This window comes from Thunnus thynnus, chromosome 17, assembly GCF_963924715.1.
Source record: "Thunnus thynnus chromosome 17, fThuThy2.1, whole genome shotgun sequence".
Classification (NCBI taxonomy): Eukaryota; Metazoa; Chordata; class Actinopteri; order Scombriformes; family Scombridae; genus Thunnus; species Thunnus thynnus.
In genome coordinates this window covers 21,273,723-21,414,939 of record NC_089533.1, presented here as the reverse complement: position 1 = coordinate 21,414,939, position 141,217 = coordinate 21,273,723, and the positions used below count along the sequence as shown (strand labels likewise).

The window sequence follows — 141,217 nt, the reverse complement described above, 5'->3', positions numbered from 1 at the left end:
TTATTTTTGACAATTTACCACAGTTGTGTAAAACAATGTGACTGGATACACCGTTTCGACACCTAGCATATCGCCAAAGAGGACCCCAATTTGTTTATTTCGTCAGGACCTTCAGGCAGTTTACGGGACAACCGAGTGACATACGTCAGAGATGGGCGGCCATCTTTGTTGTGGCATTCACGATGGGCAGTTCGTGCCATTCAGTGATTCATTCATTCTGAGCCATGTCCCTGCATGAATCACCTTTCACTACTTTTACCTTATTTTAATGTCTTCGTGTATTAATTTTAAAAAAAATCACATCACCTATATGGTATTTATAATATCTGGGTAGTAGGCATTGTGTATGTACACTCCTGTATTACTAAATGCTATTTAAGTAGGTCTAAATGGGACTACAAGTCACAAACATTACATTTTAAAATCAAGTCACAGTCAGTGTCTAAGTCATGAAAAATTTAGTCTCGTTTTTTTTTTTCAAATTTATCAACATTTTAAAAAATGATAACTAATAAAATGATACTTTGAAATTCTTCATAAAATGAGCTACAATGGTGTGTGATAATGGTGGCAATGGTGTGAGCTAAAATTATGTGTTACTGGCCTTTAGAAACAAAACAATGCAAAAAAACCCAAAAACAAAAAAACAACATTGTCATCAATCCACTTAGTACTGCAACAGTACCTTTGCCAAACACCTTGCCTGCATGTTGTATCTATAGCCCATCTCAGATCAGTAGCACCTCCATCAATCAGTACTACTCAATTGCCAAGTTTGTTTTGTTCATGAATGTACATATTAATTAAAGCTTCACAAAATTGTATCTGGTGCTTTCATCATAATAATTGACAGATCATACTAGCACAATATGCATTAAGGTGGATTTGAGAATGAGTGGTTGGTCAGATAGCAAACAGACACCAATGAAAATGCTGTCAGAGTGTGAGATTTGCTTTATTTGAAGCAGTATGTTCCCCTGCAGATACAGTGGTCAAAGTCCTCAGCTCAAGAAGAATTGTTCAAAATGACTTGTTCATTCTCTTTTGCCCAGTCGTAATGCTCTTTTGTTCTGGTCTCTACATGTTTCTTTTTGCCTCAGTGGAACATAGTAACAGCTGACATCATAAACAATGATTAACATAACTCACTATACCCTATGTTTAACAGTTCAAAAACAAAAATATAATTTTGCCTATATCAAAAGAGGACTATGCAGGTTGGAATAAGTGCACAGACTCAGTGAAATCTTCTAAGCCACTCTCAAAATGGGACACCTCCTTAGCCATTTATAACCCCCCCCCCCCTCCAACATTATTATGCATTTCTGGTCACATATCAGTTATATACAGTAAAAGGTACAGTTGCACACAGTACCACCATGGTGTAACAAAAATAAAAAACTAAAAACTTTGTTTTTGGTAATCGGGCATCTTGCCAGACACCTCAAATATCAAGCACAGAAACCGGATTGAACTGGTTTTGATTTCCTCTGCGTCAGCATCTCAAATTTTTATGTTACATGCAAGAGGCTTCTCAGCAAAAGCTGCAGGATTTTTGTGGGTCTATCAGCTTCACATTTTTAAAGTACTGAGTTCACAATAGGTTTTGTAAATGTATCTTTAAATGCAACAGTTATTAAAGTTATGAAGTAAAAAATACTGACAAAATCAGCATTGGACTGGAGCTATATGAGGAAGACTAAAATCACTCTACTGAATTATAATGTAACTGTTCTCAATCAATCATTTTGCCATCTACAGTATTTTACCCTTCTGTCCTCCACAACCGTCTAACTAAGCTAAATATTTACTTTTCTGGTTAATGAATACAGGAATCTTCATGACATGAGCTAGACATATTGAAAAAGGATACGACAATCTACCTGTATGTAGTGTGAAAAAACAAGAAACTCAAGCATCCATTTATTTCAACATTTGTAAAGAATGCAGTATATCCACATGCCATCCTCCTACCAAGAAAACGCACCTTTTCCAAGAATCAAAAATCCCTTCTCTTAGTACAGCTGAACCTTCTTGGAAGAAAATCCCATAATTGTACTATTTTAAACATGTTGAAGATGTTATATCTTTCAAATGCATCAAAAATATATCTGATCATTCGATGTGAAACAAAAAGCATATCATCTTATTTCAGGATAGTTGTAAACCTTTGTAAAATGTATGCCTCTTTCCTGTAATGAAAAGTTAGATAGTTTGCATAGATGAGATTTTCATTAAAAGTTTCTGATAGATGTTGTAACCTACTACTGTGCTCACTTTGCACAGCTTGCCGCATGTACTGAGTATTAGCGTAAAGTATGCTCTGCAGTTGGAAGGTGCTATGAGACCAGTTTTATACTGATGTAATTGCTCCACTTGTTGGTAGCAAACACAGTGCTTTCTCTTGTAAAGTAACATTAGTGCACCGCGTCTCGTCTTTCGTTTCACACCTTCTTTCCCTCTCCCTCTGAGATGATATGCTCTGGAGATGCCCTTTTAAACCATTCAGACCAGGAGCCATCATAAACACACACCCCATTGTGCCCAAGCAGGTGAGCAGCCAGAACGACATGACACGCTGTGACACCAGACCCACAGGAAACCCAGAATGGCTGCTCCACGTTCACCCCTGCTTCTCTGAACAGTTTGGACAGGTCCTCAGTTCCCAGCTCCTTTCCAGAAGCATCCATGAAAGAAGTGAAAGGCATGTTGATTGCACCGGGGAAATGGCCTGGCAGTGTGTCTGCGAGGGAGAGAGACAAGTTAAAAACATTATGAATATTTGGAGAAATAATGACACAAAAAAAGGAATAAAATATTAATTCAAGGTTAACTTCATCAGCTGATGCTTTGCTTAGTTGTCATGGAGATGGTTCAGATAACAACTGAGAAGGGGTGTAATTATGTGCACCATTGGAAAAAGAGTAACGCCTGCACACTTACTCCAAAGCCACCATTTTAATTTTAATTTAAATGGACAAAGTTTGATCCAAGTTGGGTCTTCTTCAGGTCAAAATGAACTTATTTAACCACACCTGCCACCCTAGAGCCTGCCAGGGTGTGTGTGTGAGTATATATATGGATGTGGGATTCACTTTTTTAAACATTTTGCCTTGACGAAGATCCAACTAGGATCAAAACTAAGTGTACAGGCATTTTTCTTTCTCCATCAAATGACAACTGAACCATTTTCATGACAACTATGCAAACAGTGCAAATTCCATCTGCTGGCTGATGAAGGCCAGGAGATGTGGCTGAAAGCTCTGGAAGAAACCTAGTAATTAGAACTTTAGTTAATTTTTTTTTGTCCAACTATTATTGTTTTGCCAAACTACTACAAGCTTGACATTGTGCTTGATGTAACAACAGCAAAACCATAAATAAGACATGTATTTGAAATGGCACACACATCATACTGTGACCAGAAACTTATTTATTCTGTGCACTTATTTCCCTGAAGAAAACATCATAATGGAAATCTTAGACAAACAAAACTGCATGCTGTTTGTTTAAAAACTTCTGCTCACCATCTCTGGGCTCTGGCTCAACTCCCCTAAACCTGCCGGCAGACCTGGCATCCACAACCTGGACCTGCTTGGTGTTGATGTTCTCCAGCAAGTCCTCATAACTCTTCACCCATGATTGATTTATAACCGCCTTGAACTCTCTGTGCTCTGGCTTGGAGTACTCAGATGTCACCGGATGACCGTCAGCCAGCCAGCTCTTCATGCCACCGTCCAGCACCGAGACCAAATTGTGTCCGAACAGCCGGAACATCCACCACACCCGGGGCGCGCTGTACGACCCAAAATCGCTGGTGTCATACACAACTACGTGCGTATCGTTCCCAATGCCCAGATCTCCTACATACTGGGAGAAGTGGCTGGAAGTTGGGAGCATGTGATCTAACGCGGAACTCCGGTCAGAACATTCGTCTATATCAAAGAACGAGGAGCCTGGTATGTGCGTCTGCACAAATTCAGCTCTCGCGTTCCGTTTCGTTTTCGGTAGGTACCATGAGCTGTCAAGAATGCGCAGTTTGGGGCCAACGAGGTTATTTCTGATAGCATCTGCCAACCACTGACCTGACACCAGTGCACGGGTCTGTGCCGCCATGACGAGGCAATGAGAAGTTCAGGCTCCGAGCGCTAGAGGGTAATGTTTATACTTGTAACTTAAAGACTGAGTCCAAACGTCACCGGACTTATAGACTTTCGGACTCTGCCCGGGAAGTCTGCGAGTGCAGAGGGCTGTCCAAAGCCGCAATTCATCAGGTCCACAAGAGACCTCAAACGGACTTTCAGCAGACTTCCAGAGATCCCGCTTGAGGTGCAGAGACTTCACCAGACTCCGCTCGGAAAATTACCCATAATCCTGCAGCAATAGGCCGTAAAGTGACAGCCTAAACAATACTACTATTTTTTATTATCCATAATAATAATAATAAAAAAACAACATCAACAACAATAATAATAATAATAATAGGCTGTGTAAATATTTACTTCTGATATGACTTTTTCACTTTTGTTGTGATGTGGTGATATAATGTAGCCTACACACAGATTGGGCCTATAGGCTAATTAACATGGGTATGTTTATTATAATCCACCAAAGTAGACGGGCAAAGGTTGTTTTTGTCCGTCTACAATGTGGAGACCGTTAGCTGAGGATTTAATGTGAATATAATATTAGCAGTGTTTAGCAGTTCATGTAAAGAGAAAATCTCACTGGGCATTCTGACCAGATTCATTGAAAGTAAAGCAGCAGAGCTGCACATATTAGAACCATTAGACCTTTGAAATGAGTTACAGGGTCAGGAATTTCAATTTATCTCCATGGAAACACTAAGTCCCGTCTCAGAGCGCATTTTTATCCCCTCGCGGCTCAGCGCCCTGGCAGACTTGACGGTGAACACGTCACGATACGTATGACTGAAGTCCGCGAGTGGTCAGGCCGCAGGTCCGGAGGGTGGACATTTGGATTCAGCCTAAGTTACTCTTCAACGACAACATGGAAAGCAAATAAGTGTGTTGTTGAACTTTGGATATTTCAAAATGTACAACAACAAAGCAGGGAATTGTTCTTCACACATTAGACTACATACATTGTGTAGGCTACAGTTAAATACATAAACGAGATGCACACAATCTATTCAGTGCTTTTAATAACAAAACATTGTGAAGATTTAAAAAGTTTAAATCACATATCAAAACTCATTGGGAAACATTTATTCAGCAACTAAGGCAATGTGCTGGATTTGAAAAACTGGACTTACAAAGTCTTCCAAGGCACATATGGTTAAAAGGACACATCCACTAAAGCACCAGCAGGCTGCGCCATGTGAACACGTTCCCTTAAATGCCCACAGAAAGCAAAGGTTCAAGTAAAGAAGACTGTGCAAAAGATACAAGATTCAGTTATAATCTCAGGAGCTGCAGAACTGCTCAAAATAAAAGCAGTTCGCATAAAATTATATCTCTATTAAAATAATAGGGGAAAGAGGCTTCTAAAGAGGTACTGAGACAACAATTAAGGAGGCACTTTGCTTACAAAAAATTAAAAATATTAGCACCATCTTACATGCTGAGAATTTGTTGAATCAGTTTTCACATTCAAATACTGCCTATGTCTTTAATACACACTGACATCCTCTATCAAGCTTCCACAGACATTTCTGTTTACACAGCATAGATTTAAAGTGTATATCTCTGAGTTTAAAATATCCCTGATTAGGAATAAAATACAATTAATCAATCGCAAAGTGTTTTTTTTTATGCTGATTTGTAAATGAAGTTTTGTCAGATCATCTACCTCCTCAAAGCTTGCTTTTGACCGAAGAGACGACATGCTCTGGAGGAGCCTTAGTGAACCACTCATACCAGGATCCATCATACACAGACGCCTCAGGGGCGCCGCACAGATGGGAAGCCAGCACCATGTGACAGGCAGTCACACCAGAGCCACAGGAGCCACAGATGGGCTTATTCAGATCCACTTGTGACTTCTTGAAGAACTTCTGAAGCTCCTCTGTGGAAAGCATCATGCCGTCATCATCTAGGAACATGTAGAAAGGCATGCATTTGGAGCCAGGGATATGACCCGGCTGGACACCTGTGAGACAATGACGAATCAGTTTATCTTTCTGCACACACTTGTAGCACAACAAAGTCAATGCATATGTTAAGATTAAGCTGATATTGTGTGCAGAAATATGTTACAATATAAGAAAATCCAAAAGGGATAGCCTGCAATAAATATTACCCAAGTTAGGGTTTTCCCTGGATTTTCTGAGACAAAGGTGGCAGACACTGGAGAACATGCGCGGCTTATACGGTCTGTGCATGCACCTTTAGATTGTCATGTGCTTAAATGAAAAAAACATGATTTGACAGATGAAAGTGTCCTTAGGGAGTTAATTTTTATACTAAGATGGAACAAAAAGATGTTCTTGCATTAGCCAAAAAGGTACAGTTAACCAGCCCATATGTATTGCTTTCCTGCTCCATTCTCAGTTTCCTGGCCCACTGATTTATTCTGCTGAAAAACTGTCTGTTTTTGGTCTTGCCATCAGAATCCCATGACCCTTGTAAGAGACACCTCGCTGGGAAGGTTTGATTGGAGCCACTTAGTTTTTCCCAGTACTGCAGCCCCAACTTAAACATAAAGGCATTTCTCCCATTTTAATAAGCAGGTGAATTGGGGAGATTTTAAAAGCCCCACAAAAGAGTCTCAATGCCTTGGTCTGCAGAATATCTAATTTTCCAAGCACTGGCTTTGCAGCAGAGCCATAAACAAAACATCCATGGTCAAGCACAGATCTTATCATTGCCTAGTCAATGCATGGTCTGCCTCTATGCCCCCCAGTCACATCCAGCCAGGCTTCTCATGACATTTACCACTTTATCCCATTTTGCTAGTATTTTTGCTATGTGAACAGCCCAAGTCATTCATTCGTCAAACCAAACACCCAGAAATTTAAAATCTTTCACTCTCTCTAGTGAAGATCCATACACGTACAGTCCAAGATAAGGTAACTTTCTTCTGAAACCAAAGATAATACATTTTGACTTTAGACGGCTGAGATTTTAAAGCTCCATTTGTCTGCCCATTCCTCTACAGAAACTGAAGCCCTTTGAACTTGTTTTAAAGTAAACTCTGCATTTCTTCCTCTTCTCCAAATGACACCATCATCTGCAAATAAAGACTATCCAAACCCTCTTCCAATATTCTTAAATATATCATTTATAAATATATTAAATAGGACTGAATTACACTTCCTTGCGGGGTACCATTTTCTATTTCAATGATTCTTGAACTTTTCCCACCCACTTGTACTTGTATTGTTCTTTTCATTGGAAAATCTTTAATCTAATTGAACATTCTACCTCTAACTCCTAAATAATACATTTTAATCATTAGTCCCTTCTTCCACAAATAATCATAAGCTTTCCCAATATCCAAGAATACACCTATTTCTTTATTATTAAATGTCTTTTTAATATCTTGATCTAAAACTGCCACTGACTCTATTGTTAACCTTAGTTTTCTGAAACCATTTTGGAAATCGGTAAAAAGTCCCTTTCTTCCTAAAAAATAGACTAACCTATTAGTAATCTTTCATTCCATGATTTAACAAAGCACTGATGTTAATGCTATTGAACAGTATGAACTGAGGTCAGATGCATCTTTGCCTGGTTTCAAGATAGGAACTTCAACTGCATGTTTCCATTACATTGGCAAACAACCGAAGCCTCAGCTCTCAAGGTCTCTGCCCTGAGCATCTCTGTCGACCTCCAGAGTGGCCCCACCTGTGTCATCAACCTCCGGAGCAGCTCCACCCATCTGTCTTGCCTTCTGGTCGCCCTCCGGGGCAACTCCATTCATCTGCCCTGTCTCTTCCAGCCCCCAGGCTGTCTGTTCTGTCCTCGGGCTGTCCACCTGAGTCCTCATGCCCTGCTAAACACAGTTTTGATAGAAATCGAAGGCATCCGCAACTCAAAAATCCCTTGGATATGTGTGCCAATGCAGAGGCTCTTTAAATAACCCAGCTACCACAAAGTCCAGTTTTTACACATATGTTGTTTCTCCTTCATGTACTCAGGTAATTTTTCCGGTAAAAACTGCTTTGTGCCAAGAAACCTTTCAGCTGCTCCAACCACTATCTTAATGATGCCTGATCTTCTGGTTGTTGTTTTTGCTCCCACCAACACATCAGTAATAAAAGCTAGAAATGATTTAATGCTCCACATCATCATGTCAAGGGGGTCAGCGACTTCAGTCACTCAGCCACCCTTAATGTTGTCTAAGATTTCCTTCTCAGACAGGCCAGTGTACACTCCATAAATCAGTCCTTTGAGTCCCTGTCTCTCTCTCTCAAAACAAATCTCTCCACCTTTACCACCACCCACCTCCTTAGTGTTGTCATATTGTTCCTTATCTTTGCAGCAAACTCTCAACAGCCCATTTGACAATATCTTGGTCTGAAAACTCCTACCTATCTGACTCTCCAAAGCAGTTGTAACTCTTAAGGGATTTAGTGCTCTAAATCCTTCATCTCCCTGTTTCTGGTCTTTGACTTTAAAAAACACAACAAAGTTTTCAGTATTACTAATTTTTCTCAATTTATTTTCCCCAGCTACTTCTGACATCTCAGGTCTTTCACTTGATGCTCCCCTCTTCTGGCTTCCCTTAGCCACCATTTGCCACCCACCTCCCTCAACCCCAGCTCCCCCTCCAGTAGCCATAGGCTACAAAAGTACTCCTTTCCTTACACTACTTCTAAATTTAATAGCAAAGAAAAGAAAAAAGTAGCTAACCAAAATTTAATTTGAGAGACCATCACTGAATACACAAAATTCCCAGATTCCCTCCAAACCACTTCTCTCAGCATCTGACGTCACCTCCTCCTCCAGCAAGTGCTCAGCTTCCCGCTGCCATTTTTGCACTGTCTGGGTGCTGCAATTCCCTCGCAGTTGAGTTCCACCTTTTTCATTCCATCAACATCACATGCCAGAATTTTCAACAAAGGCAGCGACCAGTAATACAAAGTCAGCCCACCTTTGAGTTAGATAGGCAGGGAAAACTCTGTGAGTCTGTCAGATCTGTTGATTCAACTCTGTTTTAATGTTGCTATAAGTTGTAAAGTGTCTTTAATTCAGTGTTTTAAGTGTTTGGGACCACTGCTCCTTTTTTTTGCAACTGAGTAGTTTTCTTGTGTTTCGCATAAACTGCTGCCATCATTTATGAGATCTCCACTTGGTGCATGGCATAATTTTGCTGTGATTTGGATGCACCAGTGATTCATGAGGAAGTTGTGTGACTTCTTAATGTCTCTGCCATATTTTGTCTCAAAAAGTTTTAATCTTTTGAAATGGAGTCAGGCTTTTATGTAAGTCATTGGTATTTGATGAATAACTTACTGGTGCAGCTGCCCTGGTAATTGCAATTATATTTGAGTTGAGAATTGAGTTGGTGAGAAAATGTTCAAATAGGATTCTTAATGGTTGACCCAAAGGACAAAAATGAGATCTAATTTGTGAGAAAAAAACCTCCCATTAGTTCCCAATCCTAAAAATACTGACTACTATACTGTCAGATGGAGGAAAATTGCCATAATCAAGATAAACATCAGTTGACCAATACTAACACTGACTGAGTATATTTATGTATAAACTTCTCTCTAAATGAGACAACAAAAAATATGTTATCAGGGCGGATTGCATTGAGGTTGTTTTTGCATACAGTCGCATGCGGGCTCATCTATATTCAACACTGCAATGTCCATTAGTCAGTGTGCTTTTAACACACAACATCATGCAGTGCCTGGACTGGAATAATATTAAATAAACTAAACTTACCCTCTCTTGGTTCTGGTTCTTTCCCATGGAACCGTGCATAGGGTCTCACATCAACCACCTGGAACTGCTGTGTTGTAATGTTATCTGTAATGTCCCCAAATGACTTCACCCAGGAGCGGTTCATAGTTGCGGTGAAGTGCGCTGGTTCAGGCTTGGTGTGCGCGCCTGTGACTGGATGACCCTCTCTGACCCAGTTCCTAAAACCCCCGTCCAGCACCGACACCTGCGGATGACCAAACAATCGGAACATCCACCAAACCCTTGTGCACGAGAATGCCCCAAAGTCACTGGCGTCGTAAACAACCACATGACTGTCATTTCCAATGCCCAGATTCCCAACATAGTCGGCAAAAAACTCCTCGGTAGGCAGCATATGGTCGAACTGCGAGGTCCTGTCAGAGCACTCGTCAATGTCGAAAAAAGACGCTCCTGGGATATGAGATTGTGTAAATTCCTTCTTGCTGTCTCTTTTCATCATCGGTAGGTACCAGGACGTGTCCAGGACCCGCAGACGGGGACCGACAACATTGCGATTGACCATGTTTACAAGCCATTTTGCAGAGACAAGTGCCTCAGTTCGCACTCCCATGTTTACACTAGGGTGAACTGCAACTATCCCAAACTAACCTCGGTCTCTTGATGTTCTTTGGTGGATGGCAAACAAGGGGTCGCTGCTTTATCACCACCAGCTGGCGTGGAGATGGGGAATCTAAGTCTAAATTCATAATAATAATAGGCGTAAAGTTTCTATATGTAGAATTGTGAAGTAATTTACATGTATTAATGTTTTCTTATTGAAATGAGTGAACGGGTAGTAATGTAATGTAAAATTATGAAACCTTCCCCTACTTTTTCGGTTGTCTGTAACAGCCTGTGGAATGATTTCTATGGCCCAATCCCAATGTCCCCCCTTAACCCTAAACCCTGAACCCTTATGGACTTAATTGACGTCACTTGGTAAGTGCCTGAGTGTGAAAGACTGCGAGGGCTGGAAATGGTTTAGATAGGAATTGGACAGCACTTTGCTCCCTCTGCTTTTGCCACCTTTCCTCCAATGTATGCTTAATTATACTCCTCATTTATATCTTACTAAAGTAGGCCAACTGCCACTACCCAAATGGATTCAGTGATTCAGGCATAAACTAAACAGCTAAAGAGATACCCTATGAGGGCCTCTGTAACAGCAACTGACCAAACATATAATAAAAATAGAATATATATTTTTTCAAACAGTGTCCACAGACAACCAGAATATCTTTTGAGCTCCACAGCAGTTCCATCAGTGTGGAGAAGAGTCCAGCAGAGGCAGCAGAGGCCAGTTCAAGCCTCTCAGTACAACTTTTGATCCATGCACAAGACCAGACAGCACCGCTCAAGGAGGAAAGAGGAGGATGATGAAGCTGGACACAGTAAGGACAAGCACATAAAGTCTCTCTTACTGCAACACAGGATCGTGTTTTTTATTTTATAATTTTGTCAGGAAATGCCTTTAAGGGGGATTTGTATTAAAGTAGTAAAAATGGTGACTGTACCACTTTGATTGACCTTTTGACATTTCACAGCAGGAAAAGCAAAGGTGTAAAAGATAAAATGAATGATGGCTGTATTCCATTTAGCTGCTTCAGTTTCAGGGTCCTGGTATTGTGCATGCTGACTCACTGTCACACTGTCATGACTTACTGGGACACCTGAAAAGAATGTCATTAGTAACACCTGTGCTTTTCCTGCTATGACAAGTGAAAAAGGCCTGTGGAATTTACAATTTAAACTTAATTTTTAACTTTTAACTTATGAAATGGAATGGACTAACTCCTGGAATTACTGTTTTTTTGACATTGGACACATCTCATTATAAGAGAGCCAGGATTCAGTTCAGTCCTCCTGTTTTCCTATACTGAAATAGTGATTGGTGGGTGAAACTTAATTTTAATTTCTTCACTATTGTAACAACATTGTCTAGTAGGACTCATTTGGGGTGAATCTAATTTGTATGGGGAGACATTTTAAGGAGTGTGACATGGTGACAATGAGTACTTTCAGACAAGGATCTATCCATCATGGTCCAGGGGAACTCTTTGAGGAAACAAAAATTGAGGAAGTGAGCTGATATTAAAGGGTACTCCAGCAATTTAGTGTGTACCTTCCATAAAGTTGTTTGACTTGTGAAAGAAAGATTGAATGAAGAATGGACAAAATCAAAGCAGCAAAGGCCGAAATATATTTTATTCCCTAGTATGGGTCAAACTCCAAAAACACTGGATCCTACACTTCCCAACTGGGTAGTTTCTTTCATAAGCCCCCTTTGCCTGTTTTACTAACTCCACACCTCCAGTTTGTAACACTGGCTTCCTATTATAAAATTGTAGTCTCCAAATCCAAGTGGAGATACTGCTGATGACATCAGGATGACTTCATCAGGGTTATTTCCACAGACTTGACAAAAGTCCTCCAGAGCCATAGAAGAAATTATACAACTGTTTTCACTACCTAAGTAGTTGTGAGAGAATTGTGTAAATTTGTGAAGAGAGATGTTCAATGTTCAATTTATAGGGTATAGGTTACAAAGGAATGTTGTAATCTGAGCCTTGCGAAGATGATTTAATCTACAAGGCTTCTGTCAGTCTGACCCTCATGTTCTCTCAGGACATCTGCCCAGGACACCAGGGGAAGAGATAAAGTAACCTTGGGTGGACAACAACAGCCATTTTCTTTATTTACAATCTGAGTTCACTCTGACACTGTGGGCCCTCTTCACCCTCCCTCTCTGGTTGCATGAGCTGTGCTACTCTATAAGAACTGAGTGTGTACTCCTTTAAATTTTAGGTATGACTGTATCCATGTTTACACTGTGTCAAGGGCTTCTCTGACATCAGATGTTTGTTTTCAATGAATGTCATATACTCAATTAAGAATCAACTGGAGCCTGTGGAGTTTCTTCATCATCTTTATTCTTCATCAAAGTGTTATTGGTTAGACATTGATCAAGCACATGATTTCTTCAACAGTAGTAGTCTTAAGGTTGAGTAAAAAAATCTGAGAAATTGGTGGAGTGCCCCTTTAAACGCACAGAGAGGGGCTACAAGTAGGTGTTTTATCGAGGCAATAGATGTTATTGTTATTTTTAATATTACTGTTAATATTCAAGAGATTTAAACAGTGTTCAGTATATACAGAAGTCCAAAAGTTCACCTTCCCACAATAGAAGAGGAAATGGAAAGAGCCTGGGTTATGCTAGCAATATACACACTTTTTTTTCAGTTCTCCAAAAATGGTCTCCATCAGTCAAATGAAAGACTTTAAACTTATGTCCAATCCCTGAATTTTTATTTTTAACATTTGGAAATAGCTTGGTAAAATTTAATCTATTGTGTATTTTGATTTAGAGTTGGGTAATATAAAATACCCTCACTGATATAAATGGGGTGGGCAAAATTTTGGAAACTCCTCTCAGTGTAGCCTCCAAAAGGACTGTATAGTTGAATAAACACCTCTCTTAAACAGTTTCAATAAAAACTGAACATTGTAACCTTCATAAAAGTGAAAATCAAAAACCACACCGAGGTTTTCACAAAAGAGTCAGCATTAAAATATGAACATGACCAGTTCTGAGTATGCATATACAAATTTCTGTTTCTGCTGTTTTACTTGTTCAGTTGCAGGAATCAGATTGGCATCTAGTCATTTCCCTCTGCTATACAGTTAACTAAATTTGACATTTTTTTAATGTTGTTGGGCTTCACATGAGACAGGGAATTACAAGGTAGATAAGGAATGCAACCATCAGAGCCTTAATAAGAGCACTTACAATGTCCCCGTGACCTTTACAATTACAATTAAAGAGTTAGATTGAGTTAAGTCTACAAGTATGCTGTCTACTGCTCTAAATAATTTCAAAAGCTTATAAGAAAATAAACTATAGTCAGTAACATTTTAATTTGTATATTAAGAACTGTTTCACAAAGTTAAAGTTTTATATAGACATCTAGTCAAAACTGGATATATATGGAAATGACAAAAGTTAGATTAATGACTGACTTTATTGATGATTTAATTACAATACTACCCACACAGCAGATGCATAGTGTACATCACTATCCATTAACAGGTATCAATATTTTGGATCAATAAGGTTTTGCACAAAAAACTGGCATTTTCAAATCCACACACTACTCATATATTTGATGTAATTATAGCACGATCTCAAAATGTATCAAGGCATACAAAAATATATATTCTCAGTTGTAAAGCTATAGCCAATGCCAGTGACTGGTTTTGATTTGATCAAATTATTTGAGCAAATACAGTAATAATATTTATTAATCTTAATTCATAACTTGATTAGTAATAATCAATAAGATCAACACAAAAAGACTTTAAAATAGTATGATCAGAAAACAAGTAATCTGTATTTACCTTTACCCTTCAAAACATTCAGTGCTATTCTAATTTTGTAAACATGTTATCAATTAAATAACCCATTCATCTTTACTTGCAAACTTGATTTTATTATTAATATTTTATTATTTTTTCTGCTTCGTATCTCTGTTTTTTTTCTAATTGAATAGTACAACCACTGTCGATCATTTAACCATTTTTGTCATCACTTTATATTTTACAAAAAAATTAAAATTTTAAATATTTTACTAGGTCAGCTTGTTTATGTTCTGCTTTGAACCTTAATGTTCTTACTTCCTGTTGTGTTGTCTTCTTCCCCTCTGATGTTGTGTTTACACTCTTTTGAACCTATCTCATAGTGTTTTAGAACAACAGAAGTGAAATTAGGCCACACTACAATTTAATGCTGCATGCAGAGGGTGAAAATGGAACAGAGGGTGGACAATTTTTGTATTGTGTGATGTATGTGCAGTCATACCTTGTCATAGTATCTCAGACATGGACTGTCTCCTCCTCCTCCCAGCCTCATTGCATTGAGGATATCAGCCAGTTCAGAGGGTGCGTTGCAGTCTTCCAGACATAGTGCCAGCACAGCACTCTCCATCAGCCCCAGTGATGCTGCTGCTGCCTCTTCTTGCCCCAGGACCTATTCCCTGATGGCAGCCCAGGTTTTGCGCTCCAGAGCTGGAAGGCTGCAAATGGCAGAGGGATCATTCTGTTTTCCTGAACTAGGTTGGTCCACCACCTTAGCCAGATGGTTGTAGATGTCAATGAACGATCGAGCAGAAATTGGCCCACCAGTGCTGGGACGCCACAATATGTCAACAGGGAACACTCCTGTAGCACACGTGATGATGGCATGGAGGCTATCTGGGTAGACCTGGAAATGCCAAAGCTTCAGATTATTAGTATAGGTTGATATATAGATAGATAGATAGATAGATAGATAGATAGATAGATAACTTTATTAATCCCAAAGGGAAATTAATATGAGATTAGGGCAGGAGAGGAACTAATTCAGGATTCACCCTGACATGTTTGAAATTGAAAACCCCTAGTTATGTTCTGCCAGTAATCTTACCTTAATCTCATCTTGACTCCTGCCAGGAATCTGGCTAGCCCAAATACCTCAGACTGCTGGGTGCGCTCCATTGGCACATCACCCTCCAGCAACAAGGGCTCACTGTACAGCTTTGCTGCTGCCCAGAGCAGAGCAGCTGCCCTCTCTAACTGGAAACATCTCCTCTCCTTAGACAAGGGCAGCACAATGGGGAGGGCTGTGGAGATGGGCACAGGTTCAGCGCAAGACAGCAATCCCCTCTTGAACTGCTCCGTCACCCCATTCTCTCGGCCCACAGCACTGGTTGCTATTTTCTGGTGGGCCTCTTGAAGGAGCTCCCCCTGCTGCTCCAGTGTGCTTATGAACTCAGCGTAAAAGTCAGGAAGTAAAGTGAGCTGTAGGACATGGCCCACTTCTTGCAAGGTAATATCGAACTCTGGAACAGGGTAGTCGAGAGGGTTCATGCTGTTGATATGGTGGAGGCTTGGAGAAGAGAGAGGAAAGAGAGTCAGTTGTGCCAAATCAATAGAAGATACTTCATTTTGTTGGTGTGTACACTGTAATAGACTGTAATGGAATAGCATACAATCATCACCTACAGTTGCCTGAGTTTAAACCATATTGTTGCACTTCAGTGAAAGCAGTATGAAAACATTCTGACATTGAATCACAGGCCCTGCTGTTTGCTATTGTCTGAGCACCCTTGCCCAGACCAAAATAAACACAGCAACAAAGATTGTCTCTCAAGACTGTCAGACTAGTATAACATTACATTTTAAGTTTTGTGTTTAGTAATTTCAGTGTTATCTGTAAAATATATGGATACCTAGAAGGTCTGATACCACCTAGGAAGACAGGCACAAAAAATACAGAAACCAATAAATGCAGGAATAAATCAACATAAAAAGAAAATAATTTAAATAATTTCAAACATTCCCTCAAACAGTGTGGTATGGCACAAATAATTATTGACAAAGTGTCTTGGTGAGGTTCTATCAACTTCTGGGGTATCTTTATCAGGAGCAGCCCACTGCAGTATATCATATAAAACATTTCAGCACCATGTCACTGTCTACATTTCCTTTTAAATTATTGACATGGTGTCCAATCTTCTAACAAATGATAAGTTGAGCCAGTAAGTAAATTATCTGATTCATGCTCAAGGGCCTGAGGGCTGTAACACAGGTCTCTTTGTGTATTAATAAGGTGAACATGGATGGAAAGCATCCAGATTTTCCCTCTGTGTCAGACCTTACCCTGAACTGTACTGACTCTGACAGTAGTAATGATTATTTAACCATACACAGTATATTTCTAATTTTGTCTTTAGCCTATTAATACCACTTTTGCTGTGTGGACTTGACAAGGGACAAAAATGACCTGACATGGAGGAGGATGTCCAAAAGTGCAGATGATAGATTGTAAATTTATCTCAAGTGTTTCAAATTACTGGTATAATTATGTTATGGGTATTTCCTTTTTTACTTAGATATTTCCAAAGTTGTTTTTTTTTTTTTTAAATTTGACATTAAAATTTTAATTCTGCTTAATCAAACATACTGTTCAAATATCACTGCACAAGTGCTGGTACACATATTATTTATTACATTTATTTGTTGCTGCATAATTAACAATTTATTGTAGACATTAGGATGTGCATAAAAATGATGTTACCTTAATTTGTAAATTTCTGAAATCTATCCAGTTGGAAGGATGGGGGAAGAGTCAGCGGAAAGAAAATTTGGTTTTAGTGCAAGCAGTTTGGCCATAATGCAGAGTCAGTGACTCCAATTTCCTTTCTGTACTTAAGACACTCATTCTTCAGACTCACTGTCTGTCTGCCTGCCTCTTAGTGTGTGTGTGTGTGTGTGTGTGTGTGTGTGTGTGTGTGTGTGTGTGTGCGCGCGCGCGTGTGTGCGTGAGTGTGCGCGCATATGTTCATATGTGTGTTTACCAAGTATTCCCCATGTTAAATCTGTTAACACAGTCATGATGTGGAGACTTGTCTCTCTTATGGGGACAAAAAGCAAGTCCCCTTAATGTAAATCATGTGTGTGTGTGCGTGTGTGCGTGTGTGCGTGTGCGTGTGCGTGTGTGTGTGTGTGTGTGTATGTATGTATGTATGTATGTATGTACACGCTGAGTTTTTGTAACTCTTTTCCAGAACTTATTTCTAGTCATTCGAGGAAGCAGACATTAATCAATCAATAATACGATTCATATCAATACAGAAAATAATGTTAGAAAAAGATATACAAAAATACAATTCAGAAATTAAACTCAAATGATTGTTAGTAACAGATGACTATTCTGATTTGATTTACAGATGTGGTTCTCCATTTTAAGGAGAAACTGGCGTTTATGACAACAATGTAAAATATATCACATTTTTGTGCATGCAGGGATATAAAATGAGTTCATAAAATAATACTGTATAATCTTTTAATGTGTTTGTGATATACATATTGTATCCCTTATGGATAATGACTGATGATTTTAGATAAATTAAAGAGATATAATAAAAATGAAATAGTTTTGTTGTATTTTTAACACTCACACCACGAGCAGAGCATGTGACCTGTTAACTAATGTTGTTGCTATTTTTTCTGGAATATAGGCCTGCTGTTTGGCAAATCCCTTTCAGTCCCGCAGTGTTACCACCAGGAATTCTGCCTGTCAGTTTACACAATGCGGAGTACTCCGGACAGCTCCCTCAGGTCCCCGGATAGTAAGGACCTTGGACAGCGGTTGTTACGCAGTGACCGCAGGCTGATACTCTGACAGACTTGAATCTTTATTACAGCAGGAGACAATATGCACTCCCGATTAACAACCAAATTACACAGAAAGCTAAATTCATTCCAGGTTTCCAACAATTACATGCAACATGTAGTTTTCATTCATTCCCTGAGTACATTATAAACTGCCTCTTAATTCATCATGCTGCTTGCTTGCTGCTAAAATACTTTCTTCTTGCGGAAAAATAACGATCTGGGCCTGTAGCCTATTTATCAAACTTCTCCTATTAATCGCGTTGAAAGTTAAGTTGGACTAAAAATACTCCCACCTCAGAGTAGGACTTAAGACCCATTTATGAAGCGTCCGACTCTTATTCTCAGGAGAAAGACTCCAAGGAGAGAGTATGACGTCGCTGTTTTACGACACTTATCCGCAAAGTAGAATAACGTGTTGTAGTTCTCTTACATAGAGATGTATACACGCCATTTACTCTACATAGTCTGTAAACTGTGGATTAAGCATAGTTAAGGTTGGGGACCAAACTCATGAGGAAATTCCCGGATCCAACGCGCTAACTGCGGCTCGCACAACCCCTAATTAATAGTAACTCAATGCAGCCGCAGTTTTCCATGTTAGAATATTTTTGAGTATGAATTTATAAAATCAGTCAGAAAATTAAGTAGATTTCATTTAATCAATTGTATTGCTTTTCCATAGTGGCTTGTTTTTTAATTGTGCGTAAGAAATGAGGCAATGTGACATGATCTACGTTACAATAAAGGACATTAGAATATTGATGAGACTTCAGGATATATTTTTATATATCCCGGAAAAAATGTATAAACTCATTTTGAAAATGGAAAAAAAAAGAGGCAAAATGCATGATTTAGCATATAAGAAACAAACTTCAGCCTCCTAACAGGATTTCAGGTTTTTTGCTTTTTCATATTTACTATTTTTGTCTTTGCAGTTTACAGTTGACTGGGGTAGATTTTGAACTGGCATTTGTGCTAGTTCAAATTTTAGATCGGATGATAAGAGAGATCAGGACATAAACTGATTTTAAAATTTACTGATAAGAATTTATGTACATGTTGTGACAGTGACTTAGGGGGAAATTTTATATATACAGTACTCTGCAAAAGTTTTAGGCACTTTAGATGTTTAGATTATCATCCATATTCTGCAGCATGACAATGACCCTAAACATACAGCCAGAGAGTCATAAAGAACTATCTTTATCAACAAGAGGAACAAGGAGTCCTGCAACAAATCTCCCTCACAGAACCCTGATCTCAATGTCATAGAGTCACTCTGGGATTACATGAAGAAACCCCTAAATCCACAGAAGAACTGTGGGAACTTCCCCAAGATGCAGGAACAACCAACCTGAAAGTACCTGAAAAACTGTGAGTGGGTGTACTGAGGAGAACTGCTGCTGTTTTAAAGGCAAAGCTGCTCACACCATGTATTGTATGAAGTTTGTATGAAGTTTGATAAGTAAAAACTATTCATTGCATTATTTTTGAAAGCATCCTCATTTTACTTTTCATGCCTAAAACTTTTGCACAGTGCTGTATTTACATTTCAAAACACAGGGAAAAAGGAATGGAAAAAAAACATAGAAATAAACTTACTTTTTTTCATGTCTGTGTAGGTTTGCCTGGTGCCTGGTAGATGGGGCCTCTTGTGTATTCTCCTAATGCCAACCTTTATATATTGCCTGCCCCTATTATCTGCCCCTTAATCCTAAAACTCAAATGGAAACTAGAAGTGAAGGTGTGACCTCTGAATGTCATGATTTCCAAGAAATTGTTTTGTAAATGAATCCACTCTTAGTCCTGCACCCCTCCCTGAACAGTTCTGACTCTGCAAGAGCTGTCCATCTCCTTTCTGAATATCTCCACAACTGAAACACAGCTCTCACTGTTGGGTTGGGTTGCTGTTTATACTCTGATCTAATTTTTGTGTTAAAATATCTCACCTACGATATATTTGACAATATAGTATGTTAATAGTCAAATTCATACTACAAATTCATACTACAAAGGCACTTAAAACTGTTAGTGTGTGTTGTTGGTCATCACATTGTATTCATGTGAATTAGGAAAAAATGGTTATGTATAAATGAAATAAATAAATAAAATGATGTACTTTACAGCTGTCTTTGATTGAAGTGGAAACATCTGCAGTACCATTTGAAAGGTCTTAAGGCTAGTCTTTTTTCGCTGTCTCATTGTCTCCTTGCTCCCTATGTCAGTATATAAATCACTGCTGACTGAACAAACTTAGGTACATTATTGGGAAACAGATGAGTCAGTGACCTGTGACACTTCTCTAAGGAAACACATGATAGTAATATCACGTTAACAATACTTCCCACTTAAGCTGTAATGTAAAAAAGTCACAAAAAAGACTAAACTTTACAAACAGTTTCACACTGAGCTGTATCAATAATCACATTTTCCTGTGAAGGAAGCCTTAGAGTGGGAGGTTGGCCTGATGCCCGGTAGATGGGGTGTCTTTTGTATTTTCCTAATGTCAGTGTTTATATATTGCCTACCTCTATTATCTGCCCCATCATCCCAACACTCAAACTGAAACTTGAAGGGAAAGTGTGACCTCTGAAACTCATGATTTCCCATAAATCAACCCATTCTTAGTCCTGCACCTCCCTGAGCAGTGCTGCCTCTGCAGGAGCTGTCCATCGTGTTTCTGAAGCCACTTACAAATGAAACAAAGCTCTTACTGTTGGGCTGGGTTGCTGTTTATACATGATAATGATATGTATGTTAATGTAAAAAAAAAGAAAAAAAAAGAAAAAGACTAATCTTTACAAACTGTTTCATACTGAGCTGTAGCAATAGTCACATTTTCCTCTGAAGGTAGCCTTAGATGTCACAGGTGGGTATTGATAACTCCAGCTATAGAATTAATGACACAATACATCACATCAGGCAGTTTTATTGTCAGCATTTGCTAATGCAATGGCCACTAAGTGGTGCAGGTAAATCACACAGTATTATTTAAAAAAAAATAGAGAAGCTGAGGTGTACTGTACTGGCATCACTACCAGTCAGTCAGCATACTGTAATTGCTTTTCATAGTACATTATAGGAAGTTTCCAGCTGAACATCCAGTGCTTGAGCATATTGTCATTGAGTCATATAGTTACTAAAAACCTGCATTTACTCCATTACATGTGCTTGTGTAAATTTTCTGAAGATATTTGGAAAGTAGTTTTAATAGAATACATTTAGAAAGGAAAAATGTTTCCATTTTTCACTGCAAGTTCTGTTTATTTAATTCTTATAAATGAACAGATCTTGTGATGAAATGACTAAAAATGAAACTTTCCTCCAACGTTTAGTTTCAGATTTGCCCCATGCAACAAATCACCTGTAGAATCAGCCAACAGTGAATTGCCCCTCCACTGAACAACTGAGTAACAGAATAACAATTCCTGTATCCAAGGTGATACAGGAATTTACTGAAATAAATCCAGTAAGATGCCATAAACTTCTAACACACACATTTGTTCTTCTTATTGTAAGATGATTTTGCTTGTAGGCCTCTCGTGCAGATGAGGTGAATGGATGTTTGAATATGTTATGTAAATGTGTATTTATGGCTGCCTTACGTCAAGTTCAAATCAAAGTGATTAACATAAGTTAAAGAAAACTATTCATATGAACTCAAAGTATCAAAACAACAAAACGGTAATAAAGATAATCAACAAACTAAGAAGCGTACGGTTGAAAAACTGTTTCTCTGTGGCGTCTCTTTCTTTTGTCGCCCCTGGTTCAATTAACCTCTCGCTGCACTGCACGTACACTCGGCTGATATCAGTCTCAGCCAATCAATTACAGCCAAACTATGCTAAAAAAAAAAAAAAAAAAAAAAAAAGGCTCCAACAGGGAGTCTCTGTTCATTATTTAGCCACTCTCATATTTCTTTGCTTGACCTCCATGTGACCCTTCATCCTCCTCCCCTACAAGATCTCTCTGTACCAGGCCCCGTGTTGTGTAAGATTTTAAGCTACTAATTCTTGCTGGTGAGGTCTGTGCCCCTCCTTAGTCTCATTTTAGCACCACCAAGTGGTGTGGCAGTACACAAAAACTGTTTTCTGATCGATGTGAAAATGCATCATGTTTTTGAAACCATTTATGCTATATATATCAATGCATCTATATAGCAGACAGTAGATAAACTTCGGTGTAATGTTATGGTTAAATAAAGACAAATACAAACACTGATTGTACATCTAATTACATCAAATATAGCTTGAATAATAATGTAAGGAATAAAATATATCAAACAAAAAAGGCTACAAATACAATACATGTAATTGTTGTAGCTACTGACACTCTACTACGGCTATGCTGCTGTGGCTCTCAGCTCTGTGTTCATTGTGTTCACTGTGAGGAGACACAAAGGACAAAGGATTCAGGTTTATATACTTTAGAAATAAGATCTAATTTTGAACTCCAGTGAGCACCAAATCTAAGCTACTGAATAGAGCTGCATGTTGAATCAAGTTTGTGGGTACGTGGAGGAAGGGTTTGAGCAGCACCTCTGAGATTGATGCTAGGCATTGTGGGAGTGGGAATCTCCAAGGTATTTGTCTGGACACTTTAGTATAATTTGTTTGCTGTGTTGGTGCTGGCCTTTGGTAGATAGAAACATAGATAGAAACATGGGAGCTACAATGTGCTGCACTTCTTGCATTGGTATCCAAAGATATCTTAAAGATCCCCTGCAGACATGTTTTAAGCTATATAAAAATACTCTGCTTTGAGTAATAATTTGTGTCTTACTTGTTTTTTCCACAAAAAAAGTTTAATTACCTCTTTAAAATCTTTGCAATTACACCTACTCCTTCTCCCTCATTGAAAAACCCAAGGCTTCAAGTTTAAAGGTGCATACTGGACCACTATTGGCTCAAAAACCAGCTATAATTATACGTTTCAGCAACTTGAGTTCCACAGTTAATCATTTAATAATTTTCAGTACATTTTAGTGTTTAAATGACACATTTTCATCAAAATGTCATATTATATACATTTGTTCTGGCTCCATTGGTCAACAGTCAGAACATTTTAGTTGAGTTTATATCTTTTGCTATTATTTCGAACTAAATTTTGATTGGTTCTTTTTTTAGTGCACAAACTTTAATTTTGTTGTTGTCATTTGGATACCTGGTCCTTTCTTCATGGTGCTTTAGTGGAGTTAGACAGTGTAACAGATATGTAAATTAAACACAAGAACATGTAAAAAGAAAACAGAGGAAACAGAGACAGAGAGAGAGATTGGCAGAGAGAGAGAGGCAGACTGTGTGAAGGGGGGAGACAGAGGAGAGGCAACTAAATTGCTTAATTGGAGTCACTGCTACTATATTAAAGACAAACCCTTGTTTTTGTGGTCCAACCAAGTTTTCCTCACTCTGACAGTCATTCCATCCTACCAACTGGCCAGACCTTAGAGAAATTTCAACATTGAGGTGAGTTCACTTTTTTCTGCGATAAAACAAATGTATGAATATTTTAGAAAAGAGATGATGGATTAACATTTATAATGATGTAATCACATGTGGAGTGTATCTGTACTCAAGAGTTTTTTGTAATGTAAAAGTTAAAAAAAATGTTCATGGGGTACCTTACTGGGATATAAATTAAAGACTAAAGTAAAAAAAGAAGTAGACTTCTGTCACTGTGTTTGCTTTTTGGCCGTTTTTTCAGAGGATTTTTCTTGTATTGAGAATAGTTTAAAGACAAATAGTTTGTCTTTAGTTAGAAATAGTTTGAGACAAGTTTAAAGTCTTCAAACATTAACAGTCATGTCCAGTAACTGGGATATTGTTTCTGGAAAGAAATGTTGTATATAAATGTTGTATATATATTTTTTAAATTTTTCTAAGCTTTGAGCTGAACTAAATTCCATTCACTCTGATTGTATTAAGGCGACAGCAGAAATGTCAATGCTGAAAATCTTAAACCCTTAGCAGTTAAAAATTAAATTACCTGCATGTCTACATACCAGTGGGGCTATATTAGAAAAAAAAGCTTTAATTTGGGTGAACTGATGCTTTAAAGTAAGAGAACTAGAGATAATTGAAAATGCAGAATTTTTTATGCTTTGTTCATTTTGACTAGTTTGACAGGTTCAATTTGAATCTTAGGCGATATAAGCCAAATGTCCAGTAGTTTTACACTTAAGATATTTGTATGTGATAAAGAGTAGTTAGTACTAATAGTACTGCTTATATTCAGTAATTAAGCTATTGGAATCACAAGACTAGTATCCTTGCTCTCTGTGTCCTTAGATAGAATACAGACGGCCACCATTGTGTGGATAGCTGATGGGACAAATCAGGAGAAATCTGATTTTGCAACAGTCATACAGAGAGCAACTCATTCCCTTGACAACCAGCAACAAAATAAAAAATGCCAAGCATTAGTTTAGTGTGGGGGGTGGGGTGGGTGGGTGGAAATGGAGTAACTGCTCTCACATGTGAGCAGATGGGTTTAGTTATCAGTCATTACTAGATTCTGAATTGCTGCTGAGCTCAGGGGGTATTGTCTCACACAGAAGTAAAATCTGGATGCATTCCATTCATGTTCACCATGTTGATATACAAAGAGACCTGTGTTAGACTCAACAGCCCTTTAACCATAAATCAGATAATTGACTTACTGGCTCCACTAATGTGAGAAAGGTTGGACATCATGTGAAGGAAACGAAAGGGGAGATGAGAAGGGGCACGTGTTTTGTGATGTTATGTATTGCATTCTGTCAGCTTGTCAGTGTGAGCAGTTTGTGTATCAGTGTTTGTGTGTCTATCCAAGGCCTGAGGTGTAATTTGTAAATAAAAACTGACACTTATAGAACAAGACTAAGAGTCCACACAGCCACGTTAGCAGTTCTGTGAGGCTGTATGTAGGCACAGTGTTAGCATGCTCACAATGACAATGTTAGCATGATGATGTTTAGCAGGTGTATTCACCACCTTAGTGTGTTAGCATTTTTACATTTGCTAGTTAGCACTAAGCACAAAACAGCAAAGGCTGGGGATGCAGAGTGGAAATGTCATTAGTTTTGAAAATATTTGGTCATAAACCAAAGTATTGGGCACATACCAAAGTTGAACTGATGATGGTGCTAGATGAAAAGTCAGAGGATCACCAAAGTCATTACAATTCATCTTGAGGAGAACAGGAATGTCTGTACCAAATTTCATGGCAATCCAGCCAATAGTTGTTGAGACATTTCATAAAAAAACAAAAATGTCAACCTCATTGTGGCTAGAGATATTTCACAAAGGTAGTGGACCAAATGGCCGACAGACTGGCCAGCTGATATTGTCTCATACCTAGAACCACATGCTATAGCTTTGCTAAAACAAAGGTTAAGTCAATGAAGGCAGTTAAAATTTGTATCACTCCCTCCCTACTCCTGACCCCTGTACAGTAATTGTTATATAAACATTCAAGAACAATTTAGTGTTGGAGTTCGTCTTCTTGACTTTGGCTAATAAATCATGCTGGTTACACAGAGGGTTGGGTGAAGCTTGAAAACAACTAGTTCATACAACATGTTGTCAGAAAGTTAAAGTGTTTATAGGATGGCCTCAAAGGTGAGGTGAAATGTGGATTGTTATGGAGAGGAGACATGATGGTTGTAAATATGGGGATAAGGGCACATATTTTCAGACAGTCTCTCCTGCAAAGCATTCATAGTGTTACACAGTTGTACACATGAAAGTTTACAGAAATAGTTGTGTAAATAATAAAAAAATAGTGTGTATAGTGTCTGAATGTTTGATTGTCGGTTTCGATTCAACCATCCGACAAGCAGTTCTGATGAAGCATACTGGCAGCTTTAGTATAGCCAAACTCATGACTGTTAGGACTGAACTTCACATGCATATTCATAGTTTTATTTTGCTGTGTTCTTCAAATGCTTCTAATGCTGTTGTGCCTTCAGTGCAAAGTACTGTAAACAAAGTACCTGGCATCATCATTGATTCTTTTTCTCTTTCTCTCCTTCTCTCAAGCCTCCGCAATTTTAACAGGATGACTCTTCTCAACTACCCTGTTCCAGAGTTAGATGTTACCTTGCAAGAAGTGGGCCGTGTCCTACAGCTCACCTTAAGTCCTGATCTTTACCCTGAGTTCAAAAGTACGCTGGAACAGCAGAGGCAGCTCCTTCAGGAGGCCCAGCAGAAAGTAGCAACCAGTGCTGCAGGCCAAGAGAATTGGGTGACGGAGCAGTTCAAGAGAAGTCTGTTATCTTGTACTGATCCCCTGCCTACTTCCACAGCCCTCCCTGTTGTTCTACTTCCATCCAAAGCAAAGAGATGTACCCAGCTGACAAGGGCAGCTGCTCTGCTCTGGGCAGCAGCAAAGCTGTACAGTGAGCCCTTGTTATTGGAGGGTGATGTGCCAATGGAGCGCACCCAGCAGTCTGAAGTATTCGCTGCCAGTCGGATTCCTGGCAGGAGTCGAGATGAAATAAAGGTGAGATTACTGGCAGAACACAACTGGAGTGAAAACTTGGGTTTTTTTATTCTCAGGCAGTAGATTAAAATGTGTCAGGTTGAATCTTAAATTAGTGAGCAATTTCTAATCTATGGCTTTGGCATTTCCAGGTCTACCCAGATAGCCTCCATGCCATCATCACATGTGCTGCAGGAGTGTTCCCTGTTGACATATTGTGGCGTCCCAGCACTGGTGGGCCAATTTCTGCTCGATCGTTCATTGACATCTACAACCATCTGGCTAAGGTGGTGGACCAACCTAGTTCAGGAAAACAGAATGATCCCTCTGCCATTTGCAGCCTCTCAGCTCTGGAGCGCAAAACCTGGGCTGCCATCAGGGAAGAGATCCTGGGGCAAGAAGGGGCAGCAGCAACATCACTGGGGCTGATGGAGAGCGCTGTGCTGGCACTATGTCTGGAAGACTGCAATGCACCCTCTGAACTGGCTGATATCCTCAATGCAGTGAGGCTGGGAGGAGGAGGAGACAGTCCATGTCTGAGATACTATGACAAGGTATTGGATAGTATATGGATAAGGATTTTAAAACAGATTAGATGGAGGATATTGGACATTGGTTCAATTTGCATTTTAACATTCATGTAACATCTGCTCCACATTGCTATTGCAGCTAATTCCACAGTCAAATCAGGCAAACCGCATTATGGCATGATTTATAACAAGGTTTAAATGAACATTGTAATTTTCTATATGACAAAGTAATTCAGTTACACCTTCAGAGCATAGCTGAATTCATTAGATTTATAACGAACATATCTTGAACTGCAATTTTACATTGGCTCATCAAAAAACAATAAGGGTCAGCACATTTTCCACTTAGGGCACCTAGCCTAAATGATGACATTGAGAAGCCCAGCTAGTGAAGTATTTGGATTTTGATATGTGTAAAATCTTTGAACAGTAACAGAAAAAAATCCACTCACAAGTTTCAACCCATCATCCTGTCATCAGTGCTAGAGGTGTTCAGTGCTCACTGAATTTCAGTGGACTAATGGTATACCAATCTTTGTTTTCCTGTTTTTTTACAGGTGGTGAATCTGGTGGTGTTCAAGGACAGCACAGCTGGGATGGTGTTTGAGCACAGTGCTGTGGACGGGATGGTTGCAGGGCTTGTGACTGAGCATGTATATCATCTATCTGAGACTGCTGACCTAAACCTAGTCCATACTGACACAGAAAATGTGAATGGGTCTGTCAAAGTAAACATTGCTAATGCTAATTCTGTTTTCCCCAATCCCCTAACATTACCCTTGCAAGGGGTGCATGCCCCCAAGCTGAGCCCTGACTTGAAAGCAACAAATCCAGTTCTCACTTTTGATGTGTCCTCCTATCCTGATGTCTTTTCTACTCTAAGAGGGCAGAGAGGCCTCTATGATGCTTGGATCAACTTCTCTTTGCAGCTTTCCCTGATGCAGACTCTTGGGGAATCTGCTGCCAATCACATACTTGTCACACCTACTCATATGCGCCACTACAAACATGGCCGTTGTGATCCTACATACTCACTCACCATGCAGTCTCGTAAGTTAGTAGGTGCCTTGGCATCCTGCATTAGCCCAGATAACACAATGCAATACACTACTGACCTCCTACGCTTGTTCCATGTTGCATTTTTGGAACACAAAAGCCTCATCAGAAACACCAAAAGTGGTCAAGGTGTAGGTCCCCACCTAGCTGCCCTGCGTCGATCTTTGCCGTCTGACAATCCATTGAAGAAGTTTCTGGACCCCTTTGGATGTCCATCTGTGTACCTCACAGGTACAGATCTGAAGGAGGGTGTGGAGTGTGGAGTAGGAAATGTGTATGCCCAAGATCAGCTGGCTGTAACCTACCTTGGCAAGAGAGACAAGGTTCGCATTGTGCTTAATGGCAAAGGGAGCTTTGCTCTGACACTGGAAAAGCTTAAAGAAAACTTGAAGGTAAACTTGAAGTTAGTGATGCTTCTAGCAGTCAGATATGCCATTGCATGCCAAATGGGAGCCCTGGAGTGTCTACTTAAACAAGATCAAACTGGAAAAATGAATGGAGAGATATATCCCTGTCCAGAGAGCCCAAACAACCACAAAACTACTGCTGAATCTACCACAGGCATGAGCCCAGACCATATTCTGGTGATTCATGGTGGTGCGGGAGAGGAGATGATGCTGAACACCCAAGTGATTTGGGTTATTGAGTTTGCTCTACAGACAGCCTTAACCCTTGGATCTCAAGTGCTTCAACAAGGTGGCAGGAGTTTGGATGCAGTTCAGAGGTCAGTGGAAGCTCTGGAAGACTGCTTCCTGTTCAATGCAGGTAAAGGCTCAGTATTCAATAAAGATGGCAAAAATGAAATGGAAGCAACCATTGTAGATGGCAATGCAATGAGGTCAGGATCTGTTGCTTGTGTGCAAAGTGTGAAGAACCCAATAAAAGCAGCCAGATGTGTCATGGAGAAAAGCTCACATTCACTCATTGTGGGAGATGGGGCTGAGGAGTTTCTGCAAGGGTTGGAGGACAAGGAGAAGCCTGTTGGGCCTGAGTATTTCTACACCGATATACGTCACAGAGAGTTAAATGCAAAGCTCAGTGGTGGAAATATCTCAAAAAACAATCACCCTCAGACAGTTGGAGCTGTGGCCTTGGATCGTTGGCATGGATTGGCTGCTGCATCATCCACTGGTGGGTTAGTGGGAAAGCTGAAAGGGAGAGTTGGGGATACAGCAGTAGTGGGGGCAGGAATATATGCTGATGACATGGTAGCTATTACCTGCTCTGGAGATGGAGATATATTTCTGAGGCACACAGTTGCACAGAAAATAGCCGGTCTATACCATCACAAAGGCTATAGCCTTAGGCAGGCATGTAGAGAAGTGATGACTGAAAATCTGGAGGGGATCTGTGCAGGAATCATTGCTGTGGACACTAAAGGTGATGCCATCATTGAAACAAATGCTGGTGTGATGTTTGTGGCCTCAATGAGAAGTGGCATTTCAAGAGTAGAGGTCCTAAGGCCCCTAAAGAGTTTCTCTGATGTGATCTGGGAAACAGATGAGCTGGTTGCCTACCTGGATCCTAGCCCCTGGATCCCTGGGTCAACCATTTTGACTCGAAAAACTCTAAGCGGAAAAAGCAGCATCTTCCAGATGGCTGCACCTGACTTTGTGACTATGCTACAAGGAGCAAAAGCTGTGTCAAGCTTGCTATGTGAGCGACTGGGAGTGCAGCGATGTGCCTTGGTTTTCAATCCAACCCCTGATCAGCCAGCACAAATCAGACTGCTCCCACTTCATGGTCTAGAGGCAAAGTGGCAGCCCCATCTTGCCAATGAAGAGGAATTTCACTCTTATGACCCCGGCTACTGCACCTCAAAAAGTGGCCCACGCTGGGATGATGAAGCACTGACCCAGGTTCAAGCCAAGATTAGAAATGGACTGCCAACATCAAATGCACCTTCTTGCTTTGACTTTTTTGGGGACCCTTCCGACGATAACCTGTTTAGTCGTATTGTACGTGGAGATCAGCAACAGTGGAGAGTGTGGGAAGACAATGAGCATGTTGCCTTCCTAACACCGTACCCAAACAGTCCTGGACTAACTGTTGTGGTGCCACGCAAACCACTGCCCAGTGACATCTTCAAACTGGGGGAGAGTGACTATAAAGCACTGATCCTGGCCACTTATAAAGTTGCCCGACTACTGGATGAGGGAATGAGAGCTCGAGGTGTTGCCCTGATCTTTGAGGGCTTTGAGATCGACTATGCTCATGCCAAGCTGATCCCTTTGTTACCTTCACCAGATGGCGTTAAGACTGCCAAACCACAACCAGAATGCTTCCAAAGCTACCCTGGATATGTGTCGTCGCTGAGTGGTCCAGCTGCTGACCCTGAGGCCCTCAAAAAGATCCACTCAAAAATCACCCAGTGCAGGCCTCCACATTCATGGGAAGACCCTCAGTCCCACTCCACACTTGCCATCAAGAGCCAATGGTACCGCAACTTGTTCCAGATTCAAAACACTCTTTTCCACAGCACAGTGGAATATTTCCACAGCTCCTGCCGGTACTCCTATGCTCTCACCCCTCTCACCACAGACACCATCTCCTCACCAATGGGCCTGGGATCTGACTCTGAGCCAGTTTCTGTTAACCTGCTGGGCCAGGACATCTACCTGGCTGACTCAATGCAGTTTGTTCTTGAATATTTCCTTCGCTTCCAGGAGAACCTTCCAGGGACCTACTACATATCTCCCAGCTTTAGAGGGGAAGATCCTGATGCCACACATTTGAACCAGTTCTACCATGTGGAGTGTGAACTGTTGGGTGACATGGACAATGCCATTTCCATAGCAGAGGGATACCTGGCTCACCTCACAAAGTCCATGTTGAAGAAACACGCTGATATAATCCTCAACACTGCTGGGACCCTGACACATGTTACAGCCATGCTTAGTAAGCTGGATGGAAAAACCCCACTTCCAAGAGTCCCTCTGGACCAGGCCATTCCCATGATGCCCTCTGCTGACTGCTTAGAGTGGGTACAAGATGGCCAGCCCCAGTTTGGCAGAAAGCTAACACGCAAAGGAGAGCGGGTGTTGATAGAGAAATATGGTGGTGCTGTTTGGCTGACTGAGATGGACCATTTAGGGGTTCCCTTCTACCAGGCATATGTGGAGGGCACTGGGCGGTGCAAAGCCAAAGCTGCTGACCTTCTGCTGGGGCTGGGTGAGACTGTGGGTCTTGGTGAACGTCATTCCACCCCTGAGATGGTACAGGAGGCCCTCAAACACCATACAGTGCCAGAGCAGCCCTACAAGTGGTACATTAACATACGCCAGGTGAAACCACTCCTCACCAGTGGATGGGGCATGGGGACGGAGCGCTACTTGTGTTGGCTGCTTCAGCATGATGACATCAGAGATATACACATCATTCCTAGGATGAAAGGAATGAAGTACATGCCCTGATCATAAGCACTCCACAGATTTTCAGGCCCTTAGATGTGATATGTTATTTGTAATAACCGGGCCTAAGAGGAATACACATTATGGATTTTAACCATAAAATGTCTCAATAATCCAGACTTTGGGAGATTTGAGTTTCTTATACACTTCACCAATGATTTACCTTGCTGTGTCCCTGTTAAGAAGAAACTTCCTATAACTCTTAGCCCCACCTTACCCTTGCACCTCTGAACGAACAATGTGCTGGTGTAAGACTGAGTTACAGCTTGTTCAGACTATGTAATGACAGCATAAAGGAACAAATATTTTAAAGTACTAATTCTTCGCCATGAACAAATTCTTTATATTGGTCTATAACATAATGTTTTGTTTTTCTCACATTGTCTTTGTATGTGTATAATTTTTGTGAAGGCTGTATGGATAATGTACGGTTTCTTTTTTTTTTTAAGTAATAATGTTTTTATTTAATCTTTACACAGATATCAGACACCAAATAAATAGATCTGAGATCAGAGCTGGATAGATTACTTACAAGGCCAATGGGACCTGTTCCCAGGTGCTTCTGAGCATGGCAGACCCTGGGCACAGGGACAGATATCACAAAGCTAAAATTTGTGTGTAAATGTAGCATTTTAATTTGACATAATGATATATATCACGGTGTGAGATTGGTAAGGAAATCTATTGCTGTCTCTGTTCACCAGATGTGTAAGACAACAAGCTAATTTTACATGGTATATCAACTATTTAAAATGACAACAGAACTGACTGGCTCAATCTTAGTCTACTAGACAGACTGCAACAACTCATCAGTTTGTCATATGAGCATACCTAAGTAATAATCTGAAAGTGGCTAAACTCTGCATTGATCTGCAAAGTACTAGCAATGTGCTCACATTACACAAAGTCAGTTGATATGATGTTCAGATAATAAATATTTCTTGATGTAACTTAAAAGATGACCATTTTGAAGTTTTCATAAAATACATAATTTGCATACCAATACATTGTTCTGTGCCAATTTTTCCCAGTAAATAGGAATAGCAGTTGAGAATGTTGAGTGCGAGAATAGTGTGCATGTATACAAGTGTTCACGTTTATTGTTTGTGCACATATATATGTGTGGTGACACACACACACACACACACACACACACACACAGCCCACGCACTCTCACACACATATTAGTGCGCACACATGCAAATCTAAGTACACACAGACAAACACAGACAGAACCTTGTAGAATGGGTTTTGATTCAAAACTGCCCCCAAATATATTAAGTGAAATGTATCCATGAAGATAAGAATGCAAGAACCTTTGATATCCCCTCCCCCACCCAAACACATCTGTCAAAGGCCTCAATTGCACTTCAAATTCAACTTCTGCAAGAGGGATGTTACCTATTTTCTATTCAAAGTTTATTAATACAGTGTTTATGAATAAAATCCAAAACAGCAAGTCCAACAGTATGTGCACTTAAGGTTTGAATCTCTTTGAATCTGTCTGGCCTGTGATTTTCACATGGCCATTTGATACAAAATGGATACTGATACTATGAGGGCCAACATTGCAAATAAATTGATTTGCTATGGTTACTATTAAAGGATAGGTTCACATTTTCAAGTCTATTTAGTACAAAATTCCCTCTCTCTTAATGGCCGGTATGGACAGGAGGAATGATTACAGCAAGCAAAACCTGCTTCAGTGTTCATACCTGACAGTTGTTTCAAGATAGACTTGAAAAATAGTGAACTCATCCTTTAATACACATAAGTATTCAGTAGTTGTATCAGACAATCCCAGCATAGTGGCATTTCATTTACTATTTGCGATGTGCACAATTATACCACACGCCCTTTATCCTGTAAGTCATTTACATCATTGACACATCGATGCTACAGTACCACTTTGTACTGCATTTATTTTAAGTTATTTAAAACAGACACTACCTGATATGACATCTACAGTAACACCATCTGACAGCATTTGTGTGGTTAAAAAAGAATCCAGTTAAAGAAGCTCAGTAATGTATCTCTTACAGCTTGCAATCTGTTGTAATGATCCTGTTTTCCAGTAGGATATATTAGACATTTCATGTGAATCACAAATACCACAACTATCACAAATACCACTCTATTATCTGGAGCTACCTCTATCTGAAACATCTACAATAAAACACCATAAAAGATGATTAGAGGGGTTCATAAGACAATTATTATGACTATGCAAGCTCATAAACTGCATTTAGACGACCTAACTCAGGTTTGTAATCCCACTCATGGTTTTTCAGACTAATTTTGACATTTCTGCTCTCAGTATAGAATTAATCACTTTATCCTGATTCATAGCAAAAACTAGAAGATAATAAAACAATAAAAAGTAAATGATAAATACACACTATAACATTAAAGGAGGCTTATAACATAAGAGGATGAGGGACAAGATCAGTAACATCCTTGACAACCCCTCTCACTCAATCTATGGTGAACTGTGGCAAATGAGCAGCTCATTAAGTCACAGAGTAATTCCACCAAAGAGCAAGACTTCAGGCGCTCATTTGTGTCCACTGTCATCAGACTATACAACAAGAACTGTGATAAAAGGATAAAACATCTGTGAAGGATACATCTACATCTCGCAAACACCTCTGCACTTGATGAACTGAAGGTAGAGAGAAAACAAAAATACAAAATAAATAAAAAAATAAAAATTAAAAATAAAAATCTGCTTCTATGCACTCTATGCATTGCCTCTGTGCACCGTCTGTTGGCATCTACGTCCTATCAGACTCAAACTTAGCTTTATGGTACTTACTCGCGTTGTTCTCTCCTGACTAGATCCCTGCTTGTGTTATATTAGCTCTCAGATGTACGTCGCTTCTGATAAAAGCGTCTGCTAAATGAAATTGTAAATTGTAAATTGTAATTGTGATCTACATCTATAGCTACATCTACCAGAACTATTACTTCCGCACTTTTTTTTCATAAGTCAGGTCATATATATAGCCTAAGTAGTGTACTGTTTATAATGTATATAATGTATATGGATTGAATTCCATTTCCTTGACTTCTTATTTTGTTTGCATTACTCTCATTTTCTTATCTGTTGTTTCCCGCACTGCTGCAACATGCGAATTTCTCCTCTGGAGATCAATAAAATGTATCTTATTTCCGGACTGACATTCAGATTTGGAAAATAAATAATTAGTATAAAAATATAAAATATAAAAATGCCATTGTAAATGAAATACAAAACAACCCATCATAACCCGGAAGTGTTATGTGAGTAGTCAACTATTTGATTCCGGTTGTGACTATCGAGTCTGACCCCCGGCTTGAGGAGGGCTGTTCCTCTGACTGAAGACAAAATCCTTGGTCTAGTTTCTGAAGCGTAGGTTGACCCGTGTTTTCAACGCTGTGTGTACATGTGTTTCTGCTTCTACATTGTCCTCTGCATGTTTTTTGTCTGTGTCTTGTCAATAAGGTTGGCTAAAGGTAAGGTCAGCGCCTGCCGAGCCGAACAGCTAGTAAGCGTGATAAGCTAACACAAGCTAGTCAAGAGATGTGTGACTTTCCGTCGAGCCAGCCATTTTCTAAAGACTCATGAACCTCGGTAGCTCACTATGCCTATATTTTATATTCTGTAGTGGCAATGGTCACATAACAGTCGATGTAAATCAGGTAGACAGTGAGTCACGGTGGCTAAGTTGTCACATTTGCAGGGTTGCTAACGTAAGCTAACTTTAAGTCTCTACGAGCTGAAACTGCAGAAACGCGTTTTTGTAAGCTAATTTAACCATTTCTGCCATGATACAACAGAAAAGCAGCAGGTGTAATACTTTGTGGTTTCATATTATGTGCTCTTATATGTTAATTGAATGTTTAGCACAATTTCTACTAAGCAAAGATAGCTAGGTTAGACATGTTGACAGGAGATCTGGAATTACCGTTTACGTCCATAATCAATACTGCAATTAGATTTCACTTCAGGATGATTATAAACCAAGAGTGAAAGACAGGTAGCTAAAACCGGCGGTATCTTGCATAACATTACTTTCTAAGTGCAAAGCATTAGGCCTAACTGTATATAAGAGGTCTTATTTGTCTGACCAACAGTCCAAAATTATTGAATTCATTATAATGGAAGACCCAGAAATACACCAAATTCTTACATTTAAGAACCTCAAACCATCAAATATTTGATTTTTTTTGCTGTAAAATTACTTTAACGATAAATCAGTTTTCAAAATATTTGTCAATATTCAACAATTAGTTGAAAAATCATCTATTCGATTAATCGACCAATTGTTGCAGTTGTACACATGATCATCCATCCCTTCCACATCTATTGATGTCCATTGAACCACTGTGATCATTCTTTTTTGGCCTTAGGGCGTCACTGAGCTCTAGGATATTGCGATTGTGTCACCCTGAGTTGCTCATTTCCACAAAAAGTGATGCAACTGCCATATCTTTAAACTTCAGTTCCTTCATCACATAACTTCTGCTTTCCTCTGCCCAGGTGCCAGGGTGTCCCCCCTCTCCATGTGTGGTCCCTAATGGGCGGCTGGTCTCGCAGTGCCGTGCTGGAGCTGTACCGGGCGCTGCTCCGTGCAGGGCGTCATCTTCAGTACACTGACCGTAATTACTACCGTCGCGCTGTGGCTCGCGAATTTCGCCGCTGCCAAGCCCTGACGGTAGCTGAAGATAAGGAGGACGCACTGAAGAGGGGCCAGTTCTTCCTCAACAGCCGATTGGGTGGGCTTATGTAGGGGGAAGGGGTTACAGGTCATCTGGAGGTGGGTTAAAGGTCATCTGGAGGTGTATCTCCCAGGTGGGTCTACAATTAAGACAATACTTATGTCAGCTGTGAACATTTTTAGACCTGGGACATTCTTTATGGGGGATGGTGGCTAATTTAGATTCGTAGGACGGGGCAAAGATCATGGGTCATGTGGCTGTTCATTGATCTTCCATCTGCTGGTATGAGATCAGTGCTGATTGAGAGGTTGAAGAGATGTCACAGCTGTTTGCGCAACATTGCTAAACTTGAGAAGAAGAGGTTACCAACATACTGTATGTTGCAGCCTCTGAGTTAAGTTCCTCTTCCTGCCAATGTCCTCATGTGTCTTACTCTCCTTCTTTACTTCCTCTGTTTTCAGCAGCAGGATGGCAGGGGTGAATGGAGACCGTAAAGGGAAGAAAGATGACAATGGGATTGGCACAGCCATCGACTTCATGCTTTCCAATGCCAAGCTTGTGCTGGGGGTGGGGGGAGCAGCCATGCTTGGGATTGCAACACTGGCTGTCAAAAGAGTAAGTGTTGTCAGTATTTATCCCCGTACCCCACACTCTCATGTGTGATTAAGGGGGAAAAAAACGCTCTTACTTAAGCATCCATTCCAACACATACAATGTGCACACTTTGTTGTGCAGATGTACGACCGTGCCATAAGTGCTCCCACTAGCCCCACCAAGATGGAGCAGACAGGAAAGAGGAGCTGGGAGGAGCCCACCTGGATGGGTTCGTCACCTCGGGTACTGAACCATGACATGAAGTCCACAGTTAGCAGGTCGCTGCAGTCTCTGCCCACCTCCTCACATTCTTTTGAACCAGGTGAGGAAAACCAATTATAAAAGTTATATTACGTTAAATTATTTCTACATAATGGTTTCAAGTGTCTTTTCAAGTTATGTTGACAAGCTACATTTTTGGTTTAGACTTCAGTCTGCTGCTGTTAAGTTTTTTTTATCCGTTGACAGACAGCCTATTTGGAGGATTCTTGCTCTTCCTTTACAGTGGGTTTTGTCTCTCTAAAGCGCTGTAGTTAGTCACCCAGCTATTTTTTTTATTAGTTTGATATGTTTTTGCTGCTGTTTTTAATAATTGCTGGTCTCTCAGGTACTGTAGAACACCCCTTGAATTAGTCTTTGTAGATTAAATTTAGCCAGTTTTTAGATTTCCCTCTTAGATCTTTTGCAACTTTACCCATTGCCTCCCCTTCAAAAGTCATTCTCTTAAACATTGGAGAAGAAAAAAAAATCACAAAACTTACTTCTATGCAACAGCATATAATAGAGCTGCATTTTCAACTTTCATTTGCTCCCCAGACTGTCTGCGGAGGGCTATGGGTCGAGCTGCTGTGGGAGGCAGTGGAGCCACTGAGTCAGACCTGCTGCGGGCCCGGATGCGTCTGTCCCTGCAAGAACATCTGTGGGACTTCTATCAGAATAACGTGAACATCCCTACTGAAGAGCAGGCTACGGCCAGGAGGGCAGCGCTGGACATCTGTGCTGAGCTCAGAGTGTTCCTTCATGCCAAACTGCCTGACATGCCGCTCAGGGAGATGTACCTGAGTGGCAGTCTGTATGATGACCTGCAGGTAAGAGGTTACACATATTTGGTCCCACATTTTAAGATATAGGAGGTTTCTTCAAACATATTGATTTGATTAAAACTTTTTTTTTTTTATTCCCCCTTCCTCCTTCTCATAGGTGGTGACAGCAGACCACGCCCAGCTGATGGTGCCTCTAATCTTGGAGAAGAACCTGTGGTCGTCCATCCCTGGGGAGGATACCATCATGAATGTCCCAGGTTTCTGGTTGGTCCGCAGGGAGAATTTGGAATATTTCCCACGGAACAGCAGCTACTGGGACCGTTGCATGGTTGGAGGTTACCTCTCCCCTAAATCAGTCCTCGAGGTCTTTGATAAGCTTGTGGCTGGCTCTATCAACTGGCCAGCTATAGGGAGCGTCCTCGACTACGTCATCCGTCCTGTGGTTCCCTCAGAAACACTGACCCTGGAGGTGCAGTACGAGACGAACCGGAAGCTGTATGTGGACTTTCTACCATTACTTGTGATGGAGGATGGAACCTCGCTGATCGCCAAACCGCATCGGCTTGCTGCAGAGCGCCATGAAAACCTCTGGCGGCAGAGCTTCCGTGTGGCGGAGACGGCGCGGCTCAGGGCTTTGGATCAGGAGGACGGAGGCTGTCGATGCGCTTGCCTGAAGGTGGCGAAAGCCATGTGCAAGCTCAACCCTGCCCTTAACCGGCTCAACGCCAGTCAGCTCACCAACGCCATCTTGCTGCTGAGCGAAAAAGAAGGTGACTGGACCCAGGAAGCGCTGGCCGACCGCTTCCTTCAGCTGCTACGAGCGCTAGTGGGGCACCTAGAGGCCGGGAGGCTGCCCTGTGCCCTCAGCCCAAAAGTTAACTTATTCTGTGAGTTGACTGAACTGGAAGTGGATGAGCTTGGATATACGCTCTACTGTGCACTCTCAGATCCTGAGGGGCTTCTGAGAACTGCTGTGGCACCTGATCCCTGACAACCTCGTATATGAACTGTCAAAGAAAAGTCAACCACTGCTTTTGTGGTCATGGTGACCTCGAGCCATAACGATGTTCCTTAAAAAAAACAAAAACAAAACAGCTGCATGGAATCATCCTCTCTCCTAAAACACACGCTCTCTTCATTCTTAAATGCGTCCTCGCAAACATCTGTGAGAACATGTGCAGTAGCAGTTGACTCTTGACATGAAAGCTGTATGTGATGTGAGATGTAATCATCCAAATATCTAATTTTAATCTCAGATGAAAGTGGAGGCCAATTTGAGTTCATGGCTCTCACTAAAGCCATTGTATTAATGAAGTTAAGAGCAGGAATGCTGTTAGGACCAAATGAATCAGGATGGAGGGATTCAATTGGGGAGATTGAGATGCAGTATGTACCTCTGCATTATATCTGACCTCTTTTAAACTGGTTGGGGGACAGATTAAGGTAACCATGGTTACAGTGTTTACTCTGTGGTGAGATGGGTCCGTACCACTGTGTCAAGAGATAGAATGTAATGTTGATTGTGTGTATGCCAACCCAAAAGCTAATAAATTGTTGACAAATTGATCAGCCTGAAGGACTCAACATTCTTGAGTTAAGAGATGAGCTTTGATAGGGTTCAATTTTTATTTATCAAGGTTTTGTAAGAAAAACTTCATTAATACAGTGGCTGTGTTCAAGATGAATGCTTTACATGTTTCCAGATATATGTGAAAACAAACATTAGGCTGTGTTTGGAGTGTTTGCGGCTTGCATGTGTTAGCTACCGAATCAAGGTGAATATACACTTGTTGATGTCTGCCTCTGATATTTCTAATTCCATGCCATTCAGCCACGAATCTGATATAAAATTGAATATACATTCACAAATAGAATACCCTACCATTTGTGGAAATATGCATTGAACAAAATCACAGCACCATCATCATTTTGTCATACAACTATTTTGGCCTGAACAGAAAATATTTCCTTGTGACTGGATGGTAATCTGTCTGACACAGAGCTGCTCTTTGTTTGCTCTTAAGAAAAAGAGGTTTCTCCTCCAGTCCAACATTTGTTGCACAGGTCTGATGCGCTTTATTAACCAATTATTATTGTCTTGTACAACCTCCATCACGGGTTATTTTGCACTGTTAAAATGTTCATTTTTCCCTCAGTAGATTTGCAACGAAAGTTGGTCAAAAGTGAAGCTGTTTGACTTCAAGTGTCTGTTGTCTGCTGGTTTTTGCTTGTTACTTGTCATCAAATCAGTAATAGGCAATCTTGGCGTGCAGCAGTGTAAACTTTGTTGTCTTAAGTATCATAAGTAATTCAGATCCTCTTTCCTCTAGATGAATTCAACAGTTTTCAATATGGGTTGCATACACTTGTTGGTACTGGGTGGGTAGATCTTTGTAGCAAGGGAATACTTTTGGCTGGATTATAGTTCTTCAGCTACTGTCCCACTGCAGTATCAGAATTACCAACAGCACACTGCTGTAAACATGGTTGGTACTGCCCTGCATAAGCAGGTTTTGTGAGTTTGTCATTTGGTGTATTAGTCTCAGTATTAACTTGGCAATCAGCTTCTGGCCTGATTTCATTTAGTGTGCGCAGCCCGTTACCTCTGTAGGACCTTATGTGTATATCTGTGCGCACACTTGTGCACGAGTTGACTCCATGTTCAACCCTGATTAACTTAGATGTGCAGATCTGGCCCGGTCTGTCTTGCGTAGGTAGCCAGACGTGGATTAGTGCAGTAACAGACCATGTCACACAGGTCATATTAGTGCTCAGCTCTGGCGCTGTACATGAACCTTTACAGTACCAACACAAGACCTGTAGTGACGAACACTACTACCAGACTGCTTCTGCCTGTCAGGTCTGCTTGTATATTAGATTACAGGTGCTATTCTCTTTTAGATCGTGATCTGATCAAGGGGGTCATAGATGTTCCGTTATAACAGCAGCTTTGATAGTCAAAGTTTCTGGTGTTAGATTAGCCTAGCATTCAGTGTAGCTTCATACATTTACAACCCAGAATTTAGCTGCACAATTTATGAAGTCATGTCAGTTCACTGTCATTGCATTGCAAGTGACAATAGGTGGACTGACAACAATACAATAGCTGCCAGACTGTCAAGTGGATTTTATTACATATTCTCTCTAAATTACTACTCAAAATATGATGACCAAAATAATCACATGGCTGCTTTTTGTTCTCACTTTTAGCCTTAGAATGGAGAAATGCAGTGATAAGGAGCAAGTGTCCCCTCAGTCCTCAGCCCACTGTTTGTTTAGTGTACAGTATGGAGGGATTTGGGTTGTTTATAGTTCTGTTGTGCATCCAGTTAAATAATCATCCATATAATGACTGAGAAACAGGTGAATATTTTTGTATTTATTGTACATTTGTAACCAAAAAGAGATTATTTATTTGCAATGATTCAATTCAACATGTAATGTACCACTTGTTGTGCTTCATTAAGTGCTTTGTTCTGGATGTACTGATAGAAAATGAATCCGCAGTGGGTCTTAATAGATCTTTGTGTGCATATTAAGAGTCTTCCTTTGCAGACCTACTTTATGCTACAAATGACTACTGTGTGAAGTGAGGGGAGTCACTGTGCCACATTTGTTAAGTTATTGTAAAACAAAACCCAAAGTAGATCACTACCTCTACCTTGTGGAGTTCATACTAGCCATATGCTGTGTTGCATGCTGTGTATTTTGCCCCCAAGCTTTTTTTTTTTTTTTTTTTAAGTTTGGCTCTGGAGCTGAACGCTGCAGCACTTTGTATACTTCATTAAATGTTACAAATTACTTTCTGTATGGTTGTCTTTTCTTCCTTGAAATAGAGATCAAAGATCCAATAAATCTCAAATGACTGATTTCACTGTGAGGCAGATTCCACTTCAATAAACTCAATCTTTCCACCATTTGACAATCAAAACTTTTATTTTGTGAGATAATAAAATTAACATTGCAATATTAAAAAGAAATATCCTGAGATACTTGGAATTTTCATGTAAAGTGTAAATGAGGCTTTAATGATGAAATTATTAGACATCGGAAACTAGAAGTGTGGTTCAGATGCTTGAAAAGAAAGGTTACATTCAAAAATTTGAGGTGTATTTGTAACAAAATTACTTATATTAAACAGCATAAATAGCTCATGCATAATTCTGATTGAATATAAAATGTCATTTTAAAGCTCAAAAATCATTAGCAGCTTCACAGAAGTGCAACAAACTGAAGCTGTCCCTTTGTTCATTGGCAGAACACATTTGCACTACTTTCTCAATGTGTGATAATGACCATTAAATATACAATTCATACTTGAGAAACTTTCCAGTGAGCCAGTTTCTCATGTATATTGTGAGCAGATATGAGACATTTAGGTGGCAAGCCAGGCCTTGCAGTAACATACAACGACCATAGGATGCGTTTGACTCCAGCAAATCAAATGATGCAAGTTTGACAAAATTTTGCTTTGCTGGGTTTGATATTTAAAGTCAAGACGTGCAACCAATATCAACAAACAGTGTTCAGTAACTACTTGGCAGGAGCAAACCCCACACGATCGGCGTTCCTGTCGAACACAGTGTAGTACTTCCCGATGAATACGTCTCCCAGGATCCACAGGGGGCCTGCAGGAGGCGGGATATCCATGGCCATGAAGCCCGACAGACAGATTGACATACCCATCTGAGACTCCTGCATTAGATGAGAAAGATTCTCATTGTCAGCAAAAGCAAAATACTATCAGTTTAGCAAGGATGTTTAAAGGACGGGTTCACACTTTTTTTCTAGGTATATGTACTATACCCCGACAGATACTGGATTTGTGAGGCATATACTGATAGATATTTGGGAGTTAAAAAAAACAAAACAAACAAGCAAACATAATATATTGGCCGATAGTTTAACAAACACTCTTGATACAGGTCCCATAGATTTGTTTTTGTGACCTTTGTCACCAAGATACTTACCAAGCTGGACATTTTACAGTAAGAAAACTAAAAACTAACTAACTCAATACTCTCTGATGATGATGAAATGATACAGTTTCAACGACAATTGAGACATCGTCAATTAGTGACACACATGTGGTTTCCATGAATATTTTTGCCAATTTTGAAAAAGGTTAGAAAAATATTCTAATTGTTCTAAGTGCAACATATAATTACTTAATGTTTTGTAACTTGTTTTATAGTAAAATGGAGCTTAGAATAAGTTCAAGCAGGAAGACTATCACTCATTCATTCTCATTTCTCTCCCTTTCTCCTACCGCTGATTAGGGTCGTTACTTTTAGTTAACAAATAAGATTCTGCCACAATTTACATCAGCCAATCACGCCTTAGTTGCCCAACTTTAAATCTGTTCTTCTCTCTGTTGTTGTCAGCTGTCATTTCAGTACGAATCATCGCGACCCTCTGCCACCCCATTCACCTCCACTTCATCACATCAGCGCCAGTTCCGAGATCACCAGAAGCCGCTCCTCTCCTCATCATCCAGATCCAAATATTCATCACCACCACCAGTGTCTAGACTCCATTGGGGGGATATCTTATTTTTTTAATACATGCAACCTGCTGTATCTTGATGATCAATGACTAGTTGGATGTTGCCATGGCTCACTTGCTAATAATTGTCCTTTACTCATTGATATTCACTAAAAACTGACCAATTCAGAGAAGAAATACACAACAATTTGTTTTTGGTGTCTATTTTGAGATGGCAAAGAAGCACGATGTTGAAGATGTCCTGAAGATGATTATGGACGGTGATTCAAGTGAAATGGAGTAGTTAGGGGAAGATGATGATGATGAAGAGGAATGGACTCCTTGATATGCTATCGAACTTTACACGTTCAACTTCAGATCCTGAAGACAGTATATGTACAGTTGGTGCCAGTAATCAATACATGGACCCTCTACAGAAGAGACAAGAAGAAACTGAAGCCCAGGCAGAAACCCATGGCCCTGTAAAGGTTTCAGGCTACTCTTGACAAATCACTCACAAGTGCAGGAAAGGGCAAAAATTAAGTGTGGCAGACAACTATCCTCTCCAGAAGCAGTAGGAACACCTCCCCGCAAAAGGCCAACCTCTAGTGTGACCCCTGATGTGAGAAAGGACGACACTGATCCCTACATGGGAAACCTGACAGAAATGCAAGCACTGCACTTCTCCAATGTCTACAGTGGGAAATGTGAAGTCCATCTTTGCCCGAACAAGAACAGAAACTGTTTTCTTGCCTGCCACAATGCAAAATAAAGAGGTTGTGAAACAAACAATGAACCAAACTAACTGAAAAGTTCTTTTCCTTTTGGCCTTGTTGGTGGGTTTGTTAAGTATGTATCAAATATGATACAAAACAAAGCTCATATATGCAAAGAGTTAGTTAATTTCTTATGTGTTTTTTATTTGTCAGAAGGTCCAATAAACTCTCCATTTTCAAAGAATTAGAATTTTCTGGCAATTATTTGATGGTTTGGGGTTCACAGGGTTAAAGTTTAATAAAGCTAATATGAGCAGCCGTGCGTATATCATCTTTTTGTTATTTTGCCTCCACGACGACTCCTTCATCAAGAAACACATTCTGTGGAAATGAAGAGGGAATTTTGCATTAAAATAAGTGACTTTTGAAGATTTCCACGTAATTGGACTAATTTAGACTGTTGAAACCTCATATTAGCTTCAGCTAACTTTGAAGTGCATTATTTTTATGCATTTTATTAAAATGTGTGTGTTAAAATGTCGGATGTTCATGTTCAATGTGGCCAAAGTTTCAAATAAAGAGGTAAACGTATGTACAAGTAATCCCTGTGAGCAGAAAGCTCAGGCTTCAGACCGCTCTGAACGCTCGGTTTCCAACAGTGTTTTCTACTTTCGAGATGAGCTGACGTCAACTCGTAACAGATTTCTTTATATGGTTATTTGCTCCAGGCACAGCACGAACGGTGCAGGGAGATGCTATACAGTCATTTGGCAAAAGCAGACTAACATTTTACTAGCTACGTTACCTTTGTTATTTCCTCACTGAGGACGTTTTCCTCTTTAGTCTGCATTTTAGCACATTTCCCACACGTAACTTATACTGTTATATCACACAATAAGCAGGTAATGAGCGTAAGATTTACCAAACAGAGACGTCTTGCTGTAATCTTTGTTGCTACAGATGTTTGTGCTGTCCACCCTCATATTCCGGATCGGATTTGGGCTCAAACAAGTATGGATGGATTTGAGAAGTTGACGTTTCGAGTAAAGAAGGAGAAAAAGAAATGAAATCCTGCTACAATAGTTTGTTTACATAGCCTTACGTAGCCAGTAGAAGTAGGCTGTGATACAGCTTCCAGAAGCTAACCAATCAGAACAGAGTGGACTCATTGGGAGGGGGGCCTTAAAGAGACAGGAGCTAGAGCAGCCTGTTTCGGACAGAGGCTGAACTGAGGGGCTGCATAAAAGGGCCAGTATAAGATAAATAAGGATTTTTTTTAAAACGGTGAATCATGCAAAGCTACTCTAGTGGAGTCCCAGAATAAAAATATAGAGCTGGTAATGAGGATAATAGGTCCCCTTTAAATAGTAATCATGTTAAAACATGACTAATACAGAGACTGATAACTTCTTTATGTACATAGGGACAAGTTAATGTTGTATTAAGGTAGAATATCAGTCATTTTGTGTCAGCCAGGATATACAAGTTAAAATTCAGTTTATTAGATACACCTGTGCACTCTAATGCAGTCTGCTGCAATGTTTTGTCCACCTATAGCTACATACATCAGGGAGACAGAATATTTGAAACATGCCAGTAAAATGAGGTCCAATACGCAACCATTAATTGGCCTCACAAATTAGATGTTATATAACAGTGTATATTGTACATCATCATCAGCCCATCAAATAATTTGAAAACTTTTACATGTACATTTGGTGATCATGGAAGGAAAGGTTTTCAAATGTTGGTTAAAAGTTGACAGTGACAAAACTAAAGCGAAAGTCAACCATGTGATGTAAGTGTCTCTACCTTCATGACATAATCCTCTCCAGTCAGGTTAAGCATCTTCCCTCCAATGTTGAAGGAGATGACAGGGAGAGATGGGATCTTCTTACAGTCAATCAAGTACTACAGAGGGAGAGGAGAATATACTGAAATGATCAATCAAAACTAAAGTGAGCTTTGTCAAGATACTGCACAGTTTACAAAATATATCTACCTCTCCCATCAGCAGGGGCAGAGCTCCAATGGCTTTCTGCAGTGCTCTGACTTCCTCCACGGGACCTACGATTAGGGACGTTCCCGTGTCAACAATCGCCTGGCAACCGGCTTTGCAGAGAGTCAGTTGGTTGCCAACTTCAACTCTGTGGGGGCAGGTTAGAGAGGGAGTAGCAGGGTGAGACAAGAGACACAGGAATCCTCAGTTCACTTTCATCACAGGGCAGCTTGGCAGGCAATTGGTGCACCTGCTCAGAAACACGTCATCAAGTTACTGTAATGCAGAACTGAAAATTTTAATGGAAAAAATAAAACCCCTTTATTTGCATATTTCCAAGTTCTTTTGAGGGGAAATCCTAATAAATTTGGTAATAACGTCTAATTTAATGTGTACATGTACATTCATAGTTCTCATGTGCCACACAGGGTTTTTCCTCACCCGTTCATCTTAATCTGCCAGTAGGCCTTGCGTGTAACATTGACATAGTGCAGGTCTCCGGTGTAGTACTGAGGATCTGTCCCACCCAGCATCAGCTCCCCTCCTACCGCTGCTGTCGGGTCTCTAAGAATGAAGGTACGGAGAAGCATAATTCTGTATCTCAACAAACACGCCAGTACAGAGGGCAGTGATCCAACAGCTGGCTGAATACAATGAAATTTTTATTATTATAAATACCTCAGAAACCAACCTGTTTATGTAAAAAGAGAAGATGTTCTGGGGCAGCAGCTTGGCAGCCATGGCTGTGTCAAACACTGGGGTGACACCAGCTACTGATATGGAGGGGTATGCCATGCCCAAGACCCCATCGAACCGTGCGACTGCGAATGTGATGCCAGGCTGTTTCACTGCTTCACCAAACTGCTGGCCAGGTACAGCCAGGCCTGCAACCTGCGAGCACAGGGCAAAGAAAGTGGGGCGAGAAGTCAACACAAATAGGAAAAAAGTCTTCTAATGAAATGATAGGAACGGCATGACCAGCAAAATCGTGGAATGCAGTTGAACAAAACGGGCTATGTGACAGAGTGAGGGAGGGAATGCGAGTGAGCGTTTCTCAAACTCACAGAGACAGTGTCTCCGCTGATGAAGCCAGACAAGCTGCCTCTGCCGTACTGGATGGCAAACTTTGTGCCATTCTGAACGTACGTGCTTGACTTCTTTGAGTTGTAACGATGATGAAGCCCTAATGAGAGATGACAAAATGAAAACATACAGATGTCATGGACTGTAGGAATGCTGACCTCCCTGTGGTTAAAAATGCAAAATGATTGCATGCACATCTTAGGTAACAAAACCTTACGGGGGGGGGGGGGGGGACAAACCAAGAAAAGTGAGATATTTTAGTCACTACCGTTTGAGAAAAACAGCAGCATGTTCCATAAAACTGCACACACACAGTATATAACATGTTGAAGGAGTCAGTTTCCCAAAAAGCAAACTCACAGCAGGCCAAATCGATGAAAGAGCAGTGAATGGAGGGGACCCAGAGGTTGGAGGAGCCGGTGTCAAACAGCACAGTGAATTCCTGTGGAGGGGTGCCAATACTGATCGCCCCATAGTACTGGGCCTGAGGAGACAATCAGAACAAAGATTTTAACATTTAAAACACATACAGGCAATTTTCACAACAGATGTTTGAAACTACAGCAGGAAAGCAGAGGTGTAACTAACAACATTCACATCTCTGTCTCATTTACCCATTAAGACACACCACTGTGCAGCATGTCCTCTATGTGAAATCACAACTAATGATCTAGTCTTTCTGGTTCTGTCTCAACCGTCTTACAAGTCATTTAAAATAACAAACAAAATATAAGGAAGGTAAAAAATAAATAAACCCATGATGTTGAACCTATGCCAATGTCTAATATTTACTTTGTCATTCCCTCCCTTTTCTCACTGGGAATGCTCAAATATTGAACTTTTGGAACTTCGTTGACTCACAGTACATTGTTTGAATACAAAACTCTTGAATTATGCTGCACTAGTGGAGAAGTGTGTTGACATTTTACGCATTTGGAACTCCCTCCTATGAGGACGCAACAAAATGGGCATCCTCACTGGATGATGACTCAATGGCCATTTTGAGTTTAACTACTAATTGAAGTAGTGGGTATACGTCATAGACTGTGTGGTATACATACATCCATGAAATTAGTGAGTCTCTCTACAGGAACGTTGGGGGAGGGAGAGCTGTCTGGTGCATCACCAGTCTTTGCCAAAGCCCGAAGTTGCTCCAGAGACATCCCATTGTCGCTCATCAGGCGGCGTAGGCTTCTTGTCTTATGAAGGGGAACTCTGTTAGTTAGGGGAATAACATATTAGATTAAATGTCACTGTCACAACAATGCGCGCGTGTTCTATGCATACGCGCAAAACGGCTACTTCCTGATTCAGAGCTATCGGACTTGAATGCAAATCTTGCAACTGCACAAAGTGTACAGTTATCGGCAAACATCATTTGAAACGCACCTGTGTTATTATTCAAGGTGAATAATTCGCACATGAATTGGACACACCTGGAGCTAATTAACTGTGCAAGAGAACAGCATGAGGATTTAACACACACGTATACATTAATCTACACTCAATGATGCCTTTCTTTCCCCAGAAGTGTGATATTGTCTAAAGTGTAATATAAGCACACATTGTCATATTATGTTTTGCCTTAAGTTGGCAGCTGACAAACTGTATTTACCTTATGATGGCAACGCTCTGTGTTACCAGCAACGCCCCGAGGATATAAAATATCTCCGGCCGTGTCATCTCTGTCCTCGAAGAGTAAAAAGACACTTTTAAAATGTTTCCGATTCTAGCAGGCGCTCAAACACAAACCACTATTTCAACTGACGCAGGAGGTTAAATGTGCTTCGGCAATGTCCGTATTCACTCGGTTTCCCCCCGCTGTGGACGCCTCCGATTGGAGGAAAATAATCAGTCAGGTGTTGTTATTGGTCGAAGCCAATGGCCATCATCCGTCATTATAAACCAGTGCACTAGATCTCTGAAGGGTCACGAGTTGTGATGTGGGAGTGAAATGAATGATAAAATGCATACTAACACGCTGTGTAAATGTTTGCAAACCCAGCTGAGAAAAGGTTTCTCATAATAGAAAACATACTTTAAACAGTTTGTTGAATGCCAGATGTTATATGTCTATATGAAATTCTTGCAGCCAGAGGAAAGAAAATGCAACTTTTCATTCCACTTGGTCTTGATATTCAGCTGCCCATATGAACATTGACACAGGTTTCGTTTGCTGTAATTATTCCTCCTCTTCATAATGACCATTAAAAGATCTCTTCATAATGCACTTTCAAAGCGAGTGATGGGGGACGAAATCCACAGACTATATTTTAAGCAAAAATGTATTTAAAAGTTGATCTGAAGATAATATGAGGTTTTAGCCATCTGAGTTTGTCAAATAAAGTAGATATCTTACACAGTTACAGTCTTTTTAGTATAAAGATCCCTCTTTATGTCTCAACAGTGTTTTCCTGTTCAAATGCAGTGGAAGGATCATAACAAAAAGAGTGAACTTGGCTAACAGATATTGACTTAATTTCACTAATTTGGAAGACTGAAGCCATATATTAGCTTCAAATAAACTTTTAAATACATTTTTGAACAAGAGGGAGGGCTGTGGATTTTGTCCGCTATCACTTTGAAATCACATTGATTATAAAGGCCAGTATGAACAGGATTACAGCAAGAAAAACGTGTCAGTGTTTATTTCGGCACCTGACTGTTGTTTTAAGACAGACATGAAAAATTGTGAACCTTTCCTTTGATATTAAAATTGCATGTTATTGGGCCTTGAAAGAAACAGATCAGGTTTTTTTTTTTTTTTTTTTTAAATGTTCAATATCGATGCAACAGAGGCCAAGATGTCTTTATTTTAAGTCCCATCGTAGTCAAGCTGTAAAAGTGCTGGACCCTACACTTCCCATAATGCAGCTCACTAACAAAGACTTTCTGTTAAAAAAAGTTATCTCCAATCCCAAACTGAGATAAGCCTGATGACATCACAAGGGTTATTTTCTCAGACTTTACAAAGTTCCTCAAGGGTGCTTGAGCCTGATGTGGGACCATTGCTACATGTCATACCTCCTCCGTCTCTCCTCATTCCCTGTCACCATCCACTACTGAAATGAAGGCATCAAACAAACAAAAAATCATAAAATCACCTTTGAATTAAGACATTATAGCTTATGAGCTGGTGGAATTACTTTCTCAAGGCCTCAGTAATAACATGCAAGTATAAGTGACAATATAAGAGCTTTAAATCAAAACACCATCCAACAAACTGCTTCTTCTGATCATGACAAAGCATGAGGGCAGATAAGATTACAAAACAGACACTCACCTGGCCTGTCGGACAAGTTTCAGAAAAAAAAAAAAAAACACATAGGAAAACCAACACTCTGACTTACGTACAAAAAGTTCACATTCACAAAACGTCATCCATCATCATCAATCAGACTTCAGGCTGTTGACAACAAGAAAAGCTGGTCCCCACAATGAAAACCATTAAACTTTAGAGATGAGACTTGATTTATGGTCAAGTTTTTAGGTTAAGTTTAGTTTGAGTTTACGGTCAGGGTGGATGTTTGGCATGTAGAGGTTATGGTTAAAGTTAGGGTAAGTCTCAAGTTAATTAATGCAAGTGGATGCAATATCAAAATGACAAAAACACCTTTGTGTGTGTGTATTTGTCTGAATGACCATGTTGACATATATTGGCGTTCTTTCCACTCCTCTGTTTATGTGTATATGGCAAAAAAAGAAAGTCCACCCACACATTTTTTCGTTGTTGTGACGTTGTGAGGAAATCACACACCTTTAGGTCTGTTTAGACTTGATGACAAAGAAAGAGACAGAGAGAACAAGGACAGAGAGGGAGGAGCAGGCATCTATGGCATCCTGGCCCGACAGGAGTACAGGCCAGGAGTACATGCATGGGAGAAATCTTGAGCTACTACTTTTATTGGATCCATAATCGAAGATAAAACATTACAGTTACATAGAGTGGACTAAACTGGACCATGACGGTAAGAGCCAACTCTTTCCATTGTATATGAATACTCAAATATATGTTTTAGAAGAGAGCTGGGCCAAAGGTTGGATGATTCTGGTTTTGTCACCTTCTTGTACGTTCTCCCACCAGTCTCATTCAGAGATTCAGGCACATGCTAGTGTGGCACCTCACATGTGATTTACATGTCCCACCAATTCACTGAAAAGATGACCTGAACACATTTCATATTACAACTGAAACTCTATGTTATTAGATTACACAATAAATCATCCAGTAAGCTAAGTAAGCTTAAATAGCAGCAAGTGGGTACAATCAGAGCACCTCAGAAGACTCTAAGCAGACATACAGTTTAATGGGAGAGACCAGTGATAATGAGTTTGCTTGAAATGCTTAAAATGTCTTGCTATCATACTCCAACAACTGTTCAAATATTGTTCTGATAAAATATTTTAGCCTATAATTGACTATAAACATATGTTATAAACACAATTTGTGTCTAATGAATTATGCTGAGGAGTTCTGTATTATTATTGCGAGGGGTTTTACCAGTTCATGCACGTGCATGAGGAAGATTTTTGCAAACAATGCTGATCTCTCCTCAACTGGTTTCTCATTCAATTTTCTCAATACATTTCAATTATATTTCTTTTTTGGATTTGATAATTTAATTGCGTGTTGCAACACCAGTTTAACTTGTCTTCCAACAGCAGATGAAAAAAATTTTGATTTACTGTCTTGCAGTAAGTCACTGTTGACATGCATTCATCTATTCCCTTCAAAGTCATGATTTACTGGTTATAAACTTAGCCGGTAGTGCATATTTTTTATTATTTTATGCTTTAGTTTTGCATTGCCCTGGCTTTACAGAATAGTTTAAACTAATGAAAACTGTACTTTTGCATTATCTGAGGTAAACTGTAATGCAAACTGGTAAAGCACATGGATTACTATATTTGTATTTGAGTGTCCCAGTCATAACTGTGTGACAGCGAGCCAGCATGCACAATACCAGAAAGCAGCTAATTGAATTAATTTGATTATTTACATCTGTGCTTTTCCTGCTGTGACATGTCAAAATGTCTTCACTGAAAAAGGCCTTGTTGTTATTTATTGACACATGGTGCTAAACTTGTCCATACACAAATTTGCACGTGTTTACCACTAAAAGTAAGGTAAGCCAGTCTAGATTACTAACAGAGCCAGAAAGGTACAGCTTCACAAGAGTGCATGCACCATTAAAACACTATATCAACTGATATGATTCAGGCTTTAAGGTGGGTTCTGCTTTAATTTCTAATCTTGAGGCCCCTTTGTCAAAATCTGTTTGTCTGTCTGATTTTTGAGTTGTGGATGAGGCAGACATACAGCAGATTTTCATAAATGATAACACACACTTCTCCACTACACCCCTGCATTCCTGTTTGGAGATACAGGAACCAAACTGTCAGTCAGACAAGAAAAAAACCTGAAAGGTTGAAGGTAGATCACAGATAACAAGAACGTTTCTGGTAACATGTTATTATGATTATGGGAATAGTGGTAACAGGCTGCAGTGCAATTGTAGCAATACCTCTTAGACTGATAGTTCTAATAGTAGAGAATTCATTTCTGTCATTATTTAACACCACAGCTGCCCAAACCCCCAAGGACAAAGCACATGATGACGTCTGCTATCAGCTCCTGTGACATCCCACAGTCCATCTATGAAGACCCGGATGTGGCGGTAAAAACTAATAATAGACTTTGGTATTTGCATGCCATCATGTTTTACCATCTTTAGAGGAACTAAAGACATTCAGAGGGGCCAATGGGAATCCTGAGACTTACCTGTAATTTACCTGATGTTTTTCCTCTTTCAGTGCTTTTTGGCATAGAGTTGACGGGCTCCCTTTAAACCCTTTATTGCTGTTATTGAGCTGTTTACATATGCTTCTTATACAATAGTTGCAGGTCACATGCATTATTAACAACGTTCATTCAACTTCTGTTTTTTTTTCCAGCTTGCTCTCACAGATGGAAGCCAGTCAGAGGTTAAAGTTAAGCCTGTACCTCGTCCCAGGTCTACGTTAAAACCAAATGTCCAGAGTAACAACAACAACAAGACTGTTGACTCTGTAGATGAATCTAGCAATGCAGCGGTGAGTTGAACAGTTGTTTGACAAGGTTTTGAAACCTGGTTAACTCATGATAGCACGTATTAATAAGCAATTTCCATGTCCATTTATGATCAGAGTTCCCAAAATAATGAACACCCTGCAGACAGTAAGAGGCCTCGTCCTGTTCGTCCTCCTCCTAAGCCACCAATCAACAAATGTGTGACCTTCAGTAAACCCACAGCAGCAGTCAACAGAAGTAGTTCATATTATACGACTTCAAATACTGAGCCAACTGTGATGGTATACGATATTTTAATCAAAATAATGAGCTTAATTTTATTCTTTTAATGATTGCTACGTGTGTTATTATTATGAATATTACACCTCTTAAAGGCATAGTTTGACATTTTGGGAAATATGGTTATTCGCTTTCTTGCCAAGAGCTGGATGAGAAGATTGATACAATTTGATGTCTTGAAGTCTTGTCATCACTGTGGGGTTGCCAGGCAACCAGCAGATACAGGAAGTTAAACAAACAATGTATAACATGTTGATCAGAGCTTTAGAGGTGTGAGATTTTGTTATCTTTGGAGTAAGTCAGGTGAGCTGTAAGCTAAACTAACCAGCCACTGGCTGAAGCTTCATATTTAACATATGAAAGCAGAATTGATCTTCTCATCTAACCATGCAAGAAAGCAAATAAGCATATTTCACCAAATCTCAAACTATTCCTTTAAAACCTTTGCTTGCATCATAATGTTTTTTAACAATAGAAATATGTTTTATGAAATAATGGCCAATGACGTACAAAATTTACATAGAATATTTTTTAACTTTTTCCAACTTAATGTGTTGATTATCAACATTAATGATACTTACTTCCTCCTTAATTTCTCTAGCCTTCAGCGGTTACTGAGAAAATACAACTTCCTCCTCCTCCTCCTCCTACTCGCCCTCGGCCTGAACGCCCCCCTCCTCCCTCCATCTATGGTGATAGAAAAACTTCTGCAATCCTGGTAAAATCCAAGGTAAGGGCTGACGTGTTTCATTTTTTCACTTCCTCTTAAGATTTCTCCAACACATGTCAGACTCCTCTGAGACACATCTGAATGTGAATGACAGTCATTTCTGAGTTGAATCAGAAACCTTATACAATAGGGGACGTATGGTGCAATGGTAAATTACCTCTAAATTACATTAGAGTTTTAGTCAAACCTTTGGTTGTTATTTCTATTATCGGTCCAACTCATCAATCAACAGCATGAATGCTCAGCAACCTGTTATAGGAAATAGACTATAACATATACACTCATTGTTTTGATATGCTCAATTGCATTACTCAACCATAGTGTCACAAAGTGAATGTCTATGATTTTCAGTCCGCAGACACTGACAGACCTGCAGTACCGCCTCACCTTTCTCAACTCAGGCAGTCCACCCTCCCTTCCTCTGCCTCAGCTTGTGAAACATCGCCTACACAGGTATGACAGATGATGAATCATGCTTGGACAGGTACCAAAATAGCAACAAAACGTCTGTATCATGTGTGTTTGTCATGCCGTCATGGAAAATCATATATGTAAGACTTCACTCTTTTTTCATGCATTTAATACAGTTAAGTCAACAGGGAGCGCAGATTTTGGCAGGGCCCGCCCATGAGTTTTTGGAGCCCTAAACAGACTTTGACCAATCACCCCTACCCCAAATTTCTCCACTATCAAGTGAGGCTAGAGGAGCTTTAATAACCTGAACAGTCTGGAGGATCTGAAGAAACTGCAAGCAGCCACAACACATTCATGTTCAGTTTATTTACTGGTGAAATGTCACAACATCACATGAGAAATGGCACCAGCTTCGATCAACCTATTAGAGGGCAGACTAGTACGTGTGTGTGTGTGTGTGTGTGAAGCAGAGAAATTGAGGAAATTGAGTCTAACATGACATGCCTCACATGAGTATGTGTGATGTTGTAGCTGTCAAACTATCACTGGCAATTCACAATTTGTTTGAAAAGAATCATATGTGGCCCCTATATTCTCATCTGAAGGTTTTCAGGCAAGTCATTAGAAAGAATGATTTGCTCTGATTATCAACTTGATAAAGAGGTCCGCCGTGTTCCTAGAATGCCCAAGTCTCCTATGCACCAATACTGTGAAAAGTTCAGCCTTTTAGCACATAGCACCTTATTCTGCACAGCAGTTTACTTATCTCTATTGCATTTTCATGACATTGTATGACTTATAATTCATGACCTTTTGAAAAATGATGATATGATTGTTTTTCTAGACACACAGTATTAAAGATCACCTCCATGTTTTTAAATGTTTTTTTTTTTTTATTTGTCTGACATGGTTTTTCCACAAAAAGTTAAATTAACTTGTTAAAAAAAAATCTTAAAATTATGTGTTGTGTATCAATTAATACATAAAATTGCTCATTTTTAAAGTTCAACTGCTAGACACAAGCTGCCTCCTTAATTGTCAGTGTTTGTTCACTGGAGGCTTCAAATTCCCACATCACAATTGTATAAGTTTCATACTGGACCACAACCAGCTTCAAAGTAGTTGTGATGTCACAAATCATTCTCATAGGCCTTAAAATCAGATTTAAGGAGAGCACAGAGGAACTTTCTGCCTTTAGCAGATGAATGTAAAAACAGCCTTCTAGTGTCAAACTTTGCACACACATCATTCTGTTGTGAAGCTCAAACATCTAACTGTAGGAACAAGAAGAAAAACATTTTTGACGAGAGTTGCACTGAAAATTTACAGACAATGTAAATGATCATACCAGAGAATAACATCTAGATTAAATGAAAATGACTGTTTTTTGGTTTATTGTCAGGAAGAAACATCCAACAAACCATTAATTTACTGCTCATTCATCAGAAACCATTGGTGTCAATATTAGTATCTTGTAGAGAAAAGCAAATGTATTGAGCAATAAAGTGAAGCAACAAATTCATCTTGTTTGTCTATAACAGACCAGACCACCACCACCCTCATTCAACCCACCACCCCCACCTGTCATTATCAGGACACCATCGGAGTCAGTGTACAGTGAGATAGAGTATCCTTCCTACCTGGACATTCTGTCAGAGGATGATGATAAGACGGTGAGAGAGACAGATACAAAAGCACACGCGCGCACACACACACACACACACACACACACACACACACACACACGCACACACACACATATTCAGAATATACTCTAAACTTCACATGTTGACTAGTTGGTATAATTATTTAATTATTAGAATACTTCTAGGCATATGTGGTTTAGATTTTAGAGATAAGGAGTTTAAAAACTGAGTAGATTATATTTCTGTAGATTTAGGCAATAGGGTGCATTATTTGATTTCTGATATCTATCATGTTTTATTTCTATGAAACAGTACCAGAAACGAGGGAGGTCAACGCTTCGCTCTGAAGAATACCAAAGACGCTGTTCCTCTTCACGTCAACAGACCACAGAGGACACAGAGGTAAACCTTACCTGAACTAAATGGTTCACTTGCCCTGCTCCTTTACCAACAAACACCATTGAGCACCATTTGATTTAGTACCAACCAGCTAGAAGTCAGAGAGTGATATCAAAACCGTCATGAATAAAATCTACTCTCCTCTCTTTTTCTCAGGAGATGAATGGGATGTTGAGATGGTTGAAAAAAGTGTCAAGTAAGTATTAAATGTCTTCTGCTAGCTAGATATTGAAAACTAAACAAGGAAAGAAGCATCAAACTTTTCCTTTTTCATTCTTATTATACTGACTGCCAATTTTGTGTATTAATTCATTTTAAAAGAAATGTGAAAAAAACATGTCAGTGTTCTCAATAACAAAGAAGATCAAAGTGTACAATATCTAATCTGTCTCTGTGCTGACATTTCAACAGAATCTGATTACATGGCTCCATCATTGTTTGGTCTCAGTATAGAGGAGGAAATCAGGTAACAAACTGTCATGTGAATTCCTACTTGGGAACTGGCAATGTCATTTTGGCTCCATTAGTTTTGTGTTATTATATCTCTATTTCTTTTTAAAGTGTAATTCATACCTTTTCATAGCAAATATACCTAAGAATATGCAGGTTAGATGTGGAACTAGATGCGTCATTTTCTGGTGAACACTTCTGAATACATAATTACAACATGAACTTCTGTGTAACAGCTTAAATGTGACAATAGAAGTTAATGGGTTAAACTATTTCAGAATTAATATGAAGTTGAACAAAAGCTAGATTTAGCGCTAGATCAAGAGACAGACTTTTATTAAGCCTTTTCTGTTACTTTCCTATGCAGGTCATTTAATCAGAGAGCCATGAATGTGAAACAGGCCCTGCATCTCTACAACCTCCTCATGATGAAACGCAATGAAATCCTGCGGGTCAAGATCTCAGAGTTTACTTCCATCTCAGACAACCTGGACAAGGTGCAGAAGAAGAGCAAAACCATGGGTATTGCTGGAGGCACCACAGGTGCTGTGGGAGGGGTGACTGCAGTGGTGGGTATTGCCTTAGCTCCTGTGACCATGGGTGCCTCACTGATTGCCACAGCTGTTGGTGCAGGTATGGTGGCGTCCGCTGGGGGCATGGGCGCCCACGCTGCCAAGGCCAACAACAACACTGCGAATAGGACAACAGTTGAGAAACTAGTCAATGACTACATGGCAAATATTGTTGACATGGAACGCTGTCTGGATTTTATCCTCTCTGGGATGAATGAGCTGCGAAGGCATGACCTTGCCAGGTTACAGAGGGCAGGAGCCCAGCCTGACGCACTGAAGATAGCACATCTGTCACAGTCTGTGTTTAGGAGTAGCATGAACAATGGTGGGAGGACTTCTGTTGCACACACAGCTGGGATGTCATCTGAGAGACTGCTTCAGGCATTTGCTAAGGAAATGGATCTGTATTTTAAAGTAAAGGATGATCAAAAGCTGAGGCAGTCCAATAAGAGCAAGTTTTCAGGTAGAGTTCGCCTGCTGGCTCAAAATCTGCAGGATGAACTAGATCACCTGAATTGTATGTGGGAAATGTTTTCTTGAGAGAGACAACTCTGTGTTTGTGTGTGTGTATCCTATGTGTGTGTGTGTGTGTGTGTGTGTGTGTGTGAGAGAGAGATGCATCAGAATTAAAAGCCTTATTTAACATGTGTTCTGATTTAAAAGAAATGCTATAACTGTAAAACCTATTCTGTTGTCTATGTCTGATTGACTAAAGCCAGTATTTAAGGGTAGTTCAGTCATTATTGTAATAAAGAGAACTAATGGAAATTATTCTCATAAGTCAAATAATCTTGTATTAATAATAAAAACAATACTGCGTCACTTTGTAAAGTCTAGTACCAGTGATTACTTTTTAGGATGACATGGAAACATGCGTGGAAAGTGGCATAGTCGCAAACCTAGGCGGAGTGATATTATGACCACTGCGGAAGGATACCTCCTGTTCTATCTTTGGCTCTATAATAGCACCGCGCCACACCACACGCCATTTTCCATCCCAAGGAAACGAAGGAACAGCATTGTCGGAGATCGCACTTTTTTGCCGAAATGGCAGTGTAGACGCGTGCAGCGACCTAGCAGCAGCCAACAAAACAGTGCATCCAACCAGTGCACTGAGTCACTTCTACTTCAGCAACATGTCGTAAGTATTATTTTTGTAACATATGGTCAATGACAGCTGCCCGGCCTATAGCGGTGGTTAAACCAGACCTTAAATAAATTCCAGTTATTTAGTTTTACCGTTTACATTTCATTTTAAAAACACAGAGTGGGATAGTTATAATTTAATACAATTAAGCTTTTTAGCGGTAGTTTGTATAAAAAGGATTAACCATCTAGATGACGCAACACCAGACACTAAAGTGAAATGTTACACTCTCTTATTGGCTCTAATGTCCTCGCTACATTGTATCAGTCTAAACGTCGTGAACAGATTTGCTACATTTGTATCAAACTCAGTTGTTATCGCGATCAAGTGCCAACGTGGCAGTGAAGAAAATGGCTCGTTTCCTCTTTTGTGTCAAAATGGCGGCTTACTGTGGGCGGATGGAGAACAAAAATGTGGCTGTGTTTTAGTGAGGGAGGGCGGTGGACCGTATGACCCCATTGGCAAACACACTGACGTCAGAGTCACAAGACTCGTAGCTGGGTTGAAACACATGATGTGTTGCAGGTGCATTGCAGTGATGGGGGCAGTGTTGCGCTAAAATGTGAGCGGTTTTACCGTGTGACATCAGAATCATTATTTTCATACCCACACTACTGTTTTGTGCAGTGACATCACTAGTGTTGACAGTTTGAAGTCTACATCTTCCAGCCTTTTCATCTTTATCAACTTTTTTAGGGTTTTATCTACTACAATAGATTTTTCTTAGTATTGATGATCAAATTTTTAACACAAATGTTTTCTTTTTCCCCTGTCCTCAGGTCCTACGTGGAAACCCTCAGCACTGCTGCATTCGACAGCATAAAAGAGTTCGACGCTTTCCTAGCATCGTCACACACTCCATTTGTGACCAACAACAGCCACTATGACCATGATGATGACAAACTCACAGTTTGGCCTGGAAGACATGGAGGCCCTTCTCTGGGAGCCTTCCTCTCCCATGGCTGACGCCGTGGGCTCCCTGTTATTTCACCCTGACCAAGAAGAACAACACGAAGGAGGAGGAACCTCAATGGAGGGGGCCACATCACCTGTGTCACCCCTCACCTCCTCATCGCTGTCTTCCTCCTCTCCTCCTCCCTTCTACTCACCTCCTCCCTCACCGCCGGCCATCCTCCTCCATGGGGACAAAGCCGGGACTGAGTCTGACCTGCTCTCCCTCCCCTGGTTGGGCCACCCTGGTCAGCTGAGATGTACCGAGACAGTCTCAGATTATGGCAAAGGTAATGACTGTAAATTAATATTCATTAACAGAAAGTAGCCTTTTAAGCACAGTGCCAGTGTAACAGTGAAAAAGCCGATAGCTCATTAATATCGTGCCTCATTTGTCCCCGCAGAGGATGCGTTCGGTGACCTGGACTGGATGGCTGAAAGGGTGGATCTGAGCGAATTTGACCTGGACTCTCTGATTGGCTCGTGCAGTCCTGCTGAAGAGTCCCCCAGCTCTCCAGAAGACCTCCTGGCCTCCCTGGATTGCCCCATGGAGCTTGACTCCCTGCCAATACCTGCTCTCTCAACTCCTGCTCTCCCAAGTCTTCCCACTGCTTCTCCTCCAAGTACTCCTCCCACCACTCTTCCCTCAGTCTGTTCAGATCCTCCTATCATTCCAGCAGTTGAGCCTGAAGTCCTCATCGACAGGCAGGAGGTCCCCTCCCCTTCTCTGTGTGTCCCAGAGCCACAAGAAGAGTTGGAAATCAAATCTGAGCCTGCCTCCCCTGACCCATCTTCCCCCTTGATTGACTCTCCCTCCTCCCCAGTCTACACCTTGGACCTGGGCAGTGAAGTGGATGTCTCAGAGAGTGAGGTGAAGCCAGTTGTAGCTTCTGTGGTCCCTCAAGTCCCGAGACTCGTACTCTCCCTTTCACCAACCCGCATCGTCCTGGTTCTGACTCCCAAAGATGAAGTTGGGATCACCACCACAACCACTGTAACCACCACTTCAGAGGTCATTCATTCCTCTCCTCCAGCCTCCCCTCCACCAAGGTCCTCCAGAAGCAGACCATACCCTGAACCCAAACATAAAGCCAGCCCAGCCTCCTCCAGTGCCACCAATGTCAAAGTAAAGTCACTCCCGGGTGCAAGTGGAGAGGAAAGGACATCTTTGAAGGCGGTAAAGAACAAGAAACTAAAGAAGATGGAGCAGAATAAGACGGCTGCCACTCGCTACCGTCAGAAGAAGAGAGCTGAGCAGGAATCGCTTCTGGCAGAGCATGAAGTGCTGGAGAGGAAGAACATGGAGCTGACTGAGAAGGCTGAATCCATGGCCAGGGAGATTGAATACCTCAAAGAGCTGATGGCAGAGGTCCGCATGGCCAGGATCAAAAAAGGTCTCAGTGCTGACCCCTAGTGGTTGGACCTAACAATGACAGATAATGTGTGTAACAAGAAGTGGATGATTGCAAAAGGGGGCTCATCAGTATAGTATGTGTTCTGTCTACACAGCTTGTCATGGATGCACAATCCAGTAAAACCGATGTTTGTCAGCATATCTCCTTTTTAAATATCTAACACTGGTATTAAATATAGAATACCTTTTTTGTCACATTCAGAGTAGTTTTTATTGAAACAAGTATTTTCCATTCAGTATATAAACCTGTGTTCTTTACGATGTATATAAACTTCTCATATCTCTGGTCCACAGTAATGTGATAGTGAGATGTCCTTTTTTAAAGTTTTAAAATGTGCATAGTATAGTATAACCTGACCATCTGTATTATTAATCTCTTAATAAAGAGTCTTAAAAACTAATTTCAGGCATGTGGTGTGATTTCCTCTGGGAGTTAATGATGTAGATTGGGAGGGTAGTGCTTTAATTTTTTTCTTAGTACTTCAGAAGATTCAATATAACTGTTGCATACTGGTAAATACATATCACTGAGGGTATATATAGCATGAATTGGCATGTGAGGTCATGAATGCCTGTTCATATGGAAAATTTACCCTACAGCATAGCAAGTGTGGTTAGTGTGGAAGACCACACCACAGGTTTGAATCAAAACAAAAGAGATACTGCAGTGCAGATGAATTGTATATAACATGTACAATAGACTTTACAGCCTGTTTGCCATGTAACCTTTTCTCTAACAAAGAGTCTTTGTTCCCTGTCTGATTATTCGTTACAATAAGCTTGTGGGCGTCTGTTTGAGTGGAGCCTCTTTTCAAACAAACTAGATAAAGATAATGGAGCCCGCCTGACTGGCAGCGTGCTGCAGACACACGGGTATTAGATTAACTGACAGTCATGTGAAGTTACAGATGCCTTTTCTAAATACAAAGTTTGGGATACGAAACTGCCTTATATTGGTGTATTGTTTCTCTGCTGTCCACTGAAGACACTTTCTGAAGTGTCTGTGTACTTAAAAGAACACATTTGTATTTGTCACAGTCTGAGGGAGAATGGAAAAGCTTGCGAGAGGGGGGGAAAAAGTGCTGACTGGTGCTGACCTAGGCACAGCTTGAGTAATATTACCAAGAAAAATGTGTGCATTCAGCCTACAACTGGTCCTAGGTGAGCACGCTGTAATTGGTCCAGGCTTTCTTCCAGATAGTTTAGAGATGGTCTATATTTGGAGGTACGCCAAACTCAAAATGGTGTAGAACTATTTACAATAGGAGAAACATTTCCTCCAGACAAAAAAACTTGGCATTGATCCTCCTTATGTAAATGCCTTCATCTTAAAAGAGTAACATAAGATGTTAGATATAGAACATTCATTAAACTTTAACAACAATACTAACCATGCACAATAAGAGTGTAGTAAACTCAAAATAAATCACTGGTTTATATTGGGTTGAAAGATGAGGGCAAACTGAGTTTATGTAGATTAACCCTGCATTTTTTCACATAATTCTAGACATAGTGACAGACAGTATAAATTGTTACTTGACCAGATTAAGCAATAGAATAGAAACCTACAAAAAGCAAACTGTACTTTCTTCTGTTTTAAAGAATCAAAGATCATGACCACAACTGGATTTCAAAAGTACAAGTACAGACACTTTAACAGTATACAGTGCACTTACTGTATGTACTAACAACAGTTTTTGGTAAGATACACCTCAAAGTAATTTGTTAAAAAGATGAAACGAAATAATGAAACTTTTTTGTGTGAACCCCCATGACAGCCATGGACTTCTTTTATGCATTTTCAATAAACACTTTAAACCCTTTCGTCAGTGGAGAAGGTAATACTAACAAATACAGTCATATTGCAGATAAAGATGTATAATTTCACATTGATTAAAAGATGTTTTTTCTTTGTGTAATTATCCACACAGTCAGTATTCTGGGGGTATGGTGGCTAACAAATCTGCTTGGTACAGTGCCACCTAGTGACGATACTACACAATTACTACTTCCTCCACAGAGCAGTTGTCTGAATAAGTTGGTATTAATATGACGTAATAATAATAATATGAAAGCCAGAAATACACAACAATATATACACATCTTTTATTGTTGTCTGAGAATGAACAAAGTACTGATGATGCAATCACCATTTAGGAAGGACCACACAGGAAGTAACATCACTTTGGCTACAGTAAAGTGGTAGAAGTTACACAGTGCAAAATACTCTGTTAAAAGCTACAATGTAATGTATCTCACACTGTAAATATACACTGCTTATACAATATATTCACATGTGGAAGTGGGACTCTAGGATTCAAATGAATGTTGGAAACATCCTCATATCAAATTGTAAAGTCATGCTTATCACACTAAGTGCTGCGGTAGCCTACATCACTAGATGAAGCACAGAGTCAGTAAAGCATAGAGGAAGCAGTGTCAGGGTTTCTTTTATAGGCTACATCATTTGTATAAAAAATGTACAGCATGGCAGTGGTATTGGTCACATATTACCGGTTTAGTATCTTTCAGAGTTTCTTTTTATCCACTTTAATTTTTTTGCAGCTGTAAAGGCGGGATGTGATGTCATATCAGAAATTCACATGGACTTGCTCAAGCAAGATTCAGAGGAGTAAGAAGTGAGGTTGCCATCAACTCTTTAGGCACTCATTTATCTGCATGCGTTGTCTTAACATGCCTCTGAGAGCTGAGTACATACATACATACATATATATATATATATATGTATATATATATATAATTTTTTTTCACAACATCACTATTGATGTCAGGAGCAGATGTCTCAATGATGTAGAAAAAGTTAACAGGTAGTAAAAGCCCTATGTGAGCTCCAATGATTCATGAGGTTATGTTGTTTCTGTAGCATGCGAAAGCTTGATGTAGTCTATAGGATACTGCCCTGCCGCAGGGCTGTACTCCCACTCTCACGCTTTGATGCTGAGGCACGTAGCTGAATCTACCTTGTCGATAAATGCACTGGATGCATGACCACAAACAGCGAAGCGGAGCCAGCCCAAGCTTCTCCACAGGGACCTTAAGACTGCACATAGTTTCAATATAGCCTTTTCCAAACTGTTTTTAGCACAAATGCTAGAGCAGAAATGGGCTAATAATGACTATATTTACTGATTCAACTGATTTCATGGGCTAAACTGGTTATTTTAGCACAAGACGACCAAAGGAACAACCAAAGTGCAAAGACTGATTCTCTTTTAGTTCCAGCAAACTTAAGCAAATACTCAGAGTAACTCCAATTTCAATTAATATGCGACTCCCATCTTACATGTTGTAGTCAGCATTAATCAGCGTTCCTGTAAATGTTGCAGAATATGCCCTGGAGGGATCAATTCAACCTTGACTCATGGAGCAGAAGCTAATCAAATGTTAATGAAGAAAACTCACTTTAATATCATTCGTGAGAGATCAGAGAGCATGTTTCATGTCTGAAGGTACACAAACAACTCAAGGCTATCCTCGCTTTTTAAAAACTTTTTTTTTTACATTGATGTGCACACATTTCAGTACATATTATCATCTTTTGCCACACTGCTCATGTTTTGGTTTGGTGTTCAAAGAGTTGCGTTCACTCAAACCCTTTCCTTTGAATCCTTTGATTCAAATGAAACTCAAATGGCACGTGATGCAGAAGGGGATGACTATTTTGTAAAATCTAGTCAAAATGTATGTATGGCACAAGAATTACATGGAGACATTCCTCTTAGTCTTGCATTAACAAAGAGAGTGACAAACTTACAGCAGATGTGAGTGCTACCGCCAAATCTGACTGCTCATGATAATATTCTCTTCTCAAACATATTTCTTCTTGGTTTTGATGTTAGCTGAGAGCAAAATGACAAACCACTAACTCTCAACTTGTGATACAAAGGTGGTCAGTGCAGTCTGAACAAAGAGTTATAATGACGAGTAATTCTTTACTCTGCAGTGTTGAAACAGGGTCTCTTTAGCAGCAGTTGACTTCTGTGAACATGCTCATGAACAGGGATCGAGCTCTGGTCCCTTGAAGCAGAAGCAGAATATTTCTCCTCCTCTCTGGTTTGAGGAGAACATTTAGTCTCAGACGTGGTTATTCATTCACTTTAAGTCCAGGGAGAGCTTTGCTCAGTGATCAGTGAGTTCAGGTCTTTACTTTTCCAACAAAGAGCTACTCATTACGAGACTCCTGTTCCAAACCTTTTGTTTTATCTCAGTTTTCTCCTCAGAACTCCTCAGAGTCTGAGAGGGAAATCTAGATGAGGTTTAAGTTACATGAGGTGATGTTTGGGCCTATTGAAGACTCAGAACATGGGCCGGACCACTTTCCTTTTGCTACGATCGTGTCACTGTAGCTGGCATCCCCTACAGTCATCCTCAGGCTCGGTGTTGTCTGAAGAGTAAGAGCTCTCCTCGCTCACTGTCAAATGCAACACAATTATATTAGACCTGATTTAAACAAATTTAATATATGGAATGTTGATGATAAGACACACAAACAGCAGACAGTGAAATGCATCAAAAACAAGGGAGCCTGACTTTGTGTGTGTGTTGTTATGTGTTCATACATGTGTGTTTTAACTGCAACACAAGACAAAACCACTGACCACTGATTATCTTTGCAAAATATATTTGGAAATAATTAAGTGTTACTTACACCACTCGGTCTGTATGGGGAGGAAGGCCTTGTCACCGTTTTCCCTGATCATCTCCTCGATCTTATCCAGCAGGACTGAGACACTCCTGTCCTTTCCAGGAGTCTTACTGTCCAGGACGTGATAATAGTTCCCACAGTACTCAAGCAGTCTTTGCAGCTCGCGCCCCCCTCTGAGAATGTGCTCCTCTATGGGGGTGCGGCCCAGCCAGTCGCCACAGCTGAACAGTATCATGGTGTGGAGGCACGCGCTGTCACCAAACAGAGTCTCTATGTGAGCCAGAAGTGTTCGCCTCTTCCTGGCAGTGAGGGATGAGACGACTGGGAGGACCAACAGCAGGGTGTGGGGTCCAGGTCTCAGGAGGGCAGCGCCACGCTGTGACTCCTGACGGATGCGCTTGGGGGTTCGCCTCACTGAGAACCAGTCCCACCCCGGGGTGTCGACTATAGTGACCCGGCGACCAGACACAAGTGCCTGCCTCCTAAGGCACAGCTCCGTCTCCTGGCCCGACTCAAAGTACCGACGGCCAAGGATGGAGTTCCCCACTGAGCTCTTTCCAACACCCTTCCAGCCCAACAATAGCAGCCTCAACTCTGCACACACAGGAATCCGGAGAGATAAACAGGGAGAGAAAGACAGACAAAGAAAGATGGAGAAAGATGGCCATAAGAGAAACCATTAGAAATAAAAAGAAAGAAAAAGGGTAAACGTAATATTGATTCACCAGTAATGAATAGGCTATTTCTTAGAACATCAATTCTGGAGAATTGTTTTCATCTCTCTCCCTTACTGTATGACTCACTCAACTACACACCCACACAGACACACACAACATACCTCTGGGAGGTCCTCCGATCATCTGCTCCCTCTGCCTTGCGTGCTCCTCCATCCTCATCCTCTCTTCCTCCAAAGCTCTCCTGGCCTGCTCTTCCTCCAGCAAAATCAGCTCATTCACCTCAAAGTACCAGCCTACATAAATAGCAACAATTAATTATCCATTAAACTGTTTCCAATCAGCTTTTATAACACAATTGGTACATTCATTAACAATGTCATACAGTATCATTTACTGTAACTATGAAATCCAGCCAAACCTTGGTTGTCAGTGATCATTTCCTCCACCTTCTCCATCAGCTCGGGTACCTGTGTGTTGTCCTCTGTTTCTTTCCGAGTGTTATCAAAAGGATGGTACCTGCAGGTAGAAAAACATCATTTTAATTGATGCAGACAAGATTTGATGGTTTAGAAGATCATGCAGGAGTCACCCTCTTAAGCTATCTACTGAACCACTGTAGTAAGATTAACAAGGACAAGAGTGAAGGGATTTGATTGTGTTTAGAGGCAGGCTTTTGTAAAATCAAAAAAAAAGGGAAAGAGAGGACATTGTACCTGCTTCCACACCTCTCCACCAGCCACTGCAGGGCCTCTCCAGTGTTCGCTATGTGCTCCTCGATGAAGACACCTTTTGGAAGTTTGTCCACCCCAGTAAAGAGCACCATCGAGTACCTCCAGGTCCCTCCACCCAGGGCCCCTAACTGCTCCTCTGCGGCCCTCCTCTGTGTGTCAGTGAAAGGCTGCGTGACAGACACCACCAGCAGGATTGCATGGGGTCCAGGAGGACAGAGAATGGCCCCCATGCACGGCCCCTCACTGTCCAGGCTAGGCGGGGCCCGTGGTGGGCTGTCCGACTCAGCACCAGCATTGTCGTTGTTGTCAGCTTCGGTGTCGTCCTCCGGGTCGCTGGGGATGGTCCATGGCGGGGTGTCAACCACGGTAACCCGTCGGCCGTAGATCTCCGTCTGGCCCACGTTGCTGTGAGTGGTCTCCGTCCCTGCGTCGAAGACCTCGTCCCCCAGGATGGTGTTGGCGGTGCAGGTCTTGCCAGACTGTGGCCCCCCCAGGATCAGTAGTCTGCGCTCAGGGGGGTGTCGGCCCCTGGGGTCTCCTGTTGTAATACAGAAAGGTCAGACTGGAGGTTCCTTTTGGCTCTTCTTCCACATGGATGAGTGTGTTTATTATTACAGCAGTTGGCTCTCAGAGGAGATTATTCTTAACCTTTATCCCTGTTCTGTCTCTTAAGTATTGTCTCCTGGCTTGTCCCCAAAGTGCTTTTTGGATATAGGGAAACTAATGTATTCTTTCCACTGCAACACATCCCTCTCCTGCTCCTACTCATGCACTCACCCTAATTTCTGTCCTCACTCCTTACTTTCCCCCTCTGTGCCCTTCTTGCTTCTTGGTACTTTCTCCTTTATTGCCTCCTCTTTCATTCCTGCCCTTATCCTCTTCTCTCCCCTTAACCCCCCTTCTCAGCATGCCTCCTTTTTGTTTCCCTCTGTCCTTGGCCTTTGGAAAAAAATGGGTCAGAGAGGAGGAACCTTGGACTCCTTCCAGAGAGAATGGCATGTGGACAGAATATGATTTACTTTGAGTAAAAGTTACACGGAGAGGATAGATGTTTTGATAAAATGGCAGCACAGATGAGTATGAATATTCAGCGGATGGCGAGAGGAAAAATTCCTGCTCTGCAAGGATGACAAGAGGGGAGACGATGGAGAGGAGAGGGAAGTTTATTGATTTACCCCTGTTACTCACCGCTGCTGACACTTTCCATGTGAGCTGCTAAACACAGGAAGTTGACTCCAGCAACAGTTTTCCAGAATTGTGGATGTTTGGTCCAAGCATGAAATGGTGTTGAGAGTCCCCCCCCCCACACCCTCACCCCCCGACTCCCCGGATGTTGCGACTGAACCAATGATGATGACTGAACTGGAGGTGTGCGGCAAAGGAGGAAAACTCACTTACCAGTGTCAGAGGCAGAGGACACAGCAGCCATCTTGTGTGTAGAACCTCTGGCTTCCTCCTCCTCAGCCCCCCTCCTCCTTCTCCTTCTCGCCTCCACGGTGGATTCGTCTTCTTGCCTCTTCAGAAAGAGGAGTGCGCGGCGACAGATCCTGAGTGGCGTGCAAAAGGCTGGCAGCTCAAATGCTTCTTGGCTCTCTCTTTCACTCTAACCCTCATTCTACTGCAGTGTAACTCACTCTATCTTCTGTTCCCCGTGTCCACCCCTGCCTCCCTTCCTCTCCTCACTCCTCCTCTGCCATTCAACCTCTCCCCCTCTTTTTTTTTGCAATCTATTATCCCCCACACCCCCACACCCCACTGTGGCTCTTTACCGTCCTTTCCTCTTGTCTCTTCTCCCACCCCTTCTCCTCGTCTTCCAGCGCTCCTTCTTTTGTCTTACTTATCTGTCCGAGCAGAGCTGAAAGATTGTGCAATGCAGGAGACAGGAAGCCAAATCCACCCCTGCAGCAGCAGTTACGGGAAGATGTGTGTTCATTTTCTGAAGAGGAGAGGAAACTGTTCCTCCCACGCTCATATCACACAGCAGCAGCAGCAGCAGCAGCAGCAGTGTGGCACTGTATGCAGACTGCAGTCAGGAGGACAGATAGAAAGATAGATAGACAGAGAGATAGAGAGAGAGAGAGAAAGTGGGAGCGAGAGAGAGAGAGAGAGAGAGAGAGAGAGAGAGAGAGAGAGAGAGCACTCTGTTCTCTAGATGTATTCCCCAGCTGCTGCATCATGCACAAACACAACTATTTATTTGATGCCTGCAGACACATAAATATTGTGAGTCAGGGAAGGGATGCATACTGCATGAACATATTTAAATATTGATATGAGACATGCAGCCACAGCTTAAATAATAAATAAAAGCTCCCATAAATAGCAAATTCAAATGGTATCGGAATTCAAAGCACTGTCACCTTAGTGTGAATAATATCTGCGGGATGCATAACGATTATGTCATGTGGAGCAGAAAAAAAAATCACCCCACATGCCTTAACTCATCCTTTACTCCCTTAGAGGTTAATTATGTGTGTTACAAGGCGAGATACGTTCACGGACCCAAGGAACTGACGTAAGAAAGAGGATTAAAAATGTACATTTGCTGTGTACATTTTTAAAAAAGACAATTTTGTAACGTTTGTTGACATAATTTGATGTATTGGAGCACCGTTTTCAAGCTTCTTTTTGTATGATTTTGGCACTGTGGAGGATACTAGGCGTATTACTGCGCAGGACAAAATTTAGTTTCAGCAGTTTACCGTCGTATCTGTATTTGAACAAGATATTGGCAAGCAATTAAGTGACATGCTTCCACCACGCTGCCGTATACCGTTACCCATGGTCATATTTAGACCTCACGCCGTACGCCGTCTTCGAGTGTCGTAAAAAGCGCGCCGCCTTGTCCATGTGATGCAAATCTGAAGTGGCCGGCTATTACGGCAGCTAGTGTGTGTTTGTGTGTGTGTGGGTGAAGGTGCAGGGTAGTACCTCTCTGTTTTAGCGGACACCACCACGACTGACAACCATGGCAGGAGCAGACGAGTTCATGAAGTACCGTTCCCCGCTGGTGTCGAGATATGCCAGCAAGGAAATGGCCTACAACTTCAGTGACAGGAAGAAATTCACAACCTGGAGGAAGCTGTGGATATACCTGGCTAAGGCTGAGAAGGTTTGACACATTGTTAGCTGGACCATAGCAACCACAGCATGTGCCCTGGCTATTTAAAGTGTGTGTTTTTATATGCACACTTTTGCCAAGCTTTATACGTCTTATGAAGTAAAGTTTCGACCTTCAGAGAGACATATCAAGTTCCCTGCTCTAAATATAGTTTTAAGGAGGGCCATACAACTCTGTGAGAGCTATGCACAGCTATGTATACTTATTGTAACATACAACAAGCAGAAAAGCTACATATGATAGAGTATAGATAAAAACACTAAGCAGTTTTAGGCTGCACTTACATTTAAAATTTTTTATTTTAACAGCTTGTATGTATGTTTGTATGTGTCTTACTAACACACAATGAAATTAGGCTTTTTATGTAAATATGCATTAATGAATAAGACGTTTAGCAATTAAAATGTTATTTAATTTTCCAGTATAACAAATAAAATTTGCCCCCCCCCCCAAAAAAAGAAATCAATAATAAGACTTATGATAAGAGCACAAAGGTTATATTGCCCTTTCCATCAGTGCTGCTCTTTACTAAATACTGTGTGTTTTGTCTATACTAAGATAACCAAAGATAGAAAATGTTGGTCAAAATTCAACAGCATCAGTGCAGTAAACTCAACCTTTTTCTGCTCCCATTTTTGTTTTCCCTTAAATAGCTTCATGGTTGATAAAATCATTTTATTTCACACTGTCTAACAATATCAGACTTACACACACACACACACACACACATATATATATATATATATGTATATATATAAACATACCTTGTATCTTTTTGATAGACACTATGAGACTACAAAGTCGTGCTGTGCATGTGCATGTGTGTATATGTATATGTATATATGTATATATGTATATACACACACACATGTATATACACACACACATATATATATATAAATACACACACACACACACACACACATATATATATATATATATATATATATATATATATGTGTGTGTGTGTGTGTGTGTGTATTTATATATATATATGTGTGTGTGTATATACATATATACATATACATATACATATACACACATGCACATGCACAGCACGACTTTGTAGTCTCATAGTGTCTATCAAAAAGATACAAGGTATGTTTAGCTAAACAAAAAGTTTGCACTTGCTGATGATTTGAACTAGAGCCTGACAGATAAATCGGCCAGGGTGATAAATGGGTTGATATTAGCTCATTGCAGATATATCGATAAGAGCGTATATGTCAGCTATTAAATGACAAGAAACTGATGTACCGAAATGGCAAAGATGTGTTTTGAAACAGTGTTTCCTTTCTATAGTTTGTCCACGATAGAGTAGAGACATGTTTATTATTATATTATTCAACTGTAAAATGTCCTGGCCAGTGCATTTCTTGGTCACAAATGTTAAAAAAATAAATCAAAATTAAGGCAACGGTATATATATGGGTTGTGTGAAGAAAATTTATACCAACCAGTATATCATTATCAGATTTTTAAAACTCTCAAATATCAAAATTAGTAATATCCTATATTGTCGGGCTATAATTTAATCAATTAATGCAGCAGTCTTAACAATCTGAAATTTTTCTCCTTCACTGTTGCCGACTGTAGAAATATTTTAATGTGTTTTACTGCCCTGTTACTCTGTAGACGTCACAAGTGCTACAACAGCCCAAACGCTAATTCTCAGAGTGACTTCTGCATTTGTAATATTAAAGAAGTCAGGAGGTAAACTGGTGACAGACCCTCTCTCACATGTATCATCTCACATGACCACACACTAATCAGAACTGGTCAGAGTCCAATTTTGTACTCTTCTTTTACTTTGAGGTGTTCTTCAGGGGCTTAGCTCTGCTACAGTTTGCCTGTGCAGAGTTAGCTTGGTCAGTGGCTGCCACTGTGTGGTTTGTGTGTGAAAATAGCATACAGAGAATGTCACGGTAACAGGAGACAGCCCCCCGAGAGGCTGCATTTTTTCTTCCTCCAAATGCTGGTACAATTACTATACTACAGTGTACTCCCCAGCTTATTCTCTGTAAACCTATTTTCTACAGTGAAATGTATCTGTTTGAGCCATTCTTTGCTTGATGTGGGCCTGCCTGCAGCCTGACCTTTGACATGACAGGGTTTGACTTTGTTTAGTTATGAACAGTGTTTCAACATAGGGAGAGAGGTATTTTCAGGGGCCCAATTTCTCAAATAAGCCATTCTGTATTCTCCTCATGGTTGCTCTAACTTAATAGAAAAAAAGTCCAATCTAATCAGGATATTGAGAATCTTCTCACGAGGAGAGCACATGTCTGTCATGAATGTGGAAAAGACAGAAAAGTCAATCAGTAGACAGTTTGCTTTTTGTTCAAGCATCTTAAAGACTGATATGTGATTGTTTTTTATCTTTTTGAGAAAGTCAATTAAGGAAACAGTCCTAATCAAATGCATTGTGTTAAAATGACGTTACCTTTGACCAGAATACCTGCCTCCTTAAGGACCAGTGTGTAAGATTTAGTGGCACCTATTGGTGAGATTGCAGATTGCATCCCTCGCCCTCAACCTTCCCCTTCTAATGTGGAGGCGAACCTACAGCGGGTGTGAAACTCACAAAAAACACAAAAGGCCCTCTCTAGAGTGAGTGTTTGGTTTGTCTGTTCTGGGCTACTGCACCATTTACAGAAAAGCCACCGATAAGTAGTTGCAGCAATAAAAATGCCAATAAATAAAATTGTAACTTCATAAATGTACCTGTGGACACTCTTCCTCTTTCTCACCTTATCATCCTCCTTCTCAGGCTTTAGGTCTGCCCATCACGGACGCTCAGGTTCTGGAGATGGAGAGCCACGCAGAGGACATCGACTTCGCCATGGCAGCTGAAGAAGAACGTAAGCTCAGGCATGATGTCATGGCTCACGTCCACACCTTCGCACACTGCTGCCCCGCTGCTGCTCCAATCATCCACCTTGGAGCCACCTCCTGCTACGTGGGAGACAATACTGTAATGATGATTCATTTCATATGTTTCGCTATAGATTGTTTTGATTGGATCACTTTATATATACAATACAGGATCAATTATCCAATATTGTCCTCCATACTTGTCTTGTCTCATGAAACAACTGAGTGGCCTTTAAACACTATTTCCTACTATAATATATAATACTCCTTTGTGATTATGCAATTTTTAAAAAAAAAAAAAATAAGATGAGAAGACATTATCAGCCTTAATTTTAGATGACATTACCATTTATCTCACAGAGCACCATGTGTTGGTGTTAAATGAGCTATAATATATTGTTTCACAGCTCTCTGCCGCAAAGTGCTTCTCTTTAAAAGTTTCCGTGTTCCTAAAGTTGTTTTGTGTATCCTCCTCAGGACCTAATTATGCTGCGTGATGGATTTGACATTCTGTTGCCTAAGGTGAGGCTCAGCTGTTTGCCAGGAAACATGCACACCCATCCAGTTGTGCATGCGTAAAATCGGTGGTAATAGGGGCATAGTAGCTGTTTTTTTTTTTGTTGTTGTTGTTGTTGTTGTAGGCCTCAGCTGTTTAGTAAGAAGTCAACAATGTAGAAATAATCACCTCAGCTTATATTTGATGGGTTTTTTTTTTTGTAGTGTTTTGCAGAGTCACAAAGCACCAAAAATAGTCAGTCAAGATGTGGAGGTTGTATGAGTAATGGAAGTGTATTATGTAATTATTCAGAGACAAAACCCTTTGTTCTTATTTTTCCACAGCTGGCGAGAGTCATTGACAGACTGGCAAACTTTGCAGAGAAATACGCTGACCTCCCGACGCTTGGCTTCACACACTACCAGTGAGTCTGAATACAGCTGCTTCTCTCTAATCAGATGCATCCAGTCATCCAGTGTTTTCATATGTCTTTACTGTGTACAGAAACTGTACAGTGTTTAATATTTTTCCTCTCTTCCTCATATCATTCATTTTGTCTCTTTCCTGCTAAGGCCTGCCCAGTTGACCACTGTAGGAAAGCGAGCATGTCTGTGGCTGCAGGACTTGTCCATGGACATGCGGAACCTTCAGCGAGCCCGCGACGACCTGCGTTTCCGGGGTGTTAAGGGGACCACTGGCACCCAAGCCAGCTTCTTGCAGCTCTTTCAGGGCGACCATGACAAGGTATGAATCGACTTGATTTAAATAAATCATTTGTTACTTAGGACATTTTGTATTCTGGTACATTAAATTGTGTCAGTCGTAATGAATAATGAATTACAATCAATTATCTTTCCTCCACCAGGTAGAAGAGCTTGACAGGATGGTGACTGATATGGCTGGCTTCAAAAAGTAAGTGTGAACTTAAGAGGATGGCTCCTACTGCCTCCAATATTCAGTAGAGTCATATATGTCTTAAGTGAAAAAGAAAAAAATGTGATCATTAATAACACAAGAGAAGCAGGAATGGAGATGAAATTGTTATTGTGTAAACAATTAAATGTCACCACCAAAATCAGGGTGGTGGAGACTTGCTTTGTCATTAACCCTCATGATATTGTTCCTCTGCTACCCAGAGCCTACCTGGTGACTGGACAGACTTACAGTCGTAAAGTGGACATAGACAGTCTGTCCAGCTTGGCCAGTTTGGGAGCTACTGTTCACAAGGTAAGCTGCAGAATCTGGAGACACATAGAGAAACGTTGCCATCTAGTGGTGTAGTGGTTGTAAGTCTACTTAACAGTGACTGTTAAGTAGACTTTACATTAGCATTAAATATTTGCATTAACTTGTGAAGCTCATTTTTGATCTTTCTGTCTGCTGCAGATCTGTACTGATATCCGTCTGCTCGCCAACCTGAAGGAGATCGAGGAGCCTTTTGAGAAAGAACAGATTGGTATGTTCACTCATTATTTGCCTTGTACAGCTGCACAAAACTCAAACACACATTATCCTGTGATGCAGGTACCGGTACAGAGCATATGTCAGCATGAAGTTCTTTTCCTCCTCCAGGTTCTAGTGCCATGCCCTACAAGAGGAACCCCATGCGTGCCGAGCGCTGCTGTAGCCTGGCCCGACATCTGGTGGCACTGATGGCTGACCCGCTGCAGACGGCCTCAGTCCAGTGGCTGGAAAGGACGCTGGATGACAGCGCCAACAGGTCAGACACACATCAGAATATATGAAATATTCTGATGCAGTGCTATTTTTAGTCAGCACCTGTTGCTTCTCTACATACTTAACTAATTTCACCTTCTCTCTCTCATGTGTAGGAGGATCTCCCTGCCCGAGTCTTTCCTGACTGCGGACATCATCCTCAGCACGCTGCAGAATGTCACAGAAGGACTGGTGGTGTACCCCAAAGTCATTGAGAGACACATCCGTCATGAGCTGCCCTTCATGGCGACAGAGAACATCATCATGGCCATGGTGAAGGCCGGAGGTAACAGACAGGTACAGGGAGCCAACACTACTGATATATGAGAGATACTGCTCAGTGAGCAAGTCAGCCTTGCAAAATAAACCCTGACATATTAAATCAAGATCTAAACTTAAAGCAATAATCTCTTTGTCCTAGAAGAGATGATATATTTGACAGAAAATTAACTTTCAACACGGGTCTCCATCTTCCTACTGCTTCTCTCCTTCAGGACTGCCATGAGAAGATCCGTGTCCTGTCCCAGGAAGCAGCAGCTGTGGTCAAACAGGAGGGTGGTGATAACGACCTGCTGGCCAGAGTCCAGGCTGACCCCTACTTCGCCCCCATCTTGGGGCAGCTGGACGCCCTACTTGACCCCAAGACCTTTATTGGTCGTGCTCCTCAACAGGTACAACATGAAAAGTCCTCAGCTTTATTCTGAAGGCTCCTCTGCTATTACGTGTGTCTATTTTTGAGTAACTGTATACATAGCACCTTGTATTTTAGCTTTTCTGGACATGAAAGCTGTAGCAAAGTGCCCAAAAGTCCATCCAAAATGTCATTTAGGATCCAATTTTAGACTCTATAGACAAAAATTGATGGTGTGTAAAGTATTTTTTCTTCTACTTTAGGTGGCCAGGTTCCTGTCCGAGGAAGTACGCCCCCTGCTGGAGCCCTACAAGGCTAAGATGGATATCAAGATTGAGCTTGAGCTCTGAAACACAGACACACACACACACACACACACACACACACACACACACACACACGTACACACAAACCAAGAGAAAGAGACTTCATCATGATGTGTGTCCATGGTGAATGCTACGTTGTACCTCAATAAAGAACAATGGTTGAATGAATTTCTCTTTACGGTATCTTTCATTTCTGCATGCTGCATTTGAATAAGGATGAAAAATATATAACTGTTTTGTGTTCGTACTCAAAATCATTAAGAGTGTTACTTTTTAAAATGAAATATAACATATAAATCTAATAACCTGTAATATGATCTTAGTCATGTTCCTCATCATCTTTATGAACATGAACATCTAGTGACAGGAACCAAAGGTCATGTGTATCTCCAGGGCTTTTACAACATGCTTAGTCATAATAAAATGCTGATTATATGCTTATGTAAATTTATGATCCACCTTTTTATGACTTAATATTAATAAATCCTACAGTCATTTGCAGGCATCAAGGCGTGAATGTGGTCATCGAAACTCCAAACATTTCACTCATTTAAGTTGAAACCGTTTTGAAATTCTCCTGTTTAGAGTGTTTAAGCTCAGGTGTTTCTTTTCAGTCAAGGGAAAGGAAAATGTAAACTGTAGAGGACAGGAAACCCACTGTTAGAATTGAGAGGAACATATACATGAGGTTGTAAATCAAAAAAAAAAAAAAAACACAGGCTCAAAGTTCAGTCCAGCCCTTTGAATAGAAACTGTCAGCTTACCGTAACCTTCAGTCTAGCTGCGCATTTTGTAGTTCTCAGTGCAGAGAATGAAGAAATTAGCTGTTTTTTGACAGGCTGTTTAGAATCTAAACTTTTCAAATATCATTACTCATCATTATTCTACACTCCTACCATCTACCACATACACATACATTGACACCACATACATAACTGTTGTGATCATGTGACTTATCACTCCACCCGTGCAATGTCATGACTAAGCTAGCGTTATTACGGTAATGGTGTAGATGAACTGAGTTAGTTTGAAGGTGTAACAGATAAGTATTTCTCCACTTGCAAACTGTTCCTTACCACAGAGCACGTCCTCTTCTCTCTCACACACACTGTTCATCTGAACTTTTGTGTTATTGAACCTCCGTAAGTTAGTCTTTTAATATTGTATTTTTACACTGTCACTTTAACTTTTGTATGTATTTTCTCCTGAAGACTTTGAATATCTTCAAAACTGAGATTCATTTATTCAATCATAAATGTTTCACCTGTGTGTGTTTGCTTCCAAATGAACTGAGCAGCACCTATACTTAAACATGGCACTGTGGGCATTGCTTCCTGTCTTCCTGGCTGTCTTTGGCACTGTGGGCATTTGGACTGTGTGAGTATTTGTCCTCCTCCTTTATTAACACTCTTGCTTTTTTTAATAGAGACTTCCTGTTTTACAAATCTGATTTCAGTTCTTAAAGCCGAACCACAGAGGAAGTGGTCTCTGTTTAGCAGTGGTCGTAGTTTAACTGAACATTGCAAATGTGTCCACAACAAACAGCATTTAAGCTAGTTTATGGGGGTCTGTGCCATTTAAGGCTGTTTATTAAAAATACAGTTTTATAGAAATACTGCTTTCTTAATTATATAACAAACCTGATTTATGACTAATACCTGACCACGTGGTTGTTTTAAAGCAGAGACAACAGGTGTCTCGTTTCCTTCTTCGAAAACTCTGATAATTAATCACCCAAAATCTTAAATGTTTCTATACAAATGTTCAAAAAAACATAATTTATCAGCAGACTCACTACTGAACATTGTATCTCCCCCTGTCACAATACAGTTGTTTTCTTCCCATTAGGTTTGCTATAGCTGTAACAAATGGATCAGTCAACATAACAGAGGGAATGCCTTTTATCAGGTTGGTATGATCGCTTTCTTTCCTGAGACATGATGAAAATTAAAGAAATAAAACTAAACTAAAATGAATTATAATGTTTCTGTTGTTACGTTCTCCCTTTAGTCACTGTGGCACTTACAGCCCGCAGAGCTGTCTCTTCTCCCAGGTCTGCAATATCTGCTCTGTGTTAGGTAATAAAATATATGTTTACTCCATTTATGGTGGCTTGGACTTGCATGTGCCTGTTTTTCATTCAGTTCTTAATGATGTACGGTTTATTTTCTCTCATGTTATACTAATGACAGATTGAGGAATTGCTTTTAGTGAATTTGTATATGTAGAAGTCCTCAAATTTAAGTCAAAATGTCAGTTTGTTTTATAAATTGGATGTTGGTATTTGCAGATTGACCCAGATCACTGTTCCTCCTCTGTTCTCTGATCCTAGATAAACATTTTTTGCATCTGAAAAGACATGTTTAAAACTTAAGATCGTCCTTTAAATTTGACTTTAATCATAATTGTTTTCTAGTAACTTTTAGGCCATCTCGTCATCCCTCTTCTCTCTCCCTGTCTGTCTCTCTCAGCCCTGTGGATTGTGGTAATCCGTTTTCAGCAGGTTAGAGACTATGGTAACCACGGAAAGGTCAACATCGCCAGCATTGTTTTAGGATTCATCTCCTCTATCGGCATTTCTATCATTGGCAACTTCCAGGTAAAGGCTCTGTGTTCCTATGCTCCAGCTATATTTTGACCATGTTCTTCAACTCCCCTGTCTCCCTTGCTCCATTTGTTGCATTCCTCCATCCCCCATGAGTTCCACTCTGGGTAGGTTTTTTTTCCCTTTTTTATAATCCATCACTCACAATCTCCTGTCTCTCTGCTTACACTCCTTAGCAATCAGTGTTAATGGGAGTTCACCTTTTGGGAGCATTCCTGGCGTTCTTCGTTGGCCTGGGATACTTCTGGGTACAGCTGTTTCTAACCTATCGGGCGAAGCCATGTCAGGACCAATGTTGGGTGGGGGCTGTCAGGGCGACCTGCTGCACCCTCTGTACCGTCCTGGTCATCATTAGTATCCTTCCTATCTGAACACATTAAAAAATGATAATAAGAAAATCTAAAATCCAAGAATGGATTGGATGTTATTTAACAAAATTAAAGATGGGCACTGTTACAATACATATATGTATATGTATATACATATTTACATATACATATATTTGTTTAGTTCATTTTGGTCAAGTTTTGCATTTGTGCTACTACCATTTGGAGTGGTAGAAGGTCACTTAATTATTACTTTTAGCTATTCAATTTATCCATAATTTCAGATAACTTTGTCAAAATGTATCGATTACCTTTAGCTAACTATTTCGACAATTTATCCCTAACTTTGTCAATAATTTATCCATATTATGTCAACAAGTTATCCATTACCTTTAGCTAAGTATCGCAAAAATGTATCCATTATTTTTATGTCAACTATTTATCAATTAATTTTAGCTACCTATTTCAACAATCCATTACGTGTAGCTAACTATATCAACAAATTATCTGTTAACTTTAGCTAACTATTTCAACAATTTATCCATTACTTTTAGCTAAGAATTTTTCTGTTACCTTTAGCTATGTCAACAATTTGTTTAGCTAACTATTTAAACAATTTATCATTACTTTTAGCCAGCTATGTCAACAATTTATTCATTACTTTTAGCTAACTATTTTAACTGTCTATCCACTTCTTTGAGCTATCTCTTTTAACCATTTGCCCATGACTTTTAGTGAACCATTATACACTACTTTTAGCTAACTGTAGACTAGTCTTCATGTAGTCTGAACACGTGGTGTGTGTTACAGCTAACTCAATAAATGGATATATTTTTAAATCAAATTATAATTTCTATTTTGTATTTGAGCTTCTCCACAATCTTGGCTAATCCCTGGTGACTGTAAAGTACCCCTGCACTAAATTATTGTTTACATTGTTTGGGTGCAAAATGTTGTTGCCACAATAAATTCAATATAATCCTCATTCGACAGATATTCTCACTGGATCTTAATCAACTTTCCATTGTTGTGTTTTGAGATTTGTACACGGATATATTGGACAGGTATTGTGTTAACACACTGTATTTTTGAGTGCAATAGAATTAATTTTGAGAACTCATAGACCCCGAAAAAAATGAAGTAGTTTTCATGACTTTTAGTTTCCTTTATTTTATCTATCTATCTACTTGTACGTCTTTCGTCTTTTTATCCTTGACTGCTCTCCCCTCCTCCAGTGTCCATTCTCCACAATACAGGCTATACCTCTGGGGCTGCAGTGTGTGAATGGGCTTTGGTCATGGTGTTCTTCTGCCTGTTTGGCCTGTTTGCAGCTGAGTTCAGACACATTGACTGTCATCACCTCACTGTACAGAAACAGGCTCTGAAAAATGAACGCGGCCCATCCTCAAGAGAAATGAACGGTCGCATGGTAGCCTGAACACACCCATCTGAATACACGCATGTACAAAGTGCACATGGTTCAAAATCAACCTTCATGTAGACTACCTGCAGTTGCCATATTTTCTTATTGTAGGTATAATGTCTGTGCACTAGATTCATAACATACATGTCTGTACTGTATAGAAGATTTTGCCGCTTTAGTCCATTTGACACACTCAGCGGGGAATTTCCCATATTGCTATTTAACATGTTTTTGTATTTACCCTTTTGAAATATGCAATGACAGATTTATTTGAAAGCTGTATATTTGAGTCTTTTAGCAAATGCTGTATTATTATCTCATATTTTGTCTCTGTCTGTTTATAAAATTCAGAGTAGTAGAATAGTAAAGAACACATTAGCTTTCATTTCTTTAAAATTAACTGCATTTAAACAAATAAACAATTACTGATGAATCTATTGACTATTATTTTCATGATGAATTGATTCATTATTTGCCCCATAAAATCTCAGTAAAAGTAAAAAATACATCACAATACAACACAACACACAATAACATAATTCAAAAAGATAATGGTGCAAGGTAAGGTAATGCCAAAAAGTTTCTTATTTTGTCTGACCAGCACTCGAGAAATAAATTAAATATATTTTGTTTTTGAAAAAAACAAATCCTCACAATGGACATACTGGAACTAGATTGTTTTGATATTTTTGCTTGAAAAATAACTCGATTTATCGTTTCATCCTTAAAACATAATAGATGGCACATGTAATTGGACAGTTATAAACTTGGACCCATACAGCAGTACATACTTACTAACACATGGTGGCACCATTTAACTATCATTCACTCTGCACAGTGTTTTGAATTCTTTCAAAAATTAACCTTTAAATATGAACAATTTATTCATGCTTCAATTACTTGTTAAATCATTCATACTTTATTGTTTATTGATATTTTTTCCAAATATAACCTCCTTATTCCTCTCTCACCATTTTTTTTATACTCTTACTTTTTTATACTGTAACAGTCTTTATCTTTAGAATGTGAAATGAACTCATTATTAGCGCATAGATGGTGAATACCAGGAAAAGTCTGGTCTTTTTCTCCCTCACTCTCCACCTGTCAGCTGGATAACACAATAGAGGAAGGGGAACAGAAAAGGAGGATGGAGGTATGAAAGAAAGGGTTTGTGAGCATGAGACAAAAAAGTTTCCTCATGACATAATGAGAACTGTTACCCGCATACATGAATCTATGTAATACAGATGAATTTCTTTTGAAGCATTTGCAGAAATCCCCTATGAAAGCTCTGGAAGACTTATTTATGTTATTCCAGCTAAACTGAGGTTTTAATCTCAAAACTTTTCTCTCTACAACACTATAGATTATTTTGTCTGGACATTGGAGATGCCCTTCGAATTCTCAGAAACAGCACTGGCCAGCAACAACGCTGTGGAGTGATGCTGGCTGATGATAAATTTACTGATGGGAAAACGCAGAGCTGGTGCCGTGCCAGCATGTCTTTTGGAAGATGCCTGTAGTTTAGACAGAGGTTCTACATTCAGCGCAATTTGTCAGGGCTATTTGAGACGGGCAAAACAATGGAGCTCTCACAGCCATGCCGATAGTGGGAGAGGTCCCACTCTTGGCTCCTCACTCAAAACTCACATCCAAGTTCCCTGTTTATTTGAACATATTGTCTTGGGGTCTATTGGCACTGCCTTCAGTAGCACTGTGATCAAATTTTCACTTTTGTTTGTATCTTTTATTGATGTCATTTAAAAATCACTTGGGTCATGTAGGGAAGCTCGAGATGGGAATACTGGGCCCCCAGTGTCCTGCTATGTCCTGGCAGCATTCTTTCACATACTCCATGCTGTGTGATCACTAGAGGGGGGGCTTTGACGAGCGGGCGCATGGATCAGACGGACAGCTTGGAATTCTATGGGAATTTCTCAAGCAGTTAGCAATGTTCTGCTGCAGACAGCATGCAGATTTTCTACTTACATTTGTGGTTAAACAATGCTGTCTCGGGTCTCTGATAAACTTGTTTACTGCAGCTGACTGGCAACATGAACTTCATGTTGCTCTCTTTTTTTACTTGCTGTGCTGACTGACTTTACTCCAAAATATAGACATGCGCTGGCAAAAAAGATGACAACGTTTTGAATATTTCAAAACCAGAACTTAGTTTGTCCTCTGTTGCAAGCAAACTTTTGAACCACTTGAATGATATAAGTTCACCTCAGATGGTGTGAATATTTTAAATCATTCTCAGGGCCTGTTGAACTGACAACAAGTTCTTGCATTATACAGCAGCTCATACACAGGAATTCAGAGGGAGAGCTTTGGCGCCAAAATACCCTTAACCCTGCTGTTTTCATTAGTGAGTATAAAAGGCTTCTGATAAAGTAATGAAACTCATAAAATCACCAGTAGCGCCATGAAAAGACTGTGAGGCCCTCGATGTAAATGTCAGAAAAAGATCTGAATCCACTATTGTAGTGTAGGAGAACATGGTTTATGTGACGCCTGCCTTGTTGGTTTTGACTTTGATTCAAAAAGGCGGTAATAGCAGGCATACTTTCTAGGCCTATACTGTAATCTCTCCTAACACCTGCTCGTGCTCAAGTCTCTCTTATCCCCTCCATGCTCTTGACCAGAAACAATAGCAATGCTCTCCTATCATGCGGCAGAGCAATCGCCTCCAAGTCCACTATCAGGCATCGGAGCGGTAGCCCTCAACCGCTCGGCTTCTCTGTAACAGCGCAACCTGTCGGCTCTTATCGTTGGAGAGCCAAATCCTGTGCATTCCACCTCAAAAGGCCACTTTATCTGCAAGACAGCTGAATATGCCAAATTTGAAGGCTTAGAGGGGACAACGGGGATTTAAATGGGAGTGCTGGGGAGATGGAGAATGACACACACAGAAGAGAGATGGGATTGTCCAGAAGTGAGAGTGCTAGATAGAGAGACAGATAGAGAGACCTATAGAGACAGGCTGACAGATTAAAAGAGTCTCAGAAAGATGGACAGAGTGATAGAGCCAGAAAAGAGGGAAAAAAGAAGAGTGGGCACCAGCAGCCGTGATCTCACCCTCTCACCCTCCTCTCCTCTCCTTTGGCAGCGGCTTCCAGAAAGCTGCCCTTTCGCTGAAAAATGCCAAGCGCACTGCATTCCACCGGCCACACAAAGGCCCTCCCTCGTCTCAGCTGCACAGGCACAATCAGACAAGGGATAATTATATAATTAGGCTGGCTGGTGCAGACAGGGACCCTCAGATGGTGTGTTGGTGTGTCATATTTATGTTATCAGACAATGAAGAGAGTCTGGCCTTATCAGAGGGAGGCAGCAGAGTGTGTGTGTGTGTGTGTGGGGGGCTCCAGCTGTGGCACTTAGGAACAGATTGTCATGATAGAGAATAACGGGTCGATAGACTGACCTTCAGCCTGCGGCCTGGCAGAGATCTGGGCCTGTATTGTGGCCGAGCTTTAGTGTGTATGTGTGTGTGATACGTGAGGAGGTGGGGACTTTTTGGGGGCTCCAACAACCAAATGATATGATCTGACAGGAGGTGAGAAACACAGATTACATTTAAACAGAGAGAGAAAAAAAGCTGTGCCAAGATACAAGTTCATGCAGCTCAAGGAAACATGCACACACACACACTGGCTGACCACTAGAATTTACAGCCAAACAGATAAAGACCACCTCTGGCCTCTTGTTGAGGCAAGATCCACGCTCCCAGACGAGAATTGAGCCAGTGTCCCTCTCAGTTGGCCACCACCCAACAATCTCCCCTCGCACCGTGGCCTTGGCTTTGGGTGTGTCTCCACTCGCATGGGACAGCACAGAATAGACTATTGTTGATCGCACAAGACAGAGAGCCAGGGGAAGAAGGAGGGGTGGTGGTGGTGGGGACTGGAGATGGTGGTGGTGGGGAGAATTAGCTTTTAACGAGCGAGCGAAAAGCACATGGACAATGAAGCGTGACTCCCCTCCTACTTCCATGCGTGTGCACCAATGTAGAGCCACTGGACACTTATTCAAACACTCATATACACTCTTTAATCCTTCAATATTTCCAGGTACATGTACTGTACCAGTCAAAAGTTTGAACACACTTTCACTTTCAAGGGAATGGGAAGGTTAGTCCAAACTTTTGACTGGTAATTTGGTGTTTGCTTCAGATAAACACAGAGCACAGAATTGGTACTTCATTCAAAGCACATAGCACTAGAAGCTAATATGAGACATGTAAAACTTGTGTAAAGCTGGAGAGCTATCATGTTCACAATGATGTCTATATAGTGTTGCCCAACAATACACATCAAAGTAGCGTTGCATAAATCTTCTCACGTCATGTCTGTACCATAAATATGAAGCTACAACCAGCGTTAGCTTAGCCTAGAACAAAAACTGGAAACAGGTGGATACAGCTAGCCTAGCTTCTTTGTTTCATTCCCTGTTTCCAGTCTTTGTGCTAAGCTAAGCTAATTGGCTATTGGTGGTAGCTTCAAATTTACCGTACAGACATGAGAGTGGTGACTTCACATCTAGCTTTCAGCAAAAAAGCGAATAAGGTCATACAACTCAAACTGTAGGTATTGGGATAATCCATTCTTCAACCTTTCTTTTAATGGACAACAGTGAAAATCTGCTTTCATAAAGGTTCAGTAATGTTACAAGCTGGTGAAAGCTTTCTTGACTTTGTTTAGTAGTGTCTATAGAAATATTATCTAGAAGGGGCACATTAAGAAAAATCCACACGTGTCCAATATGTCACTATACAAAAGGATCCCATGGGATGGTTGACCATACTATTACTCATATACTGAACATGTAATTTTTTTTTTAGCAGTGCTGCTTTTCTTGCATTTTACACAAAACCTTGGTGAGGCCTTTTAGTAAATATGGACAAATGCAATTTGACTTGCTGCTGTAAATTCTTAGTAGTGTTACAGATATAAAATGCAGCATGATTCTGCAACAGAAAGGCTTGTTTTTCATCTAATATGTATTCAGAAACGTATAGTGTGTTTTTGAATCGTGATGTTAAGTGTATGTCATTTATAGCTAATGAGCTAAAACATGCAGAGCCAGTATACAGTATGATCCTCTACATTCCATTAACAACAGTATTTCTGTTTTTTCGTCTTCTCTTTGTTTAGTACATGATCATAACACTCATGTGTAAATGTACTGATGCATTTTCTCTGGCACATATTTAGAGAAAAGAAAGATTCTGTCGTGAGAACACAAATGAGAAACTAGAAAGAATCTCTGTCTCTCATAACCACAGGTGAGTGTTTGCGTATAACATCAGCAAATAGTCATTAGCACTTACGAGGCTCCAATTGTCTGTCTCTTTGGTGAGATTACTGCTTGCGAACATGTGGAAAACAGATCATACAGTAGAAAGTATCACTCTCATAGCAACAAAAGCACAACTCCTCAATTACAGATTCTCATGTAACCCTCTGCTGAGGAACTATATTTGGGCTTTGGAAGTTTTTGGGATGGTGAGAAACTACTGTCTAAATAGAAATTGGCTGCCATTACCATGGCTCTCTGTTTTTAATCATGCTGTTTTTAGATGTTGGCAGCAATTTCTTAAGTTTTGTCTGTCCCCAGAGGTTTGTATTGCTTTGGAACTTTAGTAAACATTTTCCAGGGGAAAAAAGAGTAATTGGGCAGAGGTCAAGTTTGTTGGCATGGAACATGAATTAAAATAAAACAGTCCTTTCATGGCATGTCATGTTTCTAATTTCTAATTTATCAAATCCATGATTTGTGTTTGGTGTTACCATTAATGATGACAGATGCGATATAAAATGACTTAATTGACAGATTAGTCACTGTCACTGACACAAGCTGTGTCACCCTCTGAGGTCACAGGCTTATGCTCCAAATGTCCAGTTGCCCACTCACCAAACCAGTCTAACAAAGCCAGACTAAGATTCGACTGCACAGCTTCATAGGTCACCTACAGACAAACTATGACATATACAATACATCAGCATCAAGGTCAGAGAAACGGGGAAAGAAAACTAAGTCTCCAATTGTCCAAAATTTGCACTCATGCGAGGTTGGCACCCCGATGCTAACCTTTTGCATGATGCAAGACTCGCTTGCCAGGACCATTCTCTCCTCTCTAATGCATGACCTTTTTGTGTCGGTGGAAGACATCAGAGCGGGTAGAGGGTTCAGCTGGTGTGTCACCACAGAAAATACATGCACAGATTATGTAAGGGCCGTGACATTTTGGGGTGGGCTGTGACCTGCTCTGCTCCTTCACCGCTTTGAGGATCTGTCAGACATTCACTCAGACATGCTCCTGGGGTTGGCGCCACTCGTGGGCTGAATTGATGTCTTGATGCATCAGTAGAGTTGCAGTATGAAGGCTCATCATGGGCTTATTCTATGTGACATTAGACAACAAAAACAATCATAATCAAAGCCACACAATACCTAATGGCAAACTGGCACTTTGAAGGTTAAGGTTTAGAGAGGATGACCATCAACTTGCATCGTTATAAAGCATGCAGGAAGCATGCGTTTGTCTCCCTGTAACTTTATCTATAATCTGTATTTACCCCCAGGATGCATTTTTGAGTTATAATGAGAACTATACAGTTGATAGGGAGGAATGATTGTACAGTTTTTAGGTTGCAAGGTAATGGGGAATGTGACAACAAGGCAGAAATTAGTAATATTTATTGATTGATATATCATTATTTTATCTTTATAATGGATGAAAAACACTGCTCTACATACTCCTTGAGAAAAATCGTGTGTATGATCTCTCCTGCTGTCTAACTTCATCATTTCAGTAAATAACTATTCTGGGTTTTTTGGGTTTTTTTTTGCTGTAGGTTGAATGTGCACTATTTGTCCACTTGTTCAACATATTGTTTTAAATTGAACACAAACCAGATAGTGTGCAGCTCTCTCAGAATATTTTGTCTAATAGTACATTCACTATTATCATGATAAGAATTGTTCATTTGTTGTGTGGACATAAGCAGATGTCCATTACTTTGGCACCTCACCAGAAATCTCTGATGAACCTGCATGTCCGATCCAAGGCTGGGCCTGGCCATGGGAAACTTGACGTCAAAGAAGTTCACCCTCCAAAATAAGTAACCTTTTTTCCCCTCTCCTCTCCGGTCTGGCCCGCATTTTCATATTTCATTGGTATTTCCGGATGGCTCCCACATTTGCAAAATAAAGGCCATCAGAGTAATCATTATAATGTTGAACAATAATAACTGGGGGAACTGAATGAAAGCCTGGAGAGGCTTGTTGACCTTTCAGAGCTAAACTGGTCCTGGCTTCTGTCTGTGCACTGCTGAGCCCATTGTGTTCCCAGACCTTATCATTGTGTTGCAGTTTCCTCTCCCTGCTGCGTGTGTGCACATGTGCATGTATGAGAGTGAGCGTATGAGCTGATGTGTGTGCGTGTGTCCTGTCCTTGTGTAAATGTGTGTTAGTGTGTGTTTAAGTGAACCAGGTCGGCGTACTACAAAGGTACAGAGGCTTGAACAGTAATACTGGCTGTTTCACGCTCACTGGACCCTTCTCCCCACCTCACGCTTTTGGATCAAAGGTTTACCTGTCGACAGGACATCTCTTGCTTAATAAACTAAATGTTTCCTGGACAAGAACACACACAATGACACCATGTGATGACATCATTAATGCAAAAAACAGATGCATGCATATAAAATGCAGCGGTATTGATTGGGCCTCTTTAAATTTATTTTTTTAATGGCCTTCATTTTATTTAATTTTTCGTGTTCCGCTCATAGACTGTATATAAAGACAGACATAGTGAGCTGTGACTTCACTCATTGGTTTGCATTGGTGCTGGTTTGAAGCCCTGAGTTGGAGTTGGAGCCAGGAACTTCCAAATAAGGAGTGTGGGGTGTTGCCTTTCATGCCACCTCAGACTGAAGCGAATGCTAGCTAACATTAGCCACTTTAGCTAAATTGTGCGGCTATCACATTCAAGTAATATTAAATTTACCAAAATATTGTGACAATAGTCTGACACAGTGTATCCCAGGACTGGAAAGAGCAGCAGGGGAGCAAACTGTCAATCAACGCCCACACAGCAGACATCAAAGCTACTATAATTCTTCAAATCTTATTAACAGAACAATAATTTCCTAAATGACCAACAGCACACAAATTTAATGATTGAGACCATAATGACTTGTTAAACATATTATCGACTCAGAGGGAAGTGTGAAGCTTTTGAGTCAATTTGAGCCAATTTGGAGCCAGCATCTGGTGGCCATCAGTGGCATTGCACTTTAAGGTACTTCTACATTGGTTCCAGTCACAAGCTTGGTAGTTGCTGCTTTATTACTGTGATAATGCATTATCAAAGATGATATCATCAGTGCCTGATGCAACTACATTATAGAGGAGAGCAGATGGCTGGTAAGACATTATTTCATCGAACAATGAATATGATCTCACACATATGTCAACATTGTGTCATAGCAACATAAGAGCATACAAGCGCTCTCTCTCTCTCTCTCTCTCTCTCTCTCTCTCTCTCTCTCTCTCTCTCTCTCACACACACACACACACACACACAGTAGTTGTGTTGGAAAATCCAACAGTAGGAGTTTTCTTCCTTTGGCATCACAGCTCAATCAATGCTCTTGCTAAATCCCACAGGGAAAAAGGAGACTTTTAACAGTGAAGTTCATTCAAAAAAGTTAATAGCTGATGATAGCTGCAGTTATCAAAGTATTATCACAACTCAGGAATGAGTGAACGGTGAGTCCTTGCCAGTAGTTGTCCGTGCTTGCTTACACAAAGAGAGAAAGAAAAGGAAAATTGTCCAAAAGAAAAGAACCACTGCCTCCACCTGTTACCCTCTCCCCTCCTCCCCGACCTTCTCGACTGACTGGTGTAGGAGAGAAACGTCCTATGATGTCACGGTCAGCTCTGTTCTTCCAGACAATACACCCACACCGCCGGGGCTTCCCCTGCCCCAGCAACAGGGGGTGCTGTTGTGTCCTGGTGGTATGTGTGCTATGACTCATCGCCTCCTTTCTCCCACGCAGGACACACACGCAGTCGTACAGAGACACACATTAAACAGCCGTACACAGCTGCTGTGAGCCAGAGCTCCATAGTGATGCACAGACACACACACAAAAACACAGGGTGCATCATTGGGTACACAGTGCAGTGCATGGACAAAAGGGACAGGGGCTGCGTGTAGGATGTGGGGGCGGACCAATGGAGATGTTGCCAGGGGCAACTGATATCCCAACACAGCTCTGACCCTGGTAACGCCTGTGGCTTATTGAATCAATGGCAGTATTGATACACATGGAGAGAGTGAGACAACAGAGGAGAGAAATGAGAGAAGGACTGTGTGTGTGTGTGTGTGTGTGTGTGTGTGTGTGTGTGTGTGTGTGTGTGTGTGTGTGTGTGTGTGTGTATGTGTGTGTGAGTGATTGGTCACTGAGTTTGTATGCTTTATGTGCTGCTGTGTGCACAAATGTTGGTGTATTTTTATTATTTCTGCATGTGACTGTGAAGTCCAAATGTTATTACAGCTGTAAAGTGCTTACTGTATAAAATATTTAAACTCAAGATGCCATGCTCTATGCATCTTTACATGAACTGGAAATATTCTAGATTCTATTGTCTTGTGCTTCATTTTATACACATTTGCCCAAAATTCATCCTGACAAGCTTTACAGTTTTGGAAACTCTGAGATACTGTTTAAGATTGTGTTGCGTTTGCTTGTTGCAACATGTGTTTGTAATGATGAAACCGCAGTTGAGTCCAGAGTTGAGGAGGTTACAAAATGACCTAAACCAAGCCTGTTGACATGATGAGCCACATATTGTTTAAGTTGTAAAACAATACGTGGTTTACAAATTCAAAAAGGGGAACAAATCCTTGAAAGCAGCATAACTGGGTTTTTTGAGAACTATTCACTAATTACCAATCCAGCAAACACTATTCATTTGGAGTCATGTTTCTGGCCATGCAGCAAATTTTTGCCCCATATTTATTCTCTATCAACTCTGGAGAAATAATATTTGGCTCTTTATCTGCTAAATGCTCAACTATGTTCACCAGCTAGGTGCTCACTGTCTATTAGCTGTTTGCACGTAGTGTACAGTGAATTTATCAGAACCCCTGAAAACAGCTGCCTGCTGTGGCTGCATAGTAAAGTTGTGCAAAGTAAAGTTCATAGAGTTGAGGAGAACAGGTGGGTACTAATTCTCTGTTGGTTAAAAATAGTGATTATTGCAGCTTTAGTGATTTATAAGCAGAGCATATTTAATAGATAATATATAACACACTATAATGCAGTTATTAGCAGACATAAAGATATTTTCTAGGTATGTATTAATGTACAGTATTTGCCATCATTAATAACGTTTCTTATGAAGACATATTTTATATAATTTGAACTGTTTTACTATACTGTCATTTATTACCTGTTAATACAGCAGCCTCCACACAGGAGGAGTTATACAGTAGTTGTGGACAAATATATGAATAAACACTTATATCTGCTTAAAACTATGTTATAGTGTGTTATAAACCATTTATTACCTATTTATATACAGCTAATGAATGCTAAATAGGGGGACGTAAAGTAGTTTAGTTCACCAGTACATAATTGGTAGCATCAATACAAAGCCAGGTTGGTTGTTTCCTGGAAGAATTGTTAATGTAAACTGTAGGTCAACACTGGCAATTGATAATGTTTAAAATGAACAAAGTAAAAGAGATTCTGGTACCTCACACAAGAAATCTGATGCTGTTTGCAGCTATGTGCTGCTACAAACAGATAATAAAGATAACTGTAAATGACAAGAAAAAAGACATGATAAAAGTTTAAAGTATAGAATAAAACTAAACAGTAGCACCGTCTAATGATTCTATGACTGTACAGTCAGTGTTTAGTACAAAATAGGTTGTTAACTTTCTGTAAAATCACTATAACCAACTAAGATATTCATAACAATACTCATACACTTGTAAAATCAACCAATGCTGATAAGGGATCACTTGCAAAAACAAGCTGTATTTCCGTGCTGTCTGTTAATGCAGTTTAATTGCATGTCCATACAGCCTGACATCCTGACACTGGCCAAGGATAAAGCTGTTCCATACTGCCAGGATCTATAGCTGATCTGGTGATGTTGGAGCTGATAAGGGACTATCTACAACAAACTACCTCTGGCCATCAAAGCTATCCTACTATTGTTCCCCCACGCACAGGAAGCAAGGTTTGTTGTGTTATTGTTGGATGAGGGAGAAAGAGTGAGGGAGCTGGAATAAGGCGGCGTGTGTGTGCATGAGTGTGTGACGTACTATGTGTGTGTGTGAATGTATCATGTGTTGGTATGTGTGTATCTCTTTGTTGCGTGTGGGAGTATGATTTACTGTATGTCTGTGTATTGATTTGATTATCATATGTGCACAGTGTAACCGTAGGTGTGTATATTGATAAGTGTGGTGTGTATTGTGGCCAGTGGAAGCCATCGGTTCTGTACCTGAGTCAGAACGGAAGAGGAGCTTAATCGGCCATGAAGCCATGCAGGAAAACACCTGGGAGCTGAGGGAGAACAAACAAACCCAGAGGAGGGAAGAGGAAGAAGAGCGAGAGGAGAGGCAGGATGAGGAGGGGAATTAAACAGAGAAAGAGAGAGAGAGAGAGAGGTAGAGCAGCTGCTGTTGAAGCCATGTGGAGTCCAGGAAGAAGGCCGGGTAAGAGAGATTTCCGGTTATACGTCAGTGTAGCATCATTGTGATTGAGCTGCCTTACCGTAAGTCTGTTCATTGGTGACCAAAGTGGTTTCAAAACCCATCTTAGGAGTGTTGAGAATGACTAATTTCCAAGCTAGTTTCAAGTCTTGATGCTAAGCTAACTAAGTTAAGCGATAGATCTCAAATTTGTATGTTAAATATAAGGCTACAGCCAGCAGCTGGTTAGCTTAGCTTAGCATCAGAAGAGTGTCCAAGGCCACTATTTTCAAAGAGTGGAAGACCTCAGCTTTGGGTCTTAACGTGGGGGGTATACTCGAAAGGAACACAATACGACTTATTGTGTTGACCACGTCTGAAGGCAAAAGTATTAATAACTGTTCTAAATTGATAAAACACAAAGTTTAGGTTAAAAGCTGGCGGTCATAGTGAGGGGTCAGACATTTAGGGTAGGGGCATACACTTTTTAGACAGTCTTTCCTTGAAGGCATTTACTCACAAAAAGTGACAGAAGTTGTGTGAAGAATGGAAAAAGAGAGCTTGAGAAAGAAGTTCAAACCCTGCATCAAACAATTACAGAAATTGTCAGATGCAGAATTGTCTGATGTCGTAAAGGTGTGAGGGAAGAGCATTTCAGATGCTGTTTTACTGTTTCACAAGCACTTCGGTTGAGGCATACTGATGCCTTTATGGCCTGAAAGCCCAGGGGTTAAGATGCCAACCATGAACTGCAACATCCCTGACAGCCTTCCTCTCTTGTTTCCTGTCAGCTCTCTACTATCTACTATCTAATAAAGGTATAAAATGCCCCCTCCCCAAAATGATTTGAAAACACAGGGTGACATCCAGTGTCACTGTGTGGCTCAAGATGAAAAAAAAAAAGGAACGTGGATTTATTGATTGTTATTTACTTTGTCACAAAGAAAACACAGTCAGGCACAGAGTGGCCCTTACCAAGAAACAAGGCCTTGCACACATAAAGTCTGGTCTGTTGTAGTTGTCCAGACATCACATCCTTGACACAGTTCCCTGGCTGCCATGCAGCTGAACTGGGCCACTCCAAAGTTTCTTCCCACTCTGTCTCTGCAGATGGCATTGTTTTCAGACACAATTTTCATTGTATCTGGAGTAGGAGGGGATGGAAATCACTGCTACAGCAGACGCCAAGCCGTTTTGTACTCAACGACCCTCATCAGCAGTCGAGAGTCAGTGGCAGTTCTTCTTGCCTATACCTCCCTCTCGCAACCCCCCCTCTTCGCCCCCGCCCCTGTCTTCTGGGAGGTAAAGCCTGGATTTCCCCGTTTCCACTCTCCCTACCTCTTTAACAACTAACGCCTGGCTCTCACCCTCTCATTTAGCACCACTCCTCTCATTTCCTCCCCTCCCCTGTTAAACCATTATGTCCTTTTATTCAACAAGCTTCCTCCTCCCCCTTCCCTCCGTACCTACCTGTGCCCTGATCACTGAACCTGTCCCCATATATTGGATACTTACAACAGCCTATTTTCCCTTTGTTTTTCATTGCACCAGTTAGTTCTGACTGAAATCTCATCATCAAAATCTCACTACTGTCCTGGTCCTGTGAAAAAATGACAGCTTTAGCTTTACAATTGTGGTCTAAGTAACATTTTCATATATAAATGTGTAATGTGAGAGGATGTCTTCCTTTCTCTCTGTCTCTTTGCTTGCCTTGAGTACCCATTTTTCTACCATCACCACCTCGATAGAAAGTGCCAACTTTGTTTGCTCTTTTCTTTCTCTTCTCTCCCCTGCCGTCCGCAAATCCATCTGATAAGTAATTACCTCCATAATGTAATAAGCAGGTACGGCAGAGATATTTAAGGCATTTTCGGATGCAGTTTGGTATTCGCTCCGTGTTCCCTCTGCACAACGTCGGTGCTGTCTGAACCTGTCTGATTGTTCACTTTGATTACAGGGTCTTCGGCTCAACCGACGTATTAAAACTTCCTACTAAGCATGTGTGAGATACTGTACAGAAGGACAAAGTGTAGAGTCTGTGTGTGTGTGTGTGTGTGTGTGTGTGGAACAGATGCACTGACGGTTGAGTGTCTGTATGTGTGTGTGTGTCTGTGCATGTACAGTATATGGGTGTGTACTGTATGTGTACACATGCATGTTTGTGCAGTACATTATACAGTATGTGTGGCTGTGAATACAGGTGTGCACACTCTCTCTGTATAAAAGCCTTCCAAGAATCTGTGTGGAGGACTTGACATCTGTGTAATTTATGGCACTCTAAGGATTTTCAAAGTTCGGTGAGCAGCTGCATGGCAAAGCAACAAAGACAAACGCTACCAAATTACAAAGGTGTCAAACCAGGCTGTGTCACATTAATTTCCCCCTTACCTGGCATATATGTCTTTTTCAGTGGATTTTTAGGGTCTTCATTCTCCACTTAATGGACCTAACACAGAGTCATAATGGCACACTAAGGTGCTTGCAGGTGATAGTTACTGAAAAAGAGCATTACTCCCTGACCCTCCTGCTGAATTAATACTGACTTATTGTGTGACTATAAGTGTCAAGATGGGTGTCAAATTGACTGTATGATCTTGAATAGCTAATGTCATAGAAGATATATTGTTGCATGTGTTTTTGTTTTTTTTTACTTAGTACTTTTGCTCTGTTGATCCCTGGACTTATTGTTTATTCAATACAACATTTGGTTTGGTCTTCATTTGCGTATATAGGTACAAACCTCTTTTGGGTTTTGTTTGGCTTCGTAGCTTTATTTCCACACTTCACAACACGTCACATTCAAGTTTTCGCGCACACGCACTTTCACATTACTAATGCAAGTGACTAACACATCTCACTAGTTAATTTCCTTAGATTAGTCTATATCCTTTATCAAAATAAAAACTTTAATTGTGCTGGCATTTGCGTGCCAATTTCCCATTTTTGTCACGGCCCCATGGGCCAGGTTATGACCACTAAGTCAACTATTTCAGATTTGTCATTTCAGAAAGTCAGAGAACAATGTCATGTCCTCTGTACCAGGATGTCAACATGTGTAATGTACAGACAGGATAGCTGTCAGCTGCGTTTAGAAAAGTGGACTCATCACCAGATCACTGCTTGATAGGATCCTAAATCAGAGGGAAGTAAATGGAAATGTACCTGAAATGTACATTAAAAGATTGTGTGGACTGATTTATAAGGACAGGAACAATAAATAAAGTCGCACACATTCAGCATACATACATCCTGATTTCTGAGAGGAATACCAGATGACGGACCATGACACACTCAGCACAAAGTCATCAGGAAGCAACCTTGTAAACAGGAATGACTGGGAGGAGGCTCAGCCACTTTGCAGTAAAAACGGAGAGAGAGACAGAGTTCATGTATTCATTTTTAGATTGACCGTTACAAATACACCTGTAATCCTGTTCCCCCTCCTCCCTCTCTGATTCAACTTCCCTTTCTATTACTGTTATGTGAAGAATCTCGGGAGCCCTCTTGTCTGTCTCACATGCTTGACTCTCTCATCTTCTCTCTTTAAACTGTCGTTGCTCTGTGAGACTGACGTGTTGACCCAGCTGTGTAGCGTAGAATACACCATGTTTTTTCCATTTTGATGCAAAATTCAATTAAATACCGTATAATAAATAATGAACTAAACTCAGATTAGATACAAATCACTAAATACAGATACACTATGATGATTAAGTAAAATTAAATAACATACAATACATTTCAGTTCTCTTTTTTGACTAGATATCTTTATTTTCTTGTGTACCAGGTGTCTGTACCTATGGGATGGAACTCAATCAAAATGCATTATGTCTGTCCTTGAGGCCAAACAAATGTGTTGAATGCATTTCCCTCCTCATGAAATATTTGTGAAGCTGATTTTTATTATATTTAAAATAATACAAATCAAACCATGTTTGCTTGTTCGCCTTTACCTTTGGGCAAGGCCCTTAACCCCAACTGCAGTGGAGCTGCTCAGTGGCTGGCAGATTAGACTGTGGAGCAGCTTTTAGGTGTGAATGTGTGTAACTGTGTGAATATGATCAGGGTGTTCCGGCCAAAGAGGCATCCTCTCAGTGAAATTTCCCTGAAAAAAGAAAGGTATAAAAAAAACTCAAAAAACTGCATTACCCATGAGCCTTGGTTGCTGTAGCTATGGGGATGGAGTCAGTCAGAGTGGTAGTGAAATCAAAATGCTTCTTAGTTAATAAGACACTGTGCTACAATGTCCAAACTCACGCAACAGTGACCCAGAAATGATAAGTGTACTGATTTATGCTGTAGATTGTAAAATCCATTAAAAAAAAATCAATGGTTTAATCTTTGGCTTCTGCCCTTCGTTTCTGGTGCACATGACAGAATTTTAAGCTCAGTGATTGGATGTTTTTTTTTTGCCAAAATGTACTCTTGTTGTATTCATTACTATAATAATACTTCTTCCCCCAAATTTTTATGTACAGCAACTTGTACCTTTGACTTTTTATCAAAGAACCACATATTTTCAAACGCAGTTGTTAATCGTTGGGACTGATGATTTAACTGAGAGACTTTGATGCCGATCCAAGTTGTAGAAGTGGTCATGAACTGTGAATCATGTTATATTGCCTATGAGAAAAATTAAGTCAAAATTTAAGTAACTTCAGATTTTAACGCATTGATAAGTATCTTAAGTATGTAAATATAGTCACATGAGCTAGCTAGTAGCTAGCTAACATGTTTGAGAACAAATGCTCAGACTTGTGTACACTTGAATGATATTGTAAATCCTACTCCAGTATTCATTACTATAATACTTGATTTTTTTATGAGAGTAGAGGTTGTCAGAGTGAGAATAAATGAGAGTGAGTCCATCTTTTAAAAAAGAGAGATAATTCATTTGTGCCCTTTGCACAGCGATACTAATTATACAGCAGTTTACAGTATACAAGGCCTACATAGTATTCATTAGAATAGTTTCAGTACAGTAGAGAGCAGGGAAGTCCCTGTGAACCAGGATAGGGAGGGGAGGATGGCGGAGGAATGCTACTGTGTACAGCCTCTTAGAGCTGAACAAAACCAGGCATTCCTCACGGAGGTGTTTATACTCTGCAGCGTGGTGTGGTCCATCCTCACTGGATCTGTTAGTGTCTTCAAAATGTCATTGTCAGCAGCATGCTCATCCCACAGACATAATAGCCTGCAAATTTGGAAACAACTATTCACACATAGTGAATTGTTTTTTGGGCCAGTTTGTGAAGAAATACATTTGAAGCAGATATAGAAGACAAGATACAAGATAACAATCGCAAGTTGTCTATCTATCTTTTCTACATCCATTTTTAGCCATGCTAGCGGCATGGCTAGGCATGGCAATGTCAGTCTACACTATCTGTTTGGTGGATTGCCATGAAATTTTGTACAGACATGGATGGTCCCATGAGGATGAATCTCTCAGACTTTGGTGGTTCCCCTAACTTTTCATCTAGTGTCATCATCAGGTCAAAATTAAAATTACTTACTCCAAATACTTGCAAAATGAGTCACGTTCCCATCAAACTGTACTTTGAGTTTAGTGCTAATTATCAAATGTTAGCAGGCTAACATACTGAACTCAGAAGGTGAACATAATAATAATAACTTTATTTATATAGTACCTTTCAAAAACAAAGTTACAAAGTGCTTTACAATAAAGACAGATAATGCAAGTAAATAAGATCCAAAACAAAGATATAGAGAAAATACAATAAATTAAATAGTACAACAATTACCATCAGTTAAGAAAAAGCCATATGATAAAAGTGAGTCTTAAGAAGAGATTTAAAAGATGACACTGAATTTGCCTGCCATTGTTAGCATTGTCAGTGTGAGCATGTTACAGTAGCAGGCTGACATTAGGATTTAGCTCAAGGCACCACTGTGCTATATACAGTCTCACAAAGCTGCTAGCATGGCCTGTAAAATTTAAGACCAATGTTTGCCACTGGGGGGAAGAAATATAATACCAATTGTTTAAAAAAAATCCTGACATAAAGCATTCTTTGCACAGGTGATGTGCCAACAATAAAAATAATAGTGTGGGCTTTCATGAATGTGCAATGCAGGATTCAGGTTCCTTTTCCACAATAACCACAATATCTTTTCCCTTATATTACATAACTGGTAAGACTTGGCTATTTTCTTTGAACTGTAAAACCAGAAAACATCTCCTGACTAATGCTAAATCTTTGGCTAAATTGTCACATTGATACTGTATCAGTTTTGTTATAAGAGGCACTGACCCTGCACTGACAAGCTTAGTGGTCTAATACAGGACTGTGATATATGTGATAAGATACTTTTCCATATGCGTGTATATGGCAGAATGAGTTGCAGAAGTTTAGATGTTCCCTTTGCACTTGACACAAGCTATGTTTACTGTACCACTTAGAACACAATGGTACAGTTATGTGGGGTCACATGTCTGACGATAAACTCAAACTAGTGCACAAAGAGTACAGACTGGCATTAGAGGAGAGGATGTGAAATAAAAGAGTCCATATCAGCTGTGAGAGTGATACGCCTGTAAATTAGCCTCACTTGCAACAGCAGGGCTAGAAACATCAGAGGGACTGTTGTTGGCACCGGTCCAGAGGCACTCTGAGTGTTTGAAGGGAGAGAAACCGACTGATTGTGTTTTCTCCTCAACATAATGTAGGTGAGCTCTTTCTCTTCTCTCAGACATGTAGTGCAATATCTTTCTACCCCTATTCTTTCATCAGCTTTTTCTCTTGTTTTCAATCTATTCTGTCGCTTTGCGTAATTCAATGTGTCTCTCTGTCTTTCCTTTTCTATATCTTCCTCTCTCTCTCTGTCCATGTTTCAATAGAGCGCATTCCAACAATTCTTCACTGTCAGTCTCTCGCTCTCTCATTCAGACTCATTCGTTAGCTGCTGTTGACAGATCCTTGCTGAGACATGAAGACTTTGTGCTGCCATGACTCTGTCAAACAGGTCGCAGCCACACTGAGCTCATTCCTCTTGGGTTAGAGGCACAATAACGAAAGAGCATATTATTGTATAATCATGTTAATTTAGAGTCAATTACAAGAGTCTCACATCTAAGCTGCATTATTAGGATTTTATGATTGGATGTAACTATACAAAGAGAGCTAATTGGATGAATAAGGCCAGAAGGAGTGCATGTTGCATAGTTATTTCTGTGTGTTTTCTGAATATGAATAAATCAACTACCGGTCTCTGCACCTTAATTCACCCCTGTTTTGTCTTTTGATCTGATGCAGCCACATTCCTCCTTCGGGGATTGGGAAACCTGAGAGCCAGGGTGAGTGGTCATACTCGAGGCTCGAGGGGCCAACTAATGACTTCCCATTAGTCCATTTGGTCTACATGATCCTCTATTATCTCAGAGACACGCGCTGGAGAGAGTCTATCCCCACGACTAATCGAGGGTCAATTGTCTCCCCTCTTGACTCCCATTAAGCTTCCATGCATGTGACAGCGGCAAAAAAGTGCACCTATACACACAAACAGACACATGCAGGCTCCAGCACACACGTGCACATACACAAACCCAGAGTCCTTTGTGCAACACAAATACAGTAGATTCATGTTTTTCATCTAGAAAAGCTGTCCGTGGGGGGGACTCAACTATGCGATGACTGCGTCAAATTAACCACTGAAGCTTTTCAGCCGACGACGGAAAAACGCATGAAATCAAATGCCATCATTGTTCAATTGAAGATTAGTTCAGGGTGCCGCGACCTTCTCCGGATCTTCTGAAAAGCTCTTAAATATTTGAGCGAGTGCTGTCATTTCTCACTCAGTTGTTAAGCATAGAAGGCCCTCTGTCCTCCGCTCATGGTGGAAATGGTTGTCAGCTTGGGACAGTGTATGTGTGTGTGTGTGTGTGTGTGTGTGAATGAGCCAATATGTGAAGGGGTGTGATTTGTTACACACAACAAGCCTTTCGTGTGCGCTTTCATTGAGTCTGTTTGTCTCTGTGTGAACATTTGTGTGTGTGTGCGCACATGCAAGAGTGCATTTTGCAATCATGTACTGTATGAACATGTAATTTTCTTAAAAATCATTATACAGTTACTGTTGTTGTTGTTGTTGTTGTTGTGTGTGTCTGTGTGTATACATTAGTGATGTGCAGAGAGCCCAGTATCTCTATTTGTATTTGTATTTGTTGAGGCAGCAAAATTGTTTGTATTTGTATTTGAATAAAAGTGGAGAGAGGCTTAAAAATCCTGTTTTTGTTTGCATTATGCTTTTAATTTTAGAAAATTAAAGTGTTACAATAAGTGTTCATGAATAAACTACCTTGCGAAGGAGGTCCCCACACCAGGTCTCGAGCTGGAGTCTCCCAGCTCACAGACGACTGCGCTGACTACTGACCTAAACTTTACTCATCGCCTCATTGCAGACAGACCTTTACCTATTTATACACCCATAACACAGAGACAGCACACCATGTAATGTGTAGTGAAGAACTTCAAAGGTGATTATTACTTTGCACTTTTCATTTATTGCCTAATTTTTACAACCTAACTTTGTGGAAAGGAGAAGGGGAACAACAGGTTATGGAGAGTCCCTTGGGAGCACTTTGTATGTGTCAGTAGTTCAGCTTTATCTCTGGGGAACACCCCCAACTCCCGGAGTGATGTCCAAATTAGGAAATGTGCGTCATGTAGCAGGTGGATGTGACTCCCCTTGTTGAGACTTGCTGATAGATGTAACAGCGGAGCAGAGGAGAGAGACTGAGATAGTGATGTAACCAACCTGTGCGCTGGTATTTAACATGTTTTTTTTTTCTTTCCGAAAACAAATGCTTTTTAAAATATTTGTACTAAACAAATATTTGTAAAAAAAACCCCCACTATTTGTGCTTTGCCAAATAACAATAATACACTTGTATTCGGGCACACCCCTAGTATACATATACCAGGATGAAATGTGTGTTTTTGCACACACACACACACACACACACACACACACACACACACACACACACACACACACACACACACACACTATTGAACTTTAGCTATGGGTGCACAGACAGTATTCTTCTTATTAAGTTGTCACCTGTGTATATAATGATGGATGGCCTTCTTTCTGTGGGATTGTGGTAAGATGTTACAGTCACAGGTGTGACTGAGTGTGTGTGTGTGTGTGTGTGTGTGTGTGTGTGTGTGTGTGTGTGTGTGTGAAAGAGTGAGAAAGTCTGCTATAGTTTGATATGAATGCAGGTCCTGGTGGGAAAATCCCTACCTCTAGTCAAGAACCTGCTCCCCCCCTCCTCATCCTCCTCTTCCTTCTCCTCCTCCTTTTCCCCTTTCTCCTTGGAAACTAAACACACCACACACTCACACATGTTTTGGGAGCCACAACCTGAGCATAAAATAAAATATGTTTTGACTTGTATAAAATTGGCAACACTTTCAGAGTAGGAAAGAGGAAAAAACATACTCACATTTATTTACTTGTTGTCTTTTCTTGAATCATGCACCATTCAAGACATTTTACTTGTCCCAGTCATATCTACAGACTTATTCATTCCCTTTGAAAAAACCATATGCAGTATAATTTAAAAATATTTACAAGTAAGAGTATCAAAGATGAGACGTACTTAAATTACTTTAAAGTTGTTAAAGAAATGGCATCATATGTAACTTTTTTTTTTTAAACATTTATACACAAAAAGGTTTGACATGCAATTTGTGTTGCATTGCACTGGTATCTTAAGTCACAATTGTTACCCCGTGCTGCCAGTGGCCTTGGCCAAACGTGTGAATATGAAATGCAGTGTAAATATAGCTCCATAGCTCATGCTGTTTCCTCCATTGGCTCTTGTTAGAAAAACAATGGCATCCTATTATTCAGTGAGCCGTGACTGAACTGGAAGAAAAGACTTTACTACATGCAGTGGTTAAGAAACTCCAAGCATCTATTATAAAATGTCTTCATTCAGAAACTATGGAAGAACTGAGAGGAGTTTTGTTATTTTATGAACTTCATCTTTCAGATGTATTCTCCATGGTTTAAACTTTCTTTCTCTTTTGCGCCTGTCACGTATTATTCTAAGTAATATAAAGTCCACAAGGTTGGCTGGCTGATATACTATTTTTGGGCCTGGGTCGGCTGAGTTTCGACATTGCAGAGTCACCGTCGGCCATTGTTCAAAAATGTTCCCTAAACATGAGTGACCGTCAAAGGTCAGGACTCTGAAAATAACTCCTGTGATATTTAGAAACATCTTTTCTTTCCTGATAGCCTAGCTAGCAGTGATGCTGAGGTAATAAGAGGAGTCAGTTGGCATGGCAACTATCCCTGTGACCTCTCCAGCAATAGTAGGTGCATAAAGGCCTGTTATGCAATAGGATGAATTTAGGGTTATGGGTTATTCATAAGTGTTGACATTGCTTAAAGCATCTTTTGTTTAACATAAACTCCTTGAATGAAAGTGAATGTGAGAACATAGCCTGACTTCGGTCTTAACCCTCACGTACTGTTCGAGTCACGTTGACCCATTTTGACATTTAAAAAGATAAAAACACCCTAAATGACATTCTTCAAGCCTGAAATTTTATAACTTTTCCTAAAGAGGCTCAGAATATACAAAAATGGAAATATTTCAAAATTTATTCTTCTGCAACTGGTGTACATTTTTGCACATAGAGGGTGTTCTGGATCAGTGTTGATTGATGGTTTTAATGGTTATAATGAAACCTACCATTCAAATGCTGCTATATCCCTCACTTTCAGTAAATTAATAGAATAAATATGGCTGATGTTCTCTTGTTTTAGATAACATGAAATCATAATATAGTGTGATTGTAAATGTATTTTCTCTAAATGAATAGTGTCAAACCTAGAGAAATCGATTAATCTGTTCTCTTAAACATTAATGAAGGATTAATGACCTATTTATTAACGACTGATAAGATATTTATGGATGCAAAATACATTTGTGGTTCAAAATTTAGTATAGGGAGTAATTATAAAGGGACACTTAAGCCAGGTCAAAAATGACCTGCTCCATACTGTGAAGGGTCAGAATATGAACAGTATGTAAAGGTTGAAAAGTCACTGCTCATAAATGTTATTCTTTTTGAGACATTTACTGGGAGTTGGCAACTGTTGATTACAGGATGATTCTAATTATTTGTCCATCAGAAACCAAATGTGGACACCTGTTCAAAACTTTAAAATGAAAGTGTAAAATGGGTGTGTACCTGTGTGCACTCATAACTAACACCAGGTTGATTTTTTTAAAAAAAACAAACAAAGTTAATAATACTGATGACTTTGCTGCGTGTTGCAAACTAGATCATGCAGCAAAAACAAAATTCAGATCAACAGAAAAACCCACAAGACTTGGCACAGCCTCAGGAATATCTGCATAAATGGTTCTCGACAGAGGAAATATTGCTCAGACTGGCTGCTGTGAGGCGGTCGTTTGTGGACTATGTCGGGTCTTTGTACGCAGATTATCACCCATTCTTCAGGCAGGGGGCGGGAGAGAGATACTGTTGAGCAGACCCGCAGCAGACTCTTGGAAATCTGCTCTTCCCCTCACCACCGCCACCACCACCACCGCTGCGTAATCAGGCCGGTCCAGGGCTGAGGCGCACCGAGCCACACAGCGCTTTTCTTATTGATAAGACTCCTTGGAAGAAGAGGACCGCAAACTACCGTCCTGACCTACGACTTTATGTCAGATGTTCAGCCAGTGAGCTGGACTTTGAGACGCATCACGGTTAAAGAAAAAGAGACTCTTGAGGAGGACTACTGGAGAGAGAGAAGAAGAAATGGATTTTTTAAAAATTTAATGTCTGCTTTGGATAATTATAACTTTACTTCTTATCACTTTTTCACAGTCTGACTCCAGTTGGATAGTTTTTTGTTGTGGTGTTTGGACCTTTAATATCGTTAAGTGTTTATTAAGTTTAGCGCTCCTCAAACACCCACCGCACTCAATTTGAGCTTTAAAACGCAATTTGTGCGCTCAATAGAGACGACTGAAGAAAAAGCAGCTGAGTTAAAACTTGGAAGTTTTTTGTTATCCAGCACGTTGGAGCTTTTTTCTTTTTCTTTTTTTTTTAAACAAGGGGGACTTAAAAGTTGGTTGCCGCCGCTGAACGACCACGATCTCCTTCTTCTTCTTCGGATATCTCTCCTGGAGAGACAACAGTGTGGACAGGCCGTCTACGCGCGCGCAGTTCCTCAGGGCGAGCCGCTGTCCCCACGCGCGCAGTGCTGAGGAGAGAGGGACTCTCGCGCTTCCATAAATGCCCGGTCCGTCGAAGAGGCTCGAGGCTGGGCAGCAAGATGAGCTCGTGGGTACAGCTGCTGCTCGCGTTGCTGGCGGCGTGTCTGCGGTTTGGCGTAGCCGAGGTGAGTTAGCATCAATCACAGTTGGACAAACTTTTAGAGGTGCTTCACTTTTACTATAAAGTAGCCCAAAGTAAAGGGTAAATTATTATTAAGCTATATATAATCACAGCAAAAGTTTTAACCTCAGTTTAGTTTTATTGCGAAACTGACACGAGCTCTTACAGGATGAAAAAATACCCATAATGCCAATATAAACTTAATATGAAGTCATATTTAAATTATTGCTGCAGCCATTTCATAATAATTACTTAAAACATTAATCTTTATAATCCAGGTGATGATTTATAACTTTGGAATTAGTGCACCTGCTTCATTCTAGTCTCATCATAAAAGCCATTTTTCCTCTTATTGCTTCTGAGAGGGGTGGGATCCTCGCAGAAAATAACTGTTATTCCTCCCATTAACTGGCGTTATGAATGGATGCCCAGGGGCAGACACATACAGAGGTCGTCCTCTGTGGGTGATGAGCCAGGAAACAGAGGCTTGCCTGCATGATAGGCTCCTTTTGCAGCTGGATGCTCCACGTGGTTTAGTGGTGCATTCATGGATGCTGTTCCAGATGTTGAGCGCGACTATAAATCACTCAGCAAGCAACATCATACAGTAACATCGTGCTGTAGAGGCCACGTTTGTTACAGTAGATGACCAGGAGAGACCACACTGGCAGTGTGTGTTAATGTCTGAAAAACACATTATTTTTGCAGTACTGACCTTGAATGAAGACAAGTAGGCAGAACCCCTTTACATTTTCAGCTGAAAATAGAGATACTGCCCTGTAGACATGCATGCTCTACTGCTCTGCTTTATTTTAGGTTAAAATACATAGTGTATGTCTGAATAAAATGTATTTTAAATATTGTAAAAATGAATGAGCAGTAGGCTACTGATGAATTATGGATGCAGGACAGATGGACAGAGTCTGACTGTCTGCTGAGGTCAAACAGGAAGACAAAACTTAACTGAGGGTCCTATCTAGGTCAAGTGAGGCTTGACAATAACTGACATTATGTTCATTTTAGAAGAAAAAAAAATCTTTGCCTCTTGCTGATCGCTGTAGATATGAATTCTATAGAAGTAGGTTCAGATGCACATCGAATCAGATTTTATCAGTATTTCTGCCTTCATTCAGACTTTATATGTATTTCTGACCCTGGTCATTCATCTCCATAATGAGTCACTAGTGTCAACACACACAAGTCAGTCATGGGAAGTGGACATTTAAACAAGTCAAAAAAAGAGGCCCCAACTGTGGGTTTGCCTTTGTTTTTTCATCCAGTGAGAAAGGGTGTCATGGTTTGCTCTCAGGATTGAAACTATTAACTGTCAATTTAGGTAAAAATAATTTTAAAAAAGAAGAGGGAAAAATAAACACAGGAGGTGAACTATTAGCTTAATACTTCTGCTTCTGAATCGTCAAACATCAGAATAGTTTCATTCCACCTTTCATTCACTGAACCTATACACTGCAGTATACGTACCGTCAGCATGGCTACTTCACATGAAGGTGGATTTTGAGTGAAACACAGCTATGATGGATGACTTTAAATTCCTGTCATAAACCCCTCTTTTCATTTTATGGCTTCTGTAGGCACCACATGTAAAAGAAAACTCAAATTTGACAGGCCAAGTGTTTTAGAGGGAGAAAGTTACAGAGGCTTTGAGGTATACAACCAGGAATTTCCCCATGTCTAATTTTAAAGTTATAGTATAGCAGCTGTGAAATCATGGAGCCTGTATACGAGGTTCAGTCATGCTTCGGTATAAAAAAGAACATTATCATAAAAGGTTTTAACTCACAGCCAGTCTGCTAATATACAAAGTGCCACTTATAATGAATATATACATTCAACTAGAGACCACCAAAGAGGTCTCAGACATTTACTTTTAGCTAACACAAACTCATCATTATCCTTTATCGCATCAGGCGCCTTTCCAACTTAGACGTAAATTTTGAAAAAGGAATTAATTAAAGTCACATTTATTCACGCATTCCAGTATTGTGCACGTGTAGGCATAGTTTCAGTGACTAAACGTGAAACTTCACACGTGTGCTGTGGCTGCTGCTTCTGTGCCGGCAGCAAACCTGACCCCCTAATTATGTACGATTAGATGTTCCCTCTCCTCCCCTGCCCACTGCAGCCTGTACCTGGCATTCCTCAATATGTCCAACAGACCCTCAGGGGATGGGAGCTTGCTTCAGGTGATACATAAATTGGGCTAAGCACTGGAATATGCCAAAATTTGGGTTTTTGGGTCATGTGAAAAAGTATAACAGACGCTGTACGTTCTCATGATGTGAGAGGATGGAAGTCAGTGTACGTCACTTCACTTGTGGGAGCAGTTCAGTTTTACAATGCAGTTTGTAAGACGTGGTACTGCAAAAATCCCAACTGTATGTATTGCTGTAGCATGATAATGTCTAATGTAACAGCTGTCCCTGCTTCATCAGCAGAAGCCCATTATTTGAAACAGGCTAACTGCTCCAGATGCAGCTCAGCTGGATGTTGAGATACAGTTTACTCAGACTCCCACTGAGGGGAATATTAGCATTAGACTCACTGACTTAACCTTTTGCCATTTACCATTTTACGGGCAATTTACCATCTCTTTATAAATCCAAGGGAGTGCTTCACTTCTTCAAGGGAAGAATGACATTGGACATAAGACTTAACAATATCCCTCCCATTTATGATCCTTTGAGTATAGTTCTTGAGTACAGGACACACTTTTTTCTCAATGAAATTCCACTCTTTTATTTTAGTACATTGATATATTGAACGTATATGAATCCTTATCCCTCATAGTTGCACGTTATCAATAAGTGTTTACATATTCAGTCTGCACATTCTGAATCTGCTCACATCCGTTTTGTTTATCAGACCAAAAGTGTTTATTTAATATTTCCTGCTTAGACACAAATCGTCATGACAGCAGGCACCACTGTGAACAAAGGCACACATCCTATAATTAACATCAGACACAATTAGCCAAGTGGGCAGGTTTGCTCCGTTGGCAAAGAGAGGAAATAATCATGATGACTCCTCAGGGGCATCTGCAGCTCTGCAACAGAGATGTAAGTGTAATACAGCAGGCATTTCCCTGCTGTATTATTTGACTCTCTGAAAAGCCAGCCAACAATAGGGGACAATCAATGGCATACAGTATGGGCAGGGTGAGAATACATGCTCATGCATGGATGGCTGCTTCCTTTGGCTGAAACATGCTTCCCACAGGGATTTATTATGTTCTCCATAACCTGAATGAAATCTTTAAAAGTTTTTTTTTTTTTTTTACCTAACTGGACTTACTGGACACTATAAAATGAATCTGTATTTTTTTTTTTTAAAGTTAAACGTGCAACATTTCATTAAAAAGTTATTTGAAAGACGTGTAGCAGTTTCTATTTATGATGCGTTCATATAATGCTGATGTATGTTTATTACTCGATTTTGCTTACTGTTGCACTAGCCAGACCGCATTAGCTTCTAGTTTCTATTTATAGTGCGTTCATATAATGCTGATGTATGTTTATTACTCGATTTTGTTTACTGTTGCACTAGCTAGACCACATTAGCTCTTTCGAGATCATTTTCACTGGTTGCATATGAGACACAAAAGCAAATGAAGCACATCCACACCATTTAAACCAATGTGAGGAAGTGTCTCGACCCATGTCTGATCCTTGTCCATTTTAACCCGTCTTTTATTCTATCTATTATCCCTCTTTTTTCAGATGCCTTCTCTCCTCCTCTCTATATCACTCCTTCCCCCACTTCCTGACTCCTTCCTGGCTCCTTTGACCCCTAAATGTTAGCAGATGAGAAGACACAACGCCAATAGTCATTCACCCTGCTCTTAGTGACCATTGTGTGTCTGCTTTGGTTAATACTCACCCCCTCCCAACTCTCTTGCCCATTAATGACCAGGGGGGTTAAACCCACAGTCAGTCCATAGGATCACAGTGTAGTGCTGTTGCTTTGCTTTTGCTGTGGTGGTATGATAATATTAGGTCAAATGCATGTTGTTAAAGGATATGACCAAAAGAAACAAAAATGAATTCAAGTATCGCCTATGGAGCCACAATCTATCGTGTTTACGCCTGCATACTAGAAAATAGTTTTTGTTGTCCAAAAACTATTAACAACATATAAAAGAGCCTAAATTACTGTTGCATATATGAAGTTATCACAGGGTGTTTTTTACCATAATCATCCATGTTCCAAGACGTTCCACACTGATATATCTACCCTTGTTTGTTAAATCTCATACGTTCATTCATATATACTTCTGTGTGTGTATATGTGTGTATTTCAGGAGGACCCTCTGCCTGCAGCCCTGGTGGAGCTGGTTAGAAACAGCCCCATCTCCTCCATAGAGGACCTTCAGCTGCTGCTGCTCTCTGACTCCGTAGGTAAAGAACAGAGCATTCAAATATTACCGTTCATACATACGCAACACTAACTAATCTGAACATTCAACCCAAACTATCTTTAATCTTAACATGATTATAACAATATTCAGTTTTATCACTAAATGTAACCAACTAAATCAACACTAAATGACTTGTAATTTTATGCCTAAAACCAATCATGTAGTTTGGAAGGCTGATTACAGTCTATATGGGATCCACATTTTCTGTATATTCTAAGATCAAAACTTCACTAATGAATTTTTTTTAGAAATATTTCCCGATTGTTTAGAATGTGGTTATTTTCAAATATGAAGGCAGAAAGCATCAAATATGTAAACAACAATTTCATGAAAACACAGTTTTTTGGTTTTGATGTATATTGTGCATTACAGTGAACTTCAACTGAGGCAATTTTCATGTTTTAACTCAGTTGAAAGATTACATATTTTGAGCTGCAACAATCAGTCGATAGACAGAAAATTAATCTCCAATTATTTTGATAATCAATTAATCGTTTTGAGTAATTTTTTAAGAAAAAAAATGCTGAAATTCTCTGGTTCCAACATCTGAAATGTGAATATTTTTTAGTTTCTTTAGTAAACTGAATATCTTTGGGTTGTGGACTGTTGGTCGGGACAAAACAAGTCATTTTAGATTGTCTGTTGGAAACAGTGATCAAAATTTTTAACCATTTCATAGCCCAAATGACTAATTTGAGAACATAATTGATGGATTAATCAATAATCAAAATGACTGTTGTTTGCAGCCCCATACATATTGCTGTTTTCACATAAGACAAGACATTTTCTTAGTTCTTTAAAATGTAGGTTTAGACATGTGCTGTTTTCACTCAACAACAGCCCAATAAATCAAGCTTTATAATTTTATAACTGGCAGAGAATTGTAATCAAGAATTGTGCATGCTGTCTGCCGTGCATGTTGTACTATGTGTGTGAGCAAAGCAAAGATGAACTGAAATCTAACATAACAACAGTAAGTCTTTACTTTTCTACCCTAATTGTGACCAGTAAACATTTCGAGCAATAAAAGCAAGTCAAGCAAACAAACGCAGAAAAAAGCAGCCGATCTGAGGAACACATGCATGCAAAACATACATGCAATTAAGTTTGAATTATAAGAGTGCACTTATTTAAACTAGCTCTCCTTTTTTCTCTCTCTGCCTGCATGCTCACATGTGACATTTACTACCCCCACACCCTCTTTGTCTCTCCCTCTCTCTTTCTATCTTCTTGTGCACGCTCACATTTACACACCCACATGCAAGGACCTGAACTCATTTTTTTTATCTGTGTACATGCAGAGGGCGCTTAGAAGGCCTTAGAATAAAATATACTGTATGTCACATGCCGAAAACAAAACATTCACAAAACAGTTGCCATGTTTACATAAGTCAAATGTTGTATTTGTTTATTGTTTTGTCTCAGATGAGGAGGAGGGAAATTCAGCAGCCAACGGAGGTCACAGACTACCAAGGAGTCTTGGTGAGAAACCCCCCCCCCCTTCCTTTTTATTCCTCTAGAGTGTCTTTTGAAGGACTGTTTTCTTGTTGCGCTCAAGACAAGAATTTAATCATAACATAGAGAGACATCACTGCTGTTATGTGGCTCTCATATCGTGAAAAAAAATCTCTGTCATGGCATCGGTGATGTCATGATGAATATACACTTCTCTCCCACACAAAAAGCTGAATAGAAGGTTGTAGTGCTGGAATGGAGGATTCCTGATTTTCCTCATGAATGTAGAAGTGCTCCATTCCCATTAGTCAGCCTTCCTGTGAGCTGATTAATGTGACAAGTATGGCTTTATTGGCACAGAAAAATCCTTCCCATTAACCTTTTCTGTGCTATCATGATAAAGCAGATGTCTGAATCACCTGATATCCATCTACAACAGTCTGGGTGACTTTGCAGGACTCCCTCTAGCATGAGGAGATACTAATGGCCCTACATCAATCCAGATGTAAACTATGCTGAATATTTTATATGCTTCCGTAATCCCAGAGAAACTGAAGAGTCTTAAACGTTTGTGAAGCAAAGCGGACTGGATTTCACTCATGTTTCAGAGCAGTGCAATGCAATAACCTATAATGTGTGATTAGAAGAAGTTGTTGCATATCAACTCATTTGAAATGCATGAGTTTCATAATCCATCTGCTCGCTTCTGCTCTGCTACAGCTAATAACAGGCTATAGTGGATGCTGCAGTACTAATGCAGGAGAGTTGTAGGTGAGCAGCATATATAACAGCCACTACTGTATAAAATAGCAAGCAGCTTGTATCACACAAATACACATGCACTCAAGCAAGATTTCTGTAATCATGAGGAGTCCCATGTGCATTTTGTTGTTTTTTACTTATTGGCTGAAACACAAAAAAACAAGATGGATTTTCTAAAACCAGCTAGTGGTCTTAATGGTCATCTTTAAAATGCAGTAGGTTGTGAGTACGAGTACTAATACTAATCCCAGTATTACCATTCATACTTACATATTCACTCATATCTCATCCTTCAGATGCCCAGCCAGCCCAGCAGGCTCTATGTAAAGTTCGTACAGAGGTGGCTGAGGTCACCAGGGCGATGTTGGACCGCAGCAACGCTAACTTCCTGCCATGGCCACCCTGCGTTGAGGTGCAGCGCTGCTCTGGCTGCTGCAACACAAAGAGCCTGCAGTGTGTCCCTGTTGTCACGCACACCAGATACCTGCAGGTAAGCAACTGCACACAGAGATATACACACTAAACACACACATCTACAACTTCCCAAGAAGACAAGTTGGTTATAAAGTGTGAATTATTTCCTGTGACTACCCTCTTCTTCTCAACCTTTCCAGGTCATGAAGATCGAGTACATGAACAAAAGACCCACGTACACTAAAACAGTGGTGTCAGTGGTTGATCATGTGGAGTGTCGATGTCAGCCAGTTCCGCGGCCCCCAGTGCTCAAGAGAAAATCATCTCGCAGACAGCACAGCCACAATAAAGACCAGCATCGAAACCAGACACTCAGCCAAGGACACGGACATGGACAGGTACAATACACATGCTACACTATTGTGCATGCTGTGTGCTGTTGTGGATGCTTTAACCACACTAAATGATGGGTGTGTATGCCAAAACCTACCCCTGTTTGATGTATCAAACATTGAAATTCACACACTTTATGGCAATATTAAGTTTATATAATCTATAAGAATTTTGTTCATGGCTCAGCATGAGGCTATGAGGTTAAGAGGGTGTGAGAGCAACAGCACTTAACTCCACTACCAGGTTTGCTAATTTACGATAAAAACTCATAATCAGTTTTCTCTCTGTAGATATTTTTTTTCTGAGAAGCGCCTGCCCAAAGAGATGAGTTTGTACAGTGTGGTTCAAAAGCTTTTATTTTTGTTTAAGGCACAAATAATGCAGGGGTTCATTTTAACTGACTAAACTGACTCTAGAATTCAAATTTAATTTATAATTTTGTGTGAATGTCATACAAATGCCTAGTAAACTGTATGTAGACTGCCAATCTATTGATCATCAACTCCTTGTTTTCAGCTGAACTGAATTTTGTTGAATTTTACCCTCAAGGTCAAGGTGCACTCCAAGGATGAGCTCCATCAGTGGGATGACCTGAAACAGAACCAGAGAGCCCATTTGGAGGATCTCCTGGAGCAGCACTGGAGCCCCAGAGGAGACACTTTCACTCAGCATGGGGAAGGGTACAGTCTAGCTGGGGACGACACATCTCGGTCTGAAGAGGCTATTCTTTACGGTCCACACTGGGCACATAACTCCACAGGGCTCCTTGGGAGTAAAGACCAAACAGAGAATCAGGAACATGTTGAGAGAAAGAATGGTAGGATCTCAGAAGGAAACAAGACTCTGTCCGCAGCAGACAATGCTGGCGTTGACCAAAAGTTGGCAGAAGTTGGGGATGGGTTACTGCTCAACAGTACTGAGGGGAAGATTAATGAGGGAAACAGGGAAACACAAACACACAGCCCATCATGGCGTGATGACAAATCCAAATTTTCAAAGCCTGCAACTCACAATCCTCAAGCCAAGTTCAGTCCCACTGAGGCAACCGCCGAGCAGGTTGGAAGCAGGTTCAGGCCTACCAAAGAACCAAATCCAGATCCTCGAGAGCAGGTGAGACGGAGAGGGAATGAGACTCCAGAGGAGGAGAGGATATTACAGATTGAGAAGGAAAAACTGGAGGAGGAGAGAACAGAGCTGCTTCTCCTCCACAAGAGGTTGGACCAAGAGAAGGAGATACTGAGACAGCAGCAAATGAAGCGAGAAGAGGAGGAGCGGCAGAAAGAAAAGGAGACAGATAGTCAACACCACCTGCACAATAAACACCATCATCATCTGCAAACAACAACAACACAGAAACCAGGTAATAGACGTTACATAATACTTAAAAACACAATGGAATTAAGAAAATGATGTGCTTAAGTGAAATTAATTGCCTGTTGATGTTCACAATATTGCAGAGCCGCAAGCGTAAAAGTAATAGATTTTTGTTAATTCCCTATTAATATGTAAATCCTGTTCTTACAGAGACAACATCCACGACTACTACACAGCAGCCATCAGCTCCAGCAGGCCCCAGGCCCCCAGCCCGTCCAAAGAAAAGGATGAGGAAGAATCGCAAGCGAATCAGCAAGGCAGCTATGAGAGCAATGCTAATGTAGAACTAAAACAATCCCAGGTGGGTTTAAAGAATGTCTAGAAAAATGGATGAATTAATACATTTATGAACAAATCAATTTTGTATTTACTGAATATTAATTTTATATTTATTTCTTTTTCATTAAGGAAAACTGTGCCAGTATGTGGTTTAAAGTGTGTTTTCCTTTATTTCCAGGGACACAAAGTGAACTTGGAGTATTTTGTGGATAATCCAGAGGTGCGGCAGAGTGACTCCCTTCATATAAGTATTTATTCACTTGTCAGTAACCTGCTCGTCCTGTGAGATCTCCTCAGTAACACTACTAATGCCTGTCTGATGAACCTGTAACTACACCTGGATGGAATAAGAGGAGGGTGAGAAGAAAGTGGAATATAAATAAAAGGTGGACCTCTACAACGACAGTTGCTGGTATGAAGTAACGAGTGGCACCCAAAGACTGACAAACTGTGTGCAAGCACAGAACCTGTGGGGGACTGAAACTGCATGGCTGTAGAACTGCGGAAAATAGTGCAATTTCAAAACTCTCCTTGGAACCTTGTTTTGATATCAACAGAGAGAAATTGCACTTATACGTCAACAGAACGAAGTCTATACGGGGTTTAAATTAGAGAGTTGTTGCTGAAAGACTTGATTTTGTGATAAGACTCATCACAACTACCAAGTGCATTTGGTGGAAAAAAAGGACATAACTCCTTTGTGTCGTTGAAGAATTTGTTGTATTGTAATTGGATAATCGTAGAGACAATCACCAGTAGACTGCAACAAATGTTGACCAAAATGAGCAGTATTTCCATGTGTGATAGAACCCACATCTTGAGGGTTCAGTGTTGTCTCTGTTGGGAAGACAAATCTGTGTAAATTTACCGTACAGTACCAAGTCCTGATATCATTTATTAGCTAATTAAAACAGTGATGGTCTTTCTTTAATCATATTTAATTCTATTCAACTCATTGCAAACACTGGAATTAAGCAGACACGTGATTAGTGAACGAAAACATAAAATCTTGCTTCAGTGAGGTTTTCTGTTTCACAATCAAATCACACGTGTGCAGAAAAAAAGAGTAAGGAGCTTTATGAATAGTGATAGGCGATAGTGTTACACCTGTGACATTACTGTGTGCTACAGTATGTTTCCTATTTATTTATCTCTACCATTACTGTGGATTAACTTTATTTACACATGCATCAAACACAATGTAACAATGATTCAGTCTGGGGAGTTAAAGAAAGAAAGACAGAAGATCAAACCTTCTGTGACCTCCCAGTATCATGCAGTGTTTAACGTCTATGACCAAAAGTGTGTGCATATGTGTTTGTTTTGTACATTGTGTAGTGTGTGTATGGGCTTGTGCCCACACCTACACTTCTGTCATGCATCTCAGTACTCATGTAGAAGTATATCTGTTCCTCTATGTCTCTTTCTCTCTTTGATAGAGAGATGTCTCTCTTCCACTGATTACTTTTTGGTAGAAATAATCACATTCCTTTCAAACTCTGTGAGGAAGAGAAAGAAACACTTTACTGCAACATATTTCTCTTTAAGCGCCCCCACTGTATTTCTTTAATTTATCTACATCACAATGATTCTGACATTTCACTCACAGGAAATGAAAGAAGGAACAGATCACTTAAAGGGACAGCAAAATGTCAAACTTTGCAAATGTAGATATTGTTTTGTGTCCTTCATTTCCATTAGTGACAACAAATAGAACCACAGTGGTGATGCTATTCTGTGTCCAATAACGTATAACCAGCCAAAAACACCTTAAGTTATTGAAAGACATGTACGTTTTTCGTGCCAACTTACAACTGTTACTGATTCTGTCTGTTTTATTTTGAGTTATGACAAAAATAAGGAATGTTTGTGATAACTTTGCCACCTAATGCTATTTTCATATGGGTATAAGAAGCTAATGTGCTTAAATCTGCTTTGTTTTGTGTTTTTATTCCTTTTTACCAATTTCCCTTCTACAGTATGCTCATGATCTTTTATTCCAAAAGGCCTAAATTTTGCTATATAAGATGCATTTGCAATTTAAAGAAACTATCACATGACCAACAATGAACAAGCAAAACTGATTTTAAAAACAAACCTTGGCTAATAGTGTGCCCAATTCACTTGACAGTCCGCATGAGATTTGAAGGCTGAAGTGTTCTTGACCATTGAGAGGTTAGCGGTTTAAGCTAATCTTATAATCAGAGAGCAGGTAGGGCTTTTTAACCTGACACATTAGAAGTTACAAGGACTTATGAGCACAGGTGGGTTTATTTACTGAGCCTGTTTGGCATGTTGTGTCTATACAGTACATCTTCAGTTCTCCAGAGACATCATATTGACTCTTTTAATTCACACAAGTGCAGCAGTGCCTTGTAGTGAGTTTCAGTGATGCACCGTGAGTTTTGTTCCAATCTGACAAAATGTACAGTCAGTGAACTCTGGCACACACTCTCTTTGTGGCTTATTTTTCACATTTACCCACTTGACTCTTGGCTGCAAAAAAAACCCAACTCAGCAGCCAGCTGCACAGCTATGTGTGCTTATTATCGAGTCAGGAAGTCATCTGTCCTAACGGAATCATATGAGAAATGGCCTTGAGACAAATTATTTGCTTATGTCCTCAGATGTAATCCATATAGGGACTTCATATTTCTCATACTTGTATATTTTTGGCTTTAAGAGCCTTGTTCTTGGTCTTTATTCAACATATTTTGCATAAATCACTCGGTTTGATCTCAAATGAATGTGTCTTTACCAAAAAACACCTTTCATACAGCTCTCTAGCATCCACATCTCATCCTTAATTCTCCAGAATGTGACCTCTTAGACTCAATGTGTACTCATGCAATACTTCCCATTGCCCTACTGTCAATCTCACACAGACGTTCTACTTCTAAACAGCACACTGTCTCCAAATTCATCATCGAGGTGGGATGCCTGCTTTCCGTGGGTGTCTGAGCAGCTCCCCACCCCCAGTGGACATCAAACAAGAGCGGGGAAGAGAGGTGCGTGGATGCTTGTTGACTGTGACAAACACACACAGGCATGCTCACGCTCATTCAAACGCACACAGGGGTCAATCACCATGACAGTGTGGGAGTGTCTCTGAAGGACCGGAGACTGTGACTAAAGACACAGGATGGTTCATAGCTGACTGATTGACCTTAAAGGGCGATATGGTTTGTTGGGTCTCAACAACACTATTACCTAACCAGTGAATGACCATTGGAAAAATATAATGACCCAACATGACGACCTGCAATGCAATCACTGAATCCACTCTGCGACATAGGCTACTTGCATATTCAATGGTTTTAATAAGACATTTTAAAACCCTAAGAACTGAGAGTTAATTCTAGCTATGGCCCAGAGAAAACTCACTAAGTACTCAGTAATGTGGTGCTTGTAAAGGTGACACAATTGGTCAGCACTGTCACCTCATAACAAGAGGATCCAGGGGCTGAACCTGACCTTGCTGATAGAAGCCTTTCTCTGTTGAGCTTGCATGTTTAGCCCATATCTGCTTCAAAAAAATGCAGGTTAGGTGAACTTGGGTGATCAAGTTGCCTATAACAGTGATTGTGATAGTGTTTGTCTGTCTCTACATGTGACCTGTCCAGCATTAATGCAGCTTTTTGCAAAGTAAAAGTAGTATTAATGTCCTGTATTCAAAAAGTAGAAGTACTGAAGTATTATCAGCAGAATGTACTTAAAATATCAAAGTAAAAATACTAAAATGGTTCATGTGATTGATATATTATTATATATTATATTATATATAATAATATATGGGTGAGGCATGTAGTAGGTAATGGTTAAGTCTCCTGGGAAAGAATGTAAGACAATGAAGTGTCCTCCTAAGTGATGGAAACACATTTTAGTGTGTGTATGTGTGTGTGTGTGTGTGTGTGTGTGTGTGTGTGTGTGTGTGTTTGTGTGTATGTAAAGGCACTTAAACATGTGGTGGACCTCTGGGAATGTGCATCCATGCAGAACAGGGGCAGCTTCAGTGTTACTTAACTAAAAGCCTGTTCAAGTTGTATTCTTTCCTCCTATCTCATCTAGTGGATCGTGGGATGGTTTTCATTCATCTGTGGTATTAAAAACAGGCTTTGGTCGACAAGTAGGAATTAAAGACACCACAGCCGAGGCAAGAAAGAGTTTTGATGCATTCATTGTTGCATTTATTAATAAAAATGTCATGTTTTCACGGCGCATTTCAAGCTTTTAGAGGATAAACCACCAAATTAAAAAATGATGTGTTAACATGTATTGGCACATAGAGGCATCATGCAGTAAGGTTGTTTTCACCTGTGTCTTCCCAACTTTGTATCATAATCACTTTCATTTAGTCTTTTATCTTACGGTCAGTGCAGGGCTTTAGTTACAGTTGATGAGGTGGGTATACTATTAGGTAGATGGGTAGATCACGAAGGAGAAAGCGGATATACTCTCCTTTATATTTCAATGGCTCTTTGGCTGGTAGATGGATATACTGTAAATTGTCAGAAAAAGAGGTGGGTATGTTCTGTATACCTGTGTATACCCTCCACTACACAACTGGGTCAGTGATAAAAAAATGCACCAACAGAAACAAAAAAGACAAAGACAAAAAAACCACACAACAACAGTGTGATATTGTTTTGCCCTGACATAACGCTTCTATCTCTCTATCTACTCCGGAGAAGACATGTCTTTGCTATGATCGTCTGGGTTTCAGTGTGGCCTGGATTCCCTGATGTATATTCGTAAGGAAACAGGAGGCCTTTGAACAGGAGGTTACACAAGCATCCGTGTGGCGCCACGCACTCCCTACACCTTCCAGCACTTTTATTTTCCTGTTTTTATGTACGACAAAGGACAGGGACATGCTGTACACGGATGACCACCCCTCATCCAGCACATGCACACTAACGCTGGTCTTTCCATCAACACCCACCTTTGTCCTTTACCTATCCCCTTTATTCACCCTGCTGATGAGTATAGGTATCAGTCAGTCAGTCAGTCGGGGGGAACAATAGTCCTCTAACGGGGACTGTGAGACTGAGGAATGTCACTGTTTTTTGGGGGTCTGAGCATCTGAAAAAGCCTGGAATGCTGGGAAAACACCTCAAATCACCTTCCCCTTCCCCTCCACCACCATGGTCAAGGCCAAGTAAATGAGCCCGTTAGTGTCTTAGCGGGCATCATGACTCAGTTGGTGTGTGTCAAACTGCTCCTCAAACCTCATCAGACAGGAAGTTGTACCTAGCGATGGGCTGAAAACACAGGAAGTCGATATCAGCATGCCTGGAATTCCAGCATTGTGTTCTGTTTGCAGAGACAAGAAAGACATATGCATTGCTAAAGCACAATATGTTCATGATAATAAATATGTTAAAAATATATTGTGGTGCAATCTCATACATGCAAGCTGTACGTATGTATATGCACACTCACATGTGCTTCCAGAAACTAAGAGACCCTGAATACTCTGCATAATCCAGTCAGGCTAGACAGATGTTCAGATAAACAGAGCAATAAATTAGATAACAATGTGAATTTCTGTATGTGTGTGTGTGTGAGTAGGTTAGAGAAAGTGAGAGCTACTCTGGTTATACATTGTGCTGCAGACACAGTGATATCCACCTTCTGATCTGGAATTCAGCTGCAAAATGACTATATAAATATCCAATCTGAAAACACCAGGTTAACAAGAATGTGTGAGGTTAAGAACAAAAAATGTCGGTCAGACACAAAGAATCTATCCATGTGGACAAAAACTGATTTAGCAGAAGATAAGGAAGTGAGACTCAAGCACCATTTTGTAAGTTGTGAGTTTGTTATAGATCTTTCTCCTGTACCTCCCAGTATTTGTGTAGATTTTTGTGTATTAGAGAAAGAGACAGAAAGACAGAGTTAATGTGCCAATGTGCTAATATATTGTCATGTCCAAAGACAGAAGTGACAGTTTTGCCCTGCAAACGCAAAATTCAGTAACCACACATTTGGTCAAAATTGGATTAAGGTCTGTTTCATGAAGAAATATTATGCAACAGAAATTTCTTTTTAAATATGCAGTAAGAACAAAATATAGATAAAAACCAAGCCACATCACAGTAATTGGATCTGTAGTTAACTGCTGTCACTTTGCTGCATTGTCTGAGATAGAAAGACACAGAGATTAAAGCAAGAAAATATTTGTGAGCCTGAAAAGTTGTCCAGGAGGAAATGTGTACAACGTATTGAATGAAGTATATGAATTTAAAACTGCTCTATGCCTGAAATCAGGAATAGTGCCTGAGAACGTTAATCCCTGAAGACAACTACAGAGCTAAACCAAGAGAAGTAGGCCATCTAGCTGGCAGGGTAGCCACGGCTAGCCCTAGCTAAAACTAAAAAACTAAACTAACTAAATTCAATAATGATGGAGAAACTAACCCAGCTAAACTCCTGCTAAATGGAGCAAGCTCAACAAATTTCAGTAGCTGCCATCTCAGCTTTGACTCATATTGAATTCTTGCAATTTTTAACATACTTATAATGTATCAAATTGTACATTCATTTGTTATATTGATTTCAATATAAAATGTAATGTAAATTAACAAGTAGTTTCGTTTTTTTAAAAAAGTATTTTGACAGACAGACACATAGCAAAACTGTAACACTGAATTTAGTAAGTTATGGACTGTAAAAAATCCAAACGAAACAAAGGTCTTAAAACATAGGATATATTTTACTATTAAATCACTATCACAATACAAAAGTGCAGCAAACATTGAGAACCAAGCTTACTAATTAATGATCTTTTACTGACATAAAAATAGGCCTAAAATACACCTGAAGAAGGCGGCATGTTTCATATAAAATTATCCTTAACATATTTCTAGTACTTTCTTATTCCATTTCAAGTGTCTCTGCAGGCCTCAGTTGTTGGCTAAGAACTTGTATGCAGTTACATTACTGGTGTCACTGAACACAGCAATAACAGCACATCACAAAGTAGATAACATACTGTATATATACATTCAGCAACACTTAGGCTACAACATTGGCAACAAGGTCCAAATTCACACACCGTTGTGCAAACACGCATAGCTACATGACTGCAGTGAACATGGCAGTCAGCAAACATACAAGCTTTTCCCATGAAATGCAGTTAACGTAATTTTTGCCTCGGCTGTGCAAGACAGAGAAGGGAAATTCTAAGGAAGTGATAAAAAAATACAAGATTTCAAAACAGTTCTTGAGAGTGTGTGGTTGGGTGCAGTAAATGTGAAACAACTTACATAGTAGGGAAATGTAGAAATTCTGTACATGATCCTCATTTTCTGGAAAGTTTTGAATTAATGTCTCTGACACAGTTTCAACAAAAAAAAAATGAAACATTTATGAAAAATATTTTTTGCTGGGCTGTTGTGTTGGATTATATTAGACTGTAAGGTGATCCTGTTATTTCATCCTGACCCAGTATGCATAAGGAAGTTCAGACAGAAAGAACTGTTTTGTGTGCTGCACTGAAATCTATCTCCATCTCCACCAGTCCATCTACAGTGGCACCAGAGACAGTGGTATTCACAGGCTCAGCTCACTATTGCCCTCCATTGGTCAGACGTCTGACCTGGTGTTAGGTCAGACACGATAAAGGGATTCTGAAAAAGTCATCTCTAGCGTGTAACAACCCATTGATTAATATATGTATATATGTATGTAACAAGAAAGCATAAATAGTTTGAGATAAAGTAGAATGGTTGTGAAAAAAAAGAAAAAGCTCCATGGGTCCTCTTTGATATGCTCTTCCCTTGCATATTGCAGGTTACTGTGCTGCTTTCTTGAGGTCTGTGGGGAGCAGGCAGTACCCTGAGGCCTGTACTGTACCCCCTTGAGGCCAGGGGGTGAAAGGTCCTGAGGTGTAGGCTGGAGGCTGGTGGCAGCTGGTGGGCTCATTGAGGCCCGGCTGGATGTCCACCTTATCCAACTTTGGTGTGTTATCTGGACACTGTTGGTCCTGCTCAGCGTTGTCATGCCTGTGCGTGCTTGTGTTGGCATCGCTGTGAGATACCAGATCCTGTGTGGACCTGGAGGCGCTGCGGTTGGGCAGACACACATAACCTTCGCCATAAAGAGTAAAATTCTCAGGGGAAGCAGATGCAGTGTCATGTGATGAGATTTCTTCCTTTTTCTCCCATTTCTCTTCACACTTGTCCTCCACTGAGTTGCACTTTGACTCTGGTGTCTGCATGTCAGATAGATACAATGTTACTCAGTATGACATTTAATGGTTTTTGTTCTTATTCATTTAAATGTAGAGATTAATGTCTTTCCTTGTCTTTTGATTTATGCTGAGTGCCTGAGAAATACTCTGCACCTGGATACCTGACAAATGACTATAACTGACCTGACAGAAGATATATGGCCCGCTGAAGCTCATGGAAGATGTGTCAGATCCATTAACCTTCTCAGCAGGGGAGAGCAGGTTATCACAGTTCCAGCAGTCCCTGTACTGCTCCAAATGCTTTTTGTCAGTGTCCTTGATTGGCCACAGCGAAGTGTCTGAGGAGCTGCAAGGAGAGAGAGAGAGCAGAAAGTGTTTGTGTCAGTAATTTATTGATTCATGCATCAACCCTTGTCATTTTATATCCATGTCTCAGGAGATATGCCAGGTGATTGGCCACAAATGAGTCTATCTTGAATTATTATTGCTGTATTCCACACATTCTCTGTCGGATGTGCAGCAGCTGTAGAGCATCACTCATGTGTTTTCTTCTATGATAGAAGAATTGTTATCTGTCAGGAAATGTCAAGTGTGCAACGTATTACCATGTAGATAAGCTGTCCAAGTTCAGCACTTTGCAGATGTAAGTGTTCTCACTCTGCATGAGGCTCCGGCTGGTGGCAGACTGGATCACAAAAACATGTAATGGTTTATACATAACAAACTACAATCAGAAAACACTAATATGTTGAATAATTTACAGCAGAAATAGAATAGAAATAATTCAGTCAGACAAACAGAAGAATTATCCAGTCTCACCTTGATCTCAGAAAGGATTTTGCTTTTGCCTGGAGAAGGAACTGACTCCACCCACACAACTACTCTCCTATTTGTTCAAAATACACCATGTACAGAGTTACATTTACATTAAAGTGAAAAATACACACTTGAAAACATGAAAATGAAGCACATGAACAATTTACCTTTACATTTAACCAGTTTTTTACTTACTGGCTTGACAACCATAAAGGAAGTAGTCAAGTGTATAAAAATGAATAAAGTGAGTGTGAATAATGCACCTTTGACAAGCTGGAATGGTGTAGTAGAGTGTGCAGAAGACTGTGATCACAAACACACCGATGAAGAAATAGATTAAGTTGGTGACGGACTGGCTGGCTGTCATGGGACGCAAGACAGAAGGAATGATGATGATAACATTTATGATGACTGAGTAAGCAATGCCTGTATTTGTGTGCATGCTGCTACTATGCAGTACCTGCATGCGTGGTCCAGTCCACTGGGTCGGTCCAGGTAGAGGGGGTTCCCTCGTATTCTGAACCACTTCCTGGGCGGACCAGAGACCTGACCTTGACCTGGTATTGCTGGGACGAGGCCAGATACGCCTTAGGGATGGTCAGGGATGTGGAGCTATCTGTAATGTTCAGCGGGATGCAAGAATCCTGATGGAGGAATTCAAATAAAAATCATTATTTTTTGCCACTTTGTGTCTATTTTTCTGCTTTTTGAGGCATAGATGCACCAAGTATAAATGTAACGTTAGAATCAACTCTTATGACTTATAAAGTATACAGCAAAACTTAGATGGACTGCAGAGCTTAATGTCCCTTTTTTACAATGAAACTTTTGAATGATGAGCTCATAAATACATCAAGGAAACAGCCCATTAAGATATGAACATGTTATAGAGTTCCTGTATGTTAAACAGCTACAAATGAAATACGATACACATCACAAACTATTTTAAACGAATATGACTTTTAAGTTACTTTACTAATTACTAAATAAGTTTCAGGGTTATTGTAAAGATTTCACAATTGGACAGAAAAACAACATTTGTATTAAAGTTTCTCACCTGATGCTGTGTCATGTTATAGCACACCTGATAATACAGACTGAGAGAAGGAGATTTGCTCGGTTCAGTCCATTCCACGATCCAGTTCCAGTCATCCTCCTTCACCTTTACCTGCAGTGGTGGGTTGGGATGAACTGTGCACAAAGAGATTAGATTGAGGAGATTAGTCATGCTGAGAAAGTTTATTAATCTTTTTTGTGTAGTTTTTAAAAAGTTTTAAAAAGTTTTATATTACTCCATATATATTGAGCAGATATATCACCATAATTTCCACTGTAACATCTTATCTTATCTTATGAACTGTTAATAAGCAAACATGGATAGGGTGCAGTTGTGCCATTCAAACACTAGGTGGGGGCCCTCAATCACATCCCAGTACTTCTATTCAGCGCAGCTCCTTTTTATAGCTCCTGCAGTTTTATTGTGTGCTTTTTTTGGTGGGACACATTATCTCTTACCCCCCCCCCCCCCCCCCCCCCCACCGCCCCTCCACCTCTCCACAGTCATTCTCTGTCTAATGTTGTGTCCTCTCTCTCGTGTCCACTCACTGTGTTGCCTGGTATGAAAAGTCTTGGCATTGCGTGTCGGTATAAGCTCCAGCAGCAGATGTGCAGGGTCTGTGACATTCAGTGAGCAGCTGTACCTCAGCACCGACCCACTGAGGTCACGAGTTACTGTTTGGTTCACACAGCATCCCTTAGACCTGGAGGCAAGGATTACAAGAAGGAGAGGAGAGGAATGGTCAAATGACTGAACAAATTGATGTAGATTGTTAAACCTCACCCAGGTGGTGTTGTCAAGAACAGCTTTGCACCACACATACTGTACATGTAAACATGACCTCCAGCGCGCACACGCACACACACACACATATGCAGCTAGACTTACGGTGCAGAATGATTGTGTCGACAGGCCAGCTGGTAGGTAATGAAGTGAGTCAGCTCTTCGCTCACCTCCCAGCTACACATCACCTCCTTCTCTCCATCCAGCACACAATGCAAACTGGAAACAGCATCTACAGCTAGAGAGAGAGAGAGAGAGAGAGAGAGAGAGAGAGTTAATAACAACAGCAGCAAAGCTCCAGACATTTTCTGGGCTCCCATGAAAATGGACGGAGGGAGAAGATTAGAAATGTGAGGGGAGAAGATAAGGAGCAGGTTCTCTATCAGAAGAGAGGGATTTCAGTACAGGACATTAAATATGCAAGCCAAATGGTTTACTCAGTCAGAAATGTCAAAGTTAAAGCTCAGTCCCCCACACATACTGGAAATGCTTCACAATTTTGTGGGTGGGTTGCATTTTTTGATTCACCTTCTTCAGTCTGCCAGGTCACCACGGAACTCCAGTCACTCCACTGACCCACGCTGGCCTGGGCCCTCACCCTGGCTTCATACCTGCAACCTCGAAGCAATGATTGCTTCTCCAGTGTCATATTGGTACTTGTGACATCCTTAATCTGCAGAGAGAGAGAGGTTGAGTCCTGGTTTACAAAGAGATATTTGGTACAGTACAGTTATTGTATCTGCATTCAGTGTGTGGTGATAGATGTAGAATTAAAGTCACTCATTTAACATCAAACTGGATTAGCAGCCAGCTACAAGTGCTTAACAGGCCTGCAAAACTTTGGGATTCTCAAAACCTTTCAAAACTGACTCCATGATTTCAAAAACAATATTTTTCATTGTCATTTGGCTTAAAGCTGGGTAGCAGATTTTGCATGTTTGATGCTTACAGTCCAGGAGGCATGTCTGTCTGGCCTGTAGCTGAGCTGGTATTTGAGGTTTTTGCTCAAGGAGGAGGAGGAAGGGTAGGGGCTGAACCATATGAGCTGCCAGCCTCCATCACCTGAATTGTGCATAGACAGATCCACTGGTGGGCGCGCTCTCACTGTACAACACAAACACAAAAATCCAACTAATATTATTACCATACAAAATGTATACATTCGTACTCAATTACATGATTTATTTCTATAATTATCACAGCAAATGTGACTGTTATTATTGACAGATGTCATGTTAACTCACAGTGCTGTGAGAGATGCAGAGGCTCGTGTGGGGCAGACGAGCAGGGGGCCAGCGTCTTGTTGAAGAAGACGGTGTGGTTGCCGGTGACAACATACACTCCAACATCAAATCTGCACTTGACAATTCTGTGGTCATCTGCATCCTGGACTGCATCACCGTAAGGCTCACACGGCCCGCTGCAAGGACATGGATGCAAAGCGGTGGGACAGAAAACCTTGGCTCCAGATTGACTAATCCTGTGTGCTAAACCTCCTCTTCACCTTGCTCTTCTAAACTGTTCTTACCTTTTCGATGCTGTCTTGAAGAAGAGCTGCAGTGGTGTGTTTATGTGTGGTGCTTCCTTCCACTCGCACTGGACGTACGACATGTAGTCGTTATGGCACTCTAAGGAATCCAGCACTGAAGACACTGGGTAGGGAGGGAGACATTTTGGTTTCAGGTAACTGGTCAGTTTACGTGCTAAACTGCATTTAATGGTTATTATTTTGTGCTGAATCTATACTTTAACTATCTCTTATAATAATGCAATGTCATAGTGGCCACATTCATTCATGTTGATGTTGTTTTCCACATTTTTTATTTAGAAATTGTATAACTGAGCCAACAAAATATTACAAATGAAAGTAGAGGATTCAATTAGATTCTAAAACCTGGTGTATAATTTGTCAGGTGAATACTGCACACTTACCGGTCTGTGGGCTGTTTATCTCAGGGATGGTACAACGATCCAGATCAGAGAGAAGAGCAAGATGAGGGAGCATTGACCAAAGCATGACCCAGAAGAGAGCCATCATTCCTGTGGACAGATAGGGCAATTGGAGCCCCTTTTTCTGAATTGATCTCAGGAAACTCTTAACTCTGTGTATCCACATCATCAAGAAGTCTGTAGATGACAGGAAGAGTAGGGTGTATATAGAGAAGAGAGAGAGACAGAATGAGAGAGAGGATTAGCTCATTTACTAGAAATAATGAAGAAATGAGTCATGACCACACTGCCAGTGCTCACTTCCGCTTTGAGTATATGCTTGTTGTGGGATGTCACCACACATCCGCCTGCCTCTTATCTCTCTCTGTCACATGTGATAGACCCTGATAAAAAAAGAAAACACATGCTGCCACTGGGGATCGTACACATTAAGGTAAAATAGCAAACACTGGTGACACAGATGAGTGGTTTTACCACTCAGTTCGAATCTCCAGTCTGACGCTTGTCTGTTAATAAGCAGACTACCTGCAAAAAATGTTTACATCTTTAAAATGGCTGAATATCTAAGAAGAAAAAGGCATTTTGAAATTTTGTGTTGCAAAAATATTTGTGTATCAGGGGACAGAGTGATCCTCAAACTAACTAGACTAAGTTACAAAAGGTTAAATCTGAAAGAGTGCTGATACGGTGTAACATATATGAAAACATACTATGAAAGTTCTTTCACTTTTGCTCAATTTCATGGGCCACAAAGCATTTAGAAATCCATTTATCTACTGAACTATAATGCAAATTCAATTTTCAGGAAGTTATACATGACTAGTTTATTTTTAGGTTGTTTTTGTATGTATTTCATTTTCTTTGAAATGTGATTGTTTGCACCCAAAAGCCTCCATAAGTGGCCCACACATTAAACACAATGACTTTAATCCTTAAAATTCACCCTAAAATTCACAAACTATCATTATTAGTTTTGTTTACTATAATACTTTTTAAAATGTATTAAACAAGTTCTACAATTCTGAAGGGTAATTAATGATAACTACAGTGCAAAGCCTAAGAAATGTTGGAAACATATTTGTCAGTGACATGTTTAATTACTGATTTATTGTAATCATTTCAGCTTCCTCATAAAAATAATCCTCCTACAATAATACATTAATATATTTGATTTATATTGCAAATATAACGATGTGGATCTCAGACAAATAAATACAAATAATAAAATTTAAAATATTTTTGTCGCATAACTTGTGTAAACCTTAGTGTTTAGCCCTTTTCACAGTTTTTACAACATATTCAAATTGACTGAGGAATAAAGAAAGGGGAGAAAAGAAAACAAAAGAAAACAAAATAAAAAAGTAGCTGTAATAATTTCAGCGCTGTTAAAAAAAGATAAACCAAAGGGGGGATTTTAAGGTTCAATCAGGTGTAACAGACCTCCCCCCTCTGTGTTTCTTGATGCTGTTTACAGTAGAAGGTTGGGGAATCCCCCCATCAGGAGGATGTGCAAATCCAACAATGACTTTCACACCAAATAAACTTTTCAACCTTTTCTTGCCTGTGGTGCAGCAGGTCACACAAAGAACAAAGCGGCAGTTTTAATGGTGATGCTGACATGAAACTGTCAGCCGGGTAAAATTAGACACAATGGAGATTAACCCAAACTATGCACATACACAGACAACCTGCACATCTAACTATAAAGGAGGGACTCTGTGTATCTCTCTCTGTCCCTCTGTATGTCCTTCGTGTTTCTCCACAACCGTTCATCCAATCGACTTCACACTTAGGGGTTGATCTGCTTAGGACCCAAGGACATGCAGTGTCGAATTTGGTGCAATTTGGAAATGTGATACATTTAATATTTATAAAAGGACTATGCTGTGCAAGAGTAAGGAAAAGAACGGGGTGTTGAAATGGTGACCGTCCTCGCTGGGGTGGAGCATTTCTCTGAATGTGGAAATGAATGTGGATTAGTATGAGTGGATATTCTTATTCGGGATAAAATTTGATGATTTGGAAATTGCATAGGGCCTAATTGGAAATGACTAATCCCTGCATGAGTCATTTTCACCAAAAAATATATTTATGCTTCTCTTTTTTTGTACACCATAATAATAACCATAAGCATGAGCACAGCTGGTGATCAGAGCTGTAGAGCAAGTCAGAGAAGTTTTTTCACATGATGTGCTCTAAAAAGAGCAGAGTAGACAGCGAAAACATGGCTTTTAATCAAGAATGGACAGACTCTTAGGCTACTTCCCACAGGCAGTTCATATGTCTCATATAAGTGCACATCTTTTGAGCAAACATACCCACTCAAAAGATCTGAACTGAAACCACAGAACATAAATGATCTAAGAGCCCAATGCGATCGATCCACTTGATTTCAGGATACACATTTTTTCACCCAGCTCACTGTTATGTATTTTATTTTTAAATGCAGCCCTAGCTATACTTGAAATGAGAAAAGATTCACTATTACAGTACTTAAAATCTGTGTATAATAGCATGTTAGTTTCTTTCCTGTTGTTCGTATTCATTCACACCTCACATCAACAGCATTAAGTTTTTTGTGCGCTGAAGCAGCAATACCAGAGGTCAAGCAATCAGTCCGCTCCGAACAGGCACTTTTTGAACAGCCACTGAACAAATCCATTACTATTTACTTATATAGCTGTGTGTTTTTTCTTGGTGATGTTTGGATTATATCATCCATTTTTACATTTCTTTCAGTGCATTGTCCAAGTCAACTTCCCTAACTTACACACTTCTTGTCTGTTGCTGAGAATTCACAGTAATCCAGCTCATATATCAGTCACAGGATCAACACGAAAGAATTTGTGTCACTCAACACATTTCACAACTGATTCAAAAGGCCTTACACACTCTAATGAAGACCAAACAGCAAGTCCAGTTGCCTTTGACGTACTACTTTCAGATAAAATGATTGTATCCTGATATCATCAAGGGAAATTAGCGCTGAACTGACATGAATATCACTTTATTTTTACAGCATAAAGTCATTATGAAGCTGGGAAATGAAAAGTTCAAATTAAACACAGTTAAAGTACACACAGCAGAGCACACACAAGCCCACACTTACTCAACCATCCACAAATCACTTGAGGTACATCTCCGAGATCACCTACCTTACATGGTACATGAAGATTTTTACACATTTTCCTTTGTCAGTGTGCCTGTCTGTCACCATTGCTTCCTTCTTGTCAACCAGCTCCTCATGAACACTGTCGAGAACTGTGGGAGTTTCCTCCGTGACGAGTTTAATTTCCCCTTTCTGTCCATGGTGACAATTTATGTCAGTTTCTCTTGAATGCATGCTCAGCTGTTTTAATTTACAGCTTCCAAAATGCCACCATCCCTTAGCATTACTTGCTCTTATCATGCAGCCTTTATTACTGGTTGCCAAAGTTAATTTAAAAACTCAAATTATTGTGGAAATACAGCTAATGAGGAATCATCTAAAAGCCTACAAAATGCAAAAATACACATATATGATTAGCCTGAAATGTAACCCCAGAAGAGTTTTTCACATTACTTTTTGTGTTTCCTATTTAAATGTTGTATTCTGGTCTCACTGAGGATACATATTTTGGTTTCATGACATTGTCTCCTCAAGATATGCCAACTAGATACAAGTATCAGTGGTTAATCTACCACATGCTTTGAGATAACAGCGCAGTTACACTTTTCCTTTCCTGTTGCTAAGCCACTTGCAACTGAAACCTTTATTTAGTGCTCATTCTGATAGCACTTTCAGGATAGTACATACGTTTGTTTTAATTTATATTGTTGCACAATATATATACTTTCCCTTAAACTGTCTTGTCTATTGCTAATTACATTTTCCGACAAGTGACTTTAAGTGCCTCACAGAGCTGGCCTGACTGCACTGCTGCCAATCAAAGGTGGGTGTAATGAACAAAACTTCAGAGTGTGATGGTTTAGTGCAGAGGCACGTGCTGCACCCACTTTTTTGAGGGGGAACAGTTTCACAACTCTGTGGCAGTGAAGTGAACAATTTTGAGAGTAAAACGCAAGTGATTAGATTAGATTAGATTAGACTAGATAACTCATTTTAAACTAGAGAGGGTAGTCAAAGAATTTACTACATCAGATAAAATATATATATATATATATATATATATATATATATATATATATATATATATATATATATATATATGTAAGATAATATGTCAGTGATCTGAAGGTTCAAAAGATCATATATATGGGGGATGGAGGGAACTGTGGTGTTAAATGCTGAACTGTGCTCAATGAACAGTAATCTCACATAGTTCCCTTCTCAGTGTCTCCTGTCTTCTGTTGATTGGTTGGGACGATAGGCAAACTGTAGTGAGTCTAGCATGCTGGGTAGTGAGAAGCAGATGTAATCTTTGACCAGCCGTTCAAAGCACTTCATCACTCCAAAGGTAAGTGATGCTGGGCGCTAGTCATTCAGGCCGGCTGGTCTTGTTTGAAATGATGGTGGACTGTTTGAAGCATGTGGGCATGATGGCCTGGGGGGAGGGAGGGGGCTTGTAATCTATCATAGTTCTTAGACCACATGCTTCTGGGATTGCCCTCCTGGAATTGTAGTTCCACTTTCTTCCCGTTGTCCCTTTTTGCTTATTTCACTGCTCTTCTTACATTGTAGGCTGCTACTTTATAATCGTCCATTTTTCCAGACTCCAGCCCTAAGCTGTAGGCTGCAGTGTGTGTGTTTATGGCATGCCAGATGGTTCTGGCAATCCATGGTTTCTGGTTGTGGAATGATTTAACTGTAGTTTTGGGTACAATACCTTCTGTTGTTTCACAAATTACAGTAAATCCACCACAGACCATTTATTGCCATCTTGCATCACTGGGGGCATGTGTTGTAGTTTGCTTACATACCTTAACGACAGCAAGATGGCCACACGGTCACTCTTCCCGAACACGGGTAGCCAGGGGTCTCAAACTCAAATTACCTGGGGGCCGCTAGAGGCAGAGTCTGAGTGAGGCTGGGCCGCATTACGTATTCCACAAAAAAACCTTAGCAGGCGCAGGCTTTTGTTGTTGTAAACGTCGTCATAGAAACGAGTGAAACAAATGGCATCATAAAAAATATCTTTATAATGTTTATTGTGCAAGGCAATTACTATGGAGTAAAATGTTTTGAGGAATAAATCTCTTTCCGCAAATGATTCAGTATATTCCATTCACCCAAAATATTTTTTCAAATAATTTGTCCGTGAATGTCACATCATTGCAGAGCAAACGTGGAGAATATGAAGCCGGGACAGTAGGACACCATTATCCCATGGTTTGCACCTCCATGGCTGCAAACCATGGGATGCAGCCATGGAGGCGTTATTTATTGGCTTTTATTTTCTATAATAACTCCATGGATGCAGCGGGCGCTGCGAAGCTAGCGGCGTTGTCAAATCAAATATGACGTGTGGCACAGCAGCATCAGCTGCACGGTGTTTTGTTACACTCTGTATTTATGATCTCTGTCGGATAAATATAAGTGTGTGTTTATGAAAACGTATATATTAACTTTTAATTCACCTCACAACGTGGCATTATGTGACAGAAATATGCACATACATTATTATCTGCCAGACTTAGAAAGACGCAGATACACTTGGTTCTGTTTTTTTTAATGTCGCACACTCTGTCACATGCACGAGCCTCATTTACTGTCACAGTGAGCCAAAAATGGATGTAAAGGTCTTTGAACCTCCGTTTGTACGTCAACAGTTGTGTCTGTTCCGCTCATCAGACCGCATTGAGAATTACGCAAAGGCTCTCCAACAGCTGATCTTTACGCACGGCTGCTGTGGATATTTGAAATGACTTTACCCCTAATCATTACATTTTTTCTGCAAATCGTCACCACTGTACCACCAATTGTCAGTCATCATTATTAAACATCAGAAGAATGATAAATGGTTTATTGATAGAGCTCGTGTTGAAACGGACTTTACAAAGTGCTTCAAAACAAAATGAAGTGATCGTTAACAGAGAGATGATGCTGAAATAAACAGAACGATGCTTTAATAAGGTTTAATAATTCACCTTTGAATTCTACTGAAAGCTGTGTAGCAAAAATAACGACACAATCTATCGTGGGGTGCGCACATTCTCAGCGCACATTCTTCCTGTATAAATAGCATAGTTGTTATGAAACAGCCATATACCCCTGTGATTGGCAGGTTCGTTCAGCTCCAGCTTGTGCAATAAAGGGACCTTCCACACGCAACACAGTAAAGTGCCATTCATATAAAACTCTAATTCTAACTCTAACTAACGTTAAACTTTCATATCAAGGTGGGGGGCCACAAAATATCAGCCCGCGGGCCGCGAGATTGAGACCCTGCTCTGTAGCTGTTTTTGAATGGTGTGCGGCAGTGATTCAGAGTGTTTATTCCCCTTGTGGTGCAGTCAATATGTTGATGGAAGTCAGGCATAACCTTCTTAAGGTTAGCCTGATTGACAGCAACAATGAGTGCACCATCAGGATTACCGGTCTGTGAGCAATTCAAGTCTTTGCAAAGATCCCACAGGGCAGCCTCTGTACTCGTCTGTGGTGGGATGTAGACCGCTGTGATAATGACAGATTTAAATTCCCTTGGTAGGAAGTCCAGTATCTCCAGTAACTCCAGATCAGGTGAGCATGAACAGGATAGCATAAAGCATACGCCTCCTCCTTTTTTCTTGCCAGAGTCCTCTGTTCTGTCAGATCGGCGCTGAATGGCGCTGTCTGGTATTCCAGGATTTAGCCAAGTTTAGGTGAAAAATAGGACATTACAGTTCCTGATATTCCATTGGGAACTAATGCTGGCATGGAGGTTGTCCAGTCTTTTATCCAACACCTGTACATTGGCTAGCAAGATGCCTGGCATGCCTGGCAAGATGCCTGCATGGGACCAGGATTGCAGCCGGTGTTTATTCTCTCCACATTTACCTCAGTGTTTCCTCCGATGTTGAGATGGAAGCAGAGATGGTCTTGCTTGTCTTTGTTGTCGGGATTGTAGTTGTTTGTCCCCTCCACCTTTTCCTTAATGTTAACTCTGATGTTTACATTTGAAAACCTTAAGTTGGCAGTTTGCAGAGTCAGCAGGAGGAGAGTTTACAAAGTGGTGAGTTGACCATTTTCCTATCCTGATGAGTGAATTGTAGTCATGTTATCCTTGTTCAATATTATTCACAAAAAGTACAACTAGTATCGCAAACAGAAACGTAAAGATACAGCATACATTCGCATAAATTTAGTGGAGCTAACAGAGGCAACTGGAATACTGTTATACAGTATACAGTTGTGGTTTAAGTCATACTTAAACCACAACTGTATACTGTATAACAGTGCCCACCTTTCCTTTCCACAACTATGATTTTGACGATGTTGGTGAAAACCAGATGGGTACTGTATCTACTCTCCTGTTCTGATACTGGCAGTGGTGCTGGTGTGACTTAGTCTCTTAGTGAGAGACACCACTAAAGCTATTTGACACCCTTTATTGTTTCTGAACATTTCATCCACCAGCCCACACTCATGGTGGTTACACATTCAGACTATTACTTAAATGCATCAGTACTTATGTTCCTTTTCACTTTCCTATAAATACTAGTTCCTAAAAAACAGAAATTTGATTCTGACTCAGACAAGCTTTTCAGATCTGTTTTCACTGAACCATTAAGCGCCTTTTACAAAATGAGTACTGTATACTCTTTGAGGTTATTCCTGAGGATGTGTGGCCTTTAAAATCCCCACACTGCCTTTAAGTAGCAGCATGCTGCATTACATGCATGCTACAGTTACACTCGTCATTTCAACATGACTTTAAAGACTTCATGCCAGTGCATGTTATCTGACACGTCCAGTAGTTTACTTGTCTTGGATCATGAGTCACATCACAGTCTGATAGCAGTCTTGGTTGGATGGCTTTGAGTCATGAGGAAGAAAAAAAACAGCTAAATCAACCTGACAAAGAGAGCAAGATGAAAAATGCAAAGGACATTTTAAGGCCATGTAAAAAAAGCCAGAAACATGCATGCACAACATCAAATGTTCATAAATTATCACCTTTCCAATACTGTACTTGTGACGTGCTTCTGCGTACAGTTTAAAGATCAAGAAAACAGAACACAAACCACACTGATGTTATCTGCTTGTGAGCTGTTTATTGTTGCACATAACAAGTCAGCTTCATTATTTGCACCACTTAGTATTCAAAATGCTCAGCTGACCCTCTCATTCTCTCTCTCAAGCCCTCTGCCTTCCTGCCAACAAATGTCCTTAACGCCTCAGTCTGAGCAAAGTTGATGATGAGTGAAGATAGCATGACCAATTCCTCATTTCAACTGCTACCACACTGATGAGAACCCACTCACGCATTTCACACTTGCAGTACTTTATATTTTAATTTTAAGATGAAAGGTCATTGCTTTGGCTGTTGACAGTTTATACTGTGATGACCTGGAGTTGCGATCTGCAAGAAACGGTCATAAAGAAACCATTTATTGCTTTAAAATAGATGTAAAACATATTCTTAGATGTCACATGCACAAGGGGCTCAAAACAACGAAAGGTCCCTTGTTTCTTGTTTGGTTGACACTCCTTTTCATTGCAATACAAACCCAAGCTAATATTCAACCACAGGCAACTGTTGCTACAGAGCTGTCAGCATTAGCACTTCACAATGGGTTTGGCTCTGGTCCAGACAAATAGGGAAGACCAGAATAGTTTCTTTCTCTAGAGGCCTTAGGAAAAAAACCCTCCTCTCGTTCTCAGAAATGATGGGGAACTCGCCAATCAACTTACTGATCTCCAAATATCAGATATTTGAGGTTTGCGTACGTCAAGATATGGTCGATATAGTCAAACGATGGAACAGGATTTTATCAGAGAACAGTCTTTCAAAAAGGGAAGCTAAATTAATTCATGAGGTTATAGAGCATAAGCTAACAAACTACATGAAGGAGTGTAGTGGCAAGGTTGGACTGTAGCTTCAAAGTAGCACATGAGAGCAACTACAGATATGAAAATGTGGCACATGGTTCATTACACTTTAAGATACTGGGCCCATAGGTCACTCTCATACTTCTAATTCACTTTTGTGCAGTCTTGAAATTGAACCATAATCATACAATGATTACACAATAATGTACACAACAACAGAAAATGTACTAAATAAAACATACTTTTATAATGTCACTTTGAATTTTCCGCTAAGAAATGCCAATCCCTCTCAATTGTTGCACCTAGTTGCCACAAAGTACAACTGTTGTTTGGTGTACTTAATACCTCTGCTGCACACTGATGTTGGATAATTAAAACAGGAAAACATTGATAAACTTGTTGCATTTTTGAAGAAAACAGAAGGTATATGTTCATTTAAATCTTTGTTGTTTTTCTTGATCTTGGGGGAAAAAAGAACAAAGTCTCTAATTCCTACTGTCTGGACTTATTTGGAACACAGGACAGAAAAAACATTCAGCATTGCTGAGCAGTGTTGGGCAAGTTACTCATTACATATAATTCATTGAAAAATGAATTACATTGCTTTGCTAATTATTCAACAGCAAAAGTAATGGTACGTCAAAGGTGCCTTTACACATTTCCAAAGTCTACACACCCATTCGTCACATATTCTGCATTTAACAAGTGTAGAAATAGAAAATGAGACATTATGGTTCAAAAGCATCTAGCCTACAGTTACTGACCATCAACAGTTTACTTAGCCTCCATGACTGCACACAGCATGGCTTCACAAGTTCTGTCCTGAAGCTACATAGTTCATTCACCTTCCAACTCTTAACAAAAAAGTGAAGTGAGCCCTCATTGTGGGCTAACAAGTAGCTAACTTAAGCATTACAGCTAAGAAAACATGACGTGCATAAGACAAGACAACTGTAAAGTTACTGGGGGGTGTGTTCCTCATCGCAGGGAGTCATGGTTAGCCTCCTCTTTGGTAGAAGCCAGCTGCGTCTCCACAACTCCTTCCTCTGGACCAAGCTAATGTTCACCAGTTTCTCCATTGAATGTACACAAAACTGTTATCGACTGTCCATCAAACTCCAGGTAAGACAAGCCAACCCCCAAATTTTTGAAGTAATGGAGCATTACTTGGACTAATAACTGTAAAGTAATTACTGAATTTCAAATAATCCCTTATACTTCTCTTTACTGGGAAAAGTATAACATTACTGTAAAGCGTTACTAAGTGATGCATTACTAGCCAACACTGGTACACCTGACTGAATGATATGCAATAATGCAACTGTTGTATCACCTCTGGGGGTTCAATTCTGTTTCTGTTTGAATGACCGTATCTTTTTGTTTTAGTGAACAGTAAAAAAACATCTGTCCTGGAGACCATCATCTCCAAATGCCCCAAATTGCAAATTAAATTGATTTAACACAGAGATGATACATTAAATGTACACTCCACAAAGAGAATCCATACAGAATCCTGACCATGTAAATCCACACTAGAAAGAAACAAAACTATTAAGGTCTTATGGAGTATGGGTTTATTGTTGATTTATGTGAAAAAAAAACAATACATTTTTTGAAAGATTCAAATTTAAATAGCCAGAAATAATACATAGGTTACATACACGGCTTAACTTGAATCCAGTTTAAGTAACAATATCAGTTTTAAGGTGTACTGTATGTGGTAACCTGATTATTCCAGTAATACAAGTTTGCATGCTTTACATGACCTTGAGTTGGGGGCCATCAGGAAATTTCTATTTCCTCTTCACCACTTACAGCTGTAGCACTTTGCATCTGATTTTGCCTTGCTGGTAAATGTACGAAATAAGAAAAAACAAAAACAACAAAACAGGACCTTATTAAATGACGTCGTCTCACCCTTGGGATACTTTAGCTTTGGTTGCACTATTCACAGGATCACTTATACTCAACTATGACTGTAAACAAGAGGTAACCTTTTTATTTTGTGTACATTATTTTTGGGCTCATGCACAGAAATGGGGGTGCCTGGTAAGAAGTTATTTTGGTTCATTTTTCTGCCTTGTGCAGCTTTAACAGTGCATGGGAGTGTGACTTTGAAACATATTAATCCTATTGGTGATTGCGGACACCTATGCAACGGTTGAGTAAGAATAATTTGCATGTAAAAAAATCTATAGCATAATGTGTGAAATGTGGTTTTAGAGTGAAATTCTGCTTTTAACAATACCTCCATACACACAGCTCTCATGCAGAAACAAGCAATGTAATTGGAAGATCTCAGTTTGACTTCTACAGACAGGATGGCTGATCGAAAGCATTTATCCTGCATCTTTGATTGTTTTGGGGGGAATTTTTCACAGGGAAAACAAAGCAGCTTAGCCAAGTTTCTCGATAGGAAAAAAAAATGTATTGATGATGAAAAATCATCAATATAAGAACGATAAAATTCTAACAAAGATTTAAAAAATATTTTCCAAACTGCCAAATTAGTGCTAATTGCACTAATTTATGCACAACATGATTCGAATGACTGTACAAATCTGTTGTTGTTGACTGATATTGCTGCTCTCACCACTGAGCAGCTATCACCCTGCTGTTGAAAAATGAAATACTCTTCGAGGCTAATGAGAATGTAATGTAATGCAAATTAAGGAGATCAATAGTGTGTATGTGTGTGTGTGTTTGAGGGAGGGGTGGGGCACTAAAGAAGCAGCAGAAAGGGAGAGAGTCAATTACTGGACTCTTTATTAAGAAAGGCATACGTGTCCAATAGGAATACACTATAGTAATTATAAAGTAGTTGTGCTCTAATCTGAGCAGAGTGCTCTGGGCTGATAAACAGCTGGAGGAGAGATGTCTTTCTCTCTTTATCCTATCTCATTCATTTTGTGTCTTCTCTTTCTGTCACAGGGCGCGCGCGCACGCACACACACACACACACACACACACACACACACACACACACAAACTATGACTATGTTATTACCGTCACAGCACAGTTGCTTTCCATTACGGCCTGCTTCCGCATATCACTTGAGAACAATAAAATCAAAAGCAAGACTAGAAATCACATCAAATTTTATGCTGGTGTCAGCTGTGGAGCATGCATTCGTTGAAATGACATGTGCAGTCAAATGCATTCACTTAACAATGCATGTAATAGTCTGGTAGCAACGATAGCACAGTACACTTCAATTACTTCTCTCAATTTCACCTCCATATGGTGTTCAGAAAAGTCAAAGATCAAAACAATGATGTTTTAAATAATGTCTTTGGTTTTACACAGGATGTGCAGTGCAAACACTTCCTCTTTTATTCTTTTCTTCTATTCTTTTCTTCTTCTTTTCTTCTTTTACTGTGCATGTCTAGCAGTCAAAGTCTGGTCTGGAAAGTCGAAGCAGCAGCTCTGGAGTCAACAGAAACACAGCTTGGACGGCGAAATCCCTAAAAGCTGGAACTGTGCCAGTATGTCTTGCTGTCTCTCTGTTGCTGTCTGTCTTTTTTTTGTTACAAACACAAAAATAAGAGGGTTTTGCTTGCAGTACAACTCCATGCACACACAGAACAGAATAGAGTGCAACCTTATTGTCCACCAGAGCACAAAATTGTCCTTAACTCTCACCAAAACAATAGAAGTAGCACCAGAACATGTAATATATAAAATGAATAATATATAGAAGATAGAAATGTGACAATAAGAAACAGCTGAGACAGAACCCCCCACTTAATTATAAAGTATACTACAGTACTAACCTGACATGCCAGATGGTTGGTTACACAGAACATTCAGCGAAGTCATCCATGGAACCATCTGTCTATCTATCATACCTTGCAAGGCAGCTGGATTTGTGACCCTGATTGGTCTGAACCAGCGGTGGTTCAGACACAAGCGCATAACTTGAAGCCTGACAAGATGGATACTCATGATCTTGTGAGTCCAGCTTCTTCACAAGGTTAAAATGTAAAAAACAAGTAAAAAAAAAAACCTATGGCATAAAACATGATAACATAAATCTGTGGAGCAAGATTTTAGACTCAGTCTTTGGAGTTTAATTCTGATTGCACTTGGAATAAAAGACTTCTTAAAAATATTAATATAAGGCATCATATAGCGCCTCCCAGAGCTCAGAGTCTCAAACTGAGGAAATAAAAGATGTGAATTGTCTGTCAGGATGCTTAAAGGATTTATCTCTTGTCCTGGCAGTTTACAGATCCCTCAGCTTCATTTGGGACTTCCCAATTCTTCTGCCGACTATGGTGATGCCAACAGATTTACAACACTCGCACATTCTGAGTGGTGATTTGCCTGAGAGTCTCACAGGAGTGAATCCCATGGTGCAGCACATTAATGTGTGGAAAACAACACATTACAGGTGAGCCCTAGGGCATTTTAGATTTTTTTTTTTGAAATGCTGTATTGCAGCATTTTAGAAAATTGACTGTCTGTAATGTGTTTAAACAGCTGAGTAAGGCTTTTTTTTTGGATAGGGAGACAAGAAGTCCCAGGATTAAGCTATTGCCTTGGCAAGCATCCACCCTGCCAGAGTGTCCTTGAGCAAACAAATCCTCACCTTGACAAAATAAATCTGAGTGCTGCAGCTGACCCGGCCCTCTGACACTGAATACAAAGAGAGACTTTCAAATGCATCACATCTGCATTATCACTGGGCCTCGGGATGCTACCGCGACAAATGAGACTTGACCCGTAATTTGAGATCGGTACCTTTATTCAGAACCATGTCCAGGAGGTATTTCACGGCTGTACATTTTCAGTGCATTCAGTAAGAGATTCATTCAATTGCAATTGTAAAACGATCAAAGGCGGACGGCGGGACACACAACGCTGCGCAGGTTTTTCTTTTTAGGTCACATGTATTCAGTGACACTGCACCATACATTACCATTCACATCCTTCCGAAACTTTCTGAAAGGCAGCATGACAGATCAGTGGATTTCCACAATATCATCATCCTCCATTCAGCCTTCTTTTCTCTTTCTTCTCTTTCTTCGCATCTCTCTTCACCACCCTTTTCATCCCCTGACTGCATTTAGCCAGAGGCTGATCTGCTCCTCTTCCTCTACTCTCCGCATGTCCAATGTCAAATTCCTTCTGTCATTATCACTCGTAGAGTAACACCGTGTTCCCCTGATTCCATTTTTGTCATAAAACTCAGTCAGCTCTCCCCTTTCCTCCTCTTCTCTTGTCTCCCTCCCTTCTTTTTCTCTCCCAGCTCTTCTCATACCAGCTCTGGTAAGTTATTGCTCCAAAGTTAATTGCAGGATCCGTACTGCAACACACCAACACAGGATTGGATTACTGTGTGATTTAATGGATGGAAGGTCATTTTTTTCCACTCAGAAATTGATTGTCTC

General features: G+C 40.2%; 14 protein-coding genes and 2 long non-coding RNA genes across 20 annotated transcripts in view; 10 read left to right on the top strand and 6 right to left on the bottom strand.

Moving 5' to 3' along the window:
- LOC137168574 (SUMO-conjugating enzyme UBC9-like) overlaps nt 1-103 on the bottom strand; it is a 4,915-nt gene extending 4,812 nt beyond the window's left edge. The window contains exon 1 of the mRNA XM_067571226.1: nt 1-103. This exon is cut by the window's left edge and continues 221 nt beyond it. The gene's annotated coding sequence lies outside the window, so the exon portion shown is untranslated.
- Nucleotides 104-936: 833 nt separating this feature from the next.
- On the bottom strand, nt 937-4,355 carry LOC137168572 (3-mercaptopyruvate sulfurtransferase-like). Its single transcript, XM_067571223.1, has 2 exons — nt 3,528-4,355; nt 937-2,743 (listed from the first exon to the last, which is right to left on the bottom strand). The coding sequence occupies exons 1-2, from the start codon at nt 4,114-4,116 to the stop codon at nt 2,445-2,447; spliced, it is 888 nt and encodes a 295-aa protein (XP_067427324.1). The 5' UTR covers nt 4,117-4,355; the 3' UTR covers nt 937-2,444.
- Nucleotides 4,356-5,146: 791 nt separating this feature from the next.
- On the bottom strand, nt 5,147-10,660 carry LOC137168573 (3-mercaptopyruvate sulfurtransferase-like). 2 transcript variants are annotated; one of them, XM_067571224.1, is made up of 2 exons: nt 9,858-10,528; nt 5,147-6,111 (listed from the first exon to the last, which is right to left on the bottom strand). In XM_067571224.1, exons 1-2 carry the CDS (start codon nt 10,444-10,446, stop codon nt 5,816-5,818), a joined length of 885 nt encoding a protein of 294 aa, XP_067427325.1. In that variant the 5' UTR covers nt 10,447-10,528; the 3' UTR covers nt 5,147-5,815. The 2 variants fall into 2 exon arrangements, with proteins under 2 accessions (XP_067427325.1, XP_067427326.1); XM_067571225.1 differs by lacking the exon at nt 5,147-6,111 and adding an exon at nt 7,790-7,956 and having other exon boundaries at nt 9,858-10,660.
- Nucleotides 10,661-27,531: 16,871 nt separating this feature from the next.
- On the top strand, nt 27,532-32,488 carry si:ch211-256m1.8 (uncharacterized). Its single transcript, XM_067571050.1, has one exon. It carries the CDS (start codon nt 27,673-27,675, stop codon nt 31,543-31,545), a length of 3,873 nt encoding a protein of 1,290 aa, XP_067427151.1. The 5' UTR covers nt 27,532-27,672; the 3' UTR covers nt 31,546-32,488.
- A 2,336-nt stretch (nt 32,489-34,824) lies between these two features.
- On the top strand, nt 34,825-36,314 carry LOC137168643 (mitochondrial ribosome and complex I assembly factor AltMIEF1-like). Of its 2 annotated transcripts, none has more exons than XM_067571355.1 (2): nt 34,825-34,933; nt 36,065-36,314. In XM_067571355.1, exon 2 carries the CDS (start codon nt 36,102-36,104, stop codon nt 36,312-36,314), a length of 213 nt encoding a protein of 70 aa, XP_067427456.1. In that variant the 5' UTR covers nt 34,825-34,933; nt 36,065-36,101. The 2 variants fall into 2 exon arrangements, with proteins under 2 accessions (XP_067427456.1, XP_067427457.1); XM_067571356.1 differs by having other exon boundaries at nt 34,861-34,959.
- A 397-nt stretch (nt 36,315-36,711) lies between these two features.
- Nucleotides 36,712-41,688, top strand: mief1 (mitochondrial elongation factor 1). The gene is made up of 4 exons (XM_067571353.1): nt 36,712-36,858; nt 36,979-37,159; nt 37,654-37,925; nt 38,038-41,688. The coding sequence occupies exons 1-4, from the start codon at nt 36,712-36,714 to the stop codon at nt 38,869-38,871; spliced, it is 1,434 nt and encodes a 477-aa protein (XP_067427454.1). The 3' UTR covers nt 38,872-41,688.
- Nucleotides 41,689-41,797: 109 nt separating this feature from the next.
- Nucleotides 41,798-48,968, bottom strand: napsa (napsin A aspartic peptidase). Its single transcript, XM_067571354.1, has 9 exons — nt 48,778-48,968; nt 48,224-48,377; nt 47,523-47,646; nt 47,144-47,262; nt 46,771-46,970; nt 46,521-46,643; nt 46,083-46,227; nt 45,893-45,991; nt 41,798-42,575 (listed from the first exon to the last, which is right to left on the bottom strand). Exons 1-9 carry the CDS (start codon nt 48,843-48,845, stop codon nt 42,414-42,416), a joined length of 1,194 nt encoding a protein of 397 aa, XP_067427455.1. The 5' UTR covers nt 48,846-48,968; the 3' UTR covers nt 41,798-42,413.
- A 3,784-nt stretch (nt 48,969-52,752) lies between these two features.
- LOC137201241 (uncharacterized) lies at nt 52,753-53,489 on the top strand. Its single transcript, XR_010932149.1, has 3 exons — nt 52,753-52,840; nt 53,118-53,255; nt 53,349-53,489. It is a non-coding gene; the product is annotated as an uncharacterized lncRNA (long non-coding RNA).
- Nucleotides 53,490-54,140: 651 nt separating this feature from the next.
- LOC137168562 (uncharacterized) lies at nt 54,141-56,380 on the top strand. Its single transcript, XR_010924296.1, has 3 exons — nt 54,141-54,241; nt 54,593-54,694; nt 56,197-56,380. It is a non-coding gene; the product is annotated as an uncharacterized lncRNA (long non-coding RNA).
- A 616-nt stretch (nt 56,381-56,996) lies between these two features.
- LOC137168141 (apolipoprotein L6-like) lies at nt 56,997-58,485 on the top strand. Its single transcript, XM_067570634.1, has 2 exons — nt 56,997-57,166; nt 57,518-58,485. Exons 1-2 carry the CDS (start codon nt 57,123-57,125, stop codon nt 58,260-58,262), a joined length of 789 nt encoding a protein of 262 aa, XP_067426735.1. The 5' UTR covers nt 56,997-57,122; the 3' UTR covers nt 58,263-58,485.
- Nucleotides 58,486-58,701: 216 nt separating this feature from the next.
- atf4b (activating transcription factor 4b) lies at nt 58,702-61,635 on the top strand. The gene is made up of 3 exons (XM_067570795.1): nt 58,702-58,863; nt 59,649-60,110; nt 60,225-61,635. The coding sequence occupies exons 2-3, from the start codon at nt 59,753-59,755 to the stop codon at nt 61,232-61,234; spliced, it is 1,368 nt and encodes a 455-aa protein (XP_067426896.1). The 5' UTR covers nt 58,702-58,863; nt 59,649-59,752; the 3' UTR covers nt 61,235-61,635.
- A 1,681-nt stretch (nt 61,636-63,316) lies between these two features.
- On the bottom strand, nt 63,317-69,034 carry si:dkey-110g7.8 (GTPase IMAP family member 8). Its single transcript, XM_067570792.1, has 6 exons — nt 68,707-69,034; nt 67,291-67,846; nt 66,996-67,093; nt 66,739-66,870; nt 65,904-66,494; nt 63,317-65,666 (listed from the first exon to the last, which is right to left on the bottom strand). The coding sequence occupies exons 1-6, from the start codon at nt 68,735-68,737 to the stop codon at nt 65,593-65,595; spliced, it is 1,482 nt and encodes a 493-aa protein (XP_067426893.1). The 5' UTR covers nt 68,738-69,034; the 3' UTR covers nt 63,317-65,592.
- Nucleotides 69,035-70,133: 1,099 nt separating this feature from the next.
- Nucleotides 70,134-76,640, top strand: adsl (adenylosuccinate lyase). 2 transcript variants are annotated; one of them, XM_067570793.1, is made up of 12 exons: nt 70,135-70,420; nt 73,200-73,403; nt 73,781-73,825; nt 74,144-74,223; nt 74,372-74,543; nt 74,665-74,711; nt 74,936-75,026; nt 75,186-75,255; nt 75,372-75,519; nt 75,632-75,812; nt 76,010-76,186; nt 76,410-76,640. In XM_067570793.1, the coding sequence occupies exons 1-12, from the start codon at nt 70,277-70,279 to the stop codon at nt 76,494-76,496; spliced, it is 1,446 nt and encodes a 481-aa protein (XP_067426894.1). In that variant the 5' UTR covers nt 70,135-70,276; the 3' UTR covers nt 76,497-76,640. The 2 variants fall into 2 exon arrangements, with proteins under 2 accessions (XP_067426895.1, XP_067426894.1); XM_067570794.1 differs by lacking the exon at nt 76,410-76,640 and having other exon boundaries at nt 70,134-70,420; nt 75,632-75,801; nt 76,010-76,116.
- Nucleotides 76,641-77,460: 820 nt separating this feature from the next.
- Nucleotides 77,461-81,225, top strand: tmem150b (transmembrane protein 150B). The gene is made up of 7 exons (XM_067570796.1): nt 77,461-77,614; nt 77,770-77,849; nt 78,321-78,380; nt 78,483-78,550; nt 78,944-79,071; nt 79,254-79,431; nt 80,639-81,225. Exons 2-7 carry the CDS (start codon nt 77,785-77,787, stop codon nt 80,839-80,841), a joined length of 702 nt encoding a protein of 233 aa, XP_067426897.1. The 5' UTR covers nt 77,461-77,614; nt 77,770-77,784; the 3' UTR covers nt 80,842-81,225.
- A 22,779-nt stretch (nt 81,226-104,004) lies between these two features.
- On the top strand, nt 104,005-115,982 carry pdgfbb (platelet-derived growth factor beta polypeptide b). 2 transcript variants are annotated; one of them, XM_067615920.1, is made up of 8 exons: nt 104,005-104,941; nt 109,256-109,352; nt 110,798-110,854; nt 111,886-112,079; nt 112,204-112,401; nt 112,946-113,756; nt 113,921-114,071; nt 114,228-115,982. In XM_067615920.1, the coding sequence occupies exons 1-7, from the start codon at nt 104,876-104,878 to the stop codon at nt 114,052-114,054; spliced, it is 1,557 nt and encodes a 518-aa protein (XP_067472021.1). In that variant the 5' UTR covers nt 104,005-104,875; the 3' UTR covers nt 114,055-114,071; nt 114,228-115,982. The 2 variants fall into 2 exon arrangements, with proteins under 2 accessions (XP_067472021.1, XP_067472022.1); XM_067615921.1 differs by lacking the exon at nt 104,005-104,941 and having other exon boundaries at nt 109,291-109,348.
- A 4,779-nt stretch (nt 115,983-120,761) lies between these two features.
- Nucleotides 120,762-130,128, bottom strand: csf2rb (colony stimulating factor 2 receptor subunit beta). The gene is made up of 15 exons (XM_067570321.1): nt 130,008-130,128; nt 126,835-127,029; nt 126,431-126,554; nt 126,147-126,322; nt 125,852-126,006; nt 125,431-125,575; nt 125,008-125,140; nt 124,668-124,822; nt 124,120-124,253; nt 123,523-123,706; nt 123,326-123,422; nt 123,066-123,132; nt 122,852-122,931; nt 122,430-122,592; nt 120,762-122,267 (listed from the first exon to the last, which is right to left on the bottom strand). The coding sequence occupies exons 2-15, from the start codon at nt 127,019-127,021 to the stop codon at nt 121,848-121,850; spliced, it is 2,220 nt and encodes a 739-aa protein (XP_067426422.1). The 5' UTR covers nt 127,022-127,029; nt 130,008-130,128; the 3' UTR covers nt 120,762-121,847.
- Nucleotides 130,129-141,217: the final 11,089 nt, after the last annotated feature.

Bases quoted from the DNA above. Each gene is read 5' to 3' on its own strand.
- tmem150b (XM_067570796.1), top strand. From the start codon at position 77,785: ATGGCACTGTGGGCATTGCTTCCTGTCTTCCTGGCTGTCTTTGGCACT. The intron at 77,850-78,320 runs GTGAGTATTTGT...TCTTCCCATTAG, and splicing joins ACTGTGGGCATTTGGACTGT to GTTTGCTATAGCTGTAACAA. The intron at 78,551-78,943 runs GTAATAAAATAT...TGTCTCTCTCAG, and splicing joins CAATATCTGCTCTGTGTTAG to CCCTGTGGATTGTGGTAATC.
- csf2rb (XM_067570321.1), bottom strand. From the start codon at position 127,021: ATGATGTGGATACACAGAGTTAAGAGTTTCCTGAGATCAATTCAGAAA. The intron at 126,007-126,146 runs GTGAGTTAACAT...TGTGTTGTACAG, and splicing joins TCTGCATCTCTCACAGCACT to TGAGAGCGCGCCCACCAGTG. The intron at 125,576-125,851 runs GTAAGCATCAAA...CTCTCTCTGCAG, and splicing joins ACAGACATGCCTCCTGGACT to ATTAAGGATGTCACAAGTAC.
- si:ch211-256m1.8 (XM_067571050.1), top strand. From the start codon at position 27,673: ATGGTGTTTGAGCACAGTGCTGTGGACGGGATGGTTGCAGGGCTTGTG.
- LOC137168572 (XM_067571223.1), bottom strand. From the start codon at position 4,116: ATGGCGGCACAGACCCGTGCACTGGTGTCAGGTCAGTGGTTGGCAGAT. The intron at 2,744-3,527 runs GTGAGCAGAAGT...TCTCCCTCGCAG, and splicing joins TGAGCCAGAGCCCAGAGATG to ACACACTGCCAGGCCATTTC.
- atf4b (XM_067570795.1), top strand. From the start codon at position 59,753: ATGACCATGATGATGACAAACTCACAGTTTGGCCTGGAAGACATGGAG. The intron at 60,111-60,224 runs GTAATGACTGTA...TTGTCCCCGCAG, and splicing joins AGTCTCAGATTATGGCAAAG to AGGATGCGTTCGGTGACCTG.
- LOC137168141 (XM_067570634.1), top strand. From the start codon at position 57,123: ATGGCTCCATCATTGTTTGGTCTCAGTATAGAGGAGGAAATCAG. The intron at 57,167-57,517 runs GTAACAAACTGT...TTTCCTATGCAG, and splicing joins AGTATAGAGGAGGAAATCAG to GTCATTTAATCAGAGAGCCA.
- LOC137168643 (XM_067571355.1), top strand. From the start codon at position 36,102: ATGGGCGGCTGGTCTCGCAGTGCCGTGCTGGAGCTGTACCGGGCGCTG.
- si:dkey-110g7.8 (XM_067570792.1), bottom strand. From the start codon at position 68,737: ATGGCTGCTGTGTCCTCTGCCTCTGACACTG. The intron at 67,094-67,290 runs GTACAATGTCCT...TTCTACCTGCAG, and splicing joins GTGGAGAGGTGTGGAAGCAG to GTACCATCCTTTTGATAACA. The intron at 65,667-65,903 runs GTAAGTAACACT...TGCATTTGACAG, and splicing joins CCCCATACAGACCGAGTGGT to TGAGCGAGGAGAGCTCTTAC.
- napsa (XM_067571354.1), bottom strand. From the start codon at position 48,845: ATGACACGGCCGGAGATATTTTATATCCTCGGGGCGTTGCTGGTAACA. The intron at 46,971-47,143 runs GTGAGTTTGAGA...CTGTGCTCGCAG, and splicing joins TCAGCGGAGACACTGTCTCT to GTTGCAGGCCTGGCTGTACC. The intron at 42,576-45,892 runs GTAGAGACACTT...CATCTAATGCAG, and splicing joins GAGAGGATTATGTCATGAAG to GAGTCTCAGATGGGTATGTC.
- adsl (XM_067570793.1), top strand. From the start codon at position 70,277: ATGGCAGGAGCAGACGAGTTCATGAAGTACCGTTCCCCGCTGGTGTCG. The intron at 75,027-75,185 runs GTAAGCTGCAGA...TGTCTGCTGCAG, and splicing joins TGGGAGCTACTGTTCACAAG to ATCTGTACTGATATCCGTCT. The intron at 75,256-75,371 runs GTATGTTCACTC...TTCCTCCTCCAG, and splicing joins TTTTGAGAAAGAACAGATTG to GTTCTAGTGCCATGCCCTAC.
- pdgfbb (XM_067615920.1), top strand. From the start codon at position 104,876: ATGAGCTCGTGGGTACAGCTGCTGCTCGCGTTGCTGGCGGCGTGTCTG. The intron at 112,080-112,203 runs GTAAGCAACTGC...CAACCTTTCCAG, and splicing joins CGCACACCAGATACCTGCAG to GTCATGAAGATCGAGTACAT. The intron at 112,402-112,945 runs GTACAATACACA...TTTACCCTCAAG, and splicing joins AAGGACACGGACATGGACAG to GTCAAGGTGCACTCCAAGGA.
- LOC137168573 (XM_067571224.1), bottom strand. From the start codon at position 10,446: ATGGGAGTGCGAACTGAGGCACTTGTCTCTGCAAAATGGCTTGTAAAC. The intron at 6,112-9,857 runs GTAAGTTTAGTT...ATTGTCTCACAG, and splicing joins AGAACCAGAACCAAGAGAGG to GTGTCCAGCCGGGTCATATC.
- mief1 (XM_067571353.1), top strand. From the start codon at position 36,712: ATGGCAGGGGTGAATGGAGACCGTAAAGGGAAGAAAGATGACAATGGG. The intron at 36,859-36,978 runs GTAAGTGTTGTC...TTTGTTGTGCAG, and splicing joins CAACACTGGCTGTCAAAAGA to ATGTACGACCGTGCCATAAG. The intron at 37,926-38,037 runs GTAAGAGGTTAC...TCCTTCTCATAG, and splicing joins GTCTGTATGATGACCTGCAG to GTGGTGACAGCAGACCACGC.